We start from the raw sequence: 130,207 nt of genomic DNA, 5'->3' as shown, positions 1-130,207 counted from the left end.
AGCACACCATTAAGTTTGGGGGGGATTTATGTTGCATCAGAGGCATAATAGGAAGAAAGTCCTCAGGAAATGAACCTTTAAAAGTACACAACTCACTGCCTAGACTCTCTGCATTTTCTTCTCTCTGCAGTTTTTGGAAAGTTTTCTTTCTGTACTCACCCTTGCTTTCCTGGACAACAGTGTACCCTTTAGCATTGAAATATCTCTTCATCAGTGATGTCTCAGAGTAGATTAAAAAAAGTAATGTTGTTTTTCCATGTGATTATTTACTTGTCTTAGCTTAACTGGAAAATGCTTGTATCAATTCCAGAAGTATGTGCACCAAATGATCAAATTTAATCAAATTCCAGATGGATCTATAAATAAATCTGTCCATAATGAATTAGTATAGGGCCCAAATGTATTTTCATGTCTGACCTGATTTGTCTTTGTGCCATATTTATTTTATTTTATTCTTGATATAGTTTTATAACACTAGGAGAAATGTATCATAATTAAGACAAATAAATATATATTCAACTATTTTTTTATTTTCAGATGCTCGCCTCCTAGAAGGCCACAATAACATAAATGATTCATTTCCAGGGAGAACAATTTTATTTTGTTGGAAAATAATTCTTATTTAGGCTAGTGGTAGAGAGGAAAAACTGGTCAAGAGTCAATGGATAATCTTCCCATAGCAATTGAACCAACTGTAAATAACACAATCTGTTAAATATAACTGGTTTTAATAAAAATGTTCCCGTAAACTTCTTTCAGGTTCCGTTGCACCGGCAATGTATGTTAATCCCATCAGAGGGAGAGAAACTCTTGTGGAAATGTAATAAACGAGCCTCAAGGCAAGGTGAAGAGCTTACCATTATATTACTGAACCTAGAAGTGGGTCTGAGTGGAAAAAGGCCTTTAAATGGTCAGTTATCATCCATACAGTAACTGCCTAAATTGTGTTAGCTATTGTAGTTGTATCTTGCTTTTTGAGAAGCAAGATACAACTTTATTGTAACAGACCATTCATATCATGATACAAAACTAATATCCAATGACATTTTATAAACTGTCTTATCATTTAGGAACCATACACTCTATATTTAATTTTAATTAAGTTTATTCTCTTGATTGAGCAGACATTACAAGAAAACTGGTGAAATAGAACTAGGCAAAAAGCATGCCGTGAAGGTTTTCTGTACTGAGTATTTTCCGTTCCTATGCTTCTGGAAACTTTTCAAAATTTTTGCTGTGTGCATATACATCAAAGAGCTGATAGAGTCAGGAATATCTCTGGTGCCAAATCAACTATTTTTTTCTTTTTCTGTAAGCTTGCACTAACTCAAAGTAAATCATAGAGCTGTAAATATATTTATCCTGGGTTAAATGGTTTGTAAACACAATGACAGTAAATATGCATAGCTCTGTATGTATTAGTTGATGATTAGGCTGCCTACTATGAGCAAGAAAACTGAGAGTAATGATATACTGAGTCTTTGCACATTCTTGGATATTGATAGCATAACACTGGTAACATTTTATTTCTCTAGTTGCCATTGAATTCCTACCTGCCTTTTAGCTTTATTTTCACTCTCATCTTTTTGATTTTCCCTGGTGTTAATTCAGTTTCATTAGAAATAAGTTCCACTATTTTTACTTTTTACAAAGGCATGTAGTGATAGGACAAGGGGTAATGGCTTTAAACTGAAAGAGATTAGATGTAGATTAGATGTAAGGAAGAAATTCTTCCCTGTGAGGGTGGTGAGACACTGGCACAGGTTGCCCAGAGAAGCTGTGGCTGCCCCCTCCCTGGCAGTGTTCAAGGCCAGGTTGGACGGGGCTGTGAGCAACCTGGGCTAGTGGAAGGTGTCCCTGCCCATGGCAGGGGGGTGGAACTAGATGGTCTTTAAGGTCCCTTCCAACCCAAACCATTCTGTGATTCCATGATTTTGAAAATAAGGTTCAGTAAGAACAAGGGAGACATGGATTAACTCAAGGATTTTTCATTTTGGGCTAGTATAACAGAGTTTAGCAATAGGGCAATTTTTTTCCCCATGATTGCTGACCATTCTCACATGAGCTCCATGAAAAATTATGATGCAAATGGTTGATATTATGCAGGAGGGTAAGAATAGAAAGGGTCAGAACATTTCAAAGTCCCCTAGATGAATCACAATTAAAAAATTTGAGTAATATAAATAAACTTGTAGTTTATGTGTATTTGGAATAGAAATTGGGTACAGCAATTTTCATGACAAGACATATGCTTCAAGAAAAAACAAACTGTTGGTAGGAATTATAGGCATCAGAGTACTTTATGAGCCAACTTTAAATCAATATTATGATGAAACATTGACAATGAATACAAAGGAACATGTGAGTTGATAGAAAACATTCATTATTAAATCATTTATGTTTTTTTTTCCTGCTCATCTATCCTACTTTCAGATTATGCTTATACTCTGTTTTATACTCTTTTTTCACTTTTTCAGCAATGAATAGAGAACTCTTTGTATACATGTTTTATTACTAAAACTGTGTAAATAAGTGATGATTTCACTTCATCTATCTAACAGAAAAGAAAATTTGAATTAGTCCAAATAAATTCTTCATATAATCTGAATATTTCTTTTTTTAATCATTAAACACTTGAAGCAGTCGCAAAAGCAATGAAGAGTTAGATTCACAAATTGCCAAAAGCACAGGGAGGACCCTTCCTCTCTCTTCAGGGAAAAAGGAAGGGGGGGAAAAAAAAAAAAAAAAAGAATGTTTATAACTGTGTTTTATCCAGCATTGTGTAACACCTAGGTACAATCCCTTCTACTTCATAAGGGGATCTCCAGCTGCAGCACCTACAAAAGCCTTCTAACCAGAGCATTGTGGGGTAACATGGAGTAATGTGCTCACCCACCTTTTCCTGTGTGTGATGTTACTGATTGTTACATATTCTTTTAAACAATTACAAAACTGAGGAAGAACAGATCTGTAGTGTTGCCATCAGTTTTTGTTTTTAATCCCCAGCCTGAATCAGATAAAACTAGAAAAATTAATAGAACTTGTATCGCCTACCTCCTGTGAAAGTATCTGGTAAATACCAGTTTATTATATGAATCAATAGGAACAAAGATGTTCTACTTCCAGGCTTGACCCAAGACTAACAGATGAAGGAGATAATATACAAGTAGGTAGATAACTTGGGTGCTACTTCTTCTGCCACAGACACTGTACATCTCATTTTTCCATCTGTAAAACACAGTTTAAAAGTACATTTTTCTTTATTTTTTCAAAGTATATTGTAAAATCTTAGAAGAAATAACCAGTTCTTGATGTATGCATGAACTACATGTACCAGTTCTGTTCTCAGCTATGAGCACTACTGTAATACAGATAAATTAACTAGCAAGAATTTAAATCAGATTAGGCTTCTAAGTGCTAGAGAAATCTTAGTCAACCATTAGCTTTTTCCTCTTGCGCATAGGATTGCAGTGCCTCTCTCTTTAGCTCAAGATCAAGCTGGATCCTCTTAATAAAACTATGACATCATGACAGGAGTTACTGTATGCAGATTTACCACTTATAATCAAATCATCATTTCCTCCTTCAGTTTGGTAGCATTATTAAGAGACACTTACAAGTAACCTTGATGATTAAATGAGCTGTTCTTCACAACAAGCATGTAATTTTCTGTTTTCCATGAAGAATACAAATCAAGACATGACAGAAGTTCTTTACTTGGTGCACCTATGCCAGGTGTAAGAAAATTAGTCTGGAGTTTTACTTCCTTTTTCACCTGCTTCTGAAATGTTTCCATCACCTGTAGCATATCTTTCTTCATGTTTTTATTTGATAGTGAGGAATTATTTTGCTCCCAGAGGCAATCCTGAAAATAACTGTGAGTAATTATTTTTGCTAGTAAAATGGGAAGAAAAGGAAGGTGGATATGCTGATTCAGATAGTCCTGTTGGTTTCTTTTGGAGTTGTCAACCATCATTGTGACATCAGGTGGTATCTCGATTTTTAAAATTTATTCTACAAGCCTCATGTGAGCAAATGGAAGCGTTACTCTTTTCACTCAGGCCTCCCACTCAAATGTTATTCACACTACATCTAAATGCCATTCAATGTAAGGAAAGTCTATCTTGTTACACTTCTTGTTCAATATGATTGAAGATACTAAGAAAACATAAGAGGTATTTGATACTATGACATCTTTAATAAATCATTATATGACTAATTTTCATTAAATACAGAATATGTGGTCTCTTAACCCTCTTAGTGATAGGTATGTCTAAGAAATGGCAGGAACTCAGTTTATGAAGGACTTCTCAAGCACAGATTTATTTGTTTTCCTTTGATGCACAACTTTTGAATTTTACTTTCTGCAAATAAAGGGCTTTAGCTGCTACAGTGATAGATTCTACTTACTAATTTGACAGGTGAGATTTAATCATAGATGGAAGGAAACCAGAGACATATTTTGTTAGCAGGGAGTCATATTCACAGCTTCATCTGTATACATTGTATGATCTTTGAGGCCTATGTTCCTTTTTATTTTCTTCTTTGCTGGAAATGCTAGAATTTGTGGTTTTATACAAGGAAGTTATTTCAAATTCTCAAGTCAATTTGAGAACTGATTGCTATCATATGTGGGTAATCTACCTACAAAAATGCTAGGAAGCTGTACTAGATTTTCAGAACTTTAAATTCTAAATGTTCGTTCCTGTAGCACTAACATTTGCAACATTCATAAACTTAGGTTTGTCTCTGTCATTTAGTATTTATATTAAAATAAAAGTCAGGCTTACATGAGATACTTCCTACTAAAAAAAACCCACAATGGAACATGTGGAGTAACATTCTGTCCTTGTTTGCACTAGCAGAAGTTTGACTTTGACGTCATTTGTTGCCCCTTTTCTAGATATCTAACATATCAGTCACATGTTACAAGAACATTTACAAAGACACTTGCGATCATGACAGGAGCACTAACTCCCAGTATCTGCAGGTGGTGGCCAAAGAGTTGACAACATATCAGATTGTGCATCCTTAGAGAAGATGAATGAAATGCTTTGCTATTAGGGCGTAGTAGTCACACTGCCCAGCAGGCAAGCAGAGGACTAGTAGTCAGAGTGGAGCTCTCCTGGCCCAGAAGTAGGGTAGGGAGGAATTCCAGCTTTACTAGGTCAAAGGCTTGCACACAAGAGAACAATTCAGCCAGCCTGGTTAAGAATTGAAAGAAAAGAAGTATATAATGCTATAAATACATAAAATCTGATGAATTTAAGAAAACAAGTGACATATTCTACTTATCAGTGGGATTTTTCTTTTACAGCACATAATCCTAAATTATCTCTTAGTCTGCACATCTTTACTCCTGTTTATACACTTCAATCACAGTATGTTTGTTTTTCTCTTGCTTTATTCAACCTTTGTTGCTTTTTTTTCCTTAAAGACAATTTTACTTTATTTTTAATAACATATTTCTACACAAGCTTTTGGAAAACTCCAAAAATAATGGAAGGAACTTCCAAAATGGCGAGTGCTGTCATACTCATCAAAGAAAATTTCTATCAATTATAAGTGTTTTATTAAGTCTGTGTCTTCAGAACTGACCAGTCAATATCTAACTTCAGTTCTTTTAAAAATTAGAGAAATATATACATATTAAAAATTCTGTTCTGTTGGCTGGGAACATAATAATATTGTTCAAACATCTACAGCAGTATGTTACTTGATTGTTCTTTTTGTAGCTCAAATTCAATTTTAGATAATGTTTAAAATTATCTACTGTATTCTTGGTATCAACTGCCAAGCACATGATATTCTGGAAAGCTGAAACTGCTAAACCTCTTATGCAGATTTTTTTTTCTCTAAATGTTATCCCTAATTTTAGTACTGTTAACATTGTCATCTTGCAATTATGTAGGGGCATATACAGCATGACCTGCAAATAATGTATCAGCAAAGGGTTTTCCCTCCTACAGGCTTCTATTTCAAATGCTTCATGAAATCAGAAGGTATGTAAAAGTTATTCTGAGGTACTAGCCCACCTACAACATGTCACTGTGGATTGCTGAAAAGTGCTATTAAAAAAATGAATTCAAGAAGGTGAAGAGGATAGGAGTCATTATTACATTTGTTGTGACGGAATTTGTAAGCTGTTCAGCTTTATGAGTCAGTTAAAAGCAAAAGACAGAAAGAATGTAATATTTCAATCCACAGCTTCACCAAAGTAGTTTCATGAGTTATTATGTTGCCAAGTGCCAGATGGTCAGTGACTTATCTGAGGGCTTAATTTATTGAAAATCACATTCATTCATTTCTATCAAATTTCTATTTATGAATAATTTGAGGTCTTTTTGTCTTACTATCTTCCTATGCAGTGAGGGAGTAAACGAAGAGATTTAACATTTCCTTGTTGCTTTGCCCTGTCCTTGGGCAGGAATTCATGGGGTTAGTTTGAGTTTCTGATAGGTGGCAAGATGGGATATGTTGAATGCACTTTACAGTTCTGAGTCATTAGGAGACCTCTAGCTGAGAGTACGAAAAAGAGATGAGCCGGGCCCAGCTGGTACAAAATTCAATAGCATATCATTCAGCAGACATTGACAAGATCAGAAGTTTGCAGTTCAATAAGAAAAACATGCTTCTGTGCAAGGACAATTACAGTATCCCAAACAGTGGTCAAGGTGACTGTGTGAAGGATGAAGGGAACAAAGAGGCTCTATCTGACAACTGACTTATTTTTGCCTCCCCCAGCTTCCCCCTTCTTCTTAATTTCTGAACTTCTGTTGTTGAAAAAGTTTTTTTCAATTTCTAAGAAGTATGGGACCAGCACTATTAATTGCCACAGATGCCAGAGGTCTGATACAGTGGTGTAGTAAAAGGTGGTAGTTCAGAAATTTTATGTAGCTGAAAATTGAAGTCCTGGACTAGGGATTAACTTTTAAGAATTGACACAGCTATGGAAGGAATTGGAAAAACTCATTAACTTCTGTTGCTTCAGAGTTTACTCCTGAATACTTTACTAAAAATCCTACTCTACAATAATAAACATTAGTGTGGTTTTCTAGCTGAGAATTTCTTTAACTAGGGGTTTTGAAACAGAAATAGAAATTATTTTCACAATGCTTTGAAACAAGTTCAGCCTACATAAAGTGTAATTTCACCATATTCTACATAGCTGTTCTCTCTCTCAGCGATGCCCTTGTTGCCTGAGTATTGTTGCCCAGCTGTACTGCACTCCGATGATCTTCAATCTTGCTTGAACTTGGGAGGTGATGTACAAGGAAGGCAAATGTAGAATTAGATAATGAATTACTCTGTTCTCTAAATTGCAGGTAATTTCTCTTAACTGTTTGCTCTTTGATACCACTAGGTAAATGATACTTATTTTTCTCATTAAGAGGAAGAAGGGGAAAAAAACAAAATACTAAAATGATATCATTAGGATAAAACAAAAAAACCCCAAGAACTAACAAAATAAGAAGGGAGGCTGCATAGCCAAGAGATAAGGCATATTAATTAAGAAGGTAAGCCTGACTGATTTAGAGCCAGAATTTAGGGCTGGGGCTGAAAGCAAATTAGAAATAGACCCTATTTTTATGTCATTGCATAATAACCTGAATCTGTCTTTTGTTATGCTCTTTCACTGCTTTGGACTTGGAATTAAGATTTTACTTTAGGTCCCAGGTGCTAACGTAACATGGAAAAATTAAAAAACTTGGAAAGTAACTATCTGCAACATTCACTGGGGCTCCAGTACTCTAATAAATTGTATGTGCAGATGAGATATACTGTCTATCACAGGAAAAACAGGACATTTTTAAGCTTACCTCCATATTCATAAAGATACTATTATCTAATAGTCTATTCATCTGTTGAAATCAATAGGAGCTAGACAGCAGAGTAATACTGGATGTTTGGGGCCAACGTCTTGCCTTCAGTCACCAGGAAGTCAACAGCAGAGAACGTAACTGAAATCAGGCTCCTCATGGCATAAACTAATAAACTAACTGCTGACCTTTTCCTCTGAAGTCTGAACAGCAAAACTGGAATGAAGCAGTCTTAGCATGAGAGAAAGGAGCTACATATTACTAGTGGGAAGAGACACAACCTTTAAATCTTTGTAGTATTGAATAATAGGTTTTATTTACGTTAGAGCATGTTGCTTAGTTCAGTGTGGTTGTCATTCCCTGGTACTGCTGTTGGGCTTGCAGATACAGCAGTAAGTGCAAGAAACCTGCTTATGCTCTAGAAAATTAAATCCTGCACTTATCATAATAGAGTACTGAATGAAAGTGGAATAGTTGAATTAGATGAACTCCATTGAATGTCTCATATCTTAGCAAAAAAATGCAAGCAACCAGAAGAAGAATCCTGTGACCTTGACTCTAATAAAAAGAGATAAGAAGAAAAAATGTGCTGGCTCTAAAATTAATTTTTCTAAGGGCAGGGGGCATAGATGGAAACTGTATGGTGCTCCATAGTAATACCGCAATCCACATGACAGTATTGCGCCCCAGGGTAACAGGGACATACCATTCGTTAGATACATGATTAATGGGAAACATTGATAATGCTGGTGAATCTATCATATAAAGGGGAAAAAAAATTGAAGTAGAGTTATCCAAATGAAGAGAGAAAAATAAGTAAAAAATTTCTGCTCAGAATGATGTATTAATCTACCATTCTCTTGAATTTGTATTCTAGTACTGGTCCTAGTAAAGCACTGTGTGCCAGTTTGGGGTATTTAGTGTGATATTTAATTTAAAGCTGTGATTGACTTCTGGAAAATCTAACAAGCGTTTAGTTTCATTTATTAACATCTAAAGATGCAGTATTCATCATCAGTGATTTTAATTAATGTTCCCCTTCAGCAGTGATACACAACAGTTAGGTGACCTTGATGAGAGAACATTCCACACTATTAAATAATAGACATCCAAAGATTATTTTGATTTCTGTGTCTCCCTGATTCATTCATTCCTTCGGCAAAACTTGTTCTTGGTAAAATAAAGCCATGCATGCAATGAGACATTTCTTTGAATCTTAATCCATTTTTCTTTAACTTTTAAATTGAAGTTTAGCTTCCTTTGGGGGGGATTATTGCTAGATATTAAAGGTCACTTCCTGATGAATTGTTTTTGTCCAGTGACTGCTTGTGCTTTGGATTTTTTCTTCTCATTTCCAGATAATTCTTATAATATATAGACCAAAAGTTACAAGTATTAATAACTAAATTGTACATATTTATAAGACAACTTGCATAAGTGCTCCTCTAGGATACATTGGATGAAATTATTCACTGAACTTAATCAGGAGACTTGGGGGAAAAATTACTTTTATCTGTCACTTAACATGGAAATGATCCAAAGGTAGGAAAAAGTTCAATAAGGCTGAGAAACATTCAAGAAATGTATTTTTATGGTTAAGGATTTAAGAAATAATGCTTAATAATAAAGAACTTCAAGGAGGGATAAATGATTAAGTGTTACAGGAATAAAATATTTTGTCTTGAAAAATTATTCTTTAAAGTCTACAATTTCAATTCATGGTCAGTTCCAGTCATGAACAATATGGGACAAATTAATTGTTTAGTTATTATTGCTATGCTAGTCACATGGAAGAGAGAAACCTTAATCTGGACACAAATACATTGGCCATAACTTTCTTCTTAGAGTGGACTCTCTTCTACATCTGAGTCCATTGAAAGGCTTGTAATAAAAGTGCCACAAATGAGGAGACACAGCACTAGATCCACTTTGATGAAAGTAAATTGTCAAACCTTCCACTTTTGATTCTGCCCTCACCTGCTGAAGTTAAGTTTATTAAAGATTCTATGCCAAGGCAAGTTTGAATATTTGCTCTTAGTTATGTCAGGATTTGCCCTTACCACATTTCCCAGGAATCCATTTCTTAATTCACTTTAGAAGTACATCGGTTTTACTCTATTTACAGTTGTTATTTATTTATTTATTTATTTGGTGCTAATCTGCAAGCAGTAAAGAAGCATTAGTGGTGATATTCACTTAATACCAGAATGAATTCTGTCCTCAGACTGCTCCTTTAATTCACTCACCAGTGGAAAGTTTAACTTCTTAGATTAGCGCTGAAAGTTTCCAGCCATGTGTCATGAGGCTGCTGATGCTGACAAAGTTAATAGCAGCCATATCATCTTATTCTTTCTTAAAAGAGAGACAACAGAGATATTGAGTTTGGTGGTGGATAATACAGCCTTTCTCCAAGTGTGTTTTACTCTGAAAAATTACTGCAAGCCAAAAGCTAAAGTGCTATAAGCAAGCGATGGTGAAATCGGTACTGTTCTTTTTTCTTCATTTAAGGCTGTCTTAAATTTGACCAGCTAAAGTTCTTTTTAATCTCTAGCACATGGATTTCATTCAAAAAGAAGAAAAATAAGAAAAGTTCCTTAGACAAACTATCATTAAAGGGGACAAGGATACTCTGATTCAAAACATGGAGAAGAGAATTGGAACTCACCACAAGGAAAAGTAGAGAAATTGATACCTTTTCATGTATACTGTAACTACTGCTTTCCTTTCAATATCTCATTAATTGAATTTGCTCAGGTCATGGAGTATCTGCTCCTTCTTGTTGAATTATAAAGTCAGTATAAAATAAATATGAGCTCTTTTTGCCGCTAAGGTCTTGAAAAGGACCTTTCATTAGTATCACTTGTTTGCAGTTAGCTACACACCAGTCCTTGATTTTGCTGATAATTGATGATGCAGCAGAAGGGCGAAAAGTGCTTTGGAAAGCACACTAAATATATATCTGTGTTCAGGCTCCTAAATAACTTTGAAATCCAGCCTCTGGTCGTTTGTAATAGAACTAATTTCAGTGGAGTTCTGGTTTATGGAAATACTTGTGGGAAATGCAGAGGCTGTCTTCTAAGTAGTGGTCTCTTAATCAGGAGTCTATGACTGCAATTGGTTGACTGTATCCTCAGCGCAAGAGTGTGCTCAGGTGTAGACACTTTGAGAAACCATCAGAGTCTATAAAAGATTGGTACGAGAACAAACTAGTTAGTAAATGGACATCTGGGTTTAGGAGTAAGAGGAAAAAGAGGTAAGTGCTGTGAATTCAGTGTGGGGCTTTGGAGAACTTGGCTAGAGGGTGTTAAAAGGAAGCAAGTTTTCAAAGTTCAGTTGTCATTCTATGATATTTGTTAGTAGTAGTGTAATAGGAAAGACTATAGGAGCCTACGGTAAAAAATTTTTTGCTTACGTGTTTTATTTATATTTTATTATTCTTTGGGTAACATACAGATCTATTCTCTCCCTTCGTACAGAGTGCAGCTGATACTTTTGATCTGTACTGGCTTATTTAGAAAGTGATGTATTAATCTCCAGTAGTTTCTCAAAAACTTCTCTTTAATTTTCTTTCTAAAGATAATCACCTAGTTTACTGTGACTTCTTGATGAAAGAAGGTTCAGTAGTAGCATGTCTCTGAAAAAACTGGCAGCAGTGTTAGTGTTTTTTTGGCATTAGTTTGCAAAGTGTAGTGTTGATGGCTTTTTAAACTGTTATTTTGAGAAAGTAGCACAGTGTGAACAGGCAACACTTTTCTATGGACCTGAGGTTACCCAGGACTACTTGAGTGGTAGCCAGCCTTTTGAACAGAAGTGGTCATTATCATAGCAGTAGATTTGCATGTTAAAAAGCCTGACAGCACATGCATTCAGAAGACATAAGGACATTATAGTTCAGGTATTAGTTGACAAACCTTATATAGATGGTTGAAACCACTCTATGTTATATGAGAAGTTTGTAGCTCTTAAAAATAGGTCTTATGTCTGCTTTCTCTCTGTATTCTTTGCGGCAAAAGTTTTTTTTTTTTGAAAAATACAGATAGTATGCAGAAAGTAGTTACTGCCTGCCATTTTGAAAAGTAAAACTGTATGATCAATGTTAAACTATGGCAAAATTAATTCCTTGAAGCTACTATTACAGGGAAGAAAAGCTGATTAATAGAAGTCATAAATGCATTACCACATTTTAAAAATGAAATAACTTCATTACATATTTTCGGAGGTAATTCTGTGCTTGTTATCTTGGTTTGCATCTTATGTATTTTTTACAGTGAAACCTGATATGAAAGATACAATAGCTTTGTTTTATCTAATGAAGATCGATAAAAAATTTCCCCAAATACTCTCTTTCGAATATTTCTAATCTCTTTTAGTTTTCTCTACTGTCTGTAATCTACTATGACTTCTCTTGTTCCTCAGACTTTATATGGAGGCACTCGGAGTATATCTGAATGCTTAGTGTTCCTTGCTCTTGTGAGATGAGGGCCAAATGAAGGTTATTCCTTTGATCTATAGCAAGCAAGCAGAGTTATTTAGACCTCCTAAAAAGTCTCACTCTTTGTTGTTTGTTAAACATATAGTAAGAGTTAAAGCATTCCTCATTGTGACCAGTAGTTTACAATCACTGACAGAACTAAAAAAGACCAAATAAAACTGATGCAATGACTGAATAACACATGTGGCCATGCTAGGGTGTCTAGCCACAGCCCTTATGTGCAATCAAGTAGTAGACAGTTGGACTTGCTGTGGTGGGTTGACCTTGGCCAGCAGTCATGTGTCCACCCAACTGCTCATTTGCTACCCCTCATCCACTGGATCGGGGGTGAAATAAGATGGAAAAGTTCATAGGTCAAGATGAAGACAGAGAGACTGCTGACCTGTTACTATCATAGGCAAAGCAGAGTCAACTTAGGAAAAATTAATTTATTGCTTATTAAAATAGATTTAGGTAGCCAGAAAGACAAAAATTTAGAACACTGCCTGCCACTGCCCTGGCCCCTGGGGCACTGGGAGCTCCAATGACAGGCTCAGCCATGTCCCTCCAGGGCCTGATTGAGTTGCCTGGAGCTGGCTGTACCCAACATGGGGCAGGCCAGGCCTCTCCTTACAGAGGGCACCCTTGCTGCCAAAGCCTTGACATCTACACCCAGTACACCTGCATGTTTTTAGAATAGTGCAGGTAAACTTGATACAAGATTAGGAAGCCTTTTTTGATCAGGGAATAGAGTGGTTCTCAACACCACCAAAAGTTCAAGATACTTCTTTACACCAAGTCCTTTGCTCAGCAAGGAATATCCAATTAGATAACAATAGATAACAACTCCCTTTGTAACTCTTTTTAAATAATTTTCTATTTAGGCTTACAATTATGAATCTTAAAAAAGTAAAATGTCCAAGTTTTAGCATTAATATGGTAAATCAAAGAATGCTTAAAAAGAAAAATAATCTTGGAGAATTCTGTAGCTCCAAGATAACCAAACATATTTGTTAGAGATGTGAAATGGAGAAATGTCATGCAAACCAATGCCAATTAGACTTATGATATTACTTCAAGGATTTAGCAGTACAATTTAACAAAAAACAAGTGAAATTTTACTCTGAGATTCACAGGTGATTGATTTACCATGGTTTGTTTGAAATATAGTATGATCTGACCATAAGTACCATGGGATAAAGACCTGGAGGGAAGAGGGGCCCAAGGAAGCTGGTTGATATTCAAGGATCACCTCCTTCAAGCTCAGGAGCAGTGCATCCTAATAAAGAGGAGGTCAGCTAAGACCACCAGTTGTCACTGCTCTCCACTTGGACATCAAGTGGTCCATCCATCAAATCCATGTCACCACTCAGTGGATAAGGAGTTGGCTGGATGGCCTCACTCAAACAGTTGCAGTCAACAGCTCAATGTCCAAGTGGAGAGCATTGATGAGTGGTGTTCCTCAGGGGTCAGTGTTGGGACCAGCACTGTTTAATGTCTTTGTCACTGACATGGACAGTGGGATCGAGTGCACCCTCCGCAAGGTCACCGATGACACCAAGCTGTGTGGTGCAGTTGACACATTTGGAGGGAGGGGCTGTCATCCAGAGGGACCTGGACAGGCTGGAGAAGTGGGCCCATGCAAACATCAAGAAGTTCAACAAGATAAGCGCAAGGTCTTGCACATGGGTCGGGGCAATCCCAAGCACAAATCCAGGCTGGGCAATGAGTGGATTGAGAGCAGCCCCAAGGAGGAGGACTTGGGGCTATTAGTGGATGGAAAACTGTCTGTGAGTCAGCAATGTGCCCTCACAGCCCAGAAAGCCAACTGTGTCCTGGCTGCATCCAGAGAAGTGTGGCCAGCAGGTCGAGGGAGGGGATTCTCCCTCTCTACTCTGCTCGTGTGAGACCCCACCTGCAGTGCTGTGTCCAGCTCTGTGGATCCCAACATAAGAAGGACACGGACCTGCGCGAGCGGATCCAGAGGAGGCCATGAAGATGATCAGGGGCTGGAGCACCTTCTCTGTGAGGACAGGCTGAGAGAGTTGGGGTTGTTCAGCCTGGAGAAGAGAAGGATAGTGGCCTTCCAGTACTTAAAGGGGGCTACAGGAAAGCTGGGGAGGGACTGTTTATCAGGGAGTGTAGTGGTAGGACAAGGGGTAACAGTTTTAAACTGAAAGAGGGTAGATGTAGATTAGATGTAAGGAAGAAATTCTTTCCTGTGAGAGTGGTGAGGCACTGGAACAGGTTGCCCAGAGAATTTGTAGATGTCCCTTCCCTGGCAGTGTTCAAGGCCAGGTTGGGCGGGGCTGTGAGCAACCTGGGCTAGTGGAAGGTGTCCCTGCCCATGGCAGGGGAGTGGAACTAGATGATCCTTAAGGTCCCTTCCAACCCAAACCATTCTATGATTATAATAGTCATTTGTAGTTTTATCCACCTTTCCAGACTCTTGTAAAATGTATTATATCAGGAATCCTTTTTCCTCTACTTAAAATTAATTTAATTACAGAAAAAAGCAGTTCTATTGGCTTTGGAATCACTTGAACTCTAATGTCTGTATACAAACTGTCTCGCACAAGCACTGTTTCTGTTATACTGACTACCCTGAAGCTATCCAAATGTATGAATGTTGAAGTCACTCAGTAATTTTGCTGTCACTCTTGATGTAAACACCATGAATGAAACTTCTATTTAATTCAACACCCTTTCTGTTCACATTCCTATTTTTGGGCTCACTTTCAAGTACAACTTAATTGAGAGTAGGTATCTTACCAAGATATGTTTAATGGTCTCACCTTTTCATTGCAACAAGCTAAGTAGGATGCTTGAAGGAGATGTATGTGATTGCATTCAAATGTATAAAAGAACACTACAAGAAATGTCAAGCTGCATTGCTGTTATGCATTTCCTGGAAGATTGATTGGCAGTGAAGGTGTGGGATTAAGATTAGAGTTCAGGTTTAGCTTCAATTTATACTCACTGGTTAACTTCAATAAAACAGTGAACTAATTCTGCTTTAGTTTAGTCTTCTGTAAAGTGGACATGATAGTATCTGTCTTACCAGGGTTTTCTGAGGTCTCATGAAATAGAATATTTAAATCTAGCATTACCCAGCGACACTACAATAATTAAATACATTCAATGTGAAGGAAATTCTGTATCCAAGTGGCTTGCTAAGAGCTCTGTGCAAGGTACAAGGAAGAAACTTCAAAATTTAATACTATATCTATTGGAATGACATTTGAAAGCAAATGGAACAGAAACATTCCAATTACAGTTTTAGCAATATTTGATTAAATAGTAGGTCTTTTTATGCATTCACATAATGAAATTATCTTATCTCTATAAACTATTTTAGATTCAAACCTCTGTTTTTAAATAATTACTGAAAAGTTCATATCTTCTCTATCATAACTTTGTTAGAAAACTAAAAATAATTTTCTGTACAGCACAAACTGACCATCCTTTTAAAAAGAATCTGAGGAAAAAAACCAATAGAAACCTTAGAAAATTTACCTTTTGATGAACAGTTAATCTTTTTTGAAATTGTAAGTGATGTCCCTATATGTAGGTTTGGAAACAATAAATATTGGAAACTTGGATCTCATGTAAGTTTTAATCATGATTGTCTTCAAAATGTGTAGAGCTGTGCCTCTTTTCCTTTTGGACTACTTTCTGCCCACAGCTGTGCCATAACTCTACTTCCTTTCTCTGGATGTATATAGACATTACTGGACTCTGCAGCAAGATTTTTGAGAGACCGACCAGTTTTCTATCATGCTGGTTTTAAATCTAGTATGTGTACAAGCTGGCCAGTGCAATGGAATTACATTTTTCTAAAACTTTACATGTTGCCACAGGGGTCAAGTTTAGGATGACAGAAATAGAGACTAGTATAGCCAGGGTCAGAAAATTCATACTGATAACTTGTGACTAGGGATCATAGCGGCCGCTGAAGATGCAGCTCATCAGCTGAATCCAATCTGATCCCATTCATCTCCTTTAGTTTTATAAAGGATTATGTCTAGATACTAGAAATGTTAACATTGTTTTTACAACATCTCAATGTCTGAAGAAGTCTACAATCATTTTCAAGAATGAGTTCAGCACTTTGAAATCTAATAAGCTAGCTCTAAGATTATAACAAATAGGACTTCTAAGAGTTATCAAGTTTTTGTATGGCTTTAGATATTTGTATTCAAGCCTTTCCAGTTTTTTGCTATAATGGGGTTCAGTTGTTCATAAACTTTTCTTGGAGTAGTTTTGGTTTCTAGTTTAACTTAAGCTGGCGGTTACCAACAGGGTGGGGTTTTTTATAGCAAAAAAGAACTGAAGGATGTCAAAATATTTTTTTAAGGGATCAAGTGTTCAAACAGGCGTTCATGAAACTCAATTCTTCAGTTCTCGTTTAATTTGGCTAATCATCTATTTTCACTAATGTCAGTTTGACCTTCTGGAATCTCCCACTGAATTAGTGAAGGAAATTTTATCAGGGATATTTTGGACCTACAGCATTGACAGTATTCTGGAAACCTTTTTACCAAATGCTAAGATAGTCATATGGGATGGTTTTGCAGTTTTTTCAGGAATGTGAAATCACAAAATATGCATAAATGTTAATACCTTCTTTGAATATCCATTTGGGTGAACAGATTGAGCTTTTTTCTTGAAAGCCTGGCCTAGCACTGCAAGCCCTTACTGGTTTATTTGCAATGAATGGCCCTTCTCTTATACTTGAAGACAAACACTCAATAGAATAATCAGACAGTTATTTCTTATAAATGTTTATGATTAATGACATGTTTTGAAATAACTAGTTTGAAGGTTTTTGTGTATTTATCATGACCAAGTCTGCTCATCTTGTACAGATATAAGTAGCTTATACATATGTCTACCAGAATAAATTCTGACACTGCCAATGTACACACAGGGACTGATGATATATTTTACTTTGCTATTTACTATAAAACAACAGCATAAAATGTTTGATATCACAAAAGAACTTCAAGTCAAAGCCTGTGATTAGATTTTTGTAGAAATTAGATCATCTGGCTTGGAATTAGTGTCAGTCAGTGATATTTAAAAAGAGAGTGAAAAAAATAAGCCAGTTGATAGGAGGCAACTTCTCTTATAGTCAGCATAAATAAGCATCCTAGCAGATTAGCATAGGAATGTGACAGAGCAAAACATTTATTTACTTCTGTGTTTCCTTGTAATAAAAATTTATCATGCTGTTTGTCACTGTCATCTTCTCTTGACTTTTAATCTGCTGTCACTCATTTCCTTATCATCTTTTTCATATTTCCCCAGACTTTTGCTATTTTATTTTTCTAGCTTCATGCCATATTTCTGGAGGTTCTTATTTGCAAGCACAAATGTTTCAACCCACCTCTAGAATGACAGTGAAACATGATTCCACCTGCTCAATGTAAAATCATGACATGTTTTTCTGACTTGTACTCACAGATGAATCCATATCCTCTTTAGGCAAACATACATGTTTTCCCTTTTGCTATCTCCTTTCTCAACGACTACAGTTCTGTTTTGTCTCCTGTGCATCACTTCTTTCCTCAGACGTGTATCTAGACCTTCATATTTAGGTTATCTTAATGATTATTGTGAACAAAACTATGTAAAATAGGCTTTCCTTATCCATGCAGTCAGAAGGGCTCTTTTCCACTCTCTTCTTCTGACATCTGGTTGCTGCAATCTACTTTCTTTGGCCTAAAACACTTAAGAGTTATCCAGAACACCACTGTGAAAAGTAATTTGCCTCACAAATTACTTTCATTATGTTGTACCTTTCTTGATCTGCTTTTTCTTCCCTGTTTCACCAGATACAAGCTACTTGTCTGTATTTTCACTTTAGAGTCACCTTTTCCATAGTCTGTCAGTCAGAACCAAGAGATCAGTCATCACATCCTGCACTGTGATGCCAGCCTCTAATCTACATGTTCAAACAAACAAATGCTCTATTGTATAGCTATCATTGTCTTGGGGAAGGGGAATCTTTCAGCAATAAATATCGTGATTTGAACACAAAACACTGACACCTTCCTTTCGACTGTCATCTTGCTGGTATTTTGTAGTGCACGATCTTATTTGCACAATTACTTCTTCAGGCAGACCATTTTGGGGATCTCAGTCTCTGACTAAACTCATATTTTCATATTTGCATGATTTTTCAAATTCTTTCATCCCTGGAGACAGATGTATCTGTCAAATGTTCATTTTTAAATTTTACCAAATCAACTCTGAGGTATGAAAACTGTTGTAGAGAAAAATGTCATGGCTAAATATTCTTAATTTGCTTCACAAAATGGTTAACAAGAACACAAGGGTGGTTTCCTAAAATGCTATGACTACTGATGAACTTGCAGGGTAATATCATCCCACTGTTCATTTGTCTTCAAGCATTTCAGACTCGGAACCTATGAAATACGAAGCATCGTTACGTAAACTTATTTTGAATTAAGTTTTAAAAGATCATCTGTAGCTGTCTTCACCTTTGCTCTTTGAGACAGTCATTGAAGTGTCCTAATATTTCCAGTAAGTTGCTAAACTGTTTTATTCTAAGCCTCTGTGCAGGTTCTCAGGATACTGTACTTTATCATTCTCTGTCAAAAGCTTTTAACTGTCAAGAAGCAGCAGTGTATCACTGTCCTCATCATTTTGGAGGGTTTTTGATAAATGAAAACATTATAATTATTCTGATGCGCCTATGACTGGACCTTTTACTTCCATAGTACTTGATGTCTGACAATGGCACTATATATAGCATATATAAATGTAATTAGAGAAGAGCCATGATTACAGAAATGACTGGGCTATTCTTTTAACTTGTCTTGCAAGATACGATCTCTCATTAGACTTGTCTTTGTGAAACATTTATTTAATTAATGAAAAGGGTGGCTCTGAAAAATATCGTCAAGCATAGAATTACCCTGGATTTTCAAAGGAATAGTACTGAGTCAAGGAGAAAAATAGCACCTAGGCAATTCCCATTCTTCATAACTTGTCATGCAAGAAATGACATTCAGATTATTGAATTACATGAATAATTTATGTCTAGCTAATGTATTTGGAGTTTTTTAATGAATGGGGCATCTGAAAGTAATTATCGTTATTTATATATACTAGACAACAAAAACTTATGTTAAAATTTCATTAAAAATTTGCTATGAACTAAGAAGAGTAAATGAATTCAGTAGGAGTGTTACAATTTAACTAATTCTTTTTTGTCATTGGTAGCCTAATAACTGAAGCCCTTTAAAAAGGATTTAATTTTATTGTTTTTAAAACTTTTCAGGTGTATTCTGCAGGATTGTTTATAGATATTTCAGATAAAATAAGAACATTCTTGCCTTTGAAAGTAGACATTCAGTATTGAAGACTTTGTTTTTAGAATTTCCTTTCTGTAAATGTCACTTCCTCTTTAGTCTGTAGAAGATGAAGAAATGTGTCTAAAATGCTTTTTTAAAAAGTATATATATTTTTTAAAAATCCCACAATTTACCATGTAACCATACATCTATCAGAAAAAAAGAACAATGTAATCGGAGATTGGGACAAGCTGTTGACATAAATTTTGCCCTTCACCACATTCCTTTTGGATTAAATGATTGAAATTTGTAAAATCTGTGGAGGTTTAGTAAAATACAGCAGATGGCAGGAGCTGAAGAGGGTGAAAAGTGCTGAGAAGATACTTGATCTAATTTTTCATTCTCCATCTTAGCCTGTAGATGCTTCCCAGGAGCAGTGAGGCATGATTTGAGGTGGTGTGGAAGAGCTGTCGGCAAGAATAACAGACAGTAGACCTTGCTGTATTGCACACCGAGAAGGATTTTTATGTCCCAAGGTGATATTGCACAACATGCAAGCCAATAATTTCTAAGAAGAAAATGTCTGGACCATGTAGCTATTGGGTATTTGTCCATTCATAACTTATGAATTCTTTCTTTATCAAATTATACCTTTGCAATTAGGGAAAAGTAAGAATAATATTAGAAATTTTTCCTCTGGAATTACCAAAAAAAGTGTTAGGTTGTGCAAATGAGTCAGATATTGCTTATAGAAAGCACACACATTATGGCTACTGAGCTGCTAAATCAAATTTCACCTGCAATTTTCCTCACTTAGCATTCTGCTTATGTAGTTCAGGTTTATGTCTCAGTAGTTATGATATGGAATGAGAACCCTGATCCTGAGACTGAAATTAAACTATCTATTGCCTTGAAAATTTTCTACAGACTTGGATACAGTATCAGCTTAAAAAATAAAAAAAAAAAAAAAAGGAAAAGAAAAAACTCAGGAAGTTAAATTTATATAACAGCTTCCAGCACTGAAAAATGTTTTTTCACACTATTCTTCCTTACTATTGATCCTTATTCTGACAAACTTAAAATGTAAACTTCTTCAAATGAGAAACTTTGAAAATTCAAGCACTAGCTGAAATGTCACCTTATTTGACATTTTCATCAGACTGGACAGGTTTATGATACGTTTTTCCCCAAACAGTACAGTAAATGTTATTTTACTGAAAAAGCTAACAGTACATGTCTGTCAAGAGGAGTTTACATAAAAAGAACCACCGTGCAGATAAGTATGTCGTTGAACATAACCACTGCCAAAGCTGAAATATTTATGAAAATTATTTTAAAAACTTTAAAACAAATTTATCTTTAACTTCTGCTGCATCTAGAAATTTTGTAGCTTTCACTCAAGACGAGGTTCACACTTTCTTCCTTAGGTAATTTAGGTAATTTTATAGCACCAAGGTATGTGCTTTGACATTTACATATCAGTTGACTATTAAAGGAATTTAGGCTTCCAGCCTTTGTCCTTTCATTTACACATGGTTATGCAGTAGGTGCTCGGAAGCTTAATATTTTGGGGGATTTTCCTTCTTCATGAAGTGTCAGATTTTGTGTCAGTCAAATAAGTAGAAGATGATATGCTGGGTAGTAGTAGCCATTACTTAATAATTTAAGTCTACTGAAATCAGTAGTACTGAAAAAATCTGTGCTAGTACTGAATGTTGTCTCACTACATCCAATGTGTAGTGATCCCGTGTGCTATGCTGTGTACAGGAATTATTCTTTGCACATATGTTCCTGTGCTTTGTTTAGTAAGAGTTGGATGAATTCTATTTCATGTCTCAGAACCACTTTTATATTGTTGTCCGTTGACTTTGCCAATTCAGTGCCATTGAGGAATATGATAGAGTTAGTAAACATACCAGAAACTGGACCATGACATACCATAGGATTTGTTGCAATGCAAGGATGTGTCGTTACTTTTTTGTGAAGATACATTTTCACTGTGGTCACACAGTGGATGGCTTATGAGTGACTCTGCCTATATTTCATAATTTAGCATTTTCCCGTGTTTCCAGCATATATATGATGCTTCTTTAAGGCTGGTATGTTGTTGGAACGCCTGAAGGTGTGCATATGCCCCAAAATGCAAAATTAGTGCAGTACTATTTGTTATAGTGGATTTTTGCTTTTTACTGGCCAAACTATTGTCTGTGGGTAATATTAATGAAAGTTGTATGGTTGAAGTCACACTTGTTGAAATGTATTTACTCTCTTAAAGCTGAGTATGTCTCTTCTTACTGGGTAATGATTAGTTTGAATGCTACTAGATAAACCGAATCCAATCTAGGCCAAATACTGCAAGAGCTCCTCCTAATGGAGCTAACAAAGAGAGAAAAGAAAAAAAAAAAAAAAAGAAAAACGAAGTTAGAAAGGGGATACAGGGAAATTTCCCTGCAGTTTTACTCTGTGTTTCCTAATTTGAATGGTCTCACCATGTTACTGAAAAGCTTTGGTATGTATTTATCTGAAAGAACTTTAGAATGCTTCAGAGAAAAGTACAAACTACTTCTGCAAACTTTACAGAGTGAAATCCATACTTGGATACTGAGATAAAAGTGTTCTAACGCTCTTCAGGTGTGTGCAAAAGCTGGTGCAATTGTGCTTCGAGTGTGTCTTGGTGGGAAGGCTGAGAGACATGCTAAACTGATCACAAATACATCCTCTTTCTGACTACATTAGCATGCAGTAACTTCAGTGCAAAGCCCCTCTTTTTGCAAAGTCAAATCTGTATGCTGTGAGCATTTACGCAATGAAAAGATGTCTGGGCTAAATTCAATATTTGGCTTATAATAAAGTCTTATAGATTCCAGTCCTATAGATCTCAGTCCTATTTCACCTCTTCAGCTGAACGCATGCCTCCACTCGCTGGTCTGGGTAAGGATGACAAAATAGAATATTAATTGAAGCTGACAAAATGTTTTCAACAAACAGATGAACGTGTTTTAATTCAAGCTGTCACCGATAAAAGAATGGGCTGACTGGTACAGCAGCCTGCAGCAGGTTGATAGGGAGAGACTGTTAGGCTTTTATTCTATTTCTTTGTGTTCTTTTTAATATAGAGCAAAGTCACCTTGAAACAGATTTGAAATAATCACAGCCTGTTAAAATAAATAGTTATTGTAATCTAATGAATCATCATTAAGTGATTTCTACAAGCTGTGACTAAAGACTTTCATATTTTCTGCAAAAGAAGTATGGTAAGTTTTAGGGGCCATTTGATTCAGTGGAACTACACTTGGCAAAGAAACAGATGGCAGTTATGACAAAAGCAGTTTTCTATCACAATGTTACTGCTGGGCACTTCAATCACAGGTGTAAATAAGAGCTCCCTGGGGACTGCTGTTTCACATCCAGCTGTGATAATCTCTGAGGGGATATTTTAACAGATGGACATCATCACAAAGCTGCTCATACCTGATGTCTCTGTGCTGAAGGCTGTCAAAAGTAGTGTGTATGGCTTTATACAGAGATTCTCCACCCCCTTTGGAATCCTATGATGTATATCATTATTTAGATAATCACTATCTAATTTGCATAGTGAGAGCTGTGCAAGGTAAAAAGCAGATTTAACACAAGCCAAATCTGTTCACTAACTTTTTCATGGGTGTTTTTAACTCCCTGGTCAAAATGTGTACATATGTTTGATTCTTGCATATTCCAGAAGGGTGTCTGTGATAAATAAAAATGGCATATGTTGCTAACGTCAGAGTTTGAAGACAGCTGGTGATTTTCAGCTAAGACACAGTAGGCCCAGTTTTAATTTCACTTTTCTTTGAAATCCAGAGAACTGACTTGAGTTACAGCAGTGTATGAGGATCTTATTGGCTCTCTTAATGGTCTAATATTTAAATAAATAAATTGGAGGACAAAGTAAAGGAAGTACTAAATCCAGATCAGGCAGATTACACCATTACATCAGCACATGGCTTTTCAGCAACCACAGCTCTGAGTCTTTGAGAAGTAGTGATAATACATTCTTCATGTTCTGAGTCAGAAGTGCAGTAAAGGATAGTCATGAAGTGTAATTTTTCTAGCACTGAACAAGGGTGTGGTGCAACTAATATGCATTTCCTTAATGTTTATTCATACCAAGTTTTAGATCTTAAAAATTCCTTGATATCCCAAAGAGAAAGGCTCTCCATTCCTCAACCTCTCTGTTCATGGAGGGAGTGACTTACAGTAGAATTCAACCCAGCAGGTTGAGGGAGGTGATTGTCCCCCTTCACTTTCATGAGACCCTCCCTGCAGTGCTGTGTCCGGCTCTGGGGCCCGTAACATAAGAAGGACACGGACCTGCTCGAGTGGGTCCAGAGGAGGCCATGAGGCTGGAGCACCTCCCTTATGGGGATAGGCTGAGAGAGTTGGGGGTGTTCAGCCTGGAGAAGAGAAGGCTCCGGGGAGACCTTAGAGCGGCCTGACAGTACTTAAAGGGGCTACAGGAAAGCTGGGGAGGGACTCTTGATCAGGGGATGTAGGGATAGGAAAAGAGGTAATGGCTTTAAACTGAAAAAGAGTAGATTTAGATTAGATGTAAAGAAGAAGTCTTCCCTGTGAGGGTGGTGAGACACTGGCACAGGTTGCCCAGAGAAGCTGTGGCTGCCCCCTCCCTGGCAGTGTTCAAGGCCAGGTTGGACGGGGCTGTGAGCAACCTGGGCTAGTGGAAGGTGTCCCTGCCCATGGCAGGGGGGTGGAACTAGATGATCTTTAAGGTCCCTTCCAACCCAAACCATTCTATGATTCTATGAATCATCTCAATTTGAAAGGCACATAAACTTTCCCTCTAGTAATTTTAGGAGAAAGCCACTTCCAACAGAATTAGGGTACATCTCTGTCATTCTGTTTACAGAGTCAATATGTCCAAGGTATCTAGATGATGAACTTAAACATTTACATTTTATTCCATGTAATTATGGTACATAAACCATTCTCTAAATAATTTAAAATGATCAAATTTGTATAGCTTAGATGTAAGCTCAATTAATTTATCTATAAAATTAATTTAAAAGAATGAATTAAACTAGTACTTGCTACAATTAACTTGGCCAGTTCTAGTACTGAAATGGGTCACTTCTAGAATGAAGCAGTAGATAATTTTCATTTCAAAACTAGGTGGGACCGACTAATTACAAACTTTCATCAATACTTAATTACCATGTATTTCTTACTTGCCAGTTCATCCTGTGACAATCTTTGTATCTTCTACTGAGCAGCATTAAAAGTAAGGGATATTTTTTTATAATTTATTATTAGGACAGTTTCCTTTGTGCTGTTCTGTTCTCCATTTGGGCAAAGGACATTTTCCTAGTCTGCCCTTTTGACTTAATAGTCTGTCTTTGTTCTCCCTTTGTCACCTTCCTCTTCAACAAGCATTAATTATTTCTCCCCATTTTCAAAGCACTTGTAAAACTGATTCTTAGAACCTTGCAGCATAGTTTGGGGAAAAACTTACTTTCCACAAATGTCACTCCAGACTTTGCATTTAGAACTGCACAATCATGACAAAACCATTGATGACCTTTCCAACAACAGTTAACATTCTGTAAATAAAATATTATCCTTTCCAGTGTACCCTGTAGGTAATGGTGTATTTCCTCAACTAGCATCCTGACTGCAGAGAGGCTGGCTTTAGGCGTTTCTGTTCTATAAAGAACAGAATTCAATTGGAAAGGAGCTGAGACAAGCAAAACCTTCCAATTCCCACAAGCAGTGTCAAGACAAGGTATTTGTTGTATAATCACTTCCTGTATGACAATAAACAACATTTAAAGTCTAAATGTCACTGCTGTATCATTTTTATAAATAGTGGCCTGAATCAGACTGGCCGCTGTTTCAGTTTTCAGTGTGGTAGAAATAAAGCTACAAACTGTGAGTCCATGTATTTCGGACAAACCCTTTTGCCAAAAGAGTGTTTTGTGCAGTGTGACTGCTACCAAACTTCTCTTCCTCATTTAATTTAGTAGAAATATCTGCAAGAATAAAATGAGGTGGGCTTGGGTCATAAAGCACAGTGCAATACACTATTTTAGACATATGAACAAACATCAAATTATCTGATTGATTCTGAAAAAAAAGCATGAGCTTATTAATGAAATTGCAATTTTCATATCTATAGAAACTGTTTTACTTAAAATAATTGTGCCATTAGCTTGACCAAAGCAGTGGACCTTTTGAAGACTCCATGTCAACAACTTTTTTGACAAGTCTGCAGTTTACCATGTACTCCTGTTGTGACTAGATTTGCGCTTTTATTTAATGTCAATTTTGTTCTACTTTTTTCATTTTTGCAAATGACTCCCCCTCACACCCCCCAGCCCTTTAAAGGAGTCCCACTTCACCCAAAGTGTCTAAATGTGAGATGTACAGGACAGAAATGTTTAACATAACTGTCAGCTGGATATTTTTGTTTCTGTCCATAGCAGATAGTGCCAGAAATAGAGAACTGAAAGCATACTAGAAAGCTGCTGAACTTGTTGCTTGAGTCGGGCTGTCAGACTTCTTGGTTTTATTGTTAGTTTTTGTCCATAGTGTAAATGGCCATCTAAGGAGCAGTGTATGGAGATAAAGACACCATGCACTGAATTCTTGCTTTCCACTTGATCATTCAGCTTTCTGTCTGTCTATTCACACGCTACCGTCTGCTTCCACTTAATTAGACTAGAACTCTTTAACTGTGCGTTGGTCTAGCAAGTAAAACAACATCATTATAGTTTGCCTTAGTTTTTAAGAGTTGACTTATTCTCTAAATAATAGTTTTCACAAGCTTTCACGAGCACACCTTGTCTTCAATTTCTGGACATACATCTCAGTTATCCACAGCACAAAGTCTTATCAATGCCAAATTTTACAAGATTACCATGTTTTAGTGATAAAGTGTCTATGCTAAGATTCAGTTCTGGCAGAGCTCTGAGTGGGAGTCCCTAGACTTCATCTTTTGCAGTGAGCAACTCAGAATGACCAAAAAGGTGTGTAGGTCAAAACTGAGTTTTATCAGAGTACTGAATAAAACGTTTGGAAACAGAGAACTTGGGAGTCAGACATAATACATATAAGGCATATCTTTTTGCATAAACGCATCCATTGTACCTTTTAAGCATGTTGTCTTCAGACTGACAGACTGCTAAATCAGTGGCTTTCTTGGTTAAAACAAGTTCTGTCGGTCTCTCGTGACCCCAGGGAAATTATAACCCTCTAAAGACAGGCTTCATGTCTGCTCTATTCTTTCTGTGGCACTCTGTGGGCTTTTTTGCTTGCTGAGCTTTTCTTTTCTGTCTCGAGAGCTCAAACAAGCATCAGGGTGGTAGCTGACATAAAACCAGTCCTGCACCCATCCTACAACTTGTCTGGGAACAAAGATCGTGATGCTGCCAGTTTTTCATAAATGCATTGGGAATTTGCGATTGAAGAACAAGTACAGCCAAGTAATGCAAGATGTAGGCTCCTCAGTACCATGCACAAAGCTTGGGGCTAGTTCACACAAAATTCTGTTTTATTGCTTGTTTAGATGTTGAGAAGAATTTGTTAAAAGTATCTAAGTAGGAAGAAAAACTATAAATTGCAAAGCAAGGGTTTATATTAAGTATGACTGAACCTTAGATTAAAATATGAAATATTGTCATTTTGAAATAAGTAATACTCATTTGTGTCTTGACCCCATTCTTGGGCATTTCCAACAGCTCTATGCAGTGCCCCTGGCCAGGGCAAACCTGTTTCTGATGTTGATTCCAGTTAGCAGCTTGAACTTGATTTAGCAGATACTTCTGTTTGTAAAATAACTGCAGCTATGGTCAAATTATAATAATTTACCCCTTCTTAGACCAGCTTTCTTAGTTCTAGAAACAGGCTTACAAAAGAAACAGGCATACATAAAGAAAAGTGTGTCCCAGAAAAGTCTTTGGCAAACTATGCCAATAGCTATTTCTGGAGTACCATGCTGTAAAATTCCTGGTTTAATCTGGGGGTTTTGGGGAATATGATCCAAAAAGACAAGTATTTTAGAAGCTCATCTGTTCTTTGGCAGTTTGTCATAATGTCAGAAAATACAAATTTTTTACAAAGTAAAAACTTCCTCTTCCTGCCAAATTCTGTATTTTTGTCAGATCCTGCTTCCATTTCATTAAGCTAAGGGAGGTTAGTCAGTCTTATTTTAGAAATTAAGTTCAAGACTGCATTCAGCAAAACAAACTGCTGGATTCTGGTGTTTCGAATATTTTGAGCTGACAAATTAGGAGTACAGCAAGGGTGGTGTGTCTTTACTGAATGTCTGAAGATGGTGATAGTTACTAGGCCAATTGCAGTACAGTGGAGTTTTTTGGAAGACTAGAAAATGTTGAGGGACAATTTTGCCATAAGCAGTGTTTAAGCTAGTAGGCGACCATCTCCACAGCCACACACTGGGCGTAGGAGCAGGTGGTGTGTCTGTATAGAGCACTGAAACACAGTCATACGGAGGTGACTATCACATCAGCTAAAACCCACAAAATAAGGATTAGTCATTTATTTTTCAGCACAATTCACTCTTTTCTCAGTCCATGAGACGACAGCTGTTTGTTATTAGAGACAAGTCATGTTTCTGGTGGATGCCAGAGAAGAACGTGTTCTAAGAATAACGATTTTTCATCATGAGCAACATGCCAACACCTCTCCCTAAATGGGGGCGCTCCAGCTCAGATACCTTGCTGGTCTTTACCGTGACTTCCTCAAAGTGAGGAAACAGCACAGTCACTTGAAGCTGGAAGCTGAAAGATCAGTGAACTGATCTGAAGGAATCCTAAATATATACTCAGTGTCATGAGTAGGCAGAAGTGTTTGGCATTTGATTTGGCATCTAAATGCGGTTAGACAGCTAATATTGAGCTGGCAAAAATGCAGTTGCTGCACCAAGATTTATATCAGCTAGAAAAGGGGATTTACCAAACAGAATGGAGGAACAAAAAAATCTAAGAAATAATGGTGGTGTTTATGATTTATGGAAACAGATGCACAACAAAGTGCCTCCTGAAACATTTTTTCACTATTTATTCTTCTACTAAATCTTGTTCAACGACTTTATTAGAACTTCTGAGGTTGTTTTTTAATACCCTAAAAACCTCAATTGATCTAATTTTTCTTTTTCATGAGAGAATTAAAAGGAGTTAGGAAAGCTATGAGTCACTTCTCAAAAGGTACATGGAAATATTCATGGTAGAAACATTAAGTGTATGTATAAGAAATCTGAATACTAGGGGACTAATCCACCAGAACTATAATATGTGGAAAATGTAACAGCGTAAACCTAAGATGCAGATCAGGGATAACATTTTAATAGCGTAGATAGTTAACCTCTAGAGAACCTAACTTGGGAAGACAAGGTGATTCTCCATATCTTACAGTTTCTGGGCTTTTTAAAATCAGAAATCAGTATCTGAAGATTATGAAGAAAAATCAATGTTTCTAAACAAATTATATGCTTGAGGCAAAAATACCTCAGTAAGGCCCTCTTGCTTACATCTTACGTAAAGTCAAACTTGAAGATTATGGTGATCCTACAATTAAAATATAAAGGACTTTTAAGAGGAGTCATTTGCTAACCAAACATCATTTATATTCACTAGTAACATAGATCATCAGAAAGCAGCCACCTAACTGTGCAGTACTAAAATCTTTTTATCACATACACCTATGGTTATGTTAAGAATTTTTTTGACTGGTCCAGGATGAGAATAGTAAACTATATACCTGTCCCCAGAAACTCTGATTTGTGACATAATGTATGATGGTGCCGAATAGGGTTGTTATTGCTGGTTGCTTTTTCCTTCTAAATGGCAATAATTTCCCATTACAAGCTGAAAAGCTTTGAAAAGTACACATACAAAGTAAAGGCTGGATTTCTTTTTTTAACACTAGCAGCTGGCTGCCATTTGTTTGAGTGCTTGACTTGTTTCTTTAAAAATGTGATTTATTTGGAAGAGATTTTTCTGTGGCACTTTGTTTCCCCTCAGGCTATCTCTGAGTCCATAGCACTGGAGATGGTGGTTAATGAAGACAGATGACGTTTCCAGCCCCCAGGCTACTGTTTTCATTTTTCAATACCAGCCTTTGCATCAAGGAGTGAAGAGCAGCAGAGACATTCTCTGCTGACAGCAGGGTCTTTGTTTTGTTTCCCAATGTTCTTCCTTAATGGTAATAGAAAAATTGTGTTTCTATAATTATATATGTTGTAGGAACTTTAAAGGGCAGTATTAATTGTAAATGCAGTCTTGAAAACAGCCATTTTCATGCCATTTTTTCCTTTCTACCAGTCCTGTCATTATTTGATATGCAGTAGTGGAGTAGAGACTTGAGTGGATAAATGATCTTAGCTTCTTTGAAATAAGTGAAACTACACAAATGGGAATTTTTTCTCTTACATATCTGTTGTAAAAGTATTTTATAATTTTTTTGAGGGAGGCAGACAATATGTGTGTTTGCACAGCAAACATCATGAGGCTTTGGGATTTAAGTGGATGGCTGGAATTTGGCTTGTGGATTAATACACTTACGTGATTTTCAGAATCTCACTGTTGGCAACTTAACTAAGCCATTTGGGCCTCTCACACAGTACGTATATCCCATTACTAGTACCTTAGTTGGGCTTAGATAAAACTGTGTTAGAATTTATTTTAAAAGAAAGGTGTAGTGGATTTCCAAAAAAAAATATATAAATGTGCTGAAGTCACTTGAGCTCTACTTACTTTCTAATGTATAATAAATCTACAAAAAAATTATTGCAATTGGATACAGCCTAATATGACTAGAATATGCTAATTGATTTAAGTTAAATAACTAATAATATGTAAGGTTGATCTATGTTTGCCTGTGGAAAGGAAGGCAGCAATGTGAAACCAGGTTGGAGTTAATCATTTGCCTCAATCTGCCACTGTGTTGTTGACTGATTACCCAGTAGTTTGTCCAGTACAGACGTAATATGTCTGACATCCAGTTTTGTGCCACTATCTCAAAGAATCAAACAGACCTGCAACTTGAGTAATTGTTTTCAGGACATTATATCTGTTTGTAGGGACCAAACCAAACAAGGATAATTAAGCCCAGAGAAGCATTAGAGGCAAGGTATGAAAATATCAGAGTAAGCATTGTGGTCATTTAGGTATTGAGGCTTCAGTGGAAAAGGTGAAAGTCAAATACACCTTCTGTCTTTGTACCATTTATGGCTGATGTCCTTTGACCATTTGTGTGTCACAGTAGGTTAATTGTCACACCCAGCTGGTTGATTAGTTGTCAGCAATGTAGAGTTTACTGAGAAAAATACCGTAAGGGAAAAAATCTGAAGTTAAACTGAGAATTAAAGAAAACCCTTGGAATAAAATTGCAGTCTTACTGAATGTCAGAAGTCAGTAGGTATGTCCTTTCTGCAATGGTTATTCTTGGGTATTAAAGTGCAGGAGTGTGGGGGCAGTATTGCAGCTCCTCAAATTCTAATGGTCCAAGGCACTGGGAATGGTATGACCTTCCTTACCTTCCTGCCATGGGTAGACTGAAACCTATGATATATTTAGAGCGTGTATGCAAATTACGAGACGTTCTAATTTACAAGATCAATCATTATTTATGTACTTGTTTTCAGAAATGACAGCTAACAGCTTGATTACAAATGTAAATGCTAATGCAGTAGCACAAAGTGAATTTTAGGAGGATATGAACTTGTGTTATTGTCTGGCTGTAGGCATGCCTGCTCTGTGCTGTGCCTCCAGCTCCATGGTGGGAGCAAAATGGTAGCTGCTTTGGATGCTGATGCCTTTCCTGTTTGCTTTAAGTCCTGAAGAAATCAAAGTATGACTGGAGCATTGTTCAATAGCTCCAAGTGTATAACTACTAATGATGTTATGGAGCAGGCTTTAAAGTGTAGGCCTGTTTCAGTTCAAATGAAACTGAACTGAAAAATTCCCTGTTTTCATTAACACGGTTTGGTGTTTGTCCCGGGGTGCTATTGTTTATGTATTCCAGCCATAGATATGCAGCTTAAAAACAAGCTGAATGCAGGTGCTCTAACTAAAACAAGAGCTTGCATTGATCTGAAACATTTTATGAAACTTTAGACTTAATCTCTGCAAGAAAACTGTAGAAAATCTCAGAATTTGTGACTGCGACTTCTAGCCTTGTGATGGGATACTGAATGATCATCCATAATGATAGTGCCTTTGAACAATCATGCAATCTGTGTTTACTATCTTTCTGTGATTATATAAATATAGCTAATTTATTCTTACCTCTTTTAAAAAAAAATAACATAAACAGTGGAACAGGTATAAAAGTCTATCATTTTGTTTTCTCATGATTCGGAAAATAGTTGGGCCTCTTCAGCTCAAACACTTCTGAAACCTGAATAGGAAACCTGCCTCATATGTAAATATTTATTATGAAAACTTATAGCATTTTTTTATCCACTCATTTTCTAACCATACCTTCTCCTCTTTCTTAAATGCCCTTAAATTCTGGATTATAAACTAACATGCTGGAACTCAGGAATGCTGGGAAAAATGTATCTTACAGTCTCTTGATAACACAACGCATCTTGCTTGGTGCCTTAAGTTAGGTCTTAATTATAGAAAAATAAATTACTTATTTACTAATCCACACAGTCTACCCTAATTTGTTACTTTATCTCACTAAGCATAATTAAGTTCCATCCAAACTTCACATCGGTTAATCCTCCCTAGAAAATGAGCTCATTAAATATGTGTGAGAAGGGTATTTTGTGTCAAAAATCATTCTCCTGGTTGAATAAACAGAGCTTTATTTGTGTTGCTGAGTAGCAACATTTTTAATTTCTTGGTGACATTTTAATTATGACTATTGATGCTACAATTAAGAGCACAGTGAAATCACAGTAAGACAAGGCCATTCCCAAACTGTGTCTAGTTGTCAACTTCCAGAATTCTTATTTTTTTCTTTCTCTCCACATGAGAACACATGGAAGAGCGGGGCTAACACAGAGGTAGTTTTTAAACAAAGAAAGTGATAGTTAGGGCCATTGTTCTCAGTCCAGAATGAGATGATCTTAACTGTAATTGTTATTCCATGACAGCTTTTCTGCTTCCTAACGAGAACTGAGCTGGTTCTTGTAGACTAGTTGTTGGTGGCCAAATTCAGACCACAGAATTTCTAAAATATAGCAATTTAAACACTACTGTGTGTTCTAGTTGAACCAGTTGTTGCAGACAGGGAATTAGAGAAGGTGTGAAGATGCATCTGATGATTTCCAGCTACACTGACCCTTAAATGTATAGTGCTTTTTTTGTGTCAAAACAGCTGACATTAGTTTTGAACTTTGGTTTTAAGACTTAGTAAGACCACACTCATTCCTTCAGCCTATGTTTGTACAGTAGTACCTGCCACAATGTAGTATGGGCTCTGGTTTTGATGTGAATAATAACAAAAGAAGGAAGAATGAATAATCTCAGGGATGAATTATGAGGCATTCAGGAAGAACAGGTGGCAGTTCCTGCTAACTTCCCTTTGTTAGAATAAACAAAATGTTACACTGTCAGAAGTCTGGCAGAGCAAGGCACTCTCAATTTTGGAAATGTTCATTTCCAGTAGTAAGATGCCTTTCTGTTGTTTGTAAAATTGTACTACACGTCTTTTACGTATCTGTGTGTATTTGCTTTCTTTGCATATGCTGTGGTCAGTACTTTAAGCTATTTCACAGATTCCTTCTGAAGTATGTAATTGTTAGGTGAACTAGTTTCATTTTTCATTCCTGGATGATTTCGTTTATCTATAAACTTCACTAGATGTCTCTGGTATGGAAAAGCTGACTTTCTTTGCATCTCTGTCTTAGAAATCAATAAAGAAGCCTATGCAACTACAAAAAAGTCTTGATGAACTAACAGTAGCCGATTGCTTACCAAAACTCAGTTTTCTATGGCTTTTTTTCTTCTTTAGTCTCTTTAAATACCTGCTACATAGAATCCTAATTATGAACCTGTCTGACAGCTGTCAGTCACAAGCTAATTGGAGTGTGACTGTGCAAAGAACTTTGGTTCTGTTATGTGTTGAAGAAAATGCCTTAGAACTAAGCTTGAATTCTGATATCTTAAAGTCAAAGTTAGGAAAGAAGTGTTTAATGATTTGTTAACTTTTTTTTAGATGGTAACTGTTGTTTTTTAGGAATGTCCCTATTCTGTAAGAAAAATAACATCTGGAGAAAGAAAAGTAGAAAAATGAACTCCCCTAAGTACAGATTTCCCTTTTATGAATAAGTGTTAAGAATAGAAATAACTACTTTAAGGTGTCTTGCTCTGTAACAACGCTGGAGCCATTGTTGGATAACATAATTTTCCAGGCCGTTTATGATAATCCCTTTGTGATAGCAAGATTATCTGGTAGAGTGATGCAACAAGTGAACTGAGATCACTTAAATCTATTTATAACAAGGGCTACAGAACTTTCATTATTACGAGGATTCAGGAGAGACGTATTTTGTTTTCCAGAGTGTCAAGGGTGTGTTGGGGGGAGGGAGATTAATTTTAGAGAGGTTATATGCAATCCCTTTGAAATATTTGGATGATTGTTCCAGCAAAACTGGAAAGTGAGCATCCAGTCTGTTGTTTAGCTATCTTCCAGTGTCTGCAAGGACAAGGAAAAAAGCAATGATTGGGACACTGAGAAAATCAAAAAAGGAGAACCTACGATCCAAATTTTATGTTCTGAGTATGATGGAGATACAATATCATATAGAGGAGACACTGGGCAAGACTCAGAAGATCTGCTTCTCTTTCTGATATTGATCTGCTCTCCTCTTATCTGTGTCTGATTCTCCTTTCAACCTTCTTTTTCTTGCTTTGCTAATGGTAGCTGTCTGTTTCAAGTAAGCCACAGTATTGCCTGGGGCTCTGGACTATCTATTGTGCTGGCTGAAACTCATGTTTCAGCCAAGGTGGACCAAATAAGCATTTATATCGAAATAAGTGTTTACAAATATCTCTTTTAACTGGAATTAACTGGTCATCAATCAAGATGACACACAATGAGGACTCCCAGACCAGTTTGCTTGTACGCTGCTCAGCAGTCTCAAAATGAACAAGAATTAGCCCTTAGAGGTTTACACTTTGCGTGTCAGCAGGATTTGTAATGAAGCAGATTAATCTCCTTTACTTTGGATTAGGAATGTGGCTCTTCTGATAAACAATAATTCTATCTTTACAGAAAATATCCCAGTAGACTGATTAATTTGAATTTGCTGCATAATATTAGTTGGTCTAGTTAACTTGCTTGATTACTGCTTCATAATGAAACAGGTAACATACCATTTTACGTTTAGTTGTCTGAACTACTGCACAGAGTTCTTTGTTGCCACATAGTTTAATCTTTCCTTTTCTATCAGAGGCGCTTTTTTATTTTTTAACTTACTATATTTTAAAAATTAATTCTGATTATTATTAAGTAATGGATGTGCATTTAGTTACACTAATCAGTCACTGCTGGGTAATCTCTTCTCATTCCTTGTTCCAACTCGGAATTTTCTCATTCAGAGATGAACAGGATTTCTCTATTTACATCGCAGTGCTGTAGGTGAGAATAAATAGACACCACCACCAATTCTTTTTCTTATTGATATTCCAATTCTGTCTCTTTGGAGTTTTTTTCCTCCTTCATGACAGCATTGCATTGGATTGAAGTTTGTAAATTTTCAGCAGTAGCTCCCAAATCGCTGTGCTGGTCAGTATAAACAGCATAAGCCTAGACCTCATGTCAGTAATTTTCTCACTTCCTTTTCTGTTTTATCTTCCCAGTTTGGGCTTGTAGGTTTTCCTTTTATCCTATTTGTCTCTGCACTCATCTGCGATTTCCATCATCTAAACCCAGGAAGTAAAATGATACTATAATCCACTTCAAATCATATTATAACAGTCCTCATTAATTGAGGCTTTGTCTTTAATCACCTCATAAGATTATGAAGATAGATTTTTGGCTAAAAACTGCAACCCAGTTTATGAATAGGGCCACTGAATCTCCCTGAAATCCTCTATTTCTCTACAGTTGAAAATGTTACTTCACTTGTATCCCAGCCTGATTCCAGCATGCACTTTTTTTCACACATGACTCAGCATCATACTCACAACCTACAAACTGTATCAAATTATTCACATTTCTGTTCAATGCTGAGGTGCAAAAAGCCCACAGCTATAACCCACATAATTTCCTCTGAATGCAAGTTTATGTTGGATGCTTCAAACTGATTTTCCTAATTAGGGCTGCAGTTTCACATCAGATCTTTTGGCCAGGTAGGAGATGATAGTGGCAATTACCTTGATTAAGGTGGTGGAATGTTTTTCTTTTTTCCAGATGTCTTTCCTGCAAATAAATCAGGAATTAAATCCAATTTCAATTATATGCATGTTGGCTCAATTAGTACAATAACAAAAATTTTGTGATGTAGCTGGAGAGGCGCCTGACTTCTTAGATGAAATCATTACTTAGTTCTTGGTTTCTCAACATGAATCTGAAATGGACATACAAATACAGCTAAATAGTGAAGTCCTGGAATATACATGAACATCCTCAAGTCTCTTTACTGGGGGATGGGAGTTCCCTCTTTCTTTCTGCTGAAGCATCTTTGAGTCTTTCTTTTCTTGCACATAGGGGTTTTTTTACTTCTCGGTACTTTCCAGCCAAATCTCTGAAATCCAATACTGTGCTGCTGCTTTGTTTTCCCTGGCAGGCCTCACTGCTCATCTTTTTATCTTTTGTACAAAATACACTTTTTATACTATTCAGTATAAAACACAAGACAGACTACAGATATGAGAATTTGTTATATATAGCAGAATACCTAATATTTATAATAAATTTTAGTAACTCATGGAACTTGAGCAGGATTTTTTTTTTCAGTCAGCTATTTATTTCCTGTGAACACTTGATACCACATTAATAATATTACTACATTATCAACCTTGCATTTTAGTCATCGTATTTAGACTTCCACACTTCTTTTCATAGCATCTTATCCTCTATTCACTTTGAAAGAAAATTCCTGTAATTTCTCATCACAGTTATTTTAGAAAAAGAATATATTGCTCCAAATAAAGTACATCTGTATCTTTTTAAATCTGCAAAAAAAGCGCCTTATGAGCACAGTCAATGAAATTTTACACTTCAGTATTTAACAGGCTTTTTTTTATACTGATAGCTCAGTCTTATCTATCATATGGTGCAATTTTACTTGGTTTAGACTAGAGCAATGGTACATGCATATTCCTAATTCAGGTTTCTCCAACTGCACATTATTGGCTCATAAAGACTTGGGCTCCAATAAGCTTGATGCTTAAAGTACCTGATCAGTAAGCATGTTCTAATTAAAGGAAATTCCAGTAGTTGTTCAACACTCATTAGGGGCAAACTCATTTCCTGCAATAGGAAAATGTAGTCTAAAAGATCTAGTCAGAAATATCTGTTATCTTATTCTTTGTCATAATACTAAATAGCTTACCACTTCAAGACCTTAAACACTACCAACAATTGTAACTCATGACCAATGAGAGGTATATAATAACCACTGTCTTTACAGAGATGAATGCTAGCATTGCTAGATCTCAAATGAGACACATGACACAAATGAGAATCAAGTTTTTTCTGAGATATTTCATTCAATGAAACTGAAAGCACCCTTGTCTCCCTCCCCACTCCTTAGCTTTGAAAAGTACTGCTTCCCTTGCTGGATGCTTGTGGAAGGAATGATACTTACAGGGGTGACTATCAACTGTTAAACCTGTGGTAATTTCCCAGTATAATCAAAGTGAAAGCCATGATCTTCCCCTCCTTTCTCTTCCATTTCTTGAGTGCAAGTAAAATTTACCATATGGAGGAAAACGATATTTAAAAAAGAGGGGGGAAAGTGCTCATGCCAAATATCTAGTTTGGTGATGTGTCACAACATCTTACAGAGTAACAAAATACTCTAAAAGCTAATTTTTTTGTCAGATCCAAGGGCAGTGTTAGTTTGGGATAAGGTGCTTAGAATGGGCAGGAGGGCAGCAGCTACTGGGTTATTCCTTTCTATGTTTTACTGTCTCCTTTGACTAGATCAGAGATGACTAAATGGGAGTTTTTTTAGCATTTAGGCCATATACAGTTGTTACAAGTCACAGCTCTGGGGCACTGGTGTCCCAGGACTATTGCTCTCTAATCCTGCCATAGGTTGCCTGCAGCCACTAAATCTTTCCACAAGCTCTTTGTGGTTTTTAATCCCAGAGTCCCTTGTGGCATGAAACAATCTGTCATCTCACTGTTGTCTTGGGTCTATTCCCTATATGTAGCCCTAACAAGCTTTGGCAAGAGTGAAACAAAAGCAGTAGTTGAGGGTTTAGCAAAATAGAGGGAATCTGCAAGGAAATTCTAGCTCAAATGTTTTGGTAATATCACACAGAAATGTATTTCTGTGATCTATTATTTTAACAAGGTCTGTCGAGAGTGAAAAATCAGTACATTTCAGCCTACATGGTCCAAGACCCAAACTTGTTTAGGCACCCACATTTCAGTGGTTAACCACAGTTAAGGAAGAGATATCTGACCATCTTGTGCCCAGTGATCACATTTGGCCACCTTAATTTTGCTAGGTCAACTGATGACTCTGTCTAGGTAAACACATCTTGAAAAACAGGTTTGTAGAAAACCCCAAGACTGTCAAACTAGATATGTCCATATGGACAGTTACTTTGTGGAGGAAGGAGGAAGAAAAGATGGCAAATGAGCGTAGCAAAGCAGAATTAAGAGCTCTGTGTCTATCACAAGTTGAAATATCCATTTACAATCAGACTTCCAGGTTAGGTACATAATTGCCATTCATACATTTGAATAGCAAATAGGCAATTCGAACAAAGTTTTGGGGGTTACTGAGATGTGCATCATTCATGGGGTGCTTACTCTGGCTAATCTAAAATTGTGGTTATAGCTCAGGTCACAAATATAGAGATTGATTCCCCTCAGCTGTGCTGAAGCTCACAGCTTCCTCTCAGCCAAATGCATTCACAGCAAATCAGAGGGGTATTCCCCTTGGGTAGCTGAAATGGGGTTGGAAGGTACATTGGTGACAGTGGTTGTCATGCCTGTGTCCCAGTGGCACTGAGCAGTCATACTCAAGCATGCTATTGTCAGGAACTGAAAATATTTAAATGTACAAGGCAAGAATAAATACCATATCAGAAAAATTACTTTTAGAGGATCTTGTACTATATTATCAAAATTCTAGTAAATACAATGAGGCAAGTAAGGGAAGTTTTCAGATTATATTATCTGGTTCACAACTGAAGTCTATGAAAATAATAAATAGACTTAAACTAAATTTAATAAATCAAAACTCACCATCTTAGCAGATGGTGCAGCCATTGAGTAGTGGGATGTTGTACCTGAGCTTCTAATATACTTCACTGCTTTGAGAAAAAAGGAAAGTAGTTTTGAAGCAGGTGCCAGACCCAAAACTTTCCATTGATTTCCACAAAGTTGAGGAGGAATTGTGACACTGTTCACACTTCTCAGGGAATTATGTAGTATGGCATCCTCTACATGAATCCTGTTGTGTTGGTAGGTGAGCAGACAACAAAGTTTAAGTGCAAGTTAACACTGAAGCTATGGCAGAAAGAAGAATCACTTGAAGCTGGGGAGAAAGTTCATATGTAAGTGTGTATAAATATATCTGCATTTTAAAAAAATATATATTAACAGCATTCTAATAATTTTATTAGAGGTTTAGGACTGTTTCATTAAGGTTGAGAGATCCCCCTCATTACCCCATAATTTAAGCTCTAAATATACATGTGTAAGACAGATATTTCTCCCCAAGGACATTCTGCCCTTGGCAGAGTCCCAGAGCTGATGCAGATTTGTCTAGGGGTCAGCAGGTTTTGCACTCTTTCTGTAATGTTAGCCATAGAAATATTTTTAATGTGTTTTATACAGATATATACTCTACTGTTTTTCCCAAGCAAATAGTAATTAAGAGCAATGGAAAAAAAGTATTTCTTATTCTTTCTGACTTGCTATAAGACCTTATTTCACATTTACTGAACAGCAGCCTCATGGTGTTCTCCTTGGAAGACTCAAGTGCCATAAGGCAACTGGTTGTATTTAGTAGTCTTCTGCATCAGTAGTTTTGCCGTTTGGGCTCCAAAATTGATTTTCCTCATCTTGGCATATCTTCACAGCTATGCCCCTTGACCTCTTGCACCACACTGACCAGCAGTGGCATGAGTGTCAGAAGAAATGTAAGTTAGCCTGGTGATTTCTGGGATGTCAGAAGTGACAGCTTCTTGAGTAGAGAGAGTTGAGACAGTTCTTTTGAAATATATTACAGCTGGGAACCAGTCACCACAGAGGCTATTCAAACTTAGGAAACTTTCTTCTTTATGAAGAAATCCCATGCAAGACAGGGAATGTGTCTGCCCTGTAAGTACATAACCCAAAGATGATCTGAATGTATTTTAGACTTCTGCTAAGAATTTCATAAACTGTGTGAGAACCATTTATCTCAAATATCTTAGATTTTTTTATTAGAAACATCTTGGGATAAAAAGAAGTCTCCACAAAATGTTCTTGTTTTATTTAAAATTCCCTTTTAAAACTACCTTAGCCGCAATATTCTTGTACACTGTCATCTAGTACAGGCTAGACTTTTGGCTATCACATTCCATTGCTGAGACTTCTAATACACATAAACATAACCATTGCTGTGGTGAGATTTCTGTCTTGCTTTTTTCTAATTATCTGCATCTTACCTCTTTGTACAACAGTCACTGCTGAGAAGTCTCAATCACTCACCACAGATTCTTGTTGCTGTTATAGCTAATAGCAGTAATACCTGGCTGTTATATGACATTTTTTCTCAGCAGAATCTAAAAGCCACACAAGAAGTCTGGGAGAGCAGAGTGGGTGGATCCTTGCCTGATTTCTTCAAACCCAGTGAAATGCAAGATAATTATTCTTCTTAACCTTCGTTTGTTTGAAGAGGGACATATGAATTCAGAGCATTTGTAAGCAGATCAGCATCATTATCACCATTTCACCAGTGAAGCAATGGAATTACAGGATAAGGGATTTATCCACATTCACCCCAAAAAAGACTCAGTAGTCTAGGTTCTTGGAGAGTTAAACCATAGTTAAAACATTGGACTCTTATCACCTGAGTTATGGTGGTGTGGCCATGATGAATATTTTACTTTTGGGCAGAAGTGGACAGAAAGTTATGTTTAGATGAGCAGTTTCCTAAATCCCAGGCATCTTGAGTTAGCAGTTACTGTTACCAACAGGTTGTAGTCTGATCTGCCTTTTATTTCACCTGTGGAATTCTGTTGAGTTTCTTGGACAGAGGGGTGATCTCAGCGAACATCCAATGTTAATGGCTGCTTGGCCTTTCTGAAGCACAGTAGTTTAACTGTGGAAATTATCAAAGTAATACAGTGCACATTTAATAAGAATTTTTCAGTCAGAGAATGATGATTTCTGTGAGGGCTGTTGGTCTCCCTTTGGAGCAAAGAGAGGACAAGGACAACCTTCTGCAGCCCTTTTCAGTCTTATTGTTTGCTGGTGCCACAATGTCCCTTCTGAGGGGACCACAGAGACAGCCTCACACTAAGGCTTAGGATCTTCCACAGAAACTTTTGGCAGGTGCAATCCTGCTCTGTGTCAGGTCACTCCTGCGAGGACACCTGTCTGGGCCATGGCAGGGACTGGTCGGGGAAGCTGGGCAGTGCAGTGGGCAGGTGAACGTTGCCTGGGCTGTTTGGTCGTGCAGGTACTGGCTCCTGCCAAAGCCCTGGCCTGACCAGGAGTCATGAAGTGGCAGCTGTGGCATCACCTCCTGCCCCATCATACGGATGCACGTGTTCACTGCTTGCCAGCCTCCCCTAGCCTGTGTTAAGCTGCTTCATCCCTGACTTTACAGCCTTCTTGCCTTCAATTCCTTCTGGTGTTGTATAGCCAAAGTTTCTGTGTCCTTATTTTTCTCCATGTACGCTGATGAGCGTATCCATTCTAACCATGCAAAGTGCTGGCACTCTTTGCGTAAAGCCTCAAGCATCAGAGCTGAAATCTCAGGCAAGTTCCTTTCTGTTACTATACTGTGGGATTGGGGACGTGATGTATTTATTACAATTTAGTTTCTGCTGTGTTGGTTTCTGTTCAAGATCCTTCACTGTGCTGACCTTGAAGCAAGCTTTCTTTACTTTAGCAATGCACACCATCCAGCCACAGTGATGATTTGAAGAGAAATGGATGATTATTTGCCATTTGCACTGAGTATACCTTCTGATATCATCAGTCTTTTTATCTTTTAAACATGCATTCCCAGCTATTAAATACTAGATATAATAAAACAAAATAATAGCTAATAATCTGTATAGCTTGCTTGCAATACAGAGGTATAATAGCTTGTCTGACATTTTTTAGAGCCAATATTTACCTTTATCACTGGTAAGTGCCTCCTGAGACTCATTATTCATGTAATTCCCATTAAAAGGCAGCAGTAAAACAGCCTGTTGTCTTACAACTCTTGTTGTTAAGTACACTATGTATAGTAATAAATATGTCAGCTTGTGCTACACTAGAGAATTATTATTATTTCTTATCTCTAGACATTTATAAATAAATGAATCATGTTTATTTATAGACTTCTTTTCATTTACTTCTTGCAGTAGCCAGATAAAACTGCTTTTCTTTAGGTATATGGTCATATTTCTTGAAGTTTGCTTATTCCCTTTGAACCTAAGGATATTAAGGTATTTTATATTAACAAAATTAATATTCTTGCTTTTTATATCCTTTACTTTGTTATTAACCAATGATAATATTTAGGAAAAAAAGTTGTACTGAAAGATAAATTATGTCAGTTCTAGAATAATGTGATAGAAATACTTTACAGAATTGAGTTACATGAGTTCTGTTATTTTTACTGCCATTACTATTCCCAAGGCCTGATACAGGAAGGCAATAATTAACTTGTGTCTCTAATTTGTCTGATCAGTGGCTCCATGCAGATCTGTGACAACTCTCAATATAAATGTCAAGCTCGTTTATATAATTAGGAAAATCTTTTGCAGCAGTGTGAATATAACCAGGATTATTTTTTCTCTTTCAAAGACTAGAAACCCATGTTTGTGTGGTTTACCACTTAAGCATTTAGGGCACTGTTCATGTGTCTGCAAGAGTAAGATTTTTAGCCTCATGCTCAGGCAAAATCCAGACTGAGAAAATTTTGTTAGCAGAACTTGCTGCAAAATATAATGATCTTTTTCTTGCTTTCTGTTGTAATTATTTTTTAGCATCACCAGTATGCTTTTAAAAGTCATTCTATGCTTGGTCAACAATACTGGGTGAGGTTTTCAAAAGCATCAAGCACTCATTTAATTCTGATCATATCCACTTGAAAGGGTGGTGGTTTTTTTTGTTTCCTTAACTCATTTGTTAGGAGAAGGCCAATGCTGTCTGGGGGTGGGGGGTGGATGATGGATCCTTAATCATCAGGACTAAAGCTATGCTAAACATCCAAAACTTAACTTTCTGGTTTACCAGTTTTCTATATTATCCATAATGATCTTTTCTGTCTCAGTGTTCTTAAAATTAATTTTCTCAATTTTTATACTTTTTGAGAGTTGCAAGCAAAAAATTTTTCCATTCAAAAACTGTTAAATGGAAGTGGACATTTTCAGCCCAACCACATTTGTTGGAAGAGAAGGCCGAGGTTAGAGTCACTTACAAAATGAGCACAACCATTGAGATTCAGTTACTCCTATGCATTCTTAGAAAGCTGCTAGTGAAATGATGGCTGGGATCCTCTGGAAGTATCACATGGAACTGCAAAATGATTTGCTTTCTCTGGGAATCTGGCTATCTTTTGGGGGAGGAGATTATATATGGATGTAAGAGAAGTGCACTCAAGTGTGAAAATTCTGTCTTTGCAGCTAGCTAAACATTCTATCAGTACATATATTACTCTCATAATACACACTCTGTCCTTTTAACCTGTGGAAATGGGATGTGTTGCTCTAATTACTTCATGTATGTTTTCTTCATCTTCCCACAGACAAGATAGTTAGGACAGAGGTTAGTCACAAATAAGCTGGTAAAGGCCCTGTTGACCCAATGCCCCATTTTGCTTGGTCTAAATTAGCCCAGTTCCTTACAAATCAGGCACTGGTGAGGCAAGCTAGGGAGGAGATGATAGAAATGTGCAGAAATCAGCAGGTTGATTGACAGTAGATATTGTCTTGTGAGTAAGCTGTATGTAGCAGTTTAAAGTTTGATTTAGCTGTCTCACATAAATGAAGAAACAAAATCCTATCAAGTCCATAAAGTTTTACATTAATCTGCATATCATTTTGTTATGTCCATGAGGCTTAGCTGAGCATTGTGTGTAGTTACAATTATATTTCACATTGCCACATTAAGCTAATGTTTGATCTAAGGCTCCCACACTATTATTTCCTGAGGTATGCACCATTACCTTTGAGAACTGTGTCCCTCACCTCTTCGTGACTTCCATAGCCCCTCAGGCAGGTAAAAGACAAAAGCTGAAGTTGAATTTCATGGGTTTTTGTAGAAAAACAAAATCAAAGCAAAAACCCTGTCTAAAATGCCTCCTAAAGCTATTGAAATGAACAATTTCATCCAAAAAGGGGATGGCCTCTTAATTTAGTTGATTATGTTTAATTGAAAAATGTTATTTTTCTTAAATTTATGTCCCCACAACAGGTCTTAACACTTGGCGGAGATTTTTACTGTGGCCTCTACTGGCTTTTTCTCTTATTCAGAAGGTGCATTCATTTAAAAGATTCTTGGCTGAAATCCATTTTTCTGTTTTTGTAAGGTATTTCATTAAAAAGTAATTTACTTTAAGAGAAAGATCTTTCTATTGTAGCTTCAGTAGGTTTTGTTTTTGGTTTTAGATGACCATGAAAGATTTTCTTCTGTTTGATTTTTTTTTTTTCTGAAATTTTTCATATCTGTGTGGTAAATTTTTTTATATTAATAAATATCACTACAGTGGAGAGCAGTCCTAGAAGCTTACAAGCCACTTGTTCTGCTGCTACAGGCAGTAATGGAATAGGACCCCTAAGTATGTGGGGGTTTTTTAAGGAATTTTTGTTAATCGCATAGTAGCACTTTAAGTCACCTATTATTGAGCAGATGACGCACACATGTAAAACTACCATGTAGCAAAGATTGTGCATTCTGGGCAGCCACTAGCAAACCACTCCTAGACAAATTTATCAGCTTAGGCCTTGTTCAGATACTTAGGCTTGTACAACTTGAGATTAATTAAATACTTCATATATAAGGACCCTTGGAAAGAAATTAATCATATCTGCATTAAAATATCCTTGATTGGAGAAAGAGTTCAGCCAATACATCTTTCCTCTCTTGAGAGCACATTCAGAGAAGCAGTGCCCTTTGCTGGTCAATCTGTCTGTGTGCAGGTTTTTGAGGGAAAATGTCTCTAGTCTTTGGGTCAAATGCACGTAACAGCTGTGCTGCAAGTGTAAAATCTACTCAGAGCATCTTCAAATGCCCTAAAGCAGTTTAATCGAATAAGTTTATCAGCAGCTGTGAAGTCATCCTGCCTATTTGGATGCGCCTATAGCCAGAGTGAATGAATCTATAGAAACTTGTCATTTCAATGCTTTTACCTCTCTTGTTGTATTTGACGTAGTTTGTAATCAGATGTAACATGACAGCAACAGCTTGACAAGCTGATAATACATTTCACTTGCAAAATTCATGTGATAAGACTGCAAACACATTTTTACTTAAGCTATGTCATGTTTATGCATGGCAGGAGGATTTTTCTGTGGATCTACTATAGAAAGTCTGAGATCTTGGGTTTTTGTCTTTTAAAGTATGACTGATATTTTTACAGCCTCTAAGAAAAAAGTTTGACTTTCCCCAGTCATGCTAATTTATTTGGACAGTCATTCAGATACAAAGAACAAGCTGAAAGAGGTTCTCTTACTATTTGCTCCCTGAAGCATGTGTGCCCCATTTTCTAGCCATTAGGGTATTTCATAAGCTTTTATTATTTACCATCTTGGTGAAAAATAGAAGGAGATAGAGACAAAAGGAAATCAGTTTTTTCAGGTCTCACATAGTCCAAGAGAAAGAATGTCATTAAGAAAGTTGGTGGTGGTGTAAAAAAAGTTCTTGGGCATTAAGAAAGCCCCGCAGTAGCTTCTAGGGATGATCCAAGAAAAACTGGAGAAGTTTCTTGAACTGATGTAATATCAGAGCAAACAGCAATGCCATGTCATGGTGTCATACTGGACTGTCTGGTGCCTGTGAATCTGTCATCTGACGAGGCTGTTCTTCCACTCTGGAGCTGAATAGTGCTACATATTTTTCTCTGAGTCAAATCCTCTTGCATCTAGACATTTTCACTCATTTTACTCGAGTAAAATTCTGCCTAAAAATGTCTGAGCAGTGACAAAGGAGATGGATGTGAGAATCCCCATGTATGCTCTACATCTGGCATGTGAACATAGGAGGTGGGTGTTCAAACAGTGTCACTTGTCACTTTCTTTACCATACTTCTCCAGAAAATCCTGTGTGGGTTTCCGTAAGGATTCATCTCTGTGGTGTTAGTAGTAGGAGGCAAGGAACAGGGATTCAGACTGCATTATTCTCATTCAAAATAGAGGAAAGCATAATAAGTTAATAGAATCTGAGCCTGTATTAACACAATCTTTCCTTCCATTTTGAAGAATGCTGTAGGATTCATACTTAAGAACACTATGAATATTGTTATATACATATATACACTTATGTCAGCCTTTCCTGCTTTGGATCCTCTAAAACTGTATGTCTCCAATTGGTTGTTTACCCATACATAAGAGTATGAGCCTTGCTTTTCAGGAACTTTTCCAAGAAAATTTGAGGGCTGAATGGACTGAAATGGCTTTTCCTCTCTCTGTATTTTTCTATGTGGGAAAGAATGAAGAGTTGAGAACTGAAATTTTCAAGCTATACATATGCTTGTTTGAATGCTATCCCCACAACCCATTAAGCGAAATAATATTATTTTATACAGTCTGAGGTTCTCTTCTAACAGTCTTTCTTAGATTGATGCCTTTATTTAAACAGTGAAATCTATAACATAAATACCCACATTTTTACTCTCACTCTCTGGTTTATCTGCCATTTTTTCTGGGAGACAACGCACTTTGTTCTGTTCCTACCCTATATCATATTCATTGTTGTGGTAATAAACGTTAACAATTGTTCATCTGATTCAATTAATTGCTTTACTGGATATACATTGTACTGCCTGAACTATCTTTTTTGAATGTCAAACCAGATTTTGGAAACACTCCTGTTGTTATATTTGTCCCTGGAAAACACTGGACAGAAAATTACATCTACTAAAACTGCATTCATTACCAAATCCAAAGAAACTACGTTTTTGAATGAATAGCAGTTTATCAAGCAATGTGTCATAAAAGGCAGTAACTAAAGAAAACCAAAGTAAAACATTCACTTTCATTATTGAACATTTTTAGCTTTATTATTATAATAGAATTACAGTCTGACATAAAATAAAGAGCTTTTGCTAAACTCTGTAAAGCAATACATGCTTCTGCCATAAACAACCTCTATTAGATTTAGGTTTTATTGCCACATCACTGCACTGAGGTGCAATAAACATTCAATGTCATCTTTTTAAAATTATCCCAGGAGTAAACAGAAACTGTCCTCTATAAGAGTGTATCATTATTTTCAAGGAAGACTTACTATTATTACATGGTTTAGCAAAGCATTGTAAAAAAGCTACATAGAGAATACCTTGTCTTTGATCAACTGTGCAATCAAGTTTATACAGTAGAATACTATTGGCATAGACTAACTAAGAGGTGATATAATGCAATCATTGCATAGCAAAAAGCAGACTAGTTAAGTAATATTCACATCTAATGTGCAAAATGCAGACCAAAAGGTAGCTATGAATTGCTAGAAAGGTAAAATGCCCTAAATGAACACACTAGTTTAACGCCAAAAATAACAAGATAAACAAGTACACAGAAGTTAAAGAGCCATAGTTTATTTTTTTCTATACATATATCTACACATGATACCAGAAGATGAAACATCCCCTTTTAATAAGCTCCAATCAGATAACTTATCAAGTTTAGACAGGACCAAGTGTTAGACAATGAAGCATTATTAAAAAAAAAAAAAATCTTCTCTAAATAAAACATTAACTATTTCCTTTTGTAGATAATGTCAACTTTTTGATTTATTCAGAAAGACTTTAGAAAACATTGCCTATGAAATTTGACTCTCAGTAGCTGTTTCTCTGGAGGCTCATGGAGCGCTGTTTTAAAATTCATTCAATAGCATATATTACGTTTTCTTAATTGATGCTTGCAAATATCCACCATTCTTCCCATCTCTTTGACAAATCTTTATCTGGAATTTTAGTTCTAAGAATCAGCAGTAATGATACTGACTAGAATTTATTTTAAAGGGAGCACAATATCTGCAAAATGGACATCTTGTATTTAAAGCCCTTACATATTGTTCCTACAAATATATTGCTACAGTAAAAATGAAATGTAATAAGTTTACTCAATAAAATCTATTTTCCTGTACATTCTTTTATGTATGACTTTTTTGTATTTAATGCTACATATATTACATCACTTATTGTAACAGTTATGTATCAGCAAATATAGCAGTAATATACAGATGAACTTCTGTCTTAACAAATATTTCACCATTTTTACCTACCAAATATAATTCCATACTTTAGTATTTATGCATGACCTGAGCAGACCAGTCATTAATCTAATAGTATACATTGGATGACATTGTCAAATTGCAAGCTACTGTACACTTAACCACTTTACAAATGGAATTAATTCCAAGCACTTTCTGCGTATTTATTTTTTTAGGCTTTCCAGTACCACTTTTTTTTTATTCAGGCTCTAAATATGTTTTATTGGGAATTTAACAACATATTAAGAGCTAAGAGGTGAATCCTACACAATGTTTTAAGAACACAACTTTAAAAAAGTAAAAAAATGTACAATCTCATGCTGCATATTTACATATATTATTTAAATACTATATTTTGTCTTTCTGCTACCCATAAATCTCAGTCTAAAGCTTCTTTTTAATGTATCATTTTATAAAAGAATACATTCAACATATCTAGAGCTTGCAAAAATTGGTTTTTTTTAACTCTCTAAAACTTAGTGATGAGTAAAAGCTATCTGTAAAAGCATCCAGGAATTGTTTGGATTACACAGGTGATAAGGGAACTTGGGATCTGCACTTGATTGTGCAACTGGTTTAAATCTAGTCTAGTGACAACTTAATGCTTAGAACAAGACTGCAGTAAGACAGCAGATTAAAGCATTTGTTACCATTAGATCTTATGTGCTATACAGTGACAAACTGTACCTAGAGTGAGTAGATTTCCTTTTTCTTTAAAGACCATTTAATATTGTAAGTCAGGTGGTCTGGAATATAGAGGAGAAAAGGGATTAGGAAAATAACGTATCTTATGGGATTCAGCAAATGTAAAGCTTTACATCCTTGAAAAGATTATAAACAGTGGTTGAATAAATGGTATGGTATAGTATGTGCATCAGGAACATCATAAAGAATATCCTCCCACTCCCCACAATCCTTTGAATAAAAATATCTTTTTCACATACATATACAATACCTTCTGGGGACATTCAGTACTAAGCTATCTACAAATGGTTTCCTTTTTGTTCATTACTCTACAACTCTTTCTTTCCCATTTTCAGAATCACTTTTCTGAAGTATATAATTTATATTGTTCTTTCCCCTCATACACAGGTTTTTTAAATATACAGATATATTTTACCTTTTGTTAAATAAAGAAACCTTTATTTTCTTTAAGACAGAGACAATGAAGAAAATGGGAATTACTGTATGTGAAAACGGGAAGCAATTCCCAGAGCAAAAGACAGAACAGGACTATACGAATAAATGAGGTTATTGATGTGGAGTTGGAGCTTTTAACTGGGGCTCCCGGTTTAAATAGGTAGCCCAATAGACTAAGTTAAAGATTCCAAAAAGCAATGGGAAGGCTATTCTTGATAGTCGATCAATTTTACTGACGCTGTTAAAAGTTTTCTTGGGTTCTGCAGGTTTTGTTTCTGGCTTAACTTCTTTGGGCTCGATCGTTGCACTTTTAGCAATGGTTGCCAGCCCAGGGTCCCTTGCAATATTAGGGGTGTAGCTTGTAGCTGCAGCTGTGTACGTGTTATTTTTCTTAATGAGAGGATCCTTCACTTTCTTTGGCTGAAGAAAGAAGAAAATGTTTTATTCTCACTATCTTCTCAACAGATAAGATTATGAAAAAGCACCATAAAATTTTGCAATTAATTGAATTTATACCACAAATTGTAATAAGATGTAAGAAAGAAGTTAGTGTCTGGATACATGACTCATGTAAAATATTTAGGTGAAGACAAAGACATAATCATCCACCTGTGTTACTTGTATTAGTTAAACCAAATTAGATGATGGACAAACTATAATGAGGATTTATACCGATACCTAGGCTTACTGATCAACAAAATTACCTTTAATGGCAATCAACAGTGACAAACCACTCATAATTCAATATTCCCTTAATCAACTGTGCTTCTTGACCAGGACAAAAAACTTTAAAAGACACTGAATTTCTTAAGGTAGCTTTCCAGTATTAAGACAAATAATGTTATATGATGCATTCTAACACAGTTCATACATAAAAATGCACAATAAAAATATCATCTGACCATGCACTAAGAGAGTGGATTATTTAATAAAATGCAACAGTATTCTGTTCACTAACAGTTTACAGCAAAAGCATATTCGTTATGGAATAGAAATTTAATGTCCCTGTTTGAGTGTTACAGTTGGATCATAACGGCTGAAATGTCATTCCATGTACAAGGACTTAAATAGCTGTACGATTTTTGCATCCACCTACCTATATTGTTAAAGCAAGAATGTATTGGAAATCTTTTAGTGGAGAAGAACTTATTGATTGGAAAGAATATCTAGATTTTTCCCCTGAGTTCTTATATTTTCTAGTATTCTACTTCTGGGATCTACTTGTAGTAAAAAAATTAAATTTTGACAGCTGGGGATACAAGTTGGAATTCAACTTTCCCTGTTGCAGACAGTCCAAACCCTTGGTCCAGCCACTGCACAAGGATAAACATAGAGATATGTAGTGGGTCGTTAAGGTGGTATAAAGAAAAGCATCACTTTGCTCCAAGTTCCTCTGATTATGAGAAAAAAACAGGTAACAAAAAAATCCCAAGATCTTAGAAAATCCTTAGGCAGCATTTGCCACAAAAAGAATAGACAAATTCATTTTATCCTCTTAGAAGGAAAAAAAAAAAGATATGACTAAAGAGAAAATATCAGTAGAATGTGATCTATTATGTCATTTCACAAGATAGCAAATATAATTCTCTGTTTTCAAGAAGCAGCTGTCCCATGGAGGCAATGTGTTTTAAAGTAGTCACAGTACTTTTTATGTCAGATCAACTATAGATTAATAGCTATATAGATAACCCAGTGGGAGGACTTTGGTAAAAAGCTCTTGTTCCAGAGATGAACATTTCAGGGAGCAGATGGGCTCCTGCAGGACACTTGGGAATGTGAAGAGAAGCTGCAAAAGCATGAGGGCAAGTGGGGAGAGGCTTGTCGAAGCACGGCTTGGAGGCCCATGCAGCAAAGAAATGAAGACTGAAATGTTAAATTTTTGCTACTTAGTAAAAAAGGGATTCACATAATGACTCTGATGAAGATGCTCTTTATTTCATGACAATAATATTCAGCTTAGCTTGAGGCTAAGAAAAAGCTTCGAATTATCTTGGAATATTTCAGCTGAATAGGAGGAACAAACAGGTTGAAAAAAATACTCAGAAAATAAAAAAGGCGATGTCAGAAAGATTTTTTTTTAGTTGTCTGTTCTCTTCCTCCTGAGCAGGAAAGCTGCTAATGTGCTTCCTGAATACGAAGCCAGTCCTGTTTCCTTCTCCTCCAGATACTCTAGTGAGCAGCAATAAATCCAGCAGGCAAAGAACCGCTTCACAGAAGTCTCAGAGAAGACCCCTTCTAGAGATTTAAATGTCGGGAGGAATCTGATCCACAGAAAGCCATGACACCAGTCAGGGTCTTAATATTTCATGTCAAATTCAACTTTATGAAAAAGTAATATGACAGCTAATTAGAGCTCTAATTTTTATTAAGCTGCGATGTGCTGTTCACCATTAGTTTGCCTGCCTTGCCTTCCCTTATGTCTGCAAGTAATGCACTCTACCAGGTACTGGTATGTCTGTGCTGACTGATATCAAACAACACATAAAGACCTTTACCTGCTGAAGAATGTAAACCCATAAATCTTCCAATGTTTTAGAGTGTTTGAATATTGTGTTTATATTGGTGTGGGTTTTTTGAAAATGTAATTTCCTTTGAAACAAATTAAATGGCTGATTATAGTCACTGTGTTACAAGGTAGGTTATATTAACAAGGCAATATTTAACATTTAAGGATTTTGCTCTATTAATACAGCCTATTTTTTACAGTAGATATTATGAAGATAGGAGCACAACAAAGAATCAAATTATTTTCAATTAAAGTATCAATAACTGAAAACTTAATCTTCACCAGCAGTCATGCAGCTCATTACTGTTTGTTTTGTTACTTCACTCATTTGTTCTACAACACTTTTGTATTAGTTGCCATTGTGTACAAGTCCTAATTTTATTTCTGTTTTCTCACTGACTTATGTAACTAAGTAGCAAAAAAAAAAAATTATAATTATATATAGGCATACACTCCTGAATTAAAGGCATATATTCGTGTACCAGTGAGTAACATCTGCTCCTCCAAATATTTATTCTGCTGATTCTCTAGTCTGTGAATGTTCATAATAACTAATTAGGCAAGTTAAAAGTCTCTTTCAAGATCTCTCAAAAAAAACCCCAACCAAAATGAGCTTCCTCATAGAAGCAGCTGACTTGAAACTCATAGGAAATGGGAAACTTTCATCCCCTAAATGTCCTCAACAATTTCTTGATGCATCTGTGATTTACAGGCCAGGTCTCCGCATGATGTCTCTCTATTGCGTTCAGGGAGGCATGGATCAGGATTGCACACTCTCTACACAACTGTCAATGCTTCCCCGAAAACAAATCAATTTCTCCTATTGACTAGGAAGTAAAAATAGTATTTCTATTTTAAAAAAATAGGGAAATGTTAGGAGGCAAAAGAAAGGAAAGAAAAAGTCCTGTGGTGATTTATTTGGTCATGACCACAAAGCAGCCCTCTTGAAGTTCATGTTGGGGAGCAATATACTTTGGAAACTGTCAAATACAGTAGCCACAAGATTTTTTCCTGTGTTTATATTGAGGCATCCACATTGTCTCTTACTCAAACACTAGAAATTAATTGCATTCCCTTAAAAAAAAAAAACCACTTTTATCTTTTTTCTGCTCGCTTGCACAAGTCAAAATCTCAGAAAAAAAATTAATTATTTAATAGCATTATTTAATTATTTAATAGCATTAAATATCATCCAGTATGTCAGATGTAGTATTTAGGCACTTAATTTTTAAGTAGTTATTTCTTACATGCTGTGTGCAAACACATGAGGAAATTCTTTTGGAATTACTATTCTAAATAAAAGGAATTTTTAACAGGCTAAAAAAACCCCATATAGTGACCAAGCATGACACAGTATGACCTGTTGTGATAGATATTGTGGCATTACCTTTTCAGGAACGACGCTTTTGCCATCCCATGCATAGCCTCTCTTTGTGAAGTAATTCACTGTTGCAAATTCGATGAGTGCAGAAAACACAAAGGCATAGCACACAGCTATAAACCAATCCATAGCAGTGGCATAGGCCACCTTGGGGAGCGAATTCCTTGCGCTGATGCTCAGAGTAGTCATTGTCAGGACAGTTGTCACTCCTGCAAAGCAAACAGGTTTAGTGTCTTTAGATCAGTGGCTATATTTTGTGCTTAATCTCTCAGCTGCTATAGTAGATGGGAAAGCCTTGTCTTCGTCCCTAATTCTTATAAACTTCCCCACTTCAGTTGCTGATTTGAGGGTATTGGACTTCCAAGTTCTGTGGAAGCTTGCAGAATCTTCAATACATCTTTTACACCTTTATTCTCTGACATTTTTGTAGTAGAATAATTTTTTTAAAGTTGGAATAGAAGTAATATTTTGAGTTGGGAACTGGCTACTACTTTATGCTTCCTGGTATTTGGAGAATCATTGCTGCTGCTCCTTATTCATGCTCTGCGAATTGTCCTACAGATGTAACAATTTAAGTTCCTTCTTGCAACAGTTCTAAGATATTTAGATAGAAAACTAAAAAACTTGTTGTTTTCATTCAGTCTATTTGGTATATGCTCCTTCAAATGCACTAAGCTTTATGTGATACTACATTTCTTTGAATTGATGGTTTTACAGATTTCTGTTCCTTCAGTCACTGATGCCCTGAAAATAGCAAAGAATTTATGTAAGAACAATGACAATGTAATTTGCATTTCTGATATCAGAGCTTCTCACTGCTGATGAACCTTTTCCCTTAACTGGCCATAGAGAGCAAGCAGGACTCTACTGAAGTCGCTCTGCTTGCAGCTGCTTGAAAAACAAAATCTACCAGTGCAGGCTAGATATTTACATCAAATCACATGTCCACGAGTTACCTTGACAACTGCAATCTCACGTATTGAATGTGTCTTGTGAGTTCATCTTTGCTGCACTGAGTGTTAGTGAAAACGTGCAGTGGTCTAAAATAGGCCAAATAATCAACAATGTATTTACATGCTGGTGTAAAGAGCTTGAATTATTAGTTCCTAATGAGGAAGCAATTCCTCTTCCCTGAGAGGCAACCTAATCTTGTCTTTGACTCGTTACTAGTGAGCTTATGTTTCTCTTACATAGTAGGAAAACACAATTTAGAATTTTTATTATCTGTGGTACTAAGTGGACTAAAAGGTGTAAGTTGTGCTTCTGTATGTATATAGATTTATGCAGAATTTTCTGTAGCATTGTTTCACTGCCATTAAGAAATCAAAAAAGCTATCTTGATACATAATGATGGGGTAAACACGAGACTACTAAGTATCTCTTCTAAAAGGAAAACTTTCAGAAATGTGTGGGTCCTTGAGCCTGTGAAGATAGCAGCTTAAAATGTTGTGCAGTATTATATATTATTCATTGTGAGACTAGGAAATTTTGTTCTCCATCTAGGGACAATGAAGTACAGCATTTCAAACTGACGATCTGACATTTTTTTTGGCATGTGTAAAAAGAGGTAAAATAGTTACAATTTCAATAGCTTTGACTACAGAGGCCCATAAAAGTCCCAGGTTAATTCTTAGTGGAGCTGATGATTAAAATTCAGGGCTAATTTTAGATGTTAAGCTAAACAATATTATGTAAATCAAATTTAATTATACTGTGGTCTAAAGCATTCTTCAGCAAACACACATCTGTGTATCAACAGAAAGCCTCTACTTGGTTCATGAGGTCTAAGGTTATGCAAGTTGTGACTGATTTCCAGAGGCATTGGGAAACTGAAGCACAGCTGTGAAGAGTGCTGGAAAAGGTCAGTAAAAATAGCTCTTCAGCAAGAGTTTCAGAGTCTGCATTTCTCAACATAAGGCCTTGTGACTCTCTGGCTTTGCTGCGCGTCCAGTGTAAATGGGTAAATTCTCTTCGGCAAAGCAGGAGGGCCCATGGCGTCCTGCCCCAGCAGGGCTCTGAGGCAGGGAAATGAGTGTAAAAGCCAACTTAGCTGTGTGTTCTCCACCTCCTTCTGCCAGAGGTGTTCAGGTGTCCCATCTGAACATCAAAAAAAGACTAGGTCACATAGCAGAAATCTCAGGTTCTATTTTCCTTAACTGAAGATTTGTTGCATCTTTTTTTTTTTTTTTTTAATTATGTACTTCACTTGGATTAATATCTCCAAAGAATACACTAGTTGTTTGTTTCTAATTTTAAGATAAGCATTTGCAAGCAGTGGTTAAAACACTAGGGACCAACTGTATAAACTTAGAGTCCTTTAGATTGCCTTCTTACTGCATTCATTGAGTGCACCTATTCACCACTGTAAGCACAACAAATTGTCACTGATTTCAACAGGAGACCTTTAGCAGCAGCCTGAAAAAGGAACTGATGAAAAAGATTTTTAAGATAAGAACTTTCAAAGGGCCTAAGGATGTCAAATGACCAACACCCATTGATTAAAGCCTTTTTGACAGTCCTCACCATGAATGTCGTTGCCATTGTCAGAAATGTTTTATTCATACACTTATTGTTTTGGAGAAGTCAAACTGTAATAGATTGCTCAAGATATTTTCATGTCTCCTTTTACAATCAGTTTAAAAGCTCTGGACCTTAAATCAGTTTCTGCTGCATCTTTGCAATGAAACGTGTTAACTATTGTGTACAGCACTATGTCCACGCTTATGCTGTTCTCCAATATCGTGTTACGCATAACTAGTTTTATCATAAAATTTCTTAAACCTATTTGGCTTATGATTGCCAAGCGGTTTATAGGTCTTGCTTACCAAATACAGTTCTTGCTGGAACAGATTCTCTATTAAGCCAGAAGGACACCTGTGACAGTATCACTGTCATGATGCATGGCAGATAAGTCTGGATGACAAAGTAACCAATCTTTCTCTTCAAATGAAAATGTGTAGTCATAACAACATATTCCCCTAAAAATGAGAAAAGCAGGAATATTAAAGCTTTCATAAATTTACAAATTAGCAGGTTTTATAGGAAGTATATTTTCATTATATTCACCCCTATTATAAAAAGTCCTCAGATCAAATTGGATCAGCTCTGAAGAAAACATATAATGAAGCAGGTTCTGAAGTTCCAATAATAATACAAAACTAGACAATTCTGGGAAATGCTAATTAAATTTACATCTTTTCATCTCTGCTGAGTAGCAAATGAAAGTCTACATTAACTGGTGGCTGTTTAGGCCTCTTATGAAAGGTCTTATTCAATTAGAAGATGGAAAACCACCATAACATACACATGTAAACATCATATAAAGACTAAATCAAGACAGGCGCTCAGAAGTGTTTCAGTTGGGCCAGGCTTAAGGTGTAATTGCTGATGTGATTGTGTCTGCATTACCACTGTCTGTGCTTTATGTACTCTGAAGATTAAGTGTCCCTGTTCTGCTAATTCAGTACTTTACTAAATGATTATTCTCTCCTGAAGTAAATGGACAACACAAGAATAAAGAATATTTTCATTAGCACTAACTTTTTGGGTGCTACAAAAACATATGGCTGGGTATTCGAATTGCAATTGTGAAAGGAATCTTAAGTATTTACATAACTCTATAAACTTTTCCTGCCAGAGCATAGCAAATAATGCCCCGTTTTCAGATCATTATTACATCATTGAAAATGGATTTTGAAAAACAGTATATTCTCAAAAGACTGGAAAATCTATTGTTGTGACTTTTTTTATGGAGTAGATTGATTATTCTTATTATGCAATAAACATTATCTTAGGAAAGAAAGAAGTGGACACGTAACTGAATGGAAACCTCTGTCTAGATTAGAGATGACATGAAACTACGGTTTCTCTGTTTTAAAATATAAGCAGCTGGAAAGAGAAAGTTGCTTTTGTACAGGAAAAGCTTAAATTGGATTGAAAAACTATGTCTAGACATTGACTGCTTATGCACCAAGCATGTCAAATGCCCTTTTCTTTAATTCAGAGTCTAGAAGAACATTCATTTGAACAATCTTGCTCAGTGTATAACCCTGAGGAAATCTTATAAATAAGATGTGACAATACACCTGGTATGTTTCAATATAAAAGACAGTATACACAAAGAAAATTTTATTTCAAAACCAGAACTGGCAGAAGTAGCATAGTGGGCATTATTACTTGAGTTTTGCCCACCTTTCTTTAGCTTTCACTGAAACAACCTTCTTTTCCTCTGTACCGAAGATTATGATCTTATGAAGGGTGCTAGCCGTGGCTAGAAGAGCCAGTAATTTAATTTTATCTACTAAAATATGACGTGGGAAGCTATTTTAATGCAATCAGATATAGAATGCTCACAACGGTATGTCAGAATTAATTCAGTGATTGTAGATGGCAAGCTAAGAATACAGCGTGAACACACCACTGTACTCTGAAGCTTTATTTAGCCGCCTAAATTATCAAAGTATTTTTAACCTCTGGAAAATGAGAACAAGATTCAAAGCATAAAGGCAATTAAAAAGACAGGGATTACTCTCATCTGTTAAGCATTGCAGCAGGTCTGAGCTAGAATTCAGCTAAAGGTAATGCCATGAGTGAATAAGGCAAAGCATAGGCCTAGAATAACGCCTACAGTTCAGTTACAAGGCAAAAATACGTTTTTAAGTCTCCAAAGTACCAATGGACCACAGTCACTTATTAGAAGATAGTAGATCTTTGATGAGATTTATTTAAATAACTACACGACATAAAGCACTCCAGTTATTTACTCAATCTTTAGCTTCCCACATTTTATGGCCTTCTTTAATTGAAAAGTATAGCCAAATTCATGACAGCTGCTGACCACTGTCTAACTTTCCAGCAATTCCTCTGTAATTCTGTTTCCAGACTTACATATGGAAGACATGGAACACTGTCCATATGGACTTTCAAGTACAAAGCACTTGAAGAGGATAGAGACCGTTTTTTTGTTTACATATTTATATTGGTATTCATTTTAAGTAGATATTCATAGTAGAGCACTACTTGTGTTTCTGGAAGGCTGTTTCCATAAGTCAGCCTACAAGCTAAAATTTCAAATAGCTCTTGAGCAAAATATTTCTTATATTCATAGTGTCTGAATACTAGGCTTTCATAAGTTGTAGCCTATGCATCTTACATTCTCTTATCTGTTATTTTCTTATCCAAAGAAGTTAGAAAGGTATTTCTTTTTAGCTTCCTTGGAATTCCTAAAGTCTTCTACAAATCACTGTGTTGAGCAGATAAATTTGTTTTTCATTTTACTTATTCCATGACGTTTAAATTGGTTTATATGTATTACACAATATGAACCATTTAGAAGTGGTCACACAACTTATTCATCTATATTAACTTAATGTTCCAAATGATTGTCCACATTTGAATACTTCCAGTGCTCTGGAAGAGTTTGTGCCTGTGCTCAACACTTTTGTAGCTGCTGTAGTTTTTAATCAGCTACAGTGTATCGCAATAATTGAGTCAAATGCTCAGGTGGTATAAACTAACCTGTGTCCTTAGAAGGAAATAGTTGGTAATTCAGTAAAGTTACATCAAATCTATTACTCAGTGTTCTGTAAACTAATTGTAATAAACCCAGTGTATCAGGTGAGCACCTAAAATTAATGTGCATTACATCAGACATAAGGTTTGAGGTGGGAACTGAGTTTTAGGTATAATAATACCTTTTCTTTCACTGTAGGTAGGAAATAAAGCTTTCCTTGCCATTAATTTAAAGTATTTCTCATTTACTACTTATGCCATGTAACACAATAGAAAAAGCCTTAAGAACAGCATCCTCTCAGCAGATTTAAAGAGCAGTAGAAAAAAAATATAACACTTTGAGTATAAATCCTGATGATTCTCAGTGCAGAGCAGTTTTCAAGGTGGCAAAATAATTCTATGTAAATAGAAACTTGCACGAGCCCCTTAAGCATCTGTTAAGGTGCTTACAAAAAACATAATTTAAAACTCTTTCTGAGTCAATATGATTCAGTAGTTGGAGAGTGACAGGAATTTTATATACAAGTTAAAAATGGATGACTGGTTAAGCAGAACAGCAACAACAGTAATTATTATTTCGTTTACTGAATACTATTTTTAAGTCTGTAGTACCTGCACATTCCATTGCCAGCACAGGTGAATAACTATACTATAAAAATGTTTTAGTCTTTCCAGGTTCTCTTGTCATAAAAAAAAAAAAAAAAAAAATCCAGAAATAAGGATAGGAGATGGACTACTAGTAAAGGACGAAATTAAAGGGGAAAAAAAAAAAAAAAAGGACTTTGTGGATTCACCAAATCATTTTATAGTTTTGAGAATGTTTAGAATAACCCAGTTACACCCAAATTCTTGGAAAATACATGTCTGGAATTCCAGACAACTATAAATATAATCTTAAAATTGACCAAAATGTAGATTCCTCTAATGATCCACAGAATCAGCTGCACAAGAGCTTCATTTTCCTGTCTAATAAAGGTACTCAGAACTGTTAAGTGAAGATTGTCTTCAATTCCTTTTGTCTTTTTGTCAGATGAGTCATCATCCACAATGCTGAAAGTAGGGAGGGATTTTGTAATTTTCATTACATATGTCCTATCTTAAACCAGAGGTGATCAGAGGACAAGGATGTGCTGGAGGATTCTGTTAAGACTAGCTGCCCACCTACCTGAATGGGGAGAAAAGTGATTATTAACCATTTCTGATCCCCACCATTATTTTGGGGAAGGCAAAGCATTTTCCTTTCCAAAGCAAATCAATAAGAATTTTTTTCTGAGACATTGAATTTTCAAGTAGTAACTGTTTCTTCCACCACTGTATATTCTTATCAGGTAGTAAGGAAAGAGGATTGCAAGTTTGGTACTAAAAAGATTCTTTAATGGGCTTATTTTTAGTTTTGATAACCATTGTATTTAGGTCTTTGTAATGTTTACCTGCATCTAGACAATAGCATCTTTGTTTCAGCAAGTATTAACTATACTATATTTAACTTTATAGATAGGCATGGTAAAAGTAGAAAAAGGAGGCAGAATTCAAACCTATGAAATATCATGGGCAAAACATTTCTTCGTTTCTTCATGGAAATGCATGAAGAATTTTTACACTTATGTTTGCCTTCAGTTCTGTTTAAAAAATTATTATCTGCCTTTCTTAACAAATAGGGTGCTTCTCACATTACTGTCTAATTACCCTGAACTATATCTGGTATTATCTATTTGGTTTAGATATGTTCCCGATCTTATGAGTCTCTTCTGATGATCCTGCTGCCCTTATAATTTATCCAGCAAGCAGTGAATTGGCAATGAGTGCAAAGGACAGGCACGCAAGTTGCCTAGGTCTCTCTGAGTGAGTAGCTTCAGAACAGAAAGAGCAAAGAGACTGAGATTCTTGCAGTTCCTCACAAATCCCATTGACTTTTCTGCAAAGGGCAGCTGGGGTGAATTATTGGCGCCACAAAAGTCAGTGGCAACATTTCTAGCTGTGGCCAGGCCAAGAGTTCTCCCTTTTTCACTTGTCTGATGCGTGCCTCTGTGCTCAATAATGGAAGCAGTGAATCTGTTGGAGCAGTTGTGTTGATATTGTTCTTATGTAAAGTCCTTACTACTGCTATTCCACTTCTTTTATGATTACGTCAACTGAACAGAAGCTTCTAAGCAGTAACCTGAATAGTGGTCCACTAGAAACTTTTGTCTGTGAGAAATTTTGTTGGCTTAATAGAGCATTTGAATATGTTTTGGCAAGCTACGTAAAAAAATCAGACATGAATTAGGGTTCACCTTAAAGTGACTCACTTTTCATTAAATGTTCATTGACTTCATGAATGACACATTAGAAAGTTTGGCTCATGCAGGTATAAGTGTACTTTAGTTCAGTCACAACATCAGGTACATTCAAAGCAATACAACTACTTCTCCTAATACAGTGCTTCTTTTGGTCCATTGAACAGTCAGTCTAGTCAACACTTTGGGCTCTTGTTCATGCCCAGTGCTCAGTTTCTTACTGTATTTAGGTCTTTGTGCCCCTTCGAAAATATTTAAATGAACAAACAAAGATTACATTTTGAAACAAATGCTGCAAAGTGCAAAAGCAAAGGTTTTTAGCCAGCTTCAAGGTTACAGGTATACAATACTATAAATGTCGGCTATATTTCTGTATCTCATTAATAGTTTTGGAGTTAAAGCTGATGCTAGCATTAAGACACCTAAATCCTGTTTGGATGTTCCAGATGTTTTTAATTTAATGACATATTTTTTTCACTCTGTAAATACCTCCTTGAGAAACTATATGATTGCTTTTAGCAACTTCACTGCCCCCAGCAATATGATCTTTGAGGATTCATATTCTTATACTATTTTTTTTAAGCTTATATAGTAAGCAGATAATACAATAAGGATATGAGAAGTGCTTCTTTATAATGTAAATTACTGGTTTTTCTGGCTAGATCTGTCACTATAGGAAGCTTTTTAATTGTTCAAATATTTTAAGCACCAGTTGAAGTAGGAAAACAATCCCAGGATATCTTATCTTTTCAGAGTCATGTTTTCCTAATCTGAAGCTCATATACTGCAATTTACCTCTCTCACTCTTTGGTCTTTGTATTTTTTCTCCTGCTCTAAACTATGTTTTGACAGTTAAATTATGACCCTTCCCAAAAAAATTTTTTCACAGACCTGTACTGGACTGAACAATTCCAGAGTCCACAGTTTGTCCAAGCAGATCATATTGATTCAGTCGAGAGCCATCTTCAGCCACAACCACTGACCTTGCTGGTTCCCGTGTCCATTCATACACAACCTCTGCTCTGGTATAAGCATCTAATTTAAAAGAAATACATTGCATTTCAGTTTTGCACCTTCTATTGCCATATGGCGTTATCAGAACAATGTTTTGAGCAGTAGTCTGAATATTAAATTATCTTTAATTATCTGAAGAAACCCACAGCTATCTTATTGGAACTATTTATCTGTGGGAAATATAACTGATTTTACAGGTCTGTCCATATGATGATTAGATACATATCTGCTTTAGGGCTGGATTAAGTTTGGTCCTCAATGGCATGACAATCTTTTTCTTTCTTACATCATTCCTATCTATGTAAAATCTGATTAACCAGAAGAGAGAGTGAAATGTGGAATTTCATGGGCATGCAAGGACTCCAACTCTTTTTCTAACTTTTAACTACTATCAAGAAAGAGGAGCCCCAGTCTTTTCAATTTGTCATAGTGTGGTGTTGTCTGGGCCACTGTAAGAAAATTCCCAGTGTGGCTTCAGTGATCTCATCATTGGCCTGGCTAGAGCTCTCCATTTAGTTATTCCCCTCTCGCACGCTCCTTGCTCTGTAAAACAGGCATAGCAGATATTTCAGAGGCTGTCTAGGCTTAAGTGAGTTTAAATCTGAATAAATCTATTTTTTTTTGCTTTGGTTGTTTCTGGGAAATGCTCACTCTCAAGTTCACATTTATTTGAGTCTTGAACAAAGCAAAAGAAAAACACTGTGGGCTCTCCAAACCTGAATAATCTTGTATGTTACACAGATAATTCAGTAGTATCCTACATGTGCCATCTAGGTGTTTTGTGCTGTTATTAGTATGTTATTTGTGTTATTTCAGGAATCAAACTATATCTAAATATTTTTAATCTTAGTCCCATTGTAAAATTCTTCTGTCATTTTGCGTAGTCTGGAGTCTGACAGCTCTCACTCTGAGCACTTAGGGTGGGAGTTAGTTGTCTACATAGAGGCATCTAGTGTCATTCTTCACACCTAAGAGTAAGACACGTATGGGACTGAATGTGCAATCAGAACCTATATAAAGCTTGCATCCACCAAAGGCAGCTGGAAGCCAGATAGGACATCTCAGGGCATCTAAAGTGACACTAGAGTCCTACCTATAGGATGAGATTTTCCCTTTTTTCAGGACTGGCAAGCAGGAAAGGAAAAGGAGGAATCTGATTCACTTGACCTAATTTGTGAGTTAGTAATTTTATCTTATCAGTGTAAGAGATAACAGTAACTGAAGAGGTGGTGTTGGCTGGAGTGCACTGGTAAATTAATTACATGGTATTTGATCCTTCGTTATTGAAGCCAAAGGGTGCTTTTACTCTCAGACTTCATATTCCCCAAGCACTGTAACATATACATAGCTTTTTGGAATCAATGGTAAATGCAAATCTACATCTTAATAATTCTGACCTTAAAAATTATGGCCACAGTAAGTACAAGAATTGGCTTGCTAATCTGGTCACATAAAGAAAGAGTGGCAATAATAATAATAATTTTCAATCATTTTACTTGTTCTGGAGCCTGAGAGTAGTTTGGAAGAGAGAGGACTGATTTCCTGAGCTGCTGAGAACCACTGGATTGGGTTGCAGGGAAGGGAGTACACTCGTCAGTGCTGGAAATGAGCTTGCCCTGCCCTGTAACTGCCAGATTCAGTGCTCTGTTCAGCTTCAGTCCTCAGCTTCCAAATCAGATACTGCATAAGTAGCAACACAGCCTTTTGCTCCTATCACTGCTGCTTTTCAAAGTGGCTGGAGTTTTAAACTGACAGATTTTTGTGGTAAGAGTTGAGGACAGCATGTGCCTTTCTGATTTTGTTTTGTCAACATATGGCGCTTTGTTGTTGCACAATCTCTTTAGCATTTGTCACATTGAATTTACATTGGAATAACCTCTAGTTTAAGCTGCTATTTTGGCAAATCACTTTAGCCTTGGAGCTGGGTCAAACATTTTTCAGCCTCTACAGTGTGGACAGAGTCCATAGGAGATACGCAACTCCGTCAATACGAAGCTTTTCTGAATCCAGCTTCAACAAGTGATCTGTAATGGTGGAGGACATGGAAAAACTCTTATCCAACTTAATCCAAAACAAACAGGGCTGGGCAAACACTATCTTGGGGAGCTACTAGGTATAATATTGTAGTCTGCATTTAAAGCATGGCTTTCATGACAATTAAATGTATTTTTCAGTAAATTTTTCAGTCCATTAAGACAATGATAAAGAATTGCTGTAGTTGTTTGACAGAAATGTTCTAAATGTATTTAAATATGATTCCCACTGAAAAAGTTGCAATTAAATATAAGAGCTGTTATTTTGCTATGTATAATGGCAAGTCCCATTTTTATATCTTGCTTGGGTCCAGCCATTTGTCCTATGGGAGATATTTCTGTTTATATCAGTAACTCAGCATTGAGACAAATATTCTGTAATCTGATAATTATGACATATAATCTGATGAAGAGGAGGGGAGAGGTCCATCTTTAAGGCCCTGTTCTGGACAGTGAATTCCCCATGCAGCATTTGCAGTAAAACCGTGTTACAGAAGGAATTCCTCCCCATGAGGTCCCCAGATTAGAAGCTCACCTGAATTTAGTAGGGGAATGCGAAGTTTCCCTGAAAACTCCTTGATTTGGTCTCATGGCCCTTCCCAGCATTTGGAGTTACTTGTTTTGCTAGGTCCTGTTTAGGACAGTTGGCATAATAGCCAGTTAGTGTTCAAAACAAAAAAATAAAGAAAATAGTCTGTAAAACATGACAGACCATGCCTGCACTCTGATCTTAGAATGTCAGTTATCTCTGACTTCAGTGTAAGAAATGGTCTTTCAATCAGAAAATCACTGATCTTTTTTTTGTTCATTTAAGAAAATTATGTATATTATGATAATTTTTTTTGCAGGATAAAAAGGAAACCAATTTAAATATAAAAGATATGCAGATACACTCTCATGTGTTCTTGCTATCTTGTTTTTCCCTTGTGGTGTGGTTCTGGGTTTATTCAAATCCATGTTATCCATCCCTTTTCATTCATAATTTCCGCATCTCTTAGACAATTAATCAAGGCAAGATCCTTAGTAATCTGGAAAGTCATGCACTTTGTGAACCAAGAGTACACTAATCTGGGACACAGCGGACCAGAAAGAACTCAGTGTAGGAAAAAAAATGGGAACTATTGTTCAGACTATGGAGTGTCTGGTGCTTAGGCTGTGGCTCAGTGATGCACAGATGTGGTGATAGGTGTCTTATCAAATCTATAAAAGCTCAATCAAGTAGTTCACATTAGTTCAAAAACTGTTGATGGTTTAACTTTGCAGTAGCAGTTTTTATGCACGTTAGCCATCTTGCCACCTCCCAGATCCAGTATTCAGCTGGCATAAACACTTTAATGTGCCTTTCAAAAGTAATTCAATCCTGCGACCACTCCTGATCTAACTGGGATCTCAGGTGCACAGATCTCCTATTATTAATCAAGAACCTACTGCAGCTATTTGCCCTGTTATTATCTGGAGGAAGGCTTCCCCCCACCCCCTTCTGTTTCACAGGACATTTGGAAAGATTTATTGGAAGCCTGTAAGAGAAGGAGTAACCTATTCTTGTCAGTTATACTCCAAGTTTGTATGAGCTTTTTGTTCTCTAAATCTTATCTAGGAGGCTAGTAGCTCTTTAAAGACAAAACATCAGTCCTTTCTCATGGTAAACATAGAGCTATTCAGCCCAAAGTAAATTATCACCTTGTCTGGTACCATGTGAAGAATGAATTGGGTGTTCTGTTTGTTGACTTATAAAATTGATCAAGACACTAAGTACCCATTATCAGTGAAACGACCCATTTCTACTAGAAAAAAATAGCCATTGAGGAAACAATTTGTACACTATTGCATCTTCCATACATTTTGTCTTCCTTGTTTGTGTTGAACCAACCAGAGTAAACCAGCTCTGAACATTTTCTTTTTTTTTTTTTTTTTTCTGTACTTAAAGAGTTGAAGGGAGGCTATACATAATTTTAAAAAATATTATGTTTAGCTAAGTGTATCAGTGTCAGGTTGGTTGCTATTCAAATTAAAGTTTAGGGGGAAATTCTCAATTCACAGAAAGCGTTGTCACTGATTTCAATTACATTTCACTTGTCCAGTGTCAGGCTCTATATGGAGATTTGTGAGATTTTTCACTTCTAGAAATGTTGCATGACTGTAATATGAATATTATATAATCTTAGGCAAAATTTTATTCTAAACATGCCAACACTATGGTAGGGGAATTATTTTCACCTAAACCAATTCAGTTATCCATGATCTGTATTACTTTTCTCTAATGTTAATTTTGGGTCTTATCAAAATAAAGCAACTATAAGATTAACAACATTTTCTATGTGACAAACTACTTCTCTAGATGTTTAGAGCAGACATTTTTCTCTTTTGTGAATGTCCAGGCATGACATTGGAGGATATTTAAGACACACATAAGAGGTTTATTATATTAAATATAAATATATATAAGAATAAAAATACAACCCTGCCAAAAAAGTGAAAAATACACAAAATTAAAACCTTGAGGTTTTCTCAGTTGCAAAATACTTTTGTAAAGTGGCCTAAAAACGGAGAAACCTCAATTTAAAATAAACTTACAGCTTCCAAATTTCAAGGGGCAAGCATGTGCATCCATAGGAAAGTCTTCTAAATGCATTGGACATTCTGCTCTCACAGTCAATCTATAATGGATTAATGAGCAAAAGGACACATTTATTCTAGTTTCATAGAAATAGCAAATAGACTTCTATTAAGACACATAGAATAAGTATAGCATAATATCTGTTATGTGATTAATTAGCAGCTAGAACGGGACCTGAATTGTCTGGCTGGGGGTGCTGACTGGCATGTGTAGACACAGCAGTGCGACTGGCTCTGCCCCTCTACCATGTTTCACTGTACAGCAGAGACATGCTCAGACTTCTAACTTGGCATGAGGATTAAAATCTATTAGCAACTGAAATTGCTTCCTTGCTGCCATCATTAAATCGGCCCACTCTGGATGTTCAGACATTTGCTGAAACCATTTCATTGCTATCAGCTTGGGTGCAAACATGTTTCTCAATAAAAGAGATTAAATAAACTAGAAACAGTCACATACCACACATCAGCAAGGATTGAACAACAATACTTGAATACTAGGCAGAAGATTGCATTAAGGCACTTGCAAAGGTGAACAAATAGAAATGGTTATGGTCAAAAAAAGAGACATATGTGAACAATGTGCTGCCAAGATAGTGTTCTTGTGGATTAAATCCCTAACAGCCAAGCATTTAGGAAGACAAGAAAAATTGACCTGGACTTGTATAACTACCAGCCAAGCAGATTCTACCCTAGCCTAGGCAGTCTTGAAAGATGCTGCAGAATAAATTGAACATATTTGACAGGCTCCCAAAAGCCTGGAGACTTTGTTTTCTCCAAGTACTTGTACTGCTCTTAAAAACATCTTTAAAATTGTTAAAAGAAAACTCAGCGTTCACCTATGTATGAAGCTATCCATCCAGACACTAAGTCAACAGAATCACTTTATACCTTGTTTGATTCCGTGGGAGACATAAACAGGGGATGTGTAGCTCTAGAGAGACAACATACCATTTTTTTTCATTGTTTAATTTGCAGTCTTTTAATCCAGAATGTTTCCATGACTGTGTACCATCGTTATTTCAAAAGGATTTATTTAACTCCTCTACTGACAACTGGATAGCTAAAGTTCAGTTATCCATGAAGAGAATAATATATTTCCAGTAAGAGTGATGCCAGCACAAAAATAGTTTTTTCTCCTAACTTTCCAAATGCTCTGGTGAATTGTTTTTCTTGTTATGAATGGAATAAGAAATGTCTGGTTTTAGACTGTTATGCTCTATATTCCCAGGCAGAAGAAAGATGAAGAAAGGGCAATGAATTCTGTATGCATCTGTTAGTTCTTAGAATCCACTTTCTATAGGTTCCAAAGATTAAAGACCCTTTTATATGATTTAGTAGTCTAGATTATATTAAACTTTCAGGTTTTATTATACTTTGCTGATGGAATCCTTGAAAGCAACTCCAAATTAAGGTCCTCTGTAAACTGATGGTTTCCTAATACTGTAGGCACCTTTTTAAAATCAAGCATTAAGACACATCCAGGGAGTGCAAAAGTAGCACAGCAGGAGGGGAAAAAAATAAACACTGCAAATGCCTCAGTTTGTCCATCATTCCATGGCCTATGGTGAAAATAATTACTAAGCAGGAATCAAATTATGCTCACAAAGGAACCTGTTACCTGTTTGGAAAATACGATGCTTTAACAAGTTAAACTGTCAAACTAAATGAAGGATACAATATTTTAGGGCTCACCTCATTGTGTATAGCAATGTCCCATCCTCTGTAATTCGTAATAGTTTGTTTGGCATCGTCATATTATGAGCCACTGACTTCTTTCCATTGTGAAAAAAGGTATCAGGTGTCCAAATTTTGCTGGCCATTAAATTATTTAACCGGAGAACAGTCATAGGTCCTTTGAATTTTAATCTCTCATCTTTCCAGCTTTGGCGAAAAAATACATCTATAGTGTATTCCTACATGAATTCAGAAAAAAGGGAAACACTTATGATGCCATACGTTGCAATATGAGAACTTGAAAAGTTATTCTTACCATTCCCTAAAAGCAAGATGACTGTTAATGAAATTAGCAATTATCAGAATGTTTATTCTCTATATTACTCCCAATGTACCCAAAGCTGGTTATTAAACAGTTACGTTATCATTACTGTGTTCAACAAAATTAATGTATATCAAAAGTTAGACAAGAATAATATAGTGGGAACAAAATAATTCACCCTTTTCACACTTTTCTTTCACCTTCCATAAAATTGTAATTTGAAGCTGTAGATATGTAGCCAGTATGTGTAGCACAGGAAGAATATGTCTCTTACAATTAAACAAGCCTGATGAGACAGGGTCTTACTAGAGCCTTTTGTTCTAAGTTTAGCATTAGCATAAACATGTAGTTAACCTGCAAAAAGTTCACAGTTCACTAAAATTATGTGGTCTGATTTATGAGACATGGAACGGCTCATTGGGCCAAATCACTGGACTACAGAGCGCACAAGTCGAGGACAGCTTTGAATCAAGGATTACAGTTTGGTTATGCAAGGATTGGGCCAACAGGGAAGAGATGCGGTGGCTGACTCAGTGTACATAGGGAGAATCAAAATAACCAACATTCACTATGAAATGAAAGGATTATTTGTTACAAAGCAACAGAAACAAAGTTAAGAGGGAGAGGGTGAAATCAGTAAAAATATGTTGGAGTATTTTACATAAAATATAGATGTACGTGGGGTTAAAATGTGAAAAACTCCTGTGGATGCAGTATAGTATAGTATTTTCCCAGGGAAAAATTCCACTCTGACATGGAAGTTCAGTATGGGATTATCCTGCCCCTTCCATCATTCATGACTATGATATTGTGATAAATGTCAAAAGCTAGCTATCCAAACACATTCAAAATTACCCTAAATTGGCTGAGAAACTGAACCTTTGCTGAGATCTCCTGCCAATGGAGATGGCAAATCCTGAAATAAAGGAAATCCCGATGCGTGAAGGCACACACAGCTATAAGGAAAAGAGCTGCCCCAAGGAATATGTTAGTAAAGAGAAACATTCTGGAACAAGTATTTAAAATATCTCTGCGGCAGAGTCCCTTAGACTTGTGATTTTTGTTTTAACAAATGGCAACACTCCATACAAGGTAAGCAGTTGTGAACTGTTTATTCCTTTTACAACTATCACCAAGTAAGAATGGTAATTCTTACTGGTGGTGTGTTTTTCCTGGTTTTAGGGCATGAAATGCCTAAATAAATTTCTTGTGGACATGGAAATGTTGTAGTTCCATGGGGTGTTCTTACTTTTGGTTTGTTTGGGTTTTGGTTTTTTTGGGTTGTTGGGTTTTTTATTTACATCCCACACCTGTGAATCATTTTGGTGCATACTTAATTGTATTTCCATTTTTTAAATCATGCGCTCAGTGAGCTGTTGCAGCCTGGATTTCTTCAGCTCCAGTGACAGCAGTTGTGCCTTATAGCCAACTACTTGCTTCAGAATGTTGCTGGGTCAGGGCCTTAGGTTGAACTGTGCGCAGAATCTTGCCCCATGTGTGCAGAAGAGTAGGAGAGAAGGAGGTTTTAAAAGGCAGTAGATGGCATTAAAATACTGGATTTCCTTCATATTTTACTAGCTCCAAAGAAAATTTCGTCCTGCACATATGGGAAAGGTAAAAGACATGCCCAGAAGGTGACATCATTTCAGTGTGCATGTAAGCCATTCCCTTTTTATCTCATTCAACTGCATAGAAGGAGGTGAGTGGGAGGTGGTACAGGTTGAGAGAAGGGAGTCTGGTTCTTCACTTTATATGAACACAAGGTTCTTATGCTGGAAAAGAACAAGGAGTCTGAGAGATTTGATAAGGGACTTGACAGTACAAGATAAAACTCAATTAAAAAGTAGCTGACAGGTCATGCCTGGCACAGACTGAATCTTTCTTTATCCCAAGCCACTGCACCACATAGGATGAATTCATTTCAGCTGAGATTTCTCAACTCTTTAGCTTTCACTACTGATTTTAACATGTACAATAATTCTCCCCAAATGAATCCTGACAGTCAGCTGATCTTTAAGATCAAGTCATCAGATACTCTGATTAGGGCTTTCTTCTACAGGATGGTGCCACACAGAAAAAGGGAACAGAAGGATTTCCTCTAAACCATGTGCTAAAGCAGTGGTCTATGTGCAAATGTATGAGCAAGATGAAATTCAGAATAAATTCTCCACAATGGAGACTCTTCATTCCTTAGTGTGCAGATAAAGAAAGAAGATACCTATCTGCACTCTGGCAGTAAGTTGTATGGTACTGAATATTTATAACACTTTGACTTAAATGTTCTCTAACTTACTCATCTGATATCTCTTCCTGGAGACTGTTTATTCACAGAGTAGACCACACTGTGGTCTATATCAGACAAAGTGCTGTACAGGAAGGTAGTAAGACTGAAATTTGTTCCCGAAGAGCTTACAGTACAAAAACAGTGGGAATGAAGGTTTACTAGAAAACAAAAATTTCTGTCTTTATGAAAAAAGTTAATTTTAAAATGCTTCATATATTAATATACATCAGAAATTTCACAAAATGAGTCATGTGAAAATAGCCAGTTATCTGTTGATTAGTTCAATCCATCATCTGAGAGCATGCCTGAAAACCTCCACAGTTCTTCCCAAAAAAAGATTTTTTTTAAAAAAGTGCTTTTCTCCTGTTTAACTTTATTCACAAGTTTAAGAACAAGCCAAGACATTCTCTTTATAGAATAACAGGTTATGTCTGTGCTCTTAAAAGAGTATATTGAGAGTGGGTAGGAACACCATGTACTCCCTGATATATCAGCCTACTATCTATATAACTGCCTCACTGGATTCCTGCAAACAGATGGTCTAGGTATGCTGATGTCTCACTGTAGCTGTAGTTTCATAACATATGGCGTCAGCTGGAATAGCTCACTGCCAGTTCCCAGCCATCAGTCCTGGGCTCAGACAGCAGTGCGTCGTTCCCTCAGTGTGCCAACACAGCTGCTTGTGAGGCCTCCTGGTAACCAAATCCCACAATCCAGTCTACACTTACTGTAAATCTGCTCACTGGAGCAAATCTGGGGTAGCCCTCAAATGATGGTGTCTACAGCCAACCTGTAGTATGCACAGAGGACTTCGCACTAAGTGTACATTGAAATTAATATAAACTTTACATTCTGGTAAGCTCTTTATTTTCTGTTTCTTTCTCTGGCTTTGATTTCACACTTACTTCCTTAAGCAAAAGAGTTAGCATGAGTAGGCTGCACACACATTACTTGTTAGGGGAGGTGAGTAGGAGTTTTACACTAAATACTTTTCTGTAATTTCTTAGTTTTCAAAACACATGAACACCTGCCTGTGTGTTTCTTCATCACACAATTTATTAAGAGACTGATTAATTCTTTCTCCCGTTTAACTAAGTAAAAATCAGGAGCCAATGTGGTATGTATGTTTTTTTAATTATTTCTGAGATCTCTTTTTGTAGGTAGTGATTGCTTATGGTGTAGTAATTCAGCTCTACTGAGTTATAGCTGAATTCAATAATTTTTTTTTCAAATATACCTATTCCTATTTCTGAAAGTAGATTATTTTTGGCTTCAGTATTTTATTCTTCCTTAAAATCCAAATCCTGTACAAGTATCAGTTTGTCCTAGGAATGTCAAATTAGTTTTACCTTCTACTTAATAATTAAATCACCTGAAACGACAAAGTATAAGTAGATGCTGAAGTCCAAACTTTATATAATCTCAAGTAATTCAGCAGGCCTATCAGTTACTCTAAATTTATGTCTACATGTAGGAAAGCATCCATATCCATTTGTTTATTAGACTGGCATTCATTACTGGAGTTTTCTAGTGAACCTGAATCAACAGAGAAAACAATAGTTTAGCCAGCTGAATTATAGAAAACAACTCCAATAAATATTAAGGCAAAGCATACGTTCACCCACATATATCTATCACTCTTCTTTTGGTCATTTCCCACAAGCATCTATGTTCAGCCCAATACTTTAAATTATGTTAATTTTCAGGAAATTAACAAAAGAGCTGTCCCAAGAAGACAGGTTTGAAGTTTTCTGTTTGTCCAGTGGTGATTGGTTACCTACTTCGAGACAGAAATGAGAAAGCAAGAAGTGTTTTGCTGAACCAACTACCAGAATACAAATAGTGCATGTCAGTGGTTTCTACCAATCTTTAATCCAGGGAATTTCCTCTCTTTTAATGTCTAATTTAGAGTAGTAAGTAGATACTGTAATTTCACAAGATTATCATAGAACAAAAAAGCAGAAGTCATTGAATGATTTTTTTTTAATTCTTCTTCATGGTGTATATAGTACTTAAGACAGTATTGTATATACGTGCTGAGGAGACAAGTCACCAGTTTAGCTATTTCCATGGATTATCCTTCTATTGTAGGTCTTCTCAGCAGAGTGACTGGTCAAAAAGTCTGTGCTGCCCAAGTTATTCTTTCTCATTTAAATACCATGGCATCAGCTGCAATTATAAATTTGACTGTAGTTTTATAAATGCTATTTTCCAAGCAATCAGGAATATGGTGTCTGTGCATAAAGTTCATTTAGGAAAATAAACTATCTTATAAAAGTTACTTTCTCTGTTATTGCATCCTTTAACATTGTTTTGAGTAGTCAGAAACTTGTAATAACCTGATGTTTAAGGCTTGTCTACAGTTTTAGTTCAAATTAAACAACTGACAGTTTTGTGGTAAGAAATGTTTCCCTTTCTGTCATAATTTTTTCTTTTTTTTTTTCCTTCTTTCTTTTGGTGAATGTATTTAGCTAAATGTAGCCAGCTGCAAGGCTGAACTGTTTTATTTTCTTCATTTAAATTAATGAGGATGTTTCCAGCACTCATCCTAAAACAGGATCCAGAAGATACTAGTAGCTGCAGACCAGGTGTTCCCTGTCAGTAGCAACCTACCTGTGAAGACCTCATTTATATGTAAAATTAAAGTTCCTTATCCGTATTTTTACACAATTTTTAATATCTCTTAAGACCAGGGCTCACAACATCTTCGTTCAGTTTTCTGAACTTCTCCATCCCCTGCAGTTATCCTGCAATTTGATTTTAATATTCATTCCATAAAGAAGTGACACTAATTCTCTCATTAATCTTCTCTTCTCTTTCAGAAGCCAAGATCTAGGAAAGTCACTTCCCATTGATCAGTAGCTTTTAATAGAAAAATACAGGTTAGACTGTATGGATATCACACTGTAGGCATAAGTGTTAATTGCATTTTAAGATGATGATCTTTTTTGGCAAATTGGATCAGTGATGTGTCAGCAAGGACCTGAACAATCATTCTCAGAAGAATACAGATCCAAACTCTAATGTATTTCATAATATATTATGTAGCAAATATAAGGTCTGTTAAAACACGTTATTAAAGTCACTGAGGCTGCTAATTTCAGGGCACTTAAATGCAGTCACAGCTAGCAGGAATGGTTGCACATAATAGCTGACAGCATTTTGGAATCAAGGGTTTAAAAAAAGCCCAACCTTAAAAGGAGTAAATAGGTTATTGCATAGTTCTTTCATCCTCCAAATTAAAAAGACGAGAGAAAATGGGTGCTGTAGAAATATATGACATCACTTACCATATCATGGTCTGAAACAGGCCCAAAACTGGTGACGAAGATGTCAGTCTTCACTTCAGTTACACGCTCTGATGAAGCAGGAAATTAGGACAGTGAGTGTCTATCAACAGTCTTCATTAGATCTAACCACTACCAATTCTCACAATAAATAGAAAAATTATTGGTTTTGATTAGCCGTTCTAAAAATGGTCTACAATATGATCCTGATAATTTACTGCTTCTAGATATAATTTCACAGTGAATATTGTCAGCAACAATTTTTTTATTAGTGTTTCCACAGAACTTTTTGAGACACGGCTTGTGATGCCACAGTACAGCAGTCATAGTTCCGCTGGCGTGTAAATCTTTTCACTCTTTGACTAATAAATCTTCTTGTCTGACAATATAAACAGTGCTGAATATTTTACACAGTACTCAAAAGTCTGACTGGGTACTCAGTGTTTCTGGGCAAGCTGAATGGAGGTCTCTAATAATTAACCCTGGGCTTATGAATTATGTATCTTGTGTTGAGACACAGGAACATGGAAGAAAAAGAGAATACATTACAGTGTATAAAAACATAACAATATTTTATTGGCATGACTTAAAAATGGCGGCATTACCTTTAACTGCAATAAACAAAAAGCAGCTGAAACTTTTCCAAATAAGTATCAGCTAAACTTTTCTATGACAATTTTTGACTTATGTATAAATGTTATAGTTTGTAAATGTTTTAGCTTCCTTTTTAAATTGATACGGGCATTAACATTAGATTTCCTTTAAACTACCAAATTTGTTTTATAGGCCTCAATGATAGATTAGTATAAATAATAACTCAGAAATCTGTAACACGTACATAACACAAGTTATATGTATATGCTATACTATACAGCTAGACTTCTCTGTAACTCCAAGGATGTAAATTTGCTCCATGGCATAATGTTCTTGGCCACTTCAGAAGAATCTAATGATTTTAGTAGCCACAAATGCTGAGTTTGAGACACCTAAAATGGTGCTGATCTCCAGAAAGAGACAAACCTCTGGCTTCTGCAGATCTACTGTTCAAAGTCACTTTGAGAAACACGTAAACTTAACCTCCCCCCTTCCTCTCCTCCCCTCTACACATACACACACACACAGAGTATCAGTCACTTCTGAACATAGTGGTATTTTCTAGGCCACACATCACAAAATATTCACCCAGGATGGCATATATCAAAATAACTCTGTTGATTTAAATATAGCTGCAGGGAGTAACACCACCTGGAGGCATAAATCCAGTGTTGAGTGGAGCTAACCCCATAAGCTTTCAGAATTTATAGTGATGTAAGTCTGAATACATTTACTGTAGTGCTATACAAGCCAGCATGGGGTTTTGGGTAGAAATTTTAGATGTGGAAGGAGTGATACATTTCCCAAATAAATTTCAAAAAAGAAATAAATTGAGAAATTTGGAATATTAAAAGTAATCCTAGAGAAAGTGGCTAACAGAAAAGTACATGCGTAGTAAGCAAAAGTCATGCAGTAGGCAAAAATTTTCCTAAGACTGAGAAACATATATATGTAGCTATCTATAATGTTATTTAAATATTGTAAAATAATTAAAACCCTAATTTAATACAACCCTCTAATTTCAAAAGGCTTTGGACTGTTTATATATGATTTGTTCCATCTGACAAGAAAGTTCTGACAGAAGAGAAGTGAAATAAGAAATCAAGGTTAAGCAGCCAGTAAAAATACACACTTCTGTAACTGATGCAAAAGTTCTAATGAGCATCAGTGTTCTACAACGTACATACAGGTCTTTCATTCAAAAAAGTATACAACTTCTAAATATATATAAACGTAAGCAGTTTAATATAAATGTTTTATATATATACAATATCTCCTTTTGTGAGGCAGCGATAATCAAGATGTAATATTAGATCTGATTCTACTGTCATTCTAGTAATGCACTGAATGACACTTGTATTCTGTTAGCATGTTAATGCAAAAATTAGGCGGTAGCAAAACTAATCTCCAGGACTCATTAAAAAAGTTAAAGGATGAAATTTTCAGTGTAGTATTCATAATCACAGAAAGTAAAATGCTATGATGTGGCTGAATTGTCTGTTACTGAGATGTGTACAAACTACAGTGACTATTGACAAAAGCACTGGATAGGTGATATTTCCTCCTTGGCTCTTCAGTGAAATTAATGTGTGACCTTATTGTTTACGGGCTTTTCAACCACCTTAAATTTAAGTATTCTTTTGACATCTAATAGGCTCTGGACTTAAAGAAGTTCACAGTGAAAATGTAACCTTCTATTACTGGAAAAAGAATATGGTTGTCCAGAAATTACTTGGCTTGGAAGAAGAGTATTCTCTTCTTCAGCCCATCACTTTCACAAAAGTTCAAGAGGCTATGGTCTTGTATGAAACAGCTGGCAGAAAAAGAAGATGGAGATTTCACAAGGTCCAGTAAAATGGTGCTCAATGTATTCTTTAAGTTCCAGCTACTGAATCACCTTTTCTTAAGACTGAAAAACTAGTATCGTCATGAAACCTATTTTTTACATCTCAAAAAGTGAAATTCAAATTACTCTTTTAAAGATCTTTCATCCTGGCTCCCCATCTCTCCATCTCCTTTCCACTGAGGCACTTCCACTTGTGTCATTAGGAGCCAGAGGATGCTAGAAGCTCTTCAAGCACAATACATTCATCCCTTAATGGTGTAAACTCAAGTACCAGCTCTGAGTGAGCCTCTATTTAATAATATAGCTAACTGATTTACCTTGCACAAACAGAATATGCTCTTTGAATCAGCGACATATCATGTAGTGGTATTCTGAATTCTAGTTTTGGGAGACATGGTCATAGTAGAGAGGTCGAGGCTTAAGAAAATCACTTTGAGGACACAGAATGGAAGTTAAAGGCTTTGTCAGTAAGATGGAATATTTCCAAGGGAGTGGGAAAATGAGTGATGCCTTTCATTTCTATATAACATTGAAGATAATTTAAGTGGTAAGTCATAAATAATAATAGAAAATTCAGATTACAAACTCACAAGAGATTGTGTTATCTTCATACTGATTACACTTTTGCAGAGCATCTAATCCCAGATCTCTTCAAATCCAGATAAAACCACTGTACACACCATCAACTGATTTCTTTTTTCTTTGATATGTACCTCATTTTCAAGACCAATGAAAAAGTGTGTATGAATGCACAGAATAAGATTAGGCCCTCTAAAGCCATATGGAAGTTTTGAAATTTTTGTTTACTGTTTTACTAATTAGATGACTCAACTGTGCTTTGTTAACAGCTTCAGAAGTTGTGAGTCACTCCTGCACAGGACATGTGTTTACTCATACAGTAGGGATATATATTTAGAATCAAGGTTAACTATGTTCAGTTAGAAGCTTGATTACCATGGGAAGGCTTAAACTGTGCTTCAAATGCTCAGAATGCATTTTTCAGGAACCTCAAATACTGCACTGTATTCAAAACCTTGACAATATCCCTAAGAACTAGAGAAAATTCTAAGTCATTGAACAAAACAAGCTCAAGTCAGGAGCTGACTGGAATGCTGAGGATAAACCCATCCATCGCAAAGACATGTTAACCATGTCTCTTGACTATAACATCCATCTCATGAACCAGGACTAAGTACTGTAGGGATATCTGTAGAACACTCTCATGGTTCAACCCCAGCTGAAACTAGGACAAAAGTTCCAGTAAAAAAACACAAGGAATTTATTAATGACTTTCTAGTTTTACTATAAGGCAACCATAGGGTCCAAGCAGTTACTGATCAGCAAAATAGCAACTGTACCACACCTAGACACTCTGGAACACAGCCTCAGGCAATTGATCCACATATAGCTATAAAAGCACCAGTCAACGCCAACTACTGTAATTTTACTGTTTACAACCACTGCGATTTGCTAATGATGCTAGACTAACGTAAACTCTCAAAATTAGTAACAATAAATATTTTGATTTAAACTCCCAGGGAGCTCATTATTGCTAGAATTGTGATTGGATTACAAATCGAGAACAAAATAAGAAATACAGATTTATTTAAACAGCAGGAAATAAGCCTATTTATCATAGAAAACTATATATTAACTATTTCCCTTTCTGACCTGCCAGTATTTAAGCACAAGGCTTATTTGAATTGCATTTTGGTGCTTTAAATTAAATCCATCTTGTTCGGTAATGCACTAGTTCCTCCTGCATGTCTTCTGTAAGCGTGTGCTATAATTATTAAAATGGAGAAGACTTTTCCTACGGTTTTGAATGAAAGGAGTTTAGATGTCTGTATAGAGTACACTATTATTACTAAAAAAAGTCATGTAGACTCATCATCCTGGCTGCATCCTATGAAGTATTTTGATTGAAAAACCACAACAAATACACCCATAAGAATTTTGTGCTGCTGCTTCTGTAAGAGTAGAGACCAAAAGGGAGAACAGTAAGCTGTCCCGTGATTACCCAGCTGTAGTTTGTGCTGCTATGAAGGGTTTACTCAGAGCTGTGCAGTGTCATGGCAGTTCTCCACATGCCAATTAACAGCTCAAAGCTGCTCATATCCTCCCTATCTCCCTACTGTTGTATTAAATCAATTTCCCTAGGAACTTCTATGGCTTTTTACAGTTGCCTTTACATCAATGTGGTGCCTACAGTGGAAAAAAGACCAAAATCAGCCCTTTCAGTTTTTACAGAGTTAAGTATAGCATCTAGTCCTTCTTTACTTACAGAATTATGTGTAGGGGTCCAGTATAGGACTCTTTTCATTTAGAGTAGAAACATTTAGGTTTAACTAAATTTTTATTACACCTACATACGAAACCATATTTTCCCTAAACTCTAAGTTAGCTTAGATATGAGTTCCAACAATTTCCATTGGGACCTCAATCACAAAGACGTAAGCTTATCATATATTTTTAGATAATGATCTCATAAAACTGAATTTTAAAACCTAATTAACATAATACTGTCAGGTTTATTTTCCGTCACTTTAAATATAAGCACGCTGTGGAAGTAATGAATTGCCCGAGATGGTCCGACATTCCACTTAAGGAGGACAGTCACGTGCAATTTTGATAAACAGTACACAGGAGAGATCAACTGATAGCTTTTACTGATAGCATAAACCAAGTATAATTCTGTTCAATGCTGAAGTAATGTTGATAATCTACTTGAGATGATCTAATGGGCATTTGACCCAACTATAAAAGCAAATTTCATTTAGGAAGATTCTGGTCTGCCTGATCAAACCCATTCTTGTTCTTAGTTCTGTATTAAACAACCTTTCCACTACAAAATCCCTCTCAAAGGGCTAAAACACATTTACAATTATTCTAAGTTAAAAAGTCACAGATCATGTGATATCCTTTAGTTTTAGAGAGGGGATGTGTTCACTGCAAAGGCGATAGTCTTAAAAAATCTGTAGCTGCACCTATTTCACGTTAATGAATCCCAGCACCAAGTACAACCAACCTGCCCTGATCAAGCCCTGTCTCTTTCCACCGTGGCACTCCAAATCTGCCATGGTGGCATCCCAGGGCTCATCTCTATTCCCCACATGAAGACAACCCAGATCAAAAGGCAATGGTGTATCCATTTATCTAATGAACTTACTTTTCCCACCATTTTTTGTTGCTTTTCAATACTTTTAAACTCAGGCTCTAGATATAGTTGTTTACTAGGAGAGGTCACCAAACATTGAGGTGAATTTTCCTCCTTAAATTTGACTTTTTCACAGCACTATCTGATCCTTTGTTTTGTTCATGATGGTGTATTTGAAAAGAGAACAGCGTCTTTATTATTTAGCCTATTTTTGATCACCTCTAGTTCTAGGATCTAGATAGTTCCCACAGGAAATTATGCTATTACCTAAATGACTTCACTGTTTATTTTTTCCCTTAATGTCTAACATGATTTCCTCTTTTTCAGCTTCAATGTTACTCTCTGCAATTCCTCCTCCTTGCTTTTTGTAAATTATTATCCTCTCATAGAGTTAGTAGGTGTCCTCTAGTGTGATTCAGAACGTTTTTACATTCATTTTGAAAGTTCTATTTTCCAGGCATAAATAACTGTAAATGTAGTTATTTGTCCATGTTTATGGATGGGTACAACAGATGCTATTTCCTAGCAATGTCTGACTAAGTGACTAGGCCCACATATGAAGGAGGCAAACATCTAAATAACATAATTTATATCAATAATTATTCATAAGAGGTGCAAATGTGCCAATGCATAACAGAGTGCTGTGTGTTTCTTTTAAAGGAAAATCAGATTAATTTTAGCCACAATGCTATTTTTTAAATAATGAGCATATTCAATCACTATAATTTTTCCCCATGGGTGACCTACTCCATATTTTTATATTCTTGTTAATGAGAAAGAATTCCTTCTTTGTTTAACAGCAAAATGCTCAGAGCTGCTCACTTAATTTCAGATATGGCCTTAATGGGTTATGTGACAAATAATAATTTTCATTCCCATACTCTTTATGGAGTATATGTGGTTTTTAGTTTTCCTTTTGAGGTGATACCTCAAAAGAAGATATAAAAAAAGGAAAGGGAGGTCTTAATATTAATCTAGCAATGACTCCATGCATTCTGAAAGAGTGATTCAAAATTTAGCACCTCTAAATGTTTCATTATCTTAATGCTCCACCTCTTAACCTGGCTCTCCAATGAATATAGAGTACAGCTCCAACAATGTATCTCTCCAGGAGCTTGTTCCTGGCTTCATGGTGCCTCATGGGCCTCACCAGGATATTTCTACCAAGCAATGAAACTGTTCACCACACTAATAGGAAGTTTGCAAACTTGGGATAGAGGCAGATCATGGCATTTATTTCAAAAAGGGGGAAATTCCTCCTATAAATGAGTAGAGCAAGATCAAACCTCTTTCACAATTCATTACAATTTTTCAGTACATGTACCTTTTTGTCACTGAATTCTTCATGCGTACATATAAACACAAGGAAGGAGAAACAAATAAACTGACTGAAGAAACTCCATCATCTACCTTTTCTTCCATAGGTGAGAAAGAGAGAAATTGGTTCTCTTTTCTGATTCTGTTCATGCACAGAATTCTGTTTCCTGTAGGTGTATATATTTGAAAAACTGCACTACAGAAGGAAAGGTCGTACAGGGATAAGCAGAGAGTTTTCTGCAATATGTCCCTTTCCGTACAAGAAAGTAACTGTACCATGCAATGTTTTACTTCATCTACTGTTTCGCAGAAGGCATAGAAAGGACAGACAGTTTTGGATAATTGGAAGAGTGCTATAATGTAATCAGCGGTACACAGACTTACGTTGTGCCTAACAGTGTAAAATTTATCAACATAACATGTATGTATGAGGGTGTCTGGTCTCTTACATTCTCCAATAGCTACATCACAGCTGATACAGAATGAATGAGTTTTAGACCTAATTCTGTATATCTAAAAATGATGTTATATTGGTAGCTTTCTTAACTTTCTCTTTTGATAAAAATTATGTTCTGATTGCAATATTTAATAAGAAGCCATCGCTGATGTTGGGAAGAATAATGAAACTCCTGCTCTTCTTTAAAATTTCCAGTAACAGATCATGATATAATTGAAGGCTATTGAACTTCCAACTCCAAAACCCGTGCTATATTGCATATATTGATTTAGATTTCTCACTGGATATTTTTACATATGGAACATTTTGGAATACATTTCCCCATTATACCAAGTGTCTAAATCAAATGTGTCAAAACTGAGTCATCTTGAGGTTCTTAGCTCATATTTAGATATCTCAGGAAGAAGGTTCTGCAGAGGTGAATTTCAAAATTTCTGAGCAAACCCGTTATTATAAATTGGTACCAGAATTGAAAACGTTGGCCTAGATGTTTGTCCCCAGTTTTTGAAATCTATTTTGTCTTTTGAATAAAGTGTTATTCAACAGTCAAAATAGTAAAACTACTATATCTGATTTTAAACGTTGGTTTACTGCCCACAATTTCATCAGATATGGGATTTTTTAAAAGTCCTGGTACTCTTAGTTCTAGTATTCAAAGCTGATAAATATAACAGATAAAATAAATTTACTCTGCTGAACTGACACCGTGAAACTATAATGTATGGAGCAACAAGAAAATTGTAATCTTCTAGGTTCTTGGCTACAGGCAGAAGCATGCATTGCAATTCAAAAAAGGAGGGATGCAAAGATTATTTAAACTTCTCTAACCCTTGGTTAAAGAAACTACTCCAATCCTGCCTTCCCTTCACCCCATATTTCCCGTGCTTCACTCATTTTTGCTTTTAATGGATAGTGATGCAAATGGCTATTGAAGTTTGTGAAGAGACTCATTTCCTCCTATAGAAGCAGTTACATTAAACAGTCTTTCTGTCAGGAGTCAGTTTTAACTGGCTGGATGATCCTTTCATGAGGTAGCAGACCTGTTCTCCCGCTACACCCTTGAAGTATTGCTTCAGACACATATATATATAAACATATATACATAAGACTCTATACTGATGTGCTTAGTTCTCTAAATTGCAATCCAGAGAATGAGAGAAAATCCTTTCCCTGCATCTCCCTTTGTTTGCTCTTCTAGTAAATGTTAAACAAAGCATAATAGCTACAAAACTCATATAAGAAATCATCGTATGCTCAGATTCTTCTTGTAGACATGTACCAGACTCTACAGTTTACAGAGTTTCATTTATTTATTGCCTTCTCTGCTATGTTTATTTACTGTGATATAGTAGCTGACTGAACTGTACAGTTGCATTAATCAAAGATTAAGGAGCATTTGTTTCTACGCTAGTCCAAGGGTTACAAGTAAGCAGGCAAAAAGAACTGGTAGATAAAAAGTGATTCTTATTTTGTTGTGTATTATTTGAAATTGCACCCAAAAAATGTACAGACCAACCCATTTTTAAACACGTTAGTTAATACTTTATAAACGGAATTTTTTCTTTAGCCATTCCTTGAAGTCAGTGAAGTCAAACCATTGAAGAAGTTGGCTCACAATTCAAGAACCGTTGCAAGATGGTAGCTTCAAACCCCAGAATAAGCTTACTCTTAATTACCTTCCATTTCATCTGCAGGAGATGGTATAAGATCTCTTAAGGTAATACCCTGTTCTTCTTATAATGCAGTTCCTCTGAGAGCTACTATATGAAAACAGGTTGAACTAATATTTGTGGGGTGGGTTGCTTTGTTTTATTTTACCTGAGGAGTCCAAAAAAAAAAAAGAAAAAGAAAAGACATCTGAAGGAAGTAAAACCAACCTTTCCATGCACTGGAAACAACAGATTTGTGCTTGTATGTTTAGACCTTTCACGTTTGTGAATGACGAGCTTTTAAGATCCAGTTTTGGGATTGTGTAACAGTAGAAAAAATCAAAGAGTAAACGTAGGGATGCTGATGAAGACTAGGCTTTGTAACAAAGTTTTTATAAAGATGTAATTGCTATGTGTTTTTATACCTTTTTTATGGATTCAGCACCAAGAGCAGAATAAAGACATTTTTACCAAGCTGTGAAGACAAGATGTTATAGAAACAAATCCTGATGTACCAAAGTAGAAAAACAATCTTATAAACTTCTCTGAGACTTTTATGACTAAGGTTGATTGACGCTTTCACTTTTAAAACCAAATCCTGTTATGAAGGTCGTCATAGATAGGTGTGCTGTTTAGGCCTGATTCGAAAACTTGTCATTTGTCAGGTCACAAGTCATATTTTATTATCTTTTAGTCTTCATATATTTAAAGTTTTAATACGTATTCAGAGGTCTTCTTGAATTGCGAACCATTTTCTTCTTCTTTTGTGTATAAGTGTGAGAAAGCCGAGTGTGTGAAAGGCAGAGAAGGCATGGCGTTTTTTCTTAAATGGATTTTTAAAAATGGATTACACATCAGCATTATTTTATGTGTGTATAGAAACAGAATTAAAACAAGTATATAATGAAAAAATAACATTGTTTTAACTGATTTTTATCTAACATGTAACCTTGAAAATTATAATACAACACACCTCCCAGTCCTGGTCTCAAGCGGTTATCATAACCATCCAGCAGACGATCCAATATTCTGGTAAATACTGTGGTGTTGTCTTTAAGTTCATCTTGTGATGAGGTTTGTCCGTAGCTGAAATACAGAACAGTTAACACTGAAAAACAGCAATCCACCATTAACCTTACAAAACAGTAATTCCAAAATCTGTTTAATCTTGCTTATACTGGTTTATGGTCACAAAGTCTCCTCCATAAAACAAGACTGTAGTGCTTTATAGGGTGCTTTCACTTAAATATTTTTTTTAAATTGTACATTTTTTGTAAAATCATAGAAAATCAGAGCCTCTCTATAGACAGTGAGCAAACAGAACGTTAGTTCCTTAATGTTTATCTCATTATTCATTAGTTGTTATAATGTTCTAATATGTGTGTTTCTCAGTAAAAGGTTCATTTGTCAGCAAAAGATAATGTGTTTAATTCATAATAGTTACAAAGGGTTTGCATACAAAGGAAGATACAGTAATTTAGAACACTGACACAAGTACTGAAAATAAATGCTAAAACAAAGATAAAACATAAAATAGAGATGTCTTCTTTACAAACATAGAACGAAATCAAGTGAATGTGCATTTTCATAGATCAATATATAATTTTGCTTTATTTTAAATTTCCCATTTTCCTTTACCAATTAGGTTTGGAGGAATACCTCCAACATTTCCTTACAAAAGTGTAACAAAACCATCTGTTGATATGGAAATCTCTCATGTCTATAAAGCTTCGCTTGTAGATCCTTAATGTGCATCTCTAACTCAGCCAAAGGTCCTGCAATTTTACTTGAACAAGGATAAAATTAAGCTCTTTGAACTCAGCTACCAAAATCTTACTTCCACCAATACAAATCAGAATGAAATCCTTGGGCTTAGCGCCTGCTGTAGATAACATCAGAATCAACCTTTTTCTTAAATCTGAAACCTTTACCAAATACCCTGTCATAGATGATTCCCTTAATCATAGATTACAGTTGTCTTAAAGCCAAACCCAGTATCATTTTTTCATTCATTGCTGGGAAGACTTCCATTATAAACATGTGTAGTCATCATGACTAAAAGCAAAAACAGTGGTTTCCAAAACATCGTTTTGTCACATACGTTGCTACTGAACTGAATAAACAGTGCCGTGCCAAAAACTTTTGTTAGGATCAGGTCTAGTCACAGAAGTGATTCTTCCACTGGGCAGCTGGTTATATGCGTGTCTCAGAGCTCTGCCAGTTGTTCCTGCTCTAACCAGCGCAGACCGTTTTATGAGGAATATACTGTTACATGAAATGATTTGGTTCTATTAGAATACCTGCAAAATTATTTTCTGTAAACTGTATCAGTCAAACATCCTTCATGTATCCCACACGTATATTCCACTTGGATCAAATCAGAGAGAAGGAGAAAAGATACCCTGAATATAGGCACTCTGGAAATGCTTGGCAAGTTATTTTGCATTACAGGTTTGAATACATAACACTACAAATTTAAATGAGTCTCAGAATTGACACTCATAGAAGCTTTACTAACTTTTGTTTTATTTCAATAGGATGTGACTTTGTAGAGAACAATTTTCAGGGTTTTTTAATGCATATCAATCACCATTTCTAATGAAGAAGACAAAATCTCTAACAGTTTTAAAAAATACTATAAATTTCCTCTAGCCATATCATATAATTTAACTTCATAAAAAAATAGGTCAATTTATATTTATTTTTCATACTTACAGTCAAATTTTAAGTCACAGACATTAATATTCTTTTCTTTTATGCTTCCTATATGTTACCAAAGAACAAGTTCTCCTGCTGCCTCCAGTGAGCATTATCTTTCAAAGGATCATTCCTCATACGCCTTAGGTAGAATTGCAACACAGGACTTTTCACTGGATTAAATTTTATATTAACACTCATTGTCAGTAAACAAGCTGCTGTACATACATCTCTCAAGGATAGCAGAAGGTCATCAGGATTAAGGTGGCAAAAGGATATAAAAACACTTCAGAAATTTTAGTAGTAAATAAATGAGTATGTTTGCAGAAGAGGCGTCAGAAAGATGGACTAGTGGCAGTGCAGTCAGAAAGGATGCAATCCAATACACCGCTTCCATGCTGGGTGTCGCATTTGTCAGTACCCTTACCTGTTCTTCCCACCATTTTATCAGAGGTAAAAAGCACCGTTAGGGCTGGTTTTAACTGACGTAAGGTCACAACAGGAAGAATCTGAACATTTGTGTACATAAGAAGTATACTGTAAGTCCAGAGGGATTGTGATTTTTCATTCAAAGCACACATATTAAAATAGTCCTAATGCTGTTTTTTTATGACAAGAAGAATGATATGGAAAGACTGTGTCTGTATCACAGACACTTTATCTAATTCAGCAATTGTTTTTTATCATAAAGGATTAACAGCACTTCAGAAGAAAAGGCAAGGAAAGTTACTATGACAAAATGGTTTTCGAAACAGGTATATTTCATGTAAGGTGTGTACATTTTGAGGAAAAAGTGACTGTATGCGATTGTGTTTTCATGTTAAACCACGGTATAATAAAAAACTGTGCACTAACTCCATCTACAGGTCATTATAATAGTGACAGACCATATAATTTTTAAACACTAGTCCAATGCATTTTAATTCCCACTATAAGAATGCACATGTATATATTATAGATATAATAAATATAGGTATACATATATATGTACACATATCTATATAATAAACGTGTACTCATAAAATTCTCTAGCTAGGCTAGATGAAGTACTTCATGAATACTTCAAATCTCACCTTTCTTATTATCAAAATAAAGGTATTGCTTCTAAAATGTCATGTTTATTGAATACAGCAAGTGTTATGTGAATCACCCACTTCTATTCTTTTCCTTTTTTTTAGAGGAAATGCTTGTACAGATGAACCTTTGCCCTTTGCCCACTCCACTCTATTTAAAATCTTCAAGGTAGCCAGCAGATAAGTTTATCTAGAGCTGCGGATGCATAAGGGGACACTGTGGAGATCAAGGCACAAAAACATCTTTTAGGGATCACTACTGACAATACAAAATTTCTACTGCTATTTGGTCATTAAGTAGCATTATTGATAGGACATTAATAATTATTTTTAAAACACAGAAATATATCTGTGAGTCTTCTTAAACACCTTTACCGAATTCTGAATTGCAGAGAGTACTTCAAGGATACTCCAAACTGCTTTATAGTCTTTAGTTAACCTACTAGTTGTTAGATGAGGTGGTGTATGATTACAAATTGTTCTTAATGCTAATCCTATTTTTAGCTTATGATTTCTACATATATTCAATAAACATTCAGTGCAGCACAGTCTTTCAACCATAAACTGTTAAGGGGTTTGAGCTTACAAATTCTTCTTCATCCAAGCAGCCTGCCTTCACCAAGAATGTCTACTTTGGATTTGCAAAAACAGCTACTAAGTTAGGACGCAATCCTGACCAATGAAGAAGTGAAAGTTTTGCCTCTGCTTCCAGGGACAATAAAGTTACTAAACAGCACTTAAATGAGATTTAAAAAAAACTTAATTACACTTTTTTTTTTTCCTCTAAAGAAACCTGTACTTCTGAGCAGTCATTACATCAGAGTAGAAAGGATTGCACAGGTGTTTAAGAGGTAGTTTAGTTTCAATTTGTTTCAGAAAGCTTTGGGGTTTTTTTTCTTCATAATATTGAAAAAAAGATGTTATGCAAACAAATTCCCTTAGCTAGATTTAGCTGGGATTTGAACAGGGATTAACTTCCCCCAATACACTTAGTAGTAGTGCAGCCCATGCAGTATTTGTCTTATGCTGCTATATTGAATTAAAGGTTCCTAAAATATGTTGGTGCATTAAAAAATATCTCCCCACCTTCTTTCAGTCAATGCATTCAGAAGGAGGCTCCAGGCCCACAGGCAGTCACAAAGCACCAGGACTCTCTTCATGGTGGGCTCTGAAACTGGAAGGAAAATAATCATCAACATTCTCTACATTAAAACAGGTATTGTGGAAAAAAAATGTCTGATTTTGGAAACTTTGCAGAATAATTTTATGTCAGGCAACGACCTCACAATGCTCATGTCATTCAGAATAAGGGAGCACGGCCTTGGCTGTTTTCCTGTTTACCTTCTACTTTTAGACACAGAGGCTTAGGGTGGGATTTATGTTGCAGTAAGGGTGTATTCTTGTTTGCCTTATTCTTGAACTTTAACAAAAACAATTATGAGTTAAAGCTCCTGTCCCCCAATTCTGTGGCAATTCTTACTCAGTTTCCTCCTGTGTTGAAAAAGGCATCTCCATAACATTTCCAGAGAACCAAGTGTAACTGGTTTTTGTTTGACTTGAACCAGCCTGAATCCTCCCAAACCCCTTGGAAGGTGTCAGTGTGTGGTAGTGTGACTGAGGAGAGCGGTGCTTCTCCCACAGCCACTGCTTTGCTTTGATGTGATGTGATGGAAGCAACTTTCTTCTACAGATACTACTATTCTCCTCTTCCCTGAAATATTAGCATCAGAGAAGGAGTAAAATGATCAGATTCTGACTCTGTGATCTGCTGCTACATATGCACACTAATATTTTCGTTGGGCTAAAGGGGACGATTCATAATCAAACCATGTGCTGACAACCTACACACCATCTCCTAAATCTCTACCAGTGTCTGACTGCTGCTAGGAAATGTTTTTGCATTAGCATCCTTCTCCTCCTCTCCAAATGTCTCCTGTCCTCTGTCCAGACTTCTCCGAGTTACTCTCAGTTTACCTTTGAGTAAAAAGTAACACAGCTCAGGTTTCTTTTGCTTTCTAATAAACCATAAAATACAAAGTTAGCTGATATTTGTAGAATCGGTGTTCCAAATTCAATTGATTGCCCAGGAGATGCTGCAGGTCCCTTTACATATCTATATACTGTGTGCTGGAATCCAGTCGATTTTTAATATTCATTACATTAAACAAGAGCAACGAAATATGAAGCCTATATTTTCGCCCAGTTAGTGGAGTTTTTTAAATGCCTGAGAAAATGAAGCACTGTACATGGAAATGTTGTTGTACCTTTAAGTAAAGCTACCCCATTTCACTGCACACTCTCAGGGACAATTTAAATCAATAAAATATCATTACAAAGCGGTATGTAAGCAATGAGATATAATTAATGCGTTTATAGCCAAATGATGGGCAGATAAGCGTTGAGTGGGGCTGAGCTAATCTAACTGGATAGGAAGGAGCTGGATGTGGCAGGAAAGCGTGGATAAAGATCTTCAGGGACCAGGCTGCATCTTAACTTGCCCTGTGATCAGCCCCCTTACAAAGGGAAAGGCAACATCTGTGGCTTCAAAAATTGCCTTCTCCCGGTCCTGCCAACTTCTGCCTTTGCAAAAGGCTCCTCGGGATAAAGGACAGAAAGTGAATTATTCTGAACTATCTTGATCTGTTGAGCTCCACGCTCGACACCCCCCCCACCACCAGCACCAGCACCCCCGGCTTCATTAAACCCATACAGGCACTATAAATCCTGCAGAAGGAAAGTTTCTTGCAGCTGGAAAAGGCAAATGTTAACAAAGACTTTCAAGGAGCGTTAAACACCAGCAGCCCCCAGCCCCTGGCCTCCCCCAGCCCGCACCGCCTGTGAAACCAGCTGTGGTTTTCCCGTTCAAAATGGGAGAAAGAGCCACGCTTCTGGGAGAATTTCAGCAGCGCCCACTGGAAAAAAAAAAAAAAAAATGAGGAAAAAAGAGGGCATTTTGATGCATTTTTGACTCCCGGTGAGAGATTTGCCCATCTCTGAAGCGCAAATCGAGACTTGTTTTCCTCCCGGCATTTCAACTTTGTATTTCCCCCTCACCCTGAGAAAGCCACCCCTCCCACCGCCTCCCTCGGATAAAAAAAAAAAAAAAACACAAAAAAAACCCCAAAACAAAACACCACCAAAAAACCTTTTCCAAGCGACCGGTGAAAATCAGTCCACGCTAAAAAAAAAAAAAAAAAAAAAAAAAAAAAGATAAATTACAATGCCCATCGATCGCTGCGGATTTTCAAGCTGGAGGGATAGGAAAAAATCTCCCGGACCCGGCGGTACCTGCGGAGAGAGGGGAGAGGAGCCGCCTGCGCGCCTGGACGCGGTGCCCGCAGCCGGGAGCGCCCGGCGGGGTGCGGGGGTGTGTGTGCGGGGGTGTGTGTGTGTGTGTGCGGGTGTGCGTGTGCGAGCGCAGAGCCGCCCTTACCGGGAGCCCCTCGGGCGCGGGTCCGCGGCGCCGCTGACCGGCTCTGCCCGCCCGCCCGCGCGGAGGCTGCGCGGCTCCGGCTCCGCCGCTCACTCCGCCTCGGCCATCGCCGCCGCTGCTCCGCTCCGCTCCTCCGGGTTTAGCACCCAAATTTCTCTTCCCAATATTCCGACCGCCGCTATACAACAAAAGCTTTCTCTTTACCAAGACAGTAGTAATACGTCCCAGGGTAAACCGGATGTGAAATAGGCTGTGACTTCATGCCAGAGAGATTTTATTTTAGAAAGGAAGGTGGTACCAAGCTCTCATCTAGAGACCAATCCGCCCATTTTTTATATGCAGCACAATTTAACTTCCAGTGCTCTCGCCCTAATCCCTTTCTCTCTGGCTGCAGACTCAAATCCTTCTACAATCTGCAGCATTATTATTATTTGGGGGGGAGGCTGTACGTCTGCGGGGAGGCTGGGGGGAGTCTTTAGGCACTTGCAGTTTACAAAACAGTCTATTTTAAGGGTCGTACATTAAAAATATAACCGATCTGCGCTAGCGTTCAACCTTCGATCAAATATTTAATCGCGGCATAAATATGAATGAAGGCTAAACGGATATGTAGAGGATGCAGCACTACGCGCGGGTGCCTATAGACTGTATATACCTATAGAGACCAGGCGGTAGCTACGATGTAGCCAGCCGGGGACAGAGATGCTGTGCAATCCCGATTAAACCCGGGTAACACGCATTTTGGGCGAGACCCGTAGGAAATCGGCTCCAGGACCTGGTGGCTCTCCCACCCTTTCACACGCCTGTTATCGGTAGGTGCCACGTTTGCCCGGCGCGGCCCGAGGGCTGTGCTCGGGGGCTGCCAGCCCCCCTGCCCCCCTCTGCCAGGGGCCGCCGGCGGCACTGCCCCGGCCCCCCGAGGGGACTGAGGACGGGACAGCCCCGGCCTCCCGGGGGGACTGAGGACGGGACAGCCCCCCCCGCCCCGCCGGAGCTCGCGGCGGCCGCGCCCGGGCAGTGCCCACGGCCGGAGAGGGGCTCCCGGCCGCCCCCCCCCGGGGCACGCGGGGTGGCCCGGCCCTGGCCCGCCTGTGGTTAACGTCAGTTTAACCCCCAGCCAGCGACCGTCCTCTCCTCAGGTGTGAGCAAACTGGGCGAGCTCGGCGGGTGCTGATACTTGTGCGGAGAAACAAGGAGAAAGTTGGATGCATCAGGTAGGGAGAGGGTGTGCGGGCGAGCGACACGCAGCCGCTGCCCTGCCCAGCACAGGTTATCGTGCTCAGGGCACCTTTCGCCAGCTCCAAGCCTTCTGCAGGAATGTCAGACGCTGCTAACTGCCACAAACACAGCATGGCCAGCTGTCTTAGCTCTGTTTAGCGTAAAGATAAAATGAACTCCTCAGTCAACAGTATCTGTTACTTATAAAGCACTACCAGCAGTCGTGGGGTGGAAAAAAATCCTTACATCGTATGCTCCTACTGGATTTCAAACACTGTCTACTTGCCCTCTTCCCCTCCCAATGCCATTGCCAAACCAATTTCTGTTCGCTCCTACGATGCTGCTCCAAGGGAGGTCAAAATCCATATATTTTGTCAGAGATAACCTGAACTGGTATCCTATGTTACAGTTAAACTATCTGTTGCAAGCTTCACCCAGATTTTTAAACTAAATATTGCACATTCTGCACGTTCTCACAAAATACATCATCTGCTTGTCTTTGTAACAGCATGAGAAGGATTTGATGTGACCCAACAAACCAATGACATTCATAGCTAGGGCTGGCAATAACTTCCAAGGTGGCAGTCATTTTGGATAAGTGCCTGACTTACAACAGTCTAAACGCTGCAATGATTTCCCTAAGCACAAGGAAAATAGAAATTTTGTTTATCAAAGTGCCCTAGTTCACCAAGTTCACCCAGTCATTATGTTCAACATTAAATAGCCACAGGTTATTTTAAAGACTTGCAATGAAGTTTCTGCTTAGTTTCCTGACATTTCCAACGTAGTTCATCTCGTTTTGATTCCAGGTTGTTAGCAGCGCACAGAAAAGTAGAGAACAGAAAAACCTACTGAATTCCCAAGGAAATTATAAGCAGTGACTTTTCAAATCAGTAGCGCATAGACACACTCTTAGCGGCAAGAGGTATTTTCTAAATATGCAATGTTTTCACCTTCATTTGCTCTTCGCTAACATAATTTACTATGTTTTTATTCTTGCATTGAAGCATGGGAGAATTTTGCTTAAGCAACAAGTAAGTTGAGGTCCTCAGCTGAGTTTACAAAAACAGCACAAGGGATTTTTATCAAAGTACATGGACACTGTGTGGCTGTAAAACCACGGAGATTCCTTGCCCTGTCACTAAGGCATTACTTATATTATCTCAGTGACCTTAACTATTTTTTCTAGATGAATAATAAGTGTTTGCAAAAAAAATAAGTGTTCAACATAGCTCCAGTATTCCATTTTCCCTTTCATTTCTCGTGAACAAAGAAATTGTAAGTACGTTTGCTCTGTGTGTGTGTCTGATAGGTAGCTAGACAGATGTGCTGAGAAGCGAATGATTGAATGGCTAGAGGTTCATGTACCTCTGCGCACTAAAATCCGAGCAAGTGGGCAGCTAAAGTAGTTTCAGAGCCCATGAGAGATAATCTTGCATCCTATAGTTTTCTTCTTGACTTATTTTAATTATCATATAAACAATGTCAACTGTTTTTATTTTAATAAAGTGTCAAGGGTTACAAAGGATGGTCTTTGCCTCCATGGACACAGTTGCCGCCTGCCAAAGGATGATATGTTTTTCTGAGTTCTCCCTGGGTGAAGATATTGACCTAAAATTGGAAGTTGCTCATTCTCTCTCTAATTCTCATCTGCTCAGAAAGTAGGACAAAACTATTTTTCCTCCATGGCTGAGATTCCTGTCCATCAGTGCTCACACATAACCCAGATTTTTCTCTTTTCTTTTCAAAGGCTGTTATCACAGTTATCATGTCATTCCGTAGTAAACACTAAAAATATTTGGATGTAATCAAACAAATAGGCTGTTTTATGATGGATTGTGGTAACAAAGTAACTGTTTGTTAAGTGAAAAAAAAAAAACCTATAAAAGAAAATATAGTTTGTTGTTACCAATAGAAATATTCTTTGGAAGAACAAGTGCTAAGTGGGAGATACATGTCTTGCAATTCTTACTTTTTCCTTTTCCCATCCAAATTCCACTGACCTAATCCAAACACCACTAAGGGTAACGCATATATCAAATAAGTCATATGTGGTTTTTAGGCATCTAACTTAAGAGGATATCTTTGAAGATCTTAAGCTATATATAGGAGTGTGCATATTACGAGTGAGTCTTAGGGTCATATGATTTCATTCTTGAATGAATTGTTCAAATGAGAAAGGAAAGACACATCTGAACTTCTGTCTCCTAGTAACTCAATATTAGGTGATGTGCACTGCGAGGTTTCACAGTCACATTTGGAAAAGGAAGATGTCAGGAAGACCTATGTATTTTTCAAATCAGCTTTATGACTCCATAGTTTTCAAAAAGAAGCTATGTCATTCATGTTACAAGGTAGTATAGAGCTAAATCCTTTAAAAACAATATTATTAAATCTGAACAGTCAGCCAAAACGAACTTGGCACAGCTACTATGTGCAACGCTTTGAACCTTGATGTTAGCGCAAGTGATTAGTAGCAATGAAGTTAAACCAATTGAATCCTATTTTGGTAAAATATATTTATTAAATGATAGATTAAAATTGACATAGAGAAAGATTTTTAATGTAGAACTATTTTTGCTTTTGAATTCCTAGTAAGCACTTTTTGAAATCTGACCTTTTCCTTAAGTGCCTGCATCCTCTTTCTGTATATATATACATAACATGTATCCAGAGTATTTAATAGGTCACCAGGGAAGAATACTTTTTTCAGTGTTGTATTTTTCATCATGTTGTTCTTTGTGTGTGTAAAATATATATATTTTTTTTAGTTTAGTTTAGGAACATATATAAACCAACTGAAATTCCACAGCAGAATGCTTTGTCACAATGTGCCCTGAATAGCCCAGGGATTTGAATAAAGCAAATGAAACTCAGAGATTTACTGGCACACAGCAGATCAGATAAAGAATTAAAACAGAAAGACCATCTGCTCCAAAGCTTTGAACTCTGTTATTTACAAGTCCTGCTCATGTGGTTAAATGGAAATATTTTGTTAAATATATGACTTCAATTTGATTTCTAATGTAATGTGTTTCAGAAATATATTAAAGAATAGCTATTGACCCTTTGCTACACGTAACGAAATTCAGTTGCTTAACTTCTTTTTTTTCCTTTAATTTACAGCCACAACAAAGAAAGCAGGACATATAATTGTCAGCTAGTGTTTTTATAAAAGTCAAGTGATGATATAAAAAAAAGTTTGCTCTCATAATGCCTCTTAATTTTACAGTAAGGTTCTATTCATTGCCTCTTTCCTCTTCAAAAAATTAGTAGAAAGAGAAGAACTTCCAGGGAAATACAAATCTTCATGAAAACAATGTGCACTATTTTCAAAGAGTCAATCTGAGATACAATGCCCATTAAAGACATATGAACGTTCTTCCTAGATCTGTGTTGAAAATTGAAAGTGGCACTTTGAACCAGTTATCTATTAAAAATGGAATAAAGATGTAAAATAGCTGATGCTCAGAAATTTAGAGATGATGATTGTCTCTTCAAAGTCTCCAAATACAATATTTAAAACAGAAACTCTAATTACTTACAAGTTTCTCAGACTTTCTAATCCACAGAGACAACAATTTATTACGCCTTGCCACACTGTTGCCAAACATCACCACGAAATTCAAGCCATAAAGCCAGAAATGGAGGATTCTTACCTAGATAATAATAGGACTTCTTGTCTGATGCCAGAAAGGAAGAATGGAATAATAATCTGTTTTCTGAAAAAAAAACCCACTGTGGAATTAACAAAAACCACCAAAAAGAACAAATGTCACAATCAGGAGCTTGGGGGGGTTACAAAAGCCTGGTAAATCCAGTGGTGATCATTGACGAGATCTTTTTCAGGAGGCTCTTCCTGCTGCAACAGCTGTATTTATCTACAGTAGAATAGAAATGCCACATGTGTTTATCTCCTATGCTCTAACTCACTGCTTCTGATGAGGTGAAATCTTGACTGGAAATCTACAACCTCCTGGAGCCTTCACAGTACATTTAGTATAAATTCAACACAGCTTCTACAACTAGGAAGCTCTCCCCACAAAAAGGGAGGAGTGTACTCTTACTGTCCTGGTGTGGATGTCATTCAGTTACCCTTCAAAAATAAGGAAATAATTTTGTGGCTTACTGTCCTTCCTGCTCTGCATTTGGAAGGAAAGATTTCTTTGGGACTCAGACCTTAGAATTATGACTTGCAGTTTGATATACCCAATGATAGTTCGTATTGCTACAGACCAATGAGCTAACCTGTACTTTCATATTTTCTTAAGCAATAGTATTGATCTGTAATAATGACTTTTCCTAAAATCAGATAGGATAAAAATCTATGTAAACAAAATTCTAGAGTATTCAAGGTTCCTGAAGGTTGATACTTTTTTAAAAATGTATCTAATAATACAGTGCTTAGTGCATCAATAATCCCTTGTAACTTCTTATTTGTGGATAAAGGAAATAAGTGACTACAGAAAGAAAGTGAGCAGTAAAATAAATATTTACAGAGGTAAGAAACAATAAAATACATTTTAAAAAATTAAGAAAAAAATCAGTAGGGAAAAATTCAGTTCACCGTTGTTCTACTATAAATATTGGCCTTTGATGGAACTAAAAGATGTAGAGTCAGAATATCTCAGCCTGAATTCAGAGAGATGCTTAAAATGTGTTTAAATCCATCCCTACTCAGCCAAACACTTAAGAATCCACTTAATGCAACGGGTCATAAATATTGTTAAACTTAAATGTGTCACACTAGGTTGAATTTTGCTGCCTTGCTGCTTTGGAAGCCAAACACCCTGCTGACTTCTTAGGTGACCTTAGATACATTTAATTTCTCTGCCTGTCCTGGTGCCTTTATCTGGAATAAGAACATTGCAACCTGTGAAGTTCAATTAGCCAAAATCACTCTAGATTTCTGAGTGCAGTGCTAAACTGAAGCTTTCCTGCAAATACTATTTAGAAGCCACAGAAAAATTTGTAAAGCAAAGGTAACACGCACATTAGCTTGTTGGGCACTGGGTCCCACAGGCATTTAGAAGCACACAGTGTTTGATTCACCCATTTCTCCTACTCCACTGCCTTCCTCACTTAGAGATGGTGACAAGGAGGGTCTTCAGATGATTTTATCTTCTAGTTGGACACATCATATGCTTCCTGACTGCTGATGTTATTGCATGGAGATGTACTTGCTCAATTGCAGTACACTGTCAGAGCGCTCTTGCATGCACTGTCCTGTTCTAGAGTTTGAAGTCTGCTATAAAAACAGCAGAGTAAACATTTAAGTCATATTCAGATTTTCAAATTTAATTTTTATGTGACCTACTTAGTGCTAAAAATCCAAGAGTAGTCAGGCATAGTAAATATAGATGAGGAATACACTGGGACAGTCATTAACAAAGTGATGTTGTAATGGTGTGGTTTTATGCTTAGCTTTGGCAGTCATCTCTTTTAAGGGTCTTATCCAAAAGTTACTAACACAACTCTTTTGCATTTTCCTTCATTTAAAAATTTTTTATGTTTTGTTTTTATGTTATGGTTTTATACCTACTGAAAATTACACAGACAAAGCCTGTGTAATTTTCCCAGAACTGCTGTGCTGATACAACTGAAGGTCCAGGGGTTAGTGATAGACATTTACAGGCAATATAAGAGCAGGGAGGTTGTCTGCAAGCTTTCCTCTGGCTCAAGGCTCCTAGTTTCTATGCATTTGACTTAAGGTGGGTTCTTCCTGATTTATTCTGTGGTTTATGTTGCTTGCTTTTACTGTTTTAGATTAAAACCTGATTTATATCTTTTGAATTTCCTTGCAGAGCCTCCAGTGTTAGCCAGGCAGAACTGAAATTTTAATGTTGGCTAGAGAGCTGCTTGATGAACTTTTAATTGTTTCTTGCTCATTGTAACATACTGATTCAACTACATTTTCTGTTCCATCTATTTCATTCATAGAAATATACCTCACAGTTGTTATATTTATATGCCAATCTTTGCAACATGAAATCTGCATTTACAGCAATTTGCATGTGTGGTTATATTACATTAGGAAATTATTGTTTTCATTCAAAAGCAGTTGAAATAATCAGCTGGGCTCTAGAGGCAAGACCACAAATAATTAAAAATTGGTCTTTTCTGGACATTATCAATAACCGTAAATGTTAGTTAGAATCAAAACTGTGTTATAATCTAAATCTGTGCTTTATTCTAAGGGAGAGCTATAACAGTACCATTTCTGAAGGTCTCTGATAATCCAAGATGATCCAAGTGATATTTTAGAATGTAACCAATAGTTTTTAATGTTGAATAGCATAAACAGTTTTGTAGGTGTAAGGACTGGCTCCTCAGCACATGTGAACTGGCATAGCTGTGCCGAGTTCAGCTGGGTTGTTGAAGCAGCTGTGGATCTGGTCCCTGCCTACTGCCCTGTTTAAACAAACTAACCAATTGATATAAACAGCTAGGCTTGCTCAGGTAATACGTGAAAAGGCAGTCAACTTAATATGAAGCCATATTTGACATTCATAATATTTAACAGTCTTTACTTGCTGCTTTTGTAAAAACCTTAATGCTTACCTAACCTTTGTAGCATGGATATTGGTGTGTGCTTTTACCTCTTTTGAGATTCTGTGTTCCAATGTTAACTTGTTTTTGTTTTAGAGCTCAAACTGTTACTTATGAAAATTATGAAATGTGTCTACATAGACACAGTGCCTCTTTAATCAGTAACGGTTCAGTAAAAGGAGTATTGAGTCTTTTTTCTCTTTTACTGCTGCCAAGCAATTGACGTTAGAACAATATTCAGGCTAAGGATCACTGGTGTGACTGGGAGGGAAACTACTTTTTCACTTGTGTTCCTTCTGCTGTAGGGAAGAGAGCTCTGTATTTTTGAGAGTAAGTCACTGGCATAATTGTGGAACCACCTTCTTGATTACCAGTGTCTACCCCTACCCTTACCAAATGGAATGAGAGGCTTTGAACAAAGAAATGTTATTATTAGCAATATTTCACAGACTGACAAGAAAGTTGCCTCACTTTCTCATTTTGTGGTAAGGGAGCAAGTAAAGGAGTCAGCTGTTGATTTTGAAAGTAAAACTCTTCTCTGCAGGTCATTAAAGGGAGGGTTCATCTAACCCATCTTCAGCTGTGACTAATTAATTAGACCCCTAAATTCTCATGTAGACACCATTTGTAATCAAGAGTTATAAGATGACTCAGTTTACTTTTTTTAAGAGATTGTTGAAATGGAATGAATAATTTTTTTTGTAGGAATATATCTCATTCTACTAAACAATACCAATAAACATTTAGCTAAAACTTAGTTATGTAAATGTAATAGAGGATTGTAAAGTCAGGCCTATGGAATATTGCTGCTCTTTTGGAGCAGTTCTGGAGGGTTGAGTTTTTAACTTTTTTTTATTTGTATCTGATCGATCAAGAGTTCAAGAAAAACATGTAACACAGAAGTATTTTGATACTCAGCCAGGTGTGATGCCATGATGACATACTCCATTTTTTCAGGACAAAAAACCCAACCATATTTGTATGTGAGATCACTTGTCAAGAGTGAAAATGCTTTTCTCATTGCAAACTAAAAGTGGTGTTATTCACTAACATACATAATTCAAGCAAGAATTAGAGAGGCCTAAATGTTGAAATGGCTTGAGCCTGTACCATAAAGCAATTGGCATGTGACATTTGTCTTATCAGTAGTCTGCAGAAAAATCTTTAATTGCTTTGTAGCAATGTCATGAACTTCTCTCATCTCTTAGGGATGCCAGTGGCCTTATGATTACAAAACTGTTGGTATTTTCTTTGATTATGCATAGTGACTTGCTCTAGTAACTAGAATATATCAAAGTATATGTTGCCTTGGATGACAAGGACAGTTTTCTGAAGAAAAACCCTTTTCTGAAGACAGTGATACAAACTAAACAAGTGGGACAGCAAACAAGCATGTGCCTGCAAATCAAGTGATTAGTCAACAAAACTAGTTATTGAAACCTCCTAATGCTATATCCTTGGAAGACAGCAACTAGAAAGGGCTCAGCCTTGGAGTACACACACACACCCCCCGCCCGAAAACTGAAGGAAAACTGAAGGAAGAAGAAAGTCTTCTGAAGGCAAAGATTTCGCTAAGACAAACTATCTGCTGTACAAGTAAAGCCTGTGAAAACTGCAAATTTTGTTGTCATTTAGGAGAATGAGCCAAAGGTATTTATGGAAGTAATTCTGTATATCACTTGTATTTTTCTACCAATTTTTTCTTCAAAGAAGAGAATATGCACTCTTTCACACTTTACCTCCCACAGTTTTTCCATGAGCTTTTTTTTGTTTTATCTTTTATTTGTTCTTGAAATTGAGTAATATAGACAAAATTATCAGCCACATAAGCCACTCAAACATTTTTTCCCTGGTTTGAAATATGTATTCACCAAACATAATCACTTCTACTGTCTAATGCTAAAACTTCTTTTACATGAAAATATTGTTGCAGACATACACAGAAGAGGGTAACAGGTTGCAGTTCAGATTTTCCCATTAAAGCTTGAATGGCTTTATTTTCATAGCAGGAATGAACGTATTTTAGAAATTCTTGAAATCTAAATGCTGAAAAATAATCAAAACAAGAATATACTCAAAAGCAAACTCGAAGACTTGGTTCTGTGAGAGATCTAGCCCCTTTAAGGTGACAAAGAGGGGGTATTCCCAGCTGTGCTTGACCCTGTGGCTCATGCACGTGTGCCAACATTGCCCATGCACTGTAGGAAAAACCTATTCCATCCTACCATGGGAAGATACCAGGAACCATCTTAATCCTAATTCAGCAGGGCATCTGGGAATTTCTTATATTTCTTAGGGATTTAGAAATGGGGTAATTAAAGCAGCAATTGTACTCTTGATTTCTTCTTCTGGCCTGATGAGTACTTACTCATAGTAAGAATGTCCACTGTAGAAAAGCACTTGAGTCAAAGATAGCCTTATTTAGCAACTCCTTATCTAAAAGATGCATTTATGCTAGTGTTTTATTTGTATTGTGTGGCCTTTTGAAGCAAATCTGGCTATTCCTATTTGCTGCAGTTTGGCTTGCATTAGGGAGGAGTCTCAGAACATGGAAATTCAAATCATTACAAATGAAACAAGATCAGACTATAGTCTCCAGATGTGTATCTGATATACTCCAGTAGTTAATGGATATTCAGCCCATGGGGCCAGACTAGAAGTAACCCTCTCAAAATGCATAAAGTTTGGGTGCTGATCCACAGCATCACCTGTTTTGCTCTAGATATCTCCATCTACTGGTTTATGGTACTTGATAATGCAAAGCTAGCCTCTGATAATTAGATATTCATCATAAATTTTATTTTATATTAATTCAATTTACCTTTTGCTGTGTATTTGGGCCTGATACTACATAGACATTAGCCATGCCAATGTCCATGTTCCCAGCCCTCAAAATACTTTTAGAGGGTGGATCTGCATATATCTGTGTATGGTTATGCCAGCCATGTGTTTCCCTGATTTAGAATGTTGCCTCCCTGCTAGCAGCATCCTATGGAGCTCTTGTCTTTTTTTTTTTTTTTTTTTTTCCCCTGCAAGGATAGGCCTTGACTGTGTAGAATAGTCAGTGTTGTCTGCATCATGAGATCTGCTCATTGTCCTAAGCCTTAACTGTATAAGATTTTCAATAGGGTCCTACTATCAGTATCATTTTTCCCTTCCATGTTGTATGCTGGCACTGTGTGCTTATTATTAGAAAAAATGAGATCAGTCATGAAGATTTATTGAGCAAGTACAGTTGAACAGTTTGGGCAAGACTCCTTTAACTTGTTGGGTTTTGATTTTTAAAATAACAAAAAGTACCTTTTACAAACTTGGACTGCCTTGATAATTATTTAAACCAGTGAAGTCAAATACTCAAAAATGTTGTCTCATCCTCTCTATGAAGTCAAGGAATTTACAGTCATGTAGCCCATCCTGCACCTTACTCCCACTTCCCTTCTGAAACAGACCTTTCAGTTTGCTCTATCGGAGTAGGAGAAAAGGTCCTTCTGCAGAAGTAGGATTATGGAGAATATCATGTGAAGTCATCTGGTATGACTAGAAAGAGCTAGAATCAATATCTCCAGCTGTTATAGTTACATCAGTAGGTACTGAGAATCAGGACATATATTCGACAGCAGAATAAAGAACATTAAGTACAGTTTGAAGAGTACAGAGCATTATCAGAAATAAAATACAAAGACATTTTTCAAAGCTAAAGAATCACCTAGGTCTTTCTCCATTAACATTTGCATGATTCTATGCAACCATTTATGTAACTAATTAATGATTTATTTGCACAACTTAGAATGCTACCCCTCTGTGAGCTGTTCTCCCATGTTTTGATGGGGGGTGGGAGGGAGGAAGGTTCGATTTAGTTGTCTTCCATTTGTCTCATTTGAAATATGAAGAAAATAGTTCGATTCTTTGAACAACCACCCCCCCAACAGCTTCAGCACCTGACAATAAGCATCTCTTAAGCACTGGTCTACAAATGCTCTGCAAATAGCTGTTCTTAAGCATGTTAGCAGTGCCACTGAATTCCTCAAGACTGCCTACTGTATATTCCTGTGCCTTTTTAAATAGAAATTTAGGACTTTAAAAAGGTTTCTCAGATGTTCTGTGATGGATATTGCAGTAAGGGGTCCCCCCCGCCCCCAGAAATCCATTGGCAGAACTTTATATCAAGGGAGAGATAATTTCTCTTTCTGACTGTGTAAAAAATCACTAAAAAATCAGCTACAAGAAAAATGAGAAGGCTGAGAAGGCCATTCATTTGTGGTTTAATTTATATATTTTAATTTTTATATAGCAAGCCCTAGCCATTTAAATACTGTGACTGATCTTATTTAAATAATTCAAACTGGGAAAAAGAACATAGCTTACTCCACAGCAAATCAATTGTCTACATGTACAAACTATTATCAGAGTAGGACCTATTCTTAAATATAATCCGATAATGACACTTTAGAAGTAGAACACTTTGTTAAAATATTTCTTGACCTCAACCAGATTTTATAGGGCTAGATGCTACAAGCCTCTTCAATGCTTGGACTTGAGTAGGTGCATACATTTGAAACTTAGTCAAAGCAAATGTTTAGTGAAAAAAATAGTCTTGGATTGACACAAAGCTCAAGTTGGCATTTCCAGACCAGAAAGGGTTTTATATATGTAAAATTTCTTCAACTATACCTTCTAGAATATTTATTGTATGTAGATACTTAGATATAAATTTATTTACTAGCACAAAGTCAGTGTGAAATAGCATGTGCTAAAAACTGAAGATCAGAAGGTTAGTTTTAAGGTGTTTAGTGAAGAAACACAAGTTATACAATTTAACAACTGTTAGCCTGTTTTATTTCTTTTTTAAGTTTTGAGTTATTCAAAATATTATACAAAAAAAGAAAAGATTGTACACTAAATATAATTACTGTTATATAGCGAACAATACTGCTCCCAACAATTAACAGAAAAAAAAATACTGGTTGGAAAAATTTGTGTGTTAAAATTAGATTATAACTTAGAGTACCATTCACCCAAATAGATTTTACAGGGTTAGAGAAACAGGTTTTGTAATTAGGGTGAATGAATACATTTATTTCAGTATACCAAGTTAACACCTTTAGAGCAACTTCTATGACAGAAAAGCTATTTAAAGGACCACTGCAATGAAGAATGACTGACAATATGGAGCAGTGCAGGAGAGACCTCATTAGTTTTTTAGAGGAGGAAGAAATTGGAAAGCTAAAGCTTTCAGAGGGCAAGAGTCAGCCAATGTAACAAGGAAGTCCTTGTAAGAACTGTGTCTGTTCACCTATTACATAGCAACCATTGCAGTTGAAATTCAAGTGAGAAGTGTCTTAAGATACTGTGGAGAAATGTGAAATATGGTTGTAAAATGGCGTATCCTCACAGAATTTTCTGCTACAGAATTTACCATAAAAACACAAAGATGCAGACAGAGCTGTCCTAATAATGAATAATAAGCAAATACTTATTTACTATAAGATATTCTTTTTGAAAGTAATGATGATATCATGTTAAGAGTAAAATACCAACACCAGATGCTTTTATGTCACTCATACAGTAGAAATAACTTGGAAGGTTTTTTTTATGCAGTAATTTGGCAGCTGTGCTTTAAGTAGGTAGTGAAGCTATTAAGCAGTAGTAAGGATCCAGAACGGAACAGGTATTTCAGATAATTGTACTTAATCTGCATTAAAAATTAGCAAAGAAAACAACAACAAAAACCCCACAGAATTAATTTAATGTTGAAGCTCTTTAAATTTGGTGGGAAATATGCTGGATTCTTCCATTGCTATAACCACAGAAGAGAGTTTGTCCAGCAGAGTGACAGGGCACATGCAATTCATAGGAATGCAAAAATAGGCAAAATCCCTTCAACTTGTCTTAACACACGTTAACTGTCATGAAGGAAGAAATTTTAAACCAATGAAAACTGTAATCTTTAAAAGATTCTGAGGGGTAAATTGTCACCCTTTCTATATCTAACATTCAAGTATACTATCCACATGTATTCTCTATTCCCTGATAATTCTATCAGACTTTTTAGTGTAGCGTACAACAGTCCCTATTCTTATCAGAGGAATGAAGGGGGATTTTATGCCCTACCATCTCTGACAGGATGTTTCATTTTAGTTTTTCTTATCTCACCACCAGGCAGCACCCACAGGATTTGGTTCCAGCATGGCCTGTGCAGAGGGGTTTGTGCTTCAGCGAAGGAGCTGGGCTATGTACACTTGAGCTTGTCATGACAATTGTGAAAACAATGTGCAACAGCTGAAAGTGTGCATGCATTCATATTTGTGTTTAATGCATACAACCATGAGACGCAAACTTGCCAAGTTAAAGAAATTTTGTAATAAAAAGTGTACCAAGAAAAAGAAAGACAAGGCTTGAACAGAAAAGAATAAGCAGGGGTATAGCACCACAGCAGAACCAAGGTGAAATATAGTCTTGATGTAACTATTGTTCCTTTGAAAATATGGGTAGCTGTGACCTAAATTACAACACACTGGTCCTTATACACAGCTGTTAGACCTTTGGATAACATGTGTGCTTCTGAATTAAGCTAAGATGAGAATAGAGTTAACCAGCAAAACATCTTACGGATCTTGCTGTAACAAAACATAGAGAATTGAAAGTCAAAGCTATGAAATACTGTCAAATTTGTATTAGAAAAAAATTGCAGCATTGTTAACAAGTCTGGTCTTGAATTTTGCATCAATTTTTTTGGTAAGTCATAATGTTTGTTAAATTCCTCTACAGAAATTGCTCTTTAAAAGAACATTAACACTACGTTATTTTAATATATGCATTACATTCTCAATGCCAGTCTTAATCTCCCAGCACCATTCTTCAACTATTAATACATTTAGTTAAATGGCTGCTTATACAGGGCTAGAGAGTTAGTAACTGTATGCCATGGATGAATTACAGAAGCAATTGAATATTTCAAACATTTATATTGTGACACTTTTAATCAACTCAGAATTTGCAGTTGTTTGCTTAGAATGTAAACTACTCAAAAATCAGCAAGTAAATCAAGGTTTCTGAAATTCAGTGCCATATCATGAAGATTAACGTTTATCCATTACAAAGGATCAAGATTTTATCCTTGTTCTGGTTTTGATGGCATAACTATAGTTGCATTTATATCTTATATCCTAGGTTATTAAGGATCTCCCTAAATCAAAGCTCAGAGAGCTCAGTAAGTTTTATTTATCTTGGACGCTCATTAGGCAGAGAATGTGTATGCTCTTGCTCTTAATGATTACAGCTGTAAGTGTCATTCCTGTTTTTCAGCCTTTTATGTGTATTTCCAAAATCTTGTGTCGGAATTCAGAGGAATTAATGTATAGACTTGCTCGGGATATTGGCACTTGTCTTGCTCCCCCTTCCAAGCCCCTTTCAAGAATCTTCAGAAGACCAGCACAAGGCACGAGTAGATGGATAACCAACCTTTCCAGGAAAAATGTGTATGTCTTTTAGAAGCAGCTTTGAAGGTTTTATAATTTTATTTTTTTTTAGTAACATTATTAAGAGAGTTGTAAAAACACATGCACTCAAAATACCCTAATTTTTCTACAGTATCTCCAGAATTTCAAATCATACCTCCTAGCCCTAAACAAGACAAACACCAGCATGAAATTAATCCTACTTTTTCCAGGAAAATTATTATGCTGTGTCTACACTTTACTATCACAGGTTCTGACCAAGTAAGCCACAGTTAAAACAAAGTAAATAAATACATGAGTTTATAAAGCATATTCTTTATAACCTGTACATATTCTTTTTAAAACAAGAAAAAACTTTTTTAAAAAAGAAAAAAGCCCTTCTTTTCATTCTTCCCATCAATACCAGGAGACCTGCTGACATTCGCATCCTATCTTGTGAGATTCATCCAATAAAGTCCGTATTTTAAAGGTTAAAGGGTTAAAGCACTGGAACTGATAGAAAACATGAAACTATTGCTTTCCCTTGCACATTTACATCTGGAGAACAACTAAACATTTTTTCACCTTAGTTCTTCTTGCCATGGTTTTTCATGTGACTGCTGTATTTCTCCCAAGTTCAAGGAAAAACCCCTTCATATGTAGTATGATAGTATTGACTGTCAATGCCTGTGATTTGTATGTCAAGATATAAAACTTGTACGGGTTGGCAAGGTTCTTCGAGGTGTTATGTTTCTTCAACTTGATGAACAAGAACTACATTCTGAAGATAATATGGATGAGATTACAATAGGAAGGGAATAATGTCAGCTCTCTGCCCTTCATAAAATACAAGGACCTGACATATGTTTGGTGTTATTCCTTGACAAAACTGACTCATTGCCTCAAGAAAAGCTGAAAAAAACTGTAAAGGTGAATCTTGTGGTATCTGGATCTGGAATTACATGGTCAGGAGTTCATGTTTCTGATAAGATGCTCAGAACCAGATTAGTCTAAAGGCGTGTGTGCTCTCAAAGGAAAATGGAGCAATTTTTGCAACATTTTTTTTGTAGCTGAAGAACACTATTATGGCAAGGAAATATCTCTCACCCGTGCTATTCACTATCAACATGCTGTATACATACATACATATATGAAATATTACTGACAGCCAAACGGCCAAGAGGCTGCCACAAAGGCAAGTTGCAGCTGCCATTTTATGATGGTGGTTTAAGAGTGGCATAGCTCCCTCTTTCCATGCGCATGGTGCAATTTCAAAGCACAGAACATAGCCTACACCAGACTCCCCCCTTGCAGGGACAGGCAGCACAGCTACTGGAAGCTATTTCACACTGTGGTGAAGTCTGAAGTGCGAGCATAGCCTTAATATTAACACTCTTGGGGATGCAAAAGCTGTAACTGTGAAGAAGTGCTACATATGAGTCCCCCTCTCCAAGAATTTCCCAGTCTTGTAACCTGAGGGACATAAGGGAGGACCACACGTTTCCTCTCAGGCAGCTCACTGGATTATCCCACAGGCCCATGTTTCTTGTTTGAAATTTGGCAGTGGTGGGCAGAACCTGAGATTCTTTGGGTAAGCTTAAAAATATAGTTCCAGATTTAACTTCAGTATTGTGTTTCTAATACTTATTTCTATATCTAACTTTGAGCAACGCGTTAATACGAGACTTTTGTGAAAAAGTGTTCTCTATAGGGTTCTTCTCTTTACCTGACATGCCTGACATATTCACAGGAAAACTGGGTTTTCTGGGCATATGGTAAGACTCAGATAAATAAAAAAAATACAATGTCAGATGTCCTAAGTTTTCTGGCAGGAGATGCGTCTAGCAGTATGCTGGAGCATACCAGCCTTATTTCAGAGGGATGCCACTAACGAAACTTATAATACAGTGTCATGACTCTCTAGGTTTTGAAAACTTTCCAACAAATTATGTCACCAGCACAACTGAAACCAAGAGTAAAAATGTTCACTGATATCAAAGGCAGACAGATTTGGCTGATTTATTTTTAACCTGCTTAAAATACGAAGTCAGTCAAGATCATGTGTGAGGGCACTGTAATGTAATTGAATCCATTTTGGGAAGCAAGTATTGATAACAAAGGTGCTGGAAAAATAATTTCCTATTCAAAAGGGACATCTACTTAAAAATGAACTTTCATTTTTAAGTCTCATTAGACCTTCTAATGAGGAGAACTTGTATACACTGGCTAAATATACTCCAGAAATTGTAGCAGGTCTGGGTGTGATTATGTAAACTGAATACCAAAAGTTGCTTATGGTCATGCTTTAAACAGACTGTCAAGATTGTTTCTTTATTTAGGCTATATGTAATGTTAGACAGGGCAAACTTGGACAAAATTTGAATGCATATTTTTAATCAAGTAAACCTTTAAATGTCTCAGAGGTTCTCCATTATTGTTAAAATTACATTAACATAATAAAAAGGCAATCTTGCACGTATCCTTATAGAGTATAATCCCCGGTCTTTTTCTAAATTTATAATTGAATGTTCTTTTACATAAACATTTCTTTACAGCACAAGAGCATAACAATATTAACTGGAAAAATACCCTCTAAAATAGTCAAACCCACACATTTGCTAATGTATTCTCTTTGTAGGAAAAATTGATCAAGTTAGGGTTTCCTTTTGAGAGGTTTTAACAAAACTTGGCATTTAGTTTAAAACAGTTCCCCATTATCTCTGAATTACCTTAATTAACCTTTTCTCAGCATTAGTAAAATGTCATTAAATTATGTTAACTACTCAACTCTTTATGTAATATTCCTCATGTTAAAAGTTATGAGTGGGGATTCTGACATCGAAGTGATTTCTAGCTCTATCTCTTACAAGGACATGCAGGTTTCTTAGCAGGGCATTTACTCCAGGGGCGGTAGCGTAACAGATTCACTGGAGTCCCAGGTAAGAGTTCATGGGCTGTAGTAGAAACAATGCGCTTGAAAAGGGTGTTAATCACAACGAGGAACAGTCAAGGAAGTAATTTCTTTTTTCTTATATTTTTACTTAAGTTTGAGTACTAAAGAACATTCTTTAAATACAGTGAAGTGTGAGTAAATATTTTCAGAACAGATCTGTTCTGGTACCAGAGTAATATTATTCAAAACAAAAGAAACAGTCTTGCAGATATTAGTGTCATCGGTCTAATCACACAACTAAAGATGCTGAAATGCATATGTATTTTTCAGGATGAGATGCAAATGACATAATAAATAGATTGAAATTGGTCTGTCTATAATTAAAACGAAACAGAAGTCTTTAAGTGCTTCCCAATTTTAGTCAATGGCCAGGTAGAAGTGTTCAATTTGGATATGAAATGCTTATTGCTTGATTCTGTGATTATAGAGTACGATAATTAAAGGCTGATGAATGATTTATTAGTTCTCTTAAAATATATACCATCACTTTCATTTTAGCTTCTACTCCTGTTCACTCACTGAGCTAACTATAGATTTGAAGGTTTGGTGGCTTTGCCAGAGATTGCATTGTCTATATTTATAACGCTTCATAAAAGGTATCAGTTGGTATTTTAAAAGGTAGTTTTCATTAAGCTTCTATTCTTTTCTCTGCTAGTCTCATTCCTATTCTGTGCTCAGCATAATCAAGTATAAGCACCTAGCAGTAGTGAAGTAGGAGACACCTACAGCGTCTTGATATTTTCCATCTGCTCCTTCTGTAACTCTAGCTGTGCCGACTGGGACAGATAAGCAGGCCCTGGAGGGGGCCAAAACCTTGTTCTGCTCCTGTGTTTCTTGGTGGCTGAGTTGCATTCATTTCTGTGCAGTCAGCTTGGAGATAGACATCCTCTGGGGCTTGTGAAGCCCACTCACCTACCTCAAGACTGAGCTGAGGCCAGAAGTGGGCATGACAGTGAAGGCTTTCCAAACTATTTATCAGTATAGCCATGTTTTTCTGTGGCATTTGGCCTGAAGCATGCAACTTATTTAAAGCATATGAGTAGTTCCAATGAACTTTAGAGGAGCTAACGCTTAAGTTTTTTACTAAACTGAAGCATCAACCTGGATATTCTCTCTTTGATTGTCTTCTGTTTTTTCAGTTTATGTAATATATATTTTTAATTGGTTAGATCCTCTGTGCAATGTGAAAGATAAATGGCAAATATAAAATTCATAGGAATTGTGTAAAGGATTTTAAATATTTCAAATTGTAGTTAAGATCTAACAGTATATAATCCATACTGTATGACAAAGTAAGAAATGGTTATTTCCGCTGGGATGAAATTTTAGTAGCTCAAATCCAATTGTGTCATTAAATGAAAACGTAGGTTCTGTTGTACCATTGTGCATAAAAGAAATTATATTCAGAATAGTCTTGGTCAGCATCTGTTCTTTGAAGTAGATGTGGACTTGCAGGATGTGTGTACACATGTGTATGTATATTTAGCAATATAAATGCATCTATGTTGGTGTCATTTTATGTCTTTGATTAATTCTAAGCAAACTGATATGACTAACTATCTGATCTGTAGCCATGAATACTGAATAATAAAAATAATTATTATAAATTGATATTCATAGCTACGGGTCAGAGTGGTTTATTTATCTTTAACCACAAGGAAAGTCTTGGCTGCAGAGCCTTTGGGACTAACTGTAAAGAAAGTCTCTTCTCAGTGCAAGAAAGGGGAGGCACTGTAACACATTAGTAAAGTAATCTGTGGGTTTGTACCCTTCCAGAAACTATAGTTCATATAAAGAAATCTGAATGGATTTGGCAAGTCATTTTAACACTTTTAACATTGCTAATTAGCAGGTAAAAACTAAACAGAACTAATAGGTTTCTTTTCACTATTTCTTTCAAGTAAATAGTAACATCCAGTGGTAATACTGAAGACTAATTCAATGTCATGTGTAACCATCAGATCACCAATAACTTCTGTACTGGTTTTGAAATAATGGCATATGTCTGCTTCCCAGGATTTACCTTTGCCTACAGAGGACAGAGGCCATTTGAAGTGGAGGGATGAAGTGGAGCTCTGCAGGGATGCACGGCTAGCGCGTCAGCAAGGAGCAGGCACAGGGCAGTCACCTTAACCTGGAATAAGATTTTCCCTTCATAAAAGGATGGAGGGGCTGGATGCAAACTCATGGGAGTTAATGGAGAGGCTCTAAAAATGTCCCGGCTCTGAATACATTCCACAGGGAAAGGAATAACAGGGAATCTATTTTGCTGAGAACTACTTTATTTTAAGCATATCTTAAGGAGAAGGCAAAGCCACTTAACAGACAAACTTGCATGGAGTGCCCTTGCTGGAAATGTTTATGCTTTTTCATAAAGGGATGCTGTGCATGCTAATATGTCAGTGCAGTGCTCAGCTGATGGAGCGACAGAGTAAAGACCTTGTAGGGAGGTTATCCTCCTTTGGGAACATCTCCTTTGAAAATACCTGCCATTTTGGGCAAACTTGATACATTTGGAAAGATTTTCTCTTCAGAAGTCTTTCCATAAGCTCCAGGGAAAAGTTATTTCTAGCAGGGATGATTAAGCAGTATCCAGAAAGGTGTGCACTCCATCAGAGACAGGGAAATCAATCCTACCTTCAATTTTTTGGTGGTATTTTAACAAAGGGCTTGTAAGACCCCCTGAGAGAGTCCTCTGGCAGAGACAGTGTTCATGGGCAGTGTCGGAGAGCTGGACTAGAGGATGCTCACGTAGCTAATGCCTGCTCACACCAGCACAGGAAATTTCTGTTTCTTTCACTGTTAGGAAGGTATTTAAATTCACTTGGCAGTCTAAGCACATGAGCTCTTTTTGAAAGAGGTTTACCGGTGAAAGTTATGCTGTGCTTTTCATTAAGTCATAGAGTTTTAAGTGTTAAAGAATTCTGGATAGTAAAACTACAAGTAATTTCTACTGACCATGGTTCACTAGAAAATGTAAACTGGATTCTTCTTTTTAGAGAGAGATAGTTTACAGCAATTCTGTTAATCGGTTTGGCGGGGGGGGGGGGGAATCGGGAAATACTGCAGCTTCTTGATTTCTTTAGTACATATCAAATATTTCCTACCTCATCTATTTTTTTTTTTTTAATTTATTTTATGTTAGAATGGGAGAAAAACCTTTAATCTCCAATCTTAATTCTCAAATATTTCTTCATGGAATGAGAAAGAATAGAGGAAACTATGAATGGCATTATAGCAAATGTTTTGCTATGGGTATCATTTTAAGATGGAAGCCATTTTGACAAGCAAAAATATGTGTTTGTAAAGTGTTTATAATTGATTAATTTCACCCATTTCTGAACAATATTAATCCTGTACAGTAACAGCTTAATCTCCCTTGAAATACATAAAGCAAGGGAAACAGCAAACAATCTCCACATTAACCTCTGGAAAGCAAGTAAGTGTTAGTATTAAAATGCATTTGAATTTTATTTGAGAGATGAATTTTTGGGAAGAGCATTTCTGTTTGCTCTAAAAGGATATTAAAGCAAATAAGGAAGATGGAATTGTGAATTGAAAAATTAGTCACCTCTAAGAATAAAACCTCCATTTGAAAATGGGAATGTTAATTATTAATCACCTCCAGACACTGTCTCCCAGAGTTTCTATGAGTTTTTCTTTATTTGATTATATACATTTTTGACTGATTAACCAATTTTTTTTATTCTTCTCAGTCATAAATAGAGAGAGACACCTGCTGATTAAAGTGGAATTTATCAAGTGTAGGACAGCCTCTTTTGACAAAGCAGTTTAAAAAGCAGAGAAATAACAGGAACTGTTGCATTTAAAGATGTTCAAAGCACAGTTCAGAGGAATTATTTTCATCAGTCTCTCACATGCACATTCACTGAAGACTGAAAATTTCCAGGCAGTCAGATTCCGTTTTCAGTTTTCCTTGTTTTGTTTAAAGAAACTAAAGAAAGATAAAGGAAAGAATTTTTTACACTCCATCCCAAGTTGTTTGAGGGTCTCTTATTTTTCTGTTTGATAACATTGTCCTGCCCAGCAAGCAATACCCTTCCAGCCAAAGAAGACAGCACTGTTTTTTTTTCATAGCTACAATAAGCACCACAGTGGGCTATGTATGACCACACGAGCTGTCTCCAGGTAACTAAAGCTAGTGCCAGAGAAATGCTGATGAAAATGGATTCACTTAGCTCCCTCTTTCCTTTGTATATTAAACTTCTATGGTTTAGGCTCTAAGTCTGGCTCACAACTTAAGCAGTAGGGTTGTTAAATACTGAAAATATTAAGTGCACTGATCTGTGGGCTAGTGCTTGACTAGTATTTGACAATTTTTCAATAGGAACCCAATAGAGTCTATATGGCAGAACACCTATATTTTTTTGTTTCTATTTCTTTTTAGATTTTCACATATAATACGATTTAGTCCTGGTATGAAAGGGGAGATTTCTTCTGGTCTGTTGTTAATTTAGTAGTTGATGGCTGCCAAGGAAGTGTGCTTGTACAAAGGGAAAAGATACAAGATTGGTTTTGGAAGCAATCCTCCTCCATTACCCTGTGCCTTGAGTTTGTGAAATTCTGCATGTGTGTTAGGACTGTTGGTTTATTCCACTGTGATTTTCAGGGTCAACTGGCTGGCCCTGTCATTGCTAGAAAGGATCACTGTTAAGAGATTTGCTGAAAGATTTAGTCGTTACTTCTTTTATAACAGCTGTCAGGACCATATCAGTCAGGGTTGCCTCGAATATACTGTGGAAGATGGAGTAAGGTCTGACACTACTGTCCCAAACCTACCTTATGGATTTGGAAATCATAAGGAAAGGATTCTCACTAGAGACAGATTTATAGAAAAGAATAGCTTTTAACAGGGAAATACATTTACCTCCTTAACTGAACACAGGATTTTGCCTTTTTATTGTGCTATGAGACTAAGGTCAGATAAATTCATCTGACTTCTACAAAAAAGCTAGGAAATGAGACATTAAAAATACCACAACTCTTTTAGTTATATCAGTATAACAAGCAGTAGCGGTCAGTACTAAACATATTAGAAAAATGACTATGATTCAAATCACTCTTGCTATAATTCTGTTACACTGTCTGCTCTGTATTTATTACATGCAGTGGCACAGAGTGGCACAGCAAGAAGTTGTTTTTTTACTGCAGCAGACCTTCATTTGCTTTGAATGTTAAATCACTTCAGAATAAACAGCAACTGAAATGACTGAAGTGAATGTAGTCTGCTAAGGAATTTTGCACTAATGATTTCTACAAAGGGAATTTGGCCTTGTTAAAAAGTATGTAAACAGTAAGAAGCAATTCTAAAGCCCTCTGATGTCAATTGAAGCCTTTCTATCTCAGAAATTCATATATGTTTGCTTTAGAAAAGCAGCTTCTCTACAGTGGAATGCTCACAGCAATTTCAAAAACAGCAAAGCAATTAGTTTTCTTAGTCTGGTGTTGCTGAGTCTATGTAAAAAGAAAAAATACAAGACATACCTAGGCAATGGGTTGGGAGGAGGAAGGAATAAGGGTCTTTCATGGAGGAAAATCAACTTTAGCTTTCAAATCTCTCGATGAATCTTAGTAACGTATAGTCTAACAGCAAAGTTATAAAAAGAATACTAAATTTGCCATGTCATCATTATAGTAGTTCACTTTAATTGCTATAAGAAATGAAAAATTAACAAATATAGCCTATCATGCTGAATGTTTTATGTGAAGGTAGGGTTATCTTTCCTCACTCTTGCAAGGGACCATCTTATAACTTTATGCATAGATTTGTAGGATTTTTATATTGTGTTTCTAGAAATGATACTGAAGATAAAATATGAAATATAAAAGACCTGAGTCCAGTACTTTAAATTTAATGGTCAAACTCATTTAGTTTTTTAACTGCTATAGATGAGCAGAGTGTTGCCCAGGCAAGTGAACAGGTACTCTTCTGAAAGGAACAAGGAGTAGTTTTTTTTACTCTTCACTCAGAGAAGACTATTAATCCTTAAAATGGAAGGGAACTATTTGGTTATAACACTCAATACAACAGGATATTCCTCCCCTTCCTTTTTTTGCTTGGTGACCTATCTGATGGACTCATTAGTGAAAGGCCCTATTTCGTGACTGACTCTGTAGCATGTCACACCTAAAGCACAAGGCTTCAGAATACTGTTCTTATTCCTGGGAGAAACAAATTATCAGAAATATATTAATGACTAAAGCTATAATGGAAGAGACAATTCTTGAGGCAGAAGGAAGCCTTCTTCACTGATATTAGGAATAAGCAGAGGAAAGAATGAAGGCAGCTGTCTGGTAATCCTCAGTGTTCAAAAATAGTTATTAAAATAATCATTCTCGATCTGTCTGATAACTTCCTGCATAGGCTGTGGCTTCAGATAGGCACAAGACTAAGACTGCAGATGGAATGGTTGGGATTCTTTTCCTCATCTAACTACCAAACAGGTGCCTACATCTGAGCTGGTCAGCTAGACTCCCTCACATTCATTTCTAGGATGTGATTTTTGTCCACCATTTCAGACAACTGTCCCAGAATGGGAGTAGTTGTACCTAGAACAAACCTGCTTCTCCCCAGTGTCTTTAAAAGGAGTGTAAACTCCCTGTTGAGATGGAGCTGGTTACAGCATGCCTAACACAAGGTGAGATGACCTTGCACAAAAGAGCAGACATGCCAAGTAAGAGTGTTCACCCCAAGTGCAGTACTGCAGCTCTTCTGCCGTAGGAACAAATCTTGTGAATACAGTCAGAGGAAGATTTTCATAATGCTCAGAGATGATGGAAATAGAAATAGAATGTCTTAAATAAAAAAAAAAAAAAAAAAAAAAAAAAGTTGTTGCCCAAGGCAAGCTTTTATTAGCATTTTGTCTCTTCTTAGTTCAGGTCAGTGAGTAAATTCATTGCTAATGGCTCACAAAGAAGTTACTGCAATACATGTTACCCCATTCCCCGCTCCCCAAGCTACCTATACAAAATGCTTGTATGGTGCTCATTGTCATGTCTTTCAAAATGCCCGCCTTCCATCCTTGGCACAGAAGAAGGTTAAGTTAGTGCACAGTACATTTGCTGAGCTGTAGTGGCTTATAGCAGTTGAGGGTGGGAGTCTCTAAATTGTGAATGTGTTTCCATCGTACGCTACTTAACATAATAATTGAAATTTAGATTATTCTCTTCACAACAACAAATGTCATTTTTTTTGCTGATAAACCACTTTTAGCTGTGGAGTCTAGAAGGTCCCAAATGTTATGCTTTCCACTTCTTTAATGTAAGATGTTACATAATGTATTTGCCCGTCATGCCCTTGGAAGAGGACTTCTTGTTCATCGATTGTTTACACAAAACAGAAATGCACAATTCTCTGACAATGAGAATCTGACTAATCAGTATGACATCTGCAAAAGTAATCACTGATTACAGAAGGGCATGTAGAGACTGAGCTCAGACTCCACAGTTATACTGTATCAACACACCCAGCAGAAGTATAGAACTATAACTTATGGGGAAATTTTCCAAATAGTCCAGCTTCTTTTCAGTTTTTAAAGATCTCTATAGACTTGTGACTCTTTACCTCATAGCTAGCTTTGACAGGGTTAGCTTTCTTCCCTAGTGTTTCCTTGCCTCAGTCATTTTAGTCATTGCTCTGGATGTGAATTGGACTTGTTATTGAGTCCACCCGAAAACTAAAGGTTTCCCCTAAGCTGATCAGTACTGTAGCAATATGCAAAATGTAACCACAGACCTGCAGTTCTCACATCTGCTCATGTGTTGCACAAGGAGTTATCAATTGGTCACTGGTGATTATTTTCCCGCCACACCCCCACCCCCATTTAAGTAAAATGAGCAAAAGGATAAATTTACTTATGTTTGTCACACAAAACTTCTCAGGGAGCTGAAAGTTTGACTTTAAATCATCCTTTTCCTGAGTTAAGGGAAGGTTGTTCAGATTTGTAGCTCTAGAAACATGCTTATGGGTATGATCTCAAACTATTAGTGGCCTTTTTTCTTGCTCCAGACTGAACACAAAATGTCTCAGTAGAGTAATTAATCTTTATGCACTTGTATTAACTTCATGGGATTTTTGAAAGCAAAAAAAAAAGTCCTGATTAAGTATCCAACTATAGCTCTGACTTACTGAGAAGCTCAGACATTGAAACCTTGCTTAAACTAGACTGAAATATGATCAGAACTCAGCCCATATCTAACAGCTCCTTCTAAATGGCAGTGATAGCATTAGGTTAGTTCCACAAGCACCACTCTTGGCAGAACAAGATGGGTTATATAAGATGATTTTGTATAAATGCATAGTAGCAGATAATGGAAATTCAACACCTTCAAGAGGTGACCTGGGAAAGATGATCAGTACAATGTATTTCATTATTACAGACTTGCACTGAGTGTTGGAAATTTGGGAGTTTGGGATTATTTTATTCTTAGTTCTACTGTGCAATTCTAACACAGTTGATTTAACCTAGTCATGGCTTGATTTATCTATCTGTACAACAAATGCAAAATTGACCTAACTTCACAAAGATATTAACAGACAATGCTAGATGGGAGTTCTGCATTTTTCCCTCAAGAGTCTGACACTGCCACCAGACAGGAATAGTGTTTTCCCTTTTACAAAGGACTGAGCTCTCTGTGGTAATGAAAGAGCAGAGAAAAGGACAATTTCATCTCTGTTCGGTTGCTCTCTTGTGCAGGAATACTGGGAATATTAGAAACCCTAATTTTTCAGTGTATTATTGAGAAAGTATTAAGATTTCACTGCTGAAGAGCAGTAGGGAAGGGCAAGTGATTCTGTTGATATAGCTGTCAACTTTCAACACATTAAAAGGTTAAGAACTTGAGGTGTTTTACAGCAAAGATTTTTAAGAATCTGATATTCCAAATCTCTATCCAGCATCAGTTGCAGCAGAAACTCTCTCTGAATAATTTGCATAGCAACTGTTGCTAAGAAAAAAACCTGCAGCCTAAACCAAAATTCTGATAAATTCAAATCCTATCAGCATTTCCAGCAGCTGGAGAAGACTAAATATACATAGTTCAAATGGCTGGCTTCCTCCAGCAATGGTATTTTTAGATGTTTCAAAGAAAAATAATGATTCAGAACACACAAATATTCTTGCTATATATAAGCTTGGGGGGAGGGGGAAATGGCCATATGAAGGCAACTGAGCATCCAGGTTTCAGATATGTTATCTGACCATGGGCATGATTCATGTCTGAAATCAGATGCACCTGCCCAATCAAAGTAACTGATGTTCAGAGGAAGCTTCTGCCTCCCCCAGGCTCAAGCACCCTTCAAAGTGGTGGAATGGGTGTTTTCACAGAGACCTCTGATTCAAAACATAAACTATCCCAGATTTATGAAGCTTGTCTTGTTAGGAAGTGATCCCAAGTCACAATGGAAGGCAATGGAGAACCTCAGTTTGCTCCCTACTTTGTTCACAAGTTCTTGAAGTAGTAGTGTATCTCCCTAAAGATTTCCTCTGGTGGAATGCTTTTGGGAAAATGCACCATCTGGAGTAAAACAATTAAATGTTAAAGAGAAATACAGGGACTATTTCCTTTAGCAAAAGGAAAATAAATAAATAAATGAACATAGCGTGTGATGCATTAATAAAATCAATGTGTTGACTCAAAGAAAAGACTAGAGTGGTGTAACCTGCCAACACCACTAGTGAATGAGTCCAAACCAAATAAATCTGAAATTATCATCTACTTCAACAAAGACCCTCTTAAGTATCTGGCCCTTTGGTGTGACAAACCTATCATAGGCAAGGTTTAGGATTAGCCTGTGTACTGGACTGGGTAAATTGATGAGTGGATTGCTCAGTGTAAGGAACTAAATATCTGCATATGTTCATATTTTGTTCTCTAAAACAAACTCCTGTCAAGAAGACTCCTTCATCTGCTGCTAAAGGAAAGACACATTCTTTTTGTCGGTATGAGGCACAACTATGCTGTTTGCAGAAAACAGGCAAAATAGAAAGAAATGACTGATAGGTCTTTTTTCTAACAGAAAATAGTAATATCTCCTTCTAAATGAATGAAATTATATTTTTGCATAAAGCTAAATCTACGTACGTGTATGTATGTGTGACTGAACTCAGAGCATTTGCCAGTACATAATAGACTCATGAGGCTCAATATTTTCTAATTATTTTTGTAGTTCTTTGGAAGTTATGGTTTCAGTATTATATTTTTTTAATTAAAAAAAGGGTGCCATTTTATTTATGAAGTTCCTGGACTCTGCCTGGTACATTACTAAAACAAGCATGCTAGTCACACCTGCTAACCAAACACAAACTGCTTCAGGGCATATCTGCCCTTATAGCCCATCTAGTTTGTCCCATTTTCATGTGAAGTGGGTATAATGCTTTCAATAGCACTGAAGGAAGCAGCAGCCATGACTCCATTTTCAGGTCACCGATAAAAGAGTATAACATTGCACTCTGCTCAAGGTATCTTTTCAAAATGGATTCAGTCAGAGTACATTTTTCTCTGAAAGTAGCTGGGTCAATAGTCTACAAGACCTCAGAGGCTTTATGAAGTATCCAAGCCTTGGAAATTTACTCAGTGAACTTCCTGTAGTTTATCTGCAAATTTTCTTGTTCCTCTTTAAATTGTCATTTGGCAAAATTTTCTCTCAATGCTCCTTTTCAGGTTGAACTGTCTTCTTCCATCAAAAATGACAAAAAAGGTCTTGCTAACTCTTATCCTTCAGATGTGGCTGCAAAAGTCTGAAGCAACTAGTCCCCTTTTCAGTACCACTTTAAATACTGCAGCAGTTGAATGACATCTGCTTGGATGGGTCAGGTGGACTACGCCTGAACTGCAGGACACACCCCCACTATTTAGCTGGGCATGGGTGTCCCCAGATCATAGCAAAAACTGACATGTGAATCCCTCCTAGTCAACCCTCCAGTCCCTTGTGCTGCAAGGAAGCAGGCCACACAAGAATGGAGATAAAGACTGAAGTTCTCCTGAGATGATGGGGGAAGACCTGTACTTTTAGATATGCTGTGAATCACACCTCCTGTTCAGCTCGGATACAGCCAGGAGTTTCCAGCATTTGCTTACTCCCAGGGGCACCCAGCAGTCCTCAAAGGTAGTGTCCGTATGCTGTGAAGTGGTGTGTTCTGGATTTACCACACTTTTTACATAAACTCAGACCTGCTGGCACAAGTTGTCAGCCAGTGCAGAAAACTTCCTCAAAAATCTTCAAACTCATCTCTGTGCCCATAAAGAATAGAAAGGATATTTTTTCCTCTGAATGAAAGCTTAATGTCCTGCATGTAATTCATGATTCTGTGGCTCTGGCAATGTCTTATGAAAATGAAGTCACTTAAGAATATTTTTTTACATTTTGCAGCCAATTAGTGCATGATGGTGTCTCTAAGGTAAGGATCAGAAGAAATAGTTTAGAGTCTATATTTCCTCAGAGAAGAGGAGATATCACAGTCAAATAGGTATGACACTTGGCAGTCTGGACAAGGTCTAAACAGTCTAGAAAGCAGCAAAGGCAAGAAGCACAGGGAAAGAACAACATAGCAGCAATGAAAAGGGAAAATAACTACAACAGAAAGCAGAGACACTGGTGCATCTCTGCACTCCCCTGCAGCCCTGTGACCAGCATGACTATGGGTAAGGACCCCCATCCTCCCATCCCATCATCAGACATGCACTGCTTTCTGAGAAGAGCTTTAGGTTTCTCCTCAAAATTCTCTCCTCTGCATTTCTGAATGAAATGCCCATCCCCTTCTCTGAAGGCAGCTAATATTTGTTTTACAGATTAAATAATTGCATAGCCGGAGAATCTCATGGGATATAGGTTGGATACATAACTCAGTTTGATGTCAGAGATTGCAGACTCCCTTAGTGTGCTGGATGTCTGAATGATGTGTGAATCCTACTTAAAAGGGGTAGGGCTAAGCCTGCCCCTGAGACTAGACTACATGCACTCTTGGGCCTGCCAGGGACTCTGCATTCCCCTCGAATTCAAGGGCTGTGAATGACCCAGCTGATTTTTGGCTACACTTGTCTCTGCTCTCACAGATGTACTTCTGGGAATATTTTCATCAAGAGCAATATAGTAACATATTGGAGACAATGCAAGCAAAAGAATAAGTAGAAAAATAAGAACATTATGACCAGCTATTGGAAGATTCTGCATCTCTAAGTTCTTGAAATGATCAGACTGTGTTTAATAAGTACCCTTTTTCAGCAAACAAGAGTTGCTCTTTGGTGCTTTTTGAAGGGGTAGATAGCTCTATATGAAAGTAGGAGTCTTTAGCTGTGGACTGCCATTAGATAATCTTTTTCCTACCTTAAGGATATTTATGTCCCTTTCTGGAGTAGAGTTTGGAGGGCTTAACGTAAGCGCAAAAATATAATTTTTTCTTGGTGTGTTGTGAATGAATGCTTTCAAACAGCCAGTCTCAAATCTGGGCATTTAGGGAAAATGTGCTGCATCTTGAACGTCACGATGAATTCCCAAATGCAGATACCAGCAGTTATATAGTCATATAGAATGACATGATTTATAGTGTCAAAGGATTTATGATACTTTCTCAAAATACTTCTGGAGCTTAGTTTCCATTAGTAAAAAAGACCTTGATGCATCAAAATATCATTTACCCTAAACGCCATATGTTGAGTGTGCATGTCCTGTCTCTTTCTTTGCTTTCCTGATAGTCAGGTTTATCAGCATCTTACGCAGGATGGGGCACATGCTGAACCAATCCATTTGAGAATGTTGTCAGCTACTGCCATCATTAGGAGCTGGGAGCAGCTCAGCCTTTTCTTGGCCACAGACTTCCCCTTCACTGCTCTCAACTGAGCACCTCTGGTCCTGATTGCCTTAAGTCAGCAATTGGGAAGGGGGGGGCAGCAGGACAGCGTGGGCTCTGGTCCTGACCTCTGCAAGCCAAAGCAAGTAGTAACTAAGGGCTAGAGCTTTGCTCCTAGTTTATTTTTTTCTTTTAGTTGTCTTTGAGGGTAATAAATTATTATTCCTTACTTAAAGCTGTAAGTGCCGAAGATTTTGAGCTGTTGGATGAAAAGAAGTGTATTCCTGCCTTAATTCATTATATTCATTCATTAATAAGTATAATAACAACAATATTCAGCTTTTTATAAAGCTGAAAATACAGGTAATAATTTTATCCTGAACATTATAAATTCTTAGAGAAAATGATAGATTGTGTATTATTCTAAACTGTAGTGCAATATTAACAAGGAAGACTGACAGTAGCTTAGTACTGTTCTCTTAATACATGTTAACATTGTTCTCCTGGATATTTAAAGAAAAAACTCTACCCTTTTTCCCATAATAAGAATTTATTTTCTTTTCTATTACACCCATCTGGGAAAATTTGGGGAAGCTGAAACATAACTAATAACCTATTAAGATCTCAGCATGGCATTTCCTGGGTATTCAAAGTACCAGTGCTTTCTAAAAGGAATATTTTAATATTCTGCAATGCAAACAAGGTCATAATGTCATGCAAATTAACTTCCAGATTGGAGAGGTCTCCCATTCACACATTCGTTATGCTCCATTTTCATGGATGCTGATGACATCAAAGCATTTAGTTAAATCCAATGTTTTATTGCAATAGCAATGCAGTGAAATGATAGATCGGTAATAAACCCCCATAATCTCATTGCTTATTGGCACATCAGCAAAATATGTTTCTTAATATGAATTTGACATTTTAAGCTTATTGAAATTAATGGTGAAACTTCTGTTGGCTTGCTAATCTGCAAGTTTTCAACTGTAGATGTTACATTGAAATGTCTTTCTGAAATTAAACAATGCAGCACTGTTGTAATATTGAGCAATAAAGCAGAAAATGTCTTTAATAGTGAACTTTGTTAATCAAAGCTGCAGAGAAAAAAAATGAATACCAAATAAATTATGTTGGCTATTTTTTTCCTTTTTTTTCTCTAATGCTGTATATGACAGTGATGTTAAGAACAGAAGAATAGTAGCTGTTGGTGAGGCTTCTTCAGAGGCTTTGGTAAAGAGTTTTGTGATTTCTCCAAACCACCTTTTTACCAGAAGTCATACAAATCACACTGCCACTATTAAGAGTAAATGAAACTTCATAAATATGTGAGGTGACAGTGAGTTCTGTGAATCTGTGTAGGTCTCCTATAAATGAAGCAGAAAATCACTTAATGAACAAATACAAAATGGTGATAATCCTATGTAAAAATTTCTGCTTGGGAAGGTAATTTTAGAACATTCTTCTCACTTGTTACCTGAGCATCATGGACTTGGTGTGTAGGGAGGTACTTTAAAAGATGAGTATGTTATTTGAATAGGTCTCATAATTGTTGTGTGCTTCTCTATTCCCTGACTTCTACCCTAGCTCTGCCTGCTTAAACACATTTGAATGCAGAAGAGGTACTGTTAATTGCTAAAAGAAATGTCATTAGAGCCCTTCTCAGTCAGAGCTTATGATAGGTTAACTCTGGTTTAAGTGTTTGAAGGATGTCTGCACAAATGAACAAGTCTTACAGTTTGGAGTTCTTTGTCCAGATTAATTATTTCTTCTTTGTTTTCTCAAACCCTGCATTTCAAGAAAACAAAGGAATAATTGCTTTGGAAAATAATTATTCTTATGGGAAAGCATTCTATAGTGTTCCAACATTGAGTTAATAAATAAAATAAAATCAGATTTATGTACGACACAGAAGCTGCTGTGTAATTATTTCTTGAAAGGATATTTTTTAACTAATCAAATGCTTTTAATATCAGGATACAATTCTTACATTTTAGTGACTAAATGCAAATATTGAACAACTACATATATTTTTTGTCTAACTCATCATATACTGTCGTTAAACAAACCCAAACAGCTTCTATTTCTGATGGTATGCACAATCAACTTTTTATTAACAAATAAAATCTTCATAGAAATTGTAATCATCTAGTGTTAGGCAAATGTTTTATTCCCTCTGTACTAGATATAGGATAGCAATCAAAGTTTAAAGCAGCTTACTTTAGAAAAGTTATAATGAGTGTTTCTGACATCAAGGGAATCACTGATGATTCCACTGCTGATCCAGTGGCAGGATGCAAATTTTTTTCGAGCTCCAATTCTAAAAGTCTTAAAAAATTTGGAGGCTAGCAAAACGGCTTCCTACTTTGTATAAAATGGAGCTATGAAAGCAGAAGATTTTGCAACATCAAAGAGTGAAAATACCAAGAATGCATAGAATTTACCAAAAGTTTGAAAATAAGAAAAAATAAGAATGAATAAGTAAAAGAAAGAGAAAAGTAATGCCACTGAATATCTCTAGTTTCAGTATGGAATTATTGCAAGATTTCTCTTTCTTTGCCAGTCTCTTTCCCCTTGTTTTTTTGGCATGGACTTTTAAAGGGATAGACAGGGCATAAATACATCTATTCTGACTGAAACAGAAGTTGTGTTAGTTGTAAGAGTCCCACCTCTGAGCAGTCCAAAGCCTGGTGGAAAAAAGCTTCTAAATTGTCTATTGATGAAGCTTTGGAGTAGATAAAACTATTTCTGCATTCAGGTGAAATAGATTTAGAATACAGATGAAATAGTTTTGAAACAGATTACACTATTAGTGGAGTTTAGAACATGGAGGTGCTGCCTGTGCCGTGGCAGTAGGCCCTTCCCCTCGCGGGTGAGGCAGCCAGGACAGGGCGGGGGTGCAGCTGCTGCCAGGTTACCCCACCCCACCCCAGTGTCTGTGGGGCACAGACCCTTGCAGAGGGCCTCGAGGGGCAGGCAGCCTCCCTGGGGAAGCACAACTAAACCCCTCTTTTCAGCAGAGGAGCTGACTCCAAGGTAGCACTCTCGGAATCTCTTCAGAGGTGACAAACTCTCAATTAATTTGCAGAAGAGTGCTCCAGCACCTTCCCTTAGGTGCTTCATCTGGTCTGTGAATTAAATGCTTGATGCCAGACTCTCAAGACCGAAACCTATTTGTTTTGGTAGATGGCAGAGATGAGAAGCTGCTGAGCAGTACATGCTCCACTCCTTCGTTCCCAGCAGGTCACCAAAACCCCTTCAGGTTTTTTCAGATTATTAATTTCTAGACACTTGTCCCAAGGAGTTTGAGTGATGTCTTAGGCTCACCATGTCAGTCAGCCACAGGCTCTGAGAGGAGAAGGAAAGTTTCTAAAACTTCTTCAGTGTGACAAATAGAGCACATTGTACTCTTTACATCAAGTATGATGAGTCTTTACCTCCCAAAGTTTCTCTACCAGCCTTAGTTTGCTCTTTTAGTTTCTAAAGCCTGTTCCCTTCTGATATCCTTGTTCCTTCCAAAACTTAATTCAGGATTTAAACAAGGCAGGTGACTCTTTTTATACTTACAAGGCAAGAAATTCTTGACATTGAACCTACAATGTGTGCGCTGTGAATAGATCCCCAGCACGTATGCAGTTGCATGGGAATTGTATTTAGTCAGCAGTCTTCAGAGAAGGTTTCTACAGTAGTGAACACCAAGAAAACAATCAGCAGACCCTGAAACCTGCTGACAGGGCATTATTTCAGAAGGAGCAGGCCTGTGTGTGAGATGATAAGGTTAAATGAAGGTGGAGAGGTCAGGGGAGTTGCACTGCAACCTGGTGCTCAGACTGGAGTATTAATGCAAGCCAGCATTGGGAGGATGTATTTAACTGAGGGTTCAGAATATTATGAATAGTGTGTTGTCTTTGTGTCTTACTTTTTGTCCTTCTGGATAATGCAACTCAATTCCCCTTTCCCCAAGTCTTTTTCATTATCTGAATTGAATCCTAAGTGTTACATTCAGAGGCTCCTTGCCTTTACTTAGAATTCCTGAGAGGGAAGCATCTCTTGCCAGGCAATTTTCAACTCCTGCTAGACTAGGCCAAGTTGTTTATCTGGTTTTTACTTTTCAAATGGTTAATGATAATGAACTGTAATTGAGAATTGCTTTGGGCTCATTAATATGCATGTTGTCATCCATTTATCTCCCTGTTTCCTTTGAAATCACCTTCTCAAGGCTTTGGAATGATGTTTAGTATTCATTTTTTTTCTTTCCTGCCTTCCTGTTAATATTTGCAGGTTTTTATTTTTGTCCTTTTTTAGAACTTCATTCTTCTAATGCTTTTTCTGTTTAAGTTTCTGATTCTCTCTTAAAATTTTTCTGTTACTGTAGGCTTCTTGACTTCTGATCACTCTATTCTAGGTTTTTAAATGTATTTCCAGTGTATGAATAGGAGTAGAAAAAGCTTAACATGAAACTTTCAGTTATAGTTTGCTTAGGCTCTTGGTATTAATACATCTACTTTTGCTGTCTTAAGACACTACTGAAAACAAGGTAATATTTCTAACTTTTAATTTGTCTTGACAAAAAACCTATTATGGAATAATACACTATTTGCCTGACTAGTTTTGGTTTGGTTTTGAGTGAGAGCACTTTAATATTGCTGTGTACAAGTGAACTCCTGTGGACTTTTTCTTGGCCATTCATAGTGTCTCTCTGCTTCTCAGCCTGTTGGAAGTGCTGGCTTCACAGCTGAGTTACTTAGGTGTAGCATGGACCTGTATTGCTTGTCACCTCTCTGATTCTGTATAAATTAAGGAGTGCTGTACACCTTTGAAAAACTAATCATTAGCTACTGCTGGAATGTGGTTGGGTGCAGGAAGCTCAGACTCCTTCCTCATCCCATACCAGCCTCCTTGCTTTATGAGACAGCGGTGGATCCTGGGGATCATCCCTTGGACCTGCCCTGGGTTCATTTCTAAGCTTCTTCCTCTTCTCTGCTTCCACGAATAGCAAATCTGCTTTCTGAAGCAACGCTCAAAGAAAGTGGGAAATGGGAGCTCAGCTCTGAAAGCCTCATTAGCGTGTTTCAATCTGAGTGATCCCACATGAAAGAGTAAGAGGACTGTATCATTAGTAAGAGAAACAAATTTTGTTCATGATCATTCACAGTTAAATGGAGAGCTGAAAATAATAACAGATGAAAACTAATATGAAATTGTGTTTATTCTAGTTCTATTCATTCTAATTTTAGTCAGCCTTGTGAGGACACTTTTCAAACATCAGTTTTGGAAGAGATATTCCCATCTTTAAGAAAGCCAACAAAATAAACATAAAGCAACAACAAAACAATCCTGAATATCTGTAACTATTTTTATATGTTACATTGCTTGTTGTTTCCTGAAAGAAAAGTATTATGGTCTTAATTATAGCACTTCATTGTCAGCTGTCCTCCCTTGGAAATACAGCTCCATGACAAACATCAACAGTGAGAGCCTGAAAATCTGGTTCTGAGAGCTTTTGACAAGCTCAGCTCCAAAGATGGATTTGACTGTGGATCCCCGGATTCAAAGGGGGGGCATTCAGAAATACTAAGTCCTTATCTAATGATTTCCACCTCACTTTTTAAAATGGATCCTTCCACTTTCTGTACATGTACACATGGTTTTCAGGCTTTTGACCTACTAGCTATGTCCAGCACACTGCCAGAAAGAGCTATGTGCTTTCCTTTTGTATTTTATTTGCCCAAGTTTCTGTCTCAAAGTTTTTCCTTTCCTTGAAAAGTATCACTTATTTAGGACATGGTTATTTCAATACTAATATAATGAAGGAGGTAATTTATTACTATGTGACTGTTCTTAGTATGGCATTTTGTTTCAAATGAAGGCTTTTAGGAATGACCAAGTGAGAATTTTGGGATGCTGTTCAGACAGTGAGTCTGAATGCAGTATTACAATTGAGAAGGCCTGCTGAAGTTCTCAGTCTTTGTTGTCACACCTTTCTGCTTTGTATTTTATAAGGAGAAGAATTTCTGGGTCCAAAACTGCAATAAGGTGTTCTCAATACCCTGTATTTTGGTGGAGAATACCCACTCCGCAAGGACCAAAATCAGCTGTTAAGTGTTCTGCTTTGAGTACCTATTTGTGTACCCAGCCAGTGTTGTTACACAGAAGTCAAGCTGTCAAGGATTTAAGAGTAGAACTGTGCAGAGCACTGTGAAAATTCTGTCCAGGTTTGTTTGTGGCCTATTGTCCTGGTTTCATCTGGAATAAAGTTAATTTTAATTTAAATTTCTGGGCTGGAAGCATGGTGTGTAGTGCTGGATTACTGCATACTGAGGTCAGTTCTGGTTCCATCACTCCTGCACTTCACTTGGTTTTATCAAAGTTCATTCTTTGTTAATCTGTGTGATTCTTACTATACCATCATTGATATAGCATATAACAGCTATAGTAGTGATGACATACAGTGGTAGGGTTACACAGCAATTAATTTCATGCGATTTAATTCATTAGCTGTTCTCATCTAAAATCAAATCCCCTTGAGGCAGACATTGGACTTCCCTGTCCTCCTACATCACCCACCAAATGCACCCAGGTCCTTGAGCAAAAGCAATCCCATGGATGGGTTTACCTTTGCCTGAGGCAGGAGCGACCCAGAATGTCTTGAAAGACAAATCATGTCACTTCTGACTGCTGTGACTTGTCAAAGGAAAAATCTTTATGTATCATGGTTTGATTTAAAGTCTTTGGCTTTAAATATTTCCTCATGTCATTTCTTCTCTGTTAGGGCACTATTGAGTTTCTTTGCACCAAATTACTGGACGTCATAACCCTTGTCATTACAGTGAGTAGAGGTTGAGAATTGTTTTGACTCTTGTTTTTGTTCTGTAATGCAGACTTCAGTGTGATCCATGTCTGCATTAGTGAAGCAAAACTTCTAGTTGTGCCAATTTGCTCTTCTTTCCCAAATGGAAAATAGGCAGGAGAGTGCAATTGCATAATTAGAAAATATACATGTGTGTCTTTCCCCCACTGCTCTGAAAGCAGCTTGCCACCATGACTCTTGCAGGTGGAAGAACAGATGTTGTGCAGTTGACATCCGTGCTGCCCCTTGGCCAGCTGGCAGGAGAGGTCTGTCATTGCCTCCCACTTGAGTTCACAGATGTCCCTTCTGAGACATATCTTTACACAGAGGGTGATCAAACTGTGCCAAACTTGGCAGTGCTGTTCAATACGACGGGGGAGTTATGCGTCTGTGAGCTTGTGTTGATAAAAAAGCCACAGAACTGTATCTGGGGAGTCGCATATAATGTGACAGAGACTCAAACAAGCAGCTATATGGATTGTGATTCATGGTGTGACTCCCATGGGGACTGTTTTTCACTCACAAACCACAGAGAAGACAGTGCTTATGCCAACTCTCATGTTGCTGCTGCCTGAGTGCTCCTCCTCAGCTTCCAACAGCCTTGCGCAGGCCAATATCCCAAAGGGATCAGCTCCCTGCTGCCTCAAGCAACTCAAGTAACACACCCTGTCCAGCTCTGGAGGTGGAGTGGAAAGGAAGATCAAAAGGTTTAAGAGAAATTTCAGGGGTAAAAGGACAATTTGTATGTACTTGTGATTCAGTGAGGCTGTGCATCCTCCCCTATATATTTTTCATAAAGAACCAATGTTCAAAAGAGGATTGGGTGGAAAATAGCTGTTCTCAGGCATTTATTGCATCACTTTGTGTGTAGATCAAGTGTTGTAAGCAACAATGGTTTCATTTTTCCAAGTGTGAACACTTGCTACTTTTCCTAGATGCCCTATATAATGCTCAGTTTTCTGCAATTACGTAGTCTTCTGCTTTTACAAAAACTGCACTGAATGGGGTTTGTAAATTGATAATACATCAGTCTTCTGTGAAATGTGAAATACTTGTAAGTCAAGGAAATTTTCCATGGAAAATATTCTATATGTTTACCTTGCCTATGGGCATATAGACTAGAAGATGCCAGACAACATTTCTCTTCTGCAGTCCTTGACTGCAAAGCAGTGTGAAATCAGGCTAATTTATCAAGAATTATCTTGAAGTGTGAGTTCATTGATTGCCAGAAGTACTGGAAGTATTTTAAGAATAGAATTTAAGAAGAAAATAACTCCTTTTAAGAATAGAACTTTTATATATAATCCTGCACTATTTACTCCAACTGAACAAGCAAACAGAGCAATTAAGGATAGATGTTGCTTACCAAAGACACCCTCCTGACTAAAAGATCATAATGTAGCCGCTCTGTTTTTGCCGGGAAAGCCTATACACGGATTCCTCAACCCTCATCTTTCTGCTTTGCCTGCCTTTTTCTTCTTGTTGCACATAGGCCACAATGAAGAAAACCTTTCTTGTTTACAGCAAACATGTGGATTTCAAATAGCACAAAGGGTTTAGTCTAAAACAACTGCAGACAATTTTTTTAAATAGCTGGGGAAATTTTTGTTTTCTTTCAGTTACAGAAGAGGGAAGGATTCATAATAAAGCCAGATATCTTCAATGTAGAAGAACAAATACTTCAGGGATCTCTTTCCTCTTTCTCTCTGTAAAAAGGTTTT

General features: G+C 36.7%; 1 protein-coding gene across 3 annotated transcripts; it reads right to left on the bottom strand.

The window, feature by feature from the left end:
* Positions 1-47,163: 47,163 nt before the first annotated feature.
* GABRA1 (gamma-aminobutyric acid type A receptor subunit alpha1) lies at positions 47,164-95,673 on the bottom strand. 3 transcript variants are annotated; one of them, XM_074838992.1, is made up of 10 exons: positions 95,549-95,673; positions 88,325-88,412; positions 84,442-84,554; positions 74,452-74,519; positions 68,574-68,794; positions 66,837-66,919; positions 62,107-62,250; positions 56,254-56,406; positions 53,435-53,637; positions 47,164-49,961 (listed from the first exon to the last, which is right to left on the bottom strand). In XM_074838992.1, exons 2-10 carry the CDS (start codon positions 88,396-88,398, stop codon positions 49,653-49,655), a joined length of 1,368 nt encoding a protein of 455 aa, XP_074695093.1. In that variant the 5' UTR covers positions 88,399-88,412; positions 95,549-95,673; the 3' UTR covers positions 47,164-49,652. The 3 variants fall into 3 exon arrangements, with proteins under 3 accessions (XP_074695093.1, XP_074695091.1, XP_074695092.1); XM_074838990.1 differs by lacking the exon at positions 95,549-95,673 and adding an exon at positions 90,672-90,971; XM_074838991.1 differs by lacking the exon at positions 95,549-95,673 and adding an exon at positions 90,527-90,660.
* Between the last annotated feature and the right edge of the window lie 34,534 nt (positions 95,674-130,207).

Source organism: Strix aluco, chromosome 13 (genome assembly GCF_031877795.1).
Source record: "Strix aluco isolate bStrAlu1 chromosome 13, bStrAlu1.hap1, whole genome shotgun sequence".
In the NCBI taxonomy this organism is placed as follows: Eukaryota; Metazoa; Chordata; class Aves; order Strigiformes; family Strigidae; genus Strix; species Strix aluco.
The sequence above is the reverse complement of the archived record's forward strand: the minus strand, read 5'-3'. Positions and strand labels throughout refer to the sequence as shown.

Coding starts and splice junctions, on each gene's coding strand:
- GABRA1 (XM_074838992.1), bottom strand. CDS start 88,398: ATGAAGAGAGTCCTGGTGCTTTGTGACTGCCTGTGGGCCTGGAGCCTC. Junction 68,795..74,451: donor CTGTTTCAGACCATGATATG/GTAAGTGATGTC, acceptor GAATTCATGTAG/GAATACACTATAGATGTATT. Junction 56,407..62,106: donor AATTGTTCAGTCCAGTACAG/GTCTGTGAAAAA, acceptor TCTCATTTTTAG/GGGAATATGTTGTTATGACT.